This window comes from Lycium ferocissimum, chromosome 5 (genome assembly GCF_029784015.1).
Source record: "Lycium ferocissimum isolate CSIRO_LF1 chromosome 5, AGI_CSIRO_Lferr_CH_V1, whole genome shotgun sequence".
NCBI classification, from domain to species: Eukaryota; Viridiplantae; Streptophyta; class Magnoliopsida; order Solanales; family Solanaceae; genus Lycium; species Lycium ferocissimum.
In genome coordinates, this window is record NC_081346.1 from 14,599,193 (window position 1) to 14,739,632 (window position 140,440).

At 35.3% G+C, this 140,440-nt stretch overlaps 9 protein-coding genes and 1 pseudogene across 14 annotated transcripts; 5 read left to right on the top strand and 5 right to left on the bottom strand.

Moving 5' to 3' along the window:
- Positions 1–338: 338 nt before the first annotated feature.
- LOC132056165 (uncharacterized) lies at positions 339–4,187 on the bottom strand. The gene is made up of 5 exons (XM_059448247.1): positions 3,950–4,187; positions 2,408–2,996; positions 1,452–1,858; positions 1,176–1,274; positions 339–712 (listed from the first exon to the last, which is right to left on the bottom strand). Exons 1-5 carry the CDS (start codon positions 4,078–4,080, stop codon positions 499–501), a joined length of 1,440 nt encoding a protein of 479 aa, XP_059304230.1. The 5' UTR covers positions 4,081–4,187; the 3' UTR covers positions 339–498.
- An 8,118-nt stretch (positions 4,188–12,305) lies between these two features.
- On the bottom strand, positions 12,306–16,043 carry LOC132057585 (uncharacterized). The gene is made up of 8 exons (XM_059450214.1): positions 15,765–16,043; positions 15,585–15,720; positions 15,406–15,485; positions 14,956–15,337; positions 14,587–14,744; positions 14,251–14,481; positions 12,773–13,765; positions 12,306–12,323 (listed from the first exon to the last, which is right to left on the bottom strand). The coding sequence occupies exons 1-8, from the start codon at positions 16,041–16,043 to the stop codon at positions 12,306–12,308; spliced, it is 2,277 nt and encodes a 758-aa protein (XP_059306197.1).
- Positions 16,044–16,784: 741 nt separating this feature from the next.
- On the top strand, positions 16,785–19,663 carry LOC132056166 (uncharacterized). Of its 2 annotated transcripts, none has more exons than XM_059448249.1 (3): positions 16,785–16,984; positions 17,696–17,857; positions 19,266–19,663. In XM_059448249.1, the coding sequence occupies exons 2-3, from the start codon at positions 17,710–17,712 to the stop codon at positions 19,406–19,408; spliced, it is 291 nt and encodes a 96-aa protein (XP_059304232.1). In that variant the 5' UTR covers positions 16,785–16,984; positions 17,696–17,709; the 3' UTR covers positions 19,409–19,663. The 2 variants fall into 2 exon arrangements, with proteins under 2 accessions (XP_059304232.1, XP_059304231.1); XM_059448248.1 differs by having other exon boundaries at positions 16,788–16,984; positions 17,699–17,857.
- Positions 19,664–23,098: 3,435 nt separating this feature from the next.
- LOC132056167 (uncharacterized) lies at positions 23,099–46,899 on the top strand. 5 transcript variants are annotated; one of them, XR_009414738.1, is made up of 15 exons: positions 23,099–23,274; positions 23,415–23,499; positions 23,925–24,027; positions 24,145–24,294; positions 24,965–25,096; positions 25,811–25,937; positions 26,019–26,057; positions 26,148–26,222; positions 27,110–27,169; positions 27,624–27,688; positions 29,389–29,479; positions 30,597–30,819; positions 45,507–45,688; positions 46,039–46,174; positions 46,510–46,899. XR_009414738.1 is itself a non-coding variant. In XM_059448250.1 (12 exons), the coding sequence occupies exons 1-12, from the start codon at positions 23,173–23,175 to the stop codon at positions 30,636–30,638; spliced, it is 1,071 nt and encodes a 356-aa protein (XP_059304233.1). In that variant the 5' UTR covers positions 23,099–23,172; the 3' UTR covers positions 30,639–30,904. The 5 variants fall into 5 exon arrangements, 1 of the variants encoding a protein (XP_059304233.1); XR_009414739.1 differs by having other exon boundaries at positions 45,577–45,688; XR_009414740.1 differs by having other exon boundaries at positions 45,610–45,688.
- On the bottom strand, positions 31,241–33,828 carry LOC132056168 (protein REDOX 2-like; annotated as a pseudogene).
- LOC132057586 (CASP-like protein 4D1) lies at positions 45,537–46,761 on the top strand. Its single transcript, XM_059450215.1, has 3 exons — positions 45,537–45,688; positions 46,039–46,174; positions 46,510–46,761. The coding sequence occupies exons 1-3, from the start codon at positions 45,537–45,539 to the stop codon at positions 46,759–46,761; spliced, it is 540 nt and encodes a 179-aa protein (XP_059306198.1).
- Positions 46,900–51,544: 4,645 nt separating the features above from the next.
- Positions 51,545–53,778, top strand: LOC132057587 (CASP-like protein 4D1). The gene is made up of 3 exons (XM_059450216.1): positions 51,545–51,699; positions 52,291–52,426; positions 53,509–53,778. Exons 1-3 carry the CDS (start codon positions 51,545–51,547, stop codon positions 53,776–53,778), a joined length of 561 nt encoding a protein of 186 aa, XP_059306199.1.
- Positions 53,779–78,042: 24,264 nt separating this feature from the next.
- On the bottom strand, positions 78,043–81,289 carry LOC132056169 (zinc finger protein SHOOT GRAVITROPISM 5-like). The gene is made up of 3 exons (XM_059448251.1): positions 80,642–81,289; positions 79,934–80,333; positions 78,043–79,054 (listed from the first exon to the last, which is right to left on the bottom strand). Exons 1-3 carry the CDS (start codon positions 80,739–80,741, stop codon positions 78,280–78,282), a joined length of 1,275 nt encoding a protein of 424 aa, XP_059304234.1. The 5' UTR covers positions 80,742–81,289; the 3' UTR covers positions 78,043–78,279.
- Positions 81,290–128,641: 47,352 nt separating this feature from the next.
- On the top strand, positions 128,642–129,350 carry LOC132058238 (zinc-finger homeodomain protein 8-like). The gene has a single exon (XM_059450790.1). The coding sequence runs from the start codon at positions 128,691–128,693 to the stop codon at positions 129,219–129,221; it is 531 nt and encodes a 176-aa protein (XP_059306773.1). The 5' UTR covers positions 128,642–128,690; the 3' UTR covers positions 129,222–129,350.
- Positions 129,351–135,346: 5,996 nt separating this feature from the next.
- On the bottom strand, positions 135,347–138,295 carry LOC132056171 (calmodulin). The gene is made up of 4 exons (XM_059448252.1): positions 138,095–138,295; positions 136,758–136,915; positions 135,878–135,958; positions 135,347–135,746 (listed from the first exon to the last, which is right to left on the bottom strand). The coding sequence occupies exons 1-4, from the start codon at positions 138,168–138,170 to the stop codon at positions 135,612–135,614; spliced, it is 450 nt and encodes a 149-aa protein (XP_059304235.1). The 5' UTR covers positions 138,171–138,295; the 3' UTR covers positions 135,347–135,611.
- Between the last annotated feature and the right edge of the window lie 2,145 nt (positions 138,296–140,440).

The following is a 140,440-nucleotide window of genomic DNA, read 5'->3' on the forward strand; positions in this document are numbered from 1 at the left end:
GGCTAACCGGGATATTACAAGTTGTGTTGTTGGTTGATAAAAAGCTTCCAATAACATACACAGTTTGTAAAAGGCTTTCGGAGTCCGAACATGCAACACAAGGGTTTTGGTAAGTAGTGAATATAGCTTTAAAGATGGTCTCAGCAATACCAGGTAATCACAAACCAAGAAATTATAACCAATGTTGATATGGGATACTAAGAGCCTGTTTGGATATAACCCCAAAAAAAATAAGTTGGTGTATAACTTATTTTTTGTTGATATGGGCCAAACAAACCAATTAATACTAAAATTGGCCATAGAACTTATAAGCCAATCCAAACTAAATTGGCCCTTTAGAAACATAATGAACAACTATCAATGTGAGCTACAACAAGATTCCACAAAAACCTAAAGGTAAACCGTTTATTGTCCTTTCACAAAATGCACATTAGTCAGATGGGAAAGGGCAACTCTGCCTCCATGATCACAAATTTACTAGGATCTATAGGCACCAACTTAAGATGCCGTCCAGATATATACCTGTCCACCGCTTGTAGCCCCTGCAAGCATTCCAACTTTGTCTTGATGTGCATCAAAACGGCATGGAATAGCAGTCATGTGTTCGCTTCGTAAGGTAAAATCAAGTTTCTTGTCAGCTACCGAGATTACATCAACTCCTCTTTGCATATTGCCAATGTAGATGTAGGAATCATCCCAACCCCATATTCCTCTGCTTCCCCAAGTGAACATATATAGAAAATAATGCTGTTAGTCTATGATGACTAAGCATGCATAAGTGAGAAGTAGAATGTAAATAATAGGCCTATTAACTTCGGAATATATGCACACACCCAACTGCCTGTCTAACCAGCACAAAATGGAACAGAGTACAAGTAAACTTTAAGAAAACTTTTTTTCCTGCTCAAGGTGATATCTCAAAAAGGAGGAATAAGCTTTCAGTTGCTCTGTCGCTTAAACTAGATGCTCAAAGGAGAAGAACTTATAGAGCTTGTAACAAATTATCTCAATTTCACATCAATGTATAAGAGAAAGTAGAATAACTATGAACAATAGCTTCTGCACTTTAAAATAAAATAAAATACATCACTACATTAAATGCTTCGGGGAGATGGTAATGTAACTCATAACATAAATTAAAATGTTAAAATTTGCTTTTAAGGGACTAGCTATACCTGAATGAGGAAATCCATCTGTTTGTATGATTAAAATGGGAGACCATAGATGTATCTTCATAATTAGCGCCACTCAACAAACCAACAGTATTATCAATACTGCACGAACCGAAATAAAAAGAAAAAGAATAAGTCATGCCAACATCTGCTACAGCACTGATAATAGAAGTAATCAACGCCGCTAAAAATTTAAGATACATAAATACTAAACTTTAAATTTTCTCAACTATCCACAATATACAATATTATCTATAAGAATGGGCATAACGTAAATACCTTGTTGTGGCAAGAAACCTTCCAGAAGGTGAAAAGTAAGCCGAGTGCACTGCTCTTTTGTGGCGGACAGTTTGCAAAGATTTTGGTTTATGTGCACTAACTTTTCTCAAATCCCAAATGCATGCACTACCATCTGTAGAACTTGTTGCCATAATATTACAGTTTTCTGAGGTAAAATCTATTGTGTTAATCCTTTCTTCATGCAATTTCCATGATACTGAAGATTTTCCTGCCCTGAGATCGCAAATACCAAGTTCCCCACTGCCTTCACCATAATATATGGAATTCATATCATGTGGCCACTGAGATATGGAAAATATGGGATGCTCACTCAAATATGCCAAATCGAACATTTCCTTTTCTATGTCCATCACCCTGATAAATCCATCATAGCAAGAAGTGAACATCTGCAAAAGAAAAGGCAAGAGTAATTCAAATACACATATCTAGAGCTGTTCGTCACTCATGACGCCTTATCCAAACCTGTAAAACCAAAATGCCTATTAGTCAAGTCTTTTTCCATATGTTTACTCTTAACGGTATTGGTCAGCATTACAAGAAGCCCTTCTCAGCATAAAGCAGCACAGCAAGAAAGCAGTTACAATAGCCATATAAAGACAAGCAATAAACACAGTAAAATGCATTATTGCATAAACCAAATCACACGATACCGGCATAAACTTGTAAAGGTAATAAACACAGCTGCAATTTTCTAAGTTTGTTTGCTCTCTAAAGCATGCATTTTCATCAAAATACTTTGGCCTTCTACAAGTTTCTGTTAACATGAACACACTATACCTAGCCATATGAAAAAAAGGTCAATGTAAGAAGCAAAGGTATCAGCCTTTTTAGCACATATGTTCTAATTACTGTATCTGGAAGGAAATGGCCATCCAAGTAAGAAAATTCCAAGACAGGTAGCAGTTTATCACTCTTAAGGCGAAAATTAACCATACCTTTGACGCAGAAAAAGGGTCCATGACTATCCCTGAAACTGGCCCTGAATGAGGATGATACAAATAAATCCCATCTCCATCCTCCTGTGGAGCATCAACATTCCAGAAACCTATATTGCCAAATTTGTTCCCTACAGCAACCATTCGAACATTGTTGGTGGGGAAAAACCGCACATTTAATATTCTTCCTGGCACAACACGTGCTATGTTGTCTGGTTCCAACCTCAATGATTCCAAATGAACTGTACCAGAAGCCTTTCTTTTCTCTATTCGGTCATCCCCATCGTCAATCTTGTGGGAGAAATCCTTAATTGTTTCAATCAATCTTTGATTTGATACATCAAAGTCACCACTATATGCATCTCTCATACTTATGGGAATAGGTTCTCGCGGTGACTTTTTGGGTGCGGGTTGTGAGTACTTGTTAGGTGCTATCCTATCTGGGAGATCATCAGAATCATCTTTTATCCCACCAGCTGTAGAAGAATCCGGTGGTATACCTTTAGTCCTGAGAGACCGCCGCAGCACAACTGGTGATTTAGACTTCTGTTTCTTCTGTGGACTTGCCTGATATGATTTACTTTGAGCTCTGCCATGTCAAACAAATGGCTAATTTACTTGCGCGCACAAATAAACTACAGAAAACACTCATTTAACATATGCATTAATACATAGAAAAGACGAGCTAACATTATACATATGCCTGCTTTTACCTCGTTCAGAAGGGTAAAGAAGCACACAAAATGCACAGGAACAACTAGTTGACTCCTCCAACAGATAATAGAAACAAACAAACATGAATATCGTATTCCTTTTCAATTGTTGATAGTAATTCATTTGTATTTTACAAATAAATTTGGAAATACATCAGAGCAATAAAAGTTGAAAACTTTTTCCCCTCCTCTCGAAAATAAAAAAACAAAAAGCAACAAACAAAACCATGTGCGTCAAAATAATATAGTTAACTCGAAAAGATGCAACCTTTTAGAACAATATAGTTTGGTGATTGAAACCATCTTACACTTGGCTAGCGTTTCAGCCTCTGGCCATAGATTTTAGATAAGATTTTGAAAATTTATCTTCAAATATCTGTTTAGCCATGAAATTTGATCAAATGTTGAAAATTTATCTTCAAAATATTTTCAAGTTTCAAAAACTGGCTTAGACTAGTTTTGAGAGAAATTTCAATCCACCCACAAAACTTCAAATTTTAAGTTTCAACTTCAAAATCTATGGCCAACGGGAGCCAAGCCCGCCAACTTCAAAACAAAGTCACTCCCTACTTCCCAATTTACGTGTCTTACTTCCATTTTTAGGCTGTCCTGAACGGGATGTCTTTTTCAATATTTCGTAAGTCGACAATTCAAACATGTTACGTGGCAAGTTTAAAACTACAAGATCCAAAAAACATTTTACATAGTGCATTACATACATCTTTAATTTAGGACTATAACATTCAAAAGTCTTTATTCTCAGTCAAACTAAGACACTTAAATTGAGACTCAGGAAGTACAAAAAATTAAAAAAAAAAAAAAAAAAAACCTTGGACGCTTAGTGACAGCGGAAAGTTCGGAAACTCGGGACTGAATCTTAAGGGCGGCTAGCATTTCTTCATTCCGCTTTATATTCTCAATCCTTCGCCGTTCGTACTCCGTCAATTTCTCCGGCGCCATTTGAATTTTGAAACTTCAGATTGGGAAAAAATGAAGAGGGAAATAATTCGGGTTATCAAATGGGTCGGCAATTCAACAATTGGGAAAGTTGTTGGGCATGTCAGTTTCTGACTTTATATATTAACGGTGTGATTTACGCGGGAGTAATAAAATGGCGGGAAATAATCTCGAAATCTACGTGGCGCATCTCTTGCCTTGGATTTCTGGCACCATACCCTAAGAAAGTCCAATTAATCAAACGATAATTCGTCTCTTATTAATTCAGTATTTATTACAGTGGATGTCCGTCTTAAATTATTCAACAGCTTATTAAATGAATTAGTTACTATTTTATAATTTTATTTTATATAAATGAGTATTTCTACTCCTACATATAATTTTACTATGTATACTGGTAAATAATATTTAAAATAGAGAAAATGTTTATAGAAGTAATAATTTGAACCTGTTAGGTGCAAGCACAGTCTCTGTTGGAGTGGTCTGAAGGGTTCAAATTGTGAGGTGTTGTGTTTCAATCCCGCTAGGTATATATTCCTGAGTTAGAAGTCTAGATGGTCACTTAATTATTGTAATTGTCGTCATCGTTATTCAACTTTATTTTATTTTCAAAAATCATTCAATTCTACCTAGTTAACTTCTATGGTCACTATGATTCTTTGGGAACTTTAGAATGCTAGAAATAGTCTTGTGTGGCAGGGAAATTTGTGCAACCCGAAGTTGTTATCCAAAAGGCAACCCGATTTTGGCAGGAATGGACTAAGGCAAGAACGGCTACTTCCAATCATATAGTGAAATGACAATAGTCTTAAATGCAACATTGATGCTTCTTTTGATCTTTGCTTCGGGAGTAGCAGGAGTCGGTACGCTAGTCCGGGATTCTCATGGAAACTTTATAAGAGGTTTCTCTAGTCGGTCAAATATGCCAGATGACTCACTCATGACCAAGGATTTGGGTGTTCATGAAGCACTAAGCTGGCTAAAGAATCACTTTACATCAACACCTATTATTGTGGAGATTGACAGCCTTTTGGTTAAACAAGCGTTGAAGAAATCTTGCGGCAACAACTCTTATTTTGATGTTATTATTCATGATTGTAAAACACTCATGTGTGAATTTACTTCTATTTATTTGTCTTTTGTCAAAAGATCAGCGAACCAGTGTGCTCATATGTTAGTTCGAGCTTCGAGTTCTATGTCCGATGCTATGGAGTGGATACTAGATCCCCATCTTTGATTCACGATGTACTCAACTTTGATTTGATTAATGATTGATCAGAATGTCTTTTTAAGAAAAAAAAACTTTTATGGTCATTTTAACAGAAAATAAAATTTTGGATACTTGTAGCAGCTATAAATTTTTAGAAAAAAATATTTAAATTAAATTAGGACTAACCCATCCTAAATTCGACCTAATTGACCCGAACTGCTTATTAAAAACTATAATAACTTCTACCATTGTACTCCCTCTGCCTCATAACAAGTGTCCTCTTAGCAAAAAACACGCACATTAAGAAAACAATAAGACTATGTGAAGTTTACTAAATTACCTTTATATAATAAAAATAAATTACTTTTTTCTCTTGATTAGAGCATGCACAAGTAGTAATCCTTTTGACATTGGGAATCCAACAATACCAAGTTACTATGTGGCTTTTTCAATTATCATTTAGATGTTACTTTAACTTGTTAGTTTTGTCTACGGATAGAATTGGAAAAAACTAGTCAATGTATGTCTTCATTTAATAAGGTGACACTTATTATGAGATAATTTTTTTTGAAAAAATTACACTGTATGTTCATTGGGGCAACAATCTTTACCAAAATTGACCCATTTTTTAATTCTTACAAAAAGTGACCCAAACTTTTCTCTCTCTCTCTCACTCTCTTTCTCTGCCTTTGTATATATGTTTATAGATGTTGGTATATATTGGTATAAGTGTCTGTATATGTTTGTATATGTCTGCATATATTTGTATATGTTTGTATATTTTTGAAAGAAAGTAATGATTAATGATTGGAGAAAATTTCTGTGTATTTCATCTGTTCATAGAACATGTATTTATACAAGATATCTATTGAAAAATACTGGAAAGAATAATCTAAACTATTTATATTTTGTCCTATTTCTATTGGTTGTATTTGTCTTGTTTCTATTTGTACATTTGGCAGTATTTCTATTGGTGGATCTGTCATCTTCCATAACAATATTTATTCCCTTGTGCTGGTCAAGTGAGTGTGTAGAAAGTTCCTGATGACAGCTGTTGTGGACACTGTTTGAATGGCTCAGATTTAATCCATCATACACAAGCTTTGATGGTTGTGATGATGGACACGTGTCCAAAGGAACACATAAAACACTTTGACGGTTCCTAAGTGCTTTATGTCCTAAATCAGTCAAAGCCTTAATCTTTTATTTGAGCTTCTCTCTTCTTTTTCTTCAAAGCTTCTCTCTTCTTCTTCTTCTTCTTCTTCTTCTTCTTCTTCTTCTTCTTCTTCTTCTTCTTCTTCTTCTTCTTCTTCTTCTTCTTCAATGAGATGTTGAACACTCTATTGAAGAAGTCTGGTTCGCTTGTAATTTCGTTATTCCATCATCCCCCCTCAAGTTGGAAGGGAGTGTAAGGAGACCCAACTTGTGAAGATTTTGATGATGCGAAGGTCTAGATAAACTCTTTGTGAAGATGTTGGCGAGTTGATGCTTGGAAGGAACATGTGATAAGGAGGTAAGCCTAGAGAGATATTGTTGCCTCACAAAGTGGCAATTGAGCTCTACGTGCTTCATACGCTCGTGAAATACAGGATTCCGAGCGATATAAAAAGCAGCCTGACTATCTGAGTGCACCGGGATCGGAAGAGGTGGAGGAATGGACAGATCTGATAGGAGGCGAGCCAACCAAGTGAGTTCTATGACTAAACGCCGCATCGATCTATATTCGTCTTCGGTGGATGACAAAGACACTGAGGGTTGTTTCTTGGATTTCCAAGAAATGGGTGAGCCACCTAAGCTTATAAAGAAGCCACTGATGGATCGCCGAGAATCATGACAGGAAGCCTAGTCGGCATCGTAAAAGGTAACAAGAGATAATGATGGGGGTAAACTCATGAACAAACCGTGATTAGGGTGCTTCTTCAGGTATCTAACAACTCTCATTCCAGCATTGAAATGATCCATAGTAGGATTGTGCATAAATTGACTTAGGGTTAGCACAGCAAAACATAAATCCGGTCGAGTATGTGTTAGATAGTTTAACTTTCCAATAAGATGTTTGTATTGAGTCGGATCCTACAGATAATCTGATAGAAGGGTCCATAGGAGATGAAACTGCAGCAAGGTAAGAAACATTAACCTCTGTCAACAAATCAGAGGTATACTTGCTTTGACTAACTATGATTCCTTGATCTTCCCTTAACACTTCCATTCCTAAAAAATAATGTAAAGCACCAAGATCTTTGATTTTGAACTCGGAGTGTAGAAAAGATTTAAGATCTGCAATCTCTTGATAAACATCTTCTGCAATAAGAATGTCATCCACATAAACTGTAACTATCGATATAGATTCCCCGGTATGCTTAAAAAACAAAGAATAATCATTTAATGAAGCTGTAAATCCCTTTAAACTGAAAGCTCCAGCAAGTTTAGCATACCATTGTCTAGAAGCTTGCTTTAAGACATATAGGGATTTCTTGAGTTTACAAACCATGTTAGGTGCAGGAGGAGTCAAACCAGGGGGGAACTTCATGTAGATTTCCTCTTGCAAATCCCCTTGCAAAAACGCATTATTAACATCAAACTGTGAAATGGGCCAACTCTTTTTAGCTGCTATGGCCAACAAGCATCTGATAGTTGTCATTTTAACAACTGGAAGAAGGTTTCATTGAAATCGATCCCTTCCCTTTGAATATCTCCTCTAATAACGAGTCTAGATTTCAATCTCTCAATTGTTCCATCTGTTATACCCCATTTAAACCGGATTAAAGTAGAGTACAACATATTGGAGAGTCCTATTTTTGCTTTATTTTAGGAGTCGCCACCTAATTAATTTAATGGTGAATTAGGACACCTATTTTATTAACTAAGGCAAAGCCTAATTATACCTCTGTTAATGGTCTGCTTAATTTTAATTCTAGGTAAGGGTTCTAGATTATTCTAAAGGGAAGGGGTTAGGCATCCTTTAGAATCCGTTAACTACGGTTATCCGATCAAACTTAGGTTAATTAATTTAGGTTTAAAGTGATGATTGAATTTCAAGAAAATGACTTATACTTATTGCTGAGATTGTAAAAGGAAAGTATAAATATACTATTTAAACTAACTTGTAGAAATCATAGTGATTTAGCATAAAGACAAATTTTAAATGCTTTTACAAATAAGATTTATAAATGCGGTTAAGACTTTGAATAAAAAAAAATAATACATTTTGATATAGGATGATTCGCGTGAAAGAAGATTTTAAATGCTATTTTAAAATAAAACTAGAAAATATTGCTAAAGTTTTAAAAGAAAATATAATAACGCTATTTAAATAATATTTATAAATGTTATTAAGGTTTTAAATGGAAATGCAGTAATGCTATTTAAAGTAGATTTATAGAAGATGTAATGATTTGCATAAAAGAAAATGATATTTAAAAATGAAGTTATAAATATTGCCAAAGCGTGAAGAAATAATGCTATATATAAAAATAAAGCTTGCGAAATATAATAATTTGCATATAAATAATAGTTTTTAAGAGAAGACTTAGTAAATGGGATGCAAAAAGAAAGTGAGTTTTCTTTCTCCTTTAATTAACTATGCTCGACTTAAAGAAAACATGTATAACTTGATAAATCTTAAAGGAATTATTTAAGAATATATTTGAGTTTATATTTGCATATTAATGATGTTTTGAAATTAATATAATAAGTATAAAATATAATTCCTTTAAATTTGAAAACATGAATTAATATTATCAATTATTCTAGAGGTGAATATTATGGATACTATAAATAATTTAAATATAAAAGAAGAAGATAAATCTTATGGGATTAATTATTTATTTTTTCTTAAGTTAACTACCCATTTCTAAAACTAAATCCCACTAATTTGTTAAGAGTTCATCTAAATTAAGGAAAAATAAAAACAAGATAAAGGGTTAGTGGCATAATACAAGTTAGATGCACAGAATAAAATAAAAAGGGCTAAAAGTCTGGGCCAGCCCGTTTTTTAAGAGAAGGGCTGCTGCTGAGTTCCATTTTACTACTGGGCTTGGGCCCAATAAATCTCATATGTGGCTGCTGCTGTTGCTTTTTATTATTTGGGCTTTTGGCCCAGAACTTGATTTTTCCTATCACTTGGCTGTGAACTGAGCTGGACAGAGGAGGAGTAATATTTTCGTTGGGCCTTGGCCCAACACCGAATGCGGAAGATGAGTCCCTCGGACTCGTATGCGAAGGTCATGCATAAAAATGAAAGGAAACGAATTAGTATCTAATAAATGGAATATCAAACATATAAAATGTAAACTTAAGACAATTCAATAGATTATGTATATATATATTGTATATTCAGGTATATCTCATGTATACACATCCATAGGGATATATAGAAGGTCAATATTGGAAAGCTTTCGCCCCCGTTCTCCCGATGTTGCACAAGTTCCAAGGGATTTCACGAATCCCAGGCATGGCTAACACCGGGGAGGGTTTAAGCTTGATCCATAATGACCAATTTAATCTCCCCACCAATGTATTAACTAGAGAATACTCAAGATATACATACATATACATAATCAGAATTCAGTATACTTGCAACCCGACCAAACAAGCAGAGGAGCCGACTGACTGAAAACAGACCCAAACTTAAGAGTTTAAACAACCTCAGACTAAACAGCAAAGAAAGAGACAACTGACTGAAAACAAAACTCTTCACTTTCTAACACATACCACACGAGAAAATTTATTCAATTAATAGCACAATAACTGAAGAAAACAGCCAGAGATCATCTCAAACTAGAAAAACAGCCTAGCTAGACATGTGAAGGAAACCAACTGTTGGAACAAATCTACTCCCGAAGTGAGACCAAATCTTCCAAATAATTTTAACCAAACTCTAGCAATATACAGAATATTGAGTGCACTACTCACAGTATCAAACAGAGAAGTAGTCAACCTATTTCTAGCAAGAGGAAACCTGGTCTTTAGGACCAATATCTATTTAGTATAGTTTCTTATATACACTAGCAGGGGGAATAAAATAACAACCAAGCAATCTCGTTAAATCAATTTTGATGTTAAAACAACTGGCCAAACAGTATCATATTTACCAGCCAAACAGGCCCTCCGACTATACATATTTTGAGGCAAATACACAAAGAACTAATTATCAATATCATGACAATATCATTTAAACTCAAGGTTCAAACCTAGCATGCTTTCTATACCCTTAAATGTCATCAATAGTGGATATCTAAGTTCCATAGAGGAAGATACTTCCGACACACACCATCTTTTTTAAAGTTTAGACTCATCCATCACAAAACAGATTCAATATTTTATAAATCACCTCCCATAAATATAGGCAAACATGGATAGTTTTTAAGATGATGACCACACTGAGTTAAAAGAGATGCCAATTTATAGCTAAATTAGCTTAGAACACCAGATTACCGTGCTTCAAACAAACAAACCTTAATCATTCTTAAGTACCTCTACACGATTTAACCTCATCATAAACTAGCCATCAACATACCCCAATCCATTCCTAACAGCATCATGTAAAATATAACATCAACAGCAACTGAGACAGTTAACTAGTACTTGCTTAAATACATAAAGACTAAACACTTTAAAACATACATCTAATAGATGTATATAAATCAACCAAGCATGATTAAACTAAACAAAACACATGAAGCACAACTAACACTTAAGACCTAAACTGAACAAACTAACACATGAACTAATAACGTACTTAAAGACTAATCACGACAACAATAATTAAAACTAATCCCAAACTGAACTGGGCTACACTAAAGCGATTATGCAATAGCCACTAAACTAACATATAACTAGATGACTCTATATTAAACTAGAACAGAACCGGCTTATGCTGTTAAAACTGTTAACCATACTAAACTAATCATTAATTTAACCATTTATCACAAATATTGACAAGCACATAACATACATGAAATAAACAAACACATAGATAAACTGAAGCAAGCTGATTTAGACACCACTCGAAATTGACATGCTTGTAGACCCGAATATAGGCAACATTGTTTAAAGGAAGAGAAATTACCTTCTTCGGGTGCAGCGAAGTGAGGTGTCGAATCTCCGATATACCTCGAAACACTTCGAAATTCGAACTTGCGTATACTCGAATTCAAACGAATACCCGAAGCAGGAACACAACAGGATTTTAGTATTTTTTTTTTATGACTCGACACTGACCCGTATTGCAGCTGCCAATAGAATTAATATTTTAGGGAATTCTAGCCAGTTGAAGGGAGCTTTTGTGACTAAGAAATTAATTTTTTTTTTCAAGGATGCAAGATGGCTAAAACAGATTTTCACCTCTAGGGGGAATTTCTGCCGCTAAAAAAAGCTCCCCTTTTCTGACTTCACAAAATGATTATTTATAGGGGAATTTCTAGGGTTTTGCTCTAAGATTTCAGATTTTTGGGCGGGATCTTTTCATCGAAAATCTTTTCAAATCAAAAGCTATCTTCCCTCTGTCATTGATCAGACGCAACTCAGACAAAGAGACAAAACAATTAAAGGAACGGTCCTTGAAACTGAAAATGAAACAAATTTTACCTCACAAATCGACGAAACTCATTAAGGGATTTCAGATGCAAGTAGAAAAAGAAGGAGAAAACAAAAAGAAAACCTTTTTCAAAGAGTTGAATCTGGATGGAGAAGGTACAGGCATTAATTGCCTTCCCCGAAATGACCGTGCAAGGCTGAGGGAAGGTGAAAGGGCTCTGGGGTTTTGCCATTCTGGTCGAGAAAGCAGAGAAGAGAGAGAGAGGAGCGTGGGAGAGAGAGGAATAAGGTGGGCGGCGGATGAAGAGTGGGAATGAAACCAGTAGGGTTTCATTTCCCTTTTTTTTTTAAGAAGAACCGGGTCGGGTGAGGGTGGTGGGCTGGGTAGGTTAATTTTATATGGGCTGGTCCGAAAATAATTGATTAGGCTGGGTATTAAAATGGGCTGGTTTTAATGAATTGGCTTATAGCCCAAATGGTTTTAGGACTTAAATATGGACTGCATTAAATTAAAAAAATGTAATTATTAGTGCTCAGATACAAATATTATGTCGTAATAGCCGCGCAATAATATTAGTAAATAAACGCTATTATTTAATTGCACGAACATAAATGCGATGCGTGTGCGTAAGGTGGTAAAAATGCTGAAATGATAAAAAGCACAAATTATAATAATACTGGTAACAACAATAAATAATAATAATAATAATAATAACAATAATAATAATAATAATAATAATAATAATAATAATAATAATAATAATAGTGGTATAGTATATAGAATACCGTGATGATGAAACGCCGGTATTAATAAAAGCTAATAATTATAGTAAATATAAATAGCTAATTAATTTTTTTTTTAAATGCCAAAAATACTAGAAATGTAAATAAATATTTAGGGAAGGCGGGAAAAAATTGGGTGTCAACACCATCAGCAAGCTGTTTTACCTTGTAAACCCATTTACAAGGTAAAACTTTTCTGTCCTTAGGCAAAACAGCCACTTCCAAAGTGTCATTAGATTGTAAGGCATTAATTTCATCTTTCATGGCCTGTCTCCATCCAGGATGAGTTGAAGCTTGAAGATAACTGGTAGGTTCTAAGATTGTAGAAACTGATTTTAAGAGAAGTTGATTAGGAAGAGAAAGAGAGGTGAAGGAAAAAGAATGAGGTGAAGCAGGAGATGTAAAACAAGAATCAGGAACATTACTTAAGTAAATGGAGTTGCAGATGAAGTCATGTAAGTGATGAGGAAGAATGCCCTTCTTAGTTCTTTCGGACCATCTCAAAGAAGGGTCTGGTTGTGAAACAGGTTTTGAGTTGATAGGAGGTGAAAATATAGGAAAAGTAGGAGTAGGAGAATTGTGGGAGGAAGTAGAAGGAGTGGAATCTAGAAGAACACTAGGAAAAACATCATCAGGGTTGTGTTCTGAGTTTATAGGAGGTGAAGGAGTAGGAGAAATGTGGGAAGAATCAGAGAAAGTGGAATCTGGAAGATCAGTAGGAAAAACATCATCAGGATTGTGAATAGGTTGAGAGAGAATAGGATTACCAGAAAATGAATCAATGGAAGTAGGATCAGGAAGTATAGTTGGAGAAGGTAAATTTGGGGTAGCAAAAGGAAAAATATCTTTAAAAAAATGAACATCCCTAGAGATAAATACCTTATTACTGTCAAAATCTAGTAACTTATATCCTTTTTGATTACTAGGACAACCCAGGAAAATACACTTCTTTGCCCTTGGTTGAAACTTATCTCTCCCATGAGCCAAAGTGTCAGCAAAACAGAGACATCCAGAGCATCTCAGAAAATGATAGGATGGAGGGTGAACAAAAAGAAGATCATAAGGTGTTTTTCCTTGAAGAACCTTGGTAGGCAACCTGTTTATAAAAAATGTAGCAGTTAATATGCATTCACCCCAGTAAACCATAGGAACTTTGGACTGAAACATAAGTGCTCTTGCAATTTCAAGCAAATGCCTATGTTTCCTCTCAGCTACCCATTTTGTTGTGGGGTAGCAACGCATGAAGTATGATGAATAATCCCTTGTGATGTGAAAAAATTTGAGACAACTGTACTCTTCCCCAATTCCATGGCATTGTCTGATCTTATTTTCTTTACCTTAGTGTGAAACTGCCTCTCAACCAATTGTAGAAAACATTGTAACACATAAAATGCATTACTTTTTGTGGCAAGTAAATATGTCCAAGTTCCCATACTATAATCATCTACTATAGTTAAGAAATATTTGTACTAATTATATGTAGGAATTTTGCATGGTCCCAAAGTATCAATGTGAATAAGATAAAAAAATAGACTTAGAACTGATATGACTTATAAGAAAAGGTAATCTAGCTTGCCTAGCTTGTGGACAAACATCACATACACAATCAGAAGTAGAAGGAATATTATAGAAAGGAAACTGACATTTTTCATTGATGATAATGGCAAATGCCCAAGTCTAATATGCCATAGTTTTACATTTGAAGAAACACTAGAACATACTGGAAAAGAAATTGAAACTGGAAATGACTTTGAACTGACAACATTTGAAATAGAAACATTATCCCTAATACTAGACTCCTCTAGGCTGGGCTGAAATAGGTAGAGACCTTCTCTTGCATCACCAAAAACTTGTGGGCTCTTCATTAAAGGGCCCTGCAAGAAACAATTATCAGAAGTGAAGAAAACAGTGCATGTGAATTAACAACAAAACTTATAAACTGAGAGTAAATTGTATCTGAAACTTGGAACATAAAGCACATTATTCAAGGTGAGATCAGAAAATATGGGAACATTTCCTATATGAGTGACAACAATAGTTTGAGAGTTAGGCAGATTTATGTTTAGAGGAACCTTAAGAACTGACATAGATGTAAAAGAGGTAGGATTAAAACACATGTGCTCAGAAGCACCTGAATCTATAATCCAAGTTTTAGAATTAAAGACTGAAAAACAGGATCCAAAATATTTTAACATTGTACCAGCCACAACATTTGCATTAATCTCGGAATCATATCGGTGCTTGGTGTGTGCTCCATCTTCATTTGTTTGAACATGTTTATGAATTCATTCTTCATGAATTGATCGATCGATCCTTAGAAATATTCGATTGGTCGTTTAAATCAACACAATTGTTAGTATCTACTTCATCCATAGCAATTGCACTATTTCCTCTAATCTGCCCCTGGTAGTTCCTTTCATTTATGAACTGAAAATCATCTGGAAATCCTATTAATCTGTAACAGTCATTGACTGTATGTCCTGTTTTACCATAGTGAGTATAAGATACATTAGGATTATATTTGCTTTTCTTGCCTTTGAACCTTGCAATCTGTTTTGGGAACCTTGATGTTGGTCGTGGATTGTTAACCCTGGGATAGTTGTTTGTCCTCTGAATGTTACTTGATAGACTTTGAGGTTGTTTTCCCCTTTTGTATTGACCACCAACCATAAATGAAGATGAATCAGATGGAATTAAAGGGCTCATATAAGTCTCCTTTTGGTTTTCATCCTACAAGACTAAGAATAAGAATGATTGATGTTAGGTAAAGGGTTCATCATGAGAATGTTTCCCCTTGCCTGTGAGTATGAATCATTTAATCCCATGAGGAACTGAATTAGTTTCTCATTCTCCTGTGATTTCTCAAACTTAGCTTTGCCTTCAGAAGCACACATACAAGTACACTTAACATCACAGTTTAGTGAATCTAATTCATCCCACAATCTTTTGAGCCTGGTAAAATAGCCTACAATATTACTGGTTCCCTGTACTAATCTGCTAAGTTCCTTTTGCAAGTGATACAATTTAGCACCATTAGTTTGACCGAATCTATGTTCTAGACTGACCCAAAGTTCTTTTGCAGTCCTAGAATAGATCACACTATCTGCTATTTCCTTTGAAAGAGAGTTAAGTAGCCAAGACGTTACTATATCATTACCGCACCTACTCCAAGGTTGCAAATATGATGAAGTTGAATCGTGTAGGATGTGCTCGTGATGAAACCCAGCTTGTTTTTAGCTGACAAAGCAATGAGAACAGATCTCTTCCAGCCTTGATAACCACTTCCATCAAAAGGGTTGTTCACCAAACCCATTCCAGGAGCATCTGATGAATGAAGGTGATAAGGATGATTGAGATTCATCACAGTTGTGTCAGTGTTTGCAACATTTCTAGTGTTGTTCACTGTTTCTATAGTTTCTTCTTGTAGATCAGCCATTTTTTTATTTAGGTTTAGAATAGGTGATTTAGTATAAGTGATTGACAGAGAAATTTTCAACCATTGCTCTGATACCATGAAAGAAAGTAATGATAATGATTGGAGAAAATTTCTGTGTATTTCATCTGTTCATAGAACATGTACTTATACAGGGTATCTATTGAAAAATACTGGAAAGAATAATCTAAACTATTTACATTTTGTCCTATTTCTATTGGTTGTATTTGTCCTATTTCTATTTGTACATTTGGCAGTATTTCTATTGGTGGATCTGTCATCTTCCATAACAATATTTATTCCCTTGTCTTTGGTCAAGTGAGTGTGTAGAAAGTTCCCGATGACAATTTGTTGTGGAACTTTATTTGAATGGCTCGATTTAATCCATCATACACACAAGCTTTGATGGTTGTGATGATGGACACGTGTCCAAAGGAACACATAAAACACTTTGACGGTTCCTAAGTGCTTTATGTCCTAAATTAGTCAAAGCCTAATCTTTTATCTGAGCTTCTCTCTTCTTTTTCTTCAAAGCTTCTCTCTTCTTCTTCGTCAATGAGATGTTTAACACTCCATTGAAGAAGTCTGGTTCGCTTGTAATTTCGTTATTTCATTAATTTTGGGATATTTTGTGTAATGTAAGTTTTGGGTTTTTTTTTTTTTTGGCAATGTAAGTGACCAACTTGTATACGATTTTTTTTTTTTTCTGTTGTGGCTAAAAGTCACACTTTCTTCTAGCAATTAAAGAAGTGTACTAACGGAACCTGCTTCTTATTTCTCTTTCCGTTCTTTGTATTTTTGGCCCAAAACCATTCTTCTAGTTCCAGCGCCGAAAAGCAAAGATAAAAATAATAGAACTCCAAAAGATAGTATATCCACCAGGTCGACCGAGAGAGAAAACGGTATCTGAGTTAGCTATATACACGGAAGAAAAGTTGGATCTTGTAAGCTACCTCACTTTGCCCTTTTCATTGTGACTGTTTGTATTTAGTGAATTTTTATAAAATCATTTCATTAAATGAACTACTCCATCAGTTTGTAATGAAGTTGTAATCGTATATGTCCATTTTGAGGATGTAGTTTTCTTTTTTCTAATGACTGGTGTATTGTTGGTAATATGATAATTCTTTTATAGACATAAAACTGTTATTCTGCTGATGCATTAAAATTAGCCTTCCGTAGCTGCAATCCTCACCTCTGTTTCCGGTTCAATTGCGTGTTGGTGATTGCGAGGAAGTTTCACATAATGTCATCAATGTGTTTGTGAAAATGCCTCACCTAAGCTCTTCATTTGAATTTATTAATTTTAACTGAACTGAAGTTTTACTACGTCTCATCATATCGGAATTTCATTCCTTGGACCATGGTTGTGATCTTGAGTAAGTTTCATATACTGCCATCAATGTGTTTGTGAAAATGCCTCAACTAAGCTCTTCATTTGAATTTATTAATTATAACTAAACTAAAGTTTTACTATGTCTCATTATATCGGAATTTCATTCCTTGGGTCATCGTTCTTTCATGAAATCATTTTGCTATGTTTTTTTTTTTTCTTTCTTCTAGTTTTTCCCTCTCTTTGGAAAAAATGGTTGCCTCCTGTTTGAATTTTCGTACTTTTATCATTTGCTGGGTTTTCTTACGTCCTTCATGTTTAGCAGGGCTTCTGGTAATGGCTTTGAGGCGTATGCTTGGGTATTCGGATGGAGAGTTAATGAGATCAGATGCAAAACCCTGCTCAAGGCTAATGAGACAAACAGCTGGGATTTTTTCTGTCGGAGGAGCATTAGGATTCTGGATTCTTTGCCGATTGCACTATGGTTGGTTATATATTTCTCCTTCGATTGTTTTTAATCTCCTGATGTCTTGTCCTCATTCTTTCATTTTCTTGAGCTGTTTTTAAATTTCAAGAGTTTTCGTGTAATCGTGTTAATTTGGACCTAGGAATTCAATATGCAGTTTTTCGCATGAAGAAAATAACGAGAAGAGAAATGCAACAACAACAACAACAACATACCCAGTGTGATCCCACAGGTGGGGTCTGGGGAGGGTAGGATACGAGAAGAGAAATGCAATAAATGAGGTTTCAATCTCTAAATTTACAACAATGATAAAATGTGCTTGTTTGATAGATCTCCAGGTATTGAGTAGCATAGTTTATCAATTAGTAAAAAGGCTTAATGCCAATTGTAGGAGTTTTGGTTTGAGAAAGAAAACTTAAAGGTAAGATATGTTCTCTGAAGATGAAGTGCTGCTTGAGCTTGTTGCTCTGCAAGTGGATTGTCGAGAGTTCTTTTACCATCTTTTTCATTAATTTAAAGGGATCTAGTAGCTCAGTTGGTTGGCTACCTGAATCCCCACATTGTAATCCCCTACCCCCTATGCAATAATTTTTTTTTAAAAAAAAAAAAAAAAACTTAAGAGTTGCAGCTCAACAATAAAAAAAAAAGAGCTTAGAGTTGCAGCTCCTAGGCTCTAAATCTTCCTTCATGTGCTTCCACCCTATGCCCTTCTTCCTTCACTGTCATCCCCAATGTATAAACTAAAGGGTGGATCAATATAGTAACAGTCAGCTATTTGTTTGGATAAAGATGGGCCTAATGAATCCTTCTGTGTTCAATAGATGGCACAATATCTTGGTTGTTGTAGAGGCAAAGGGTTGGGAAAGAGAGGAGTTGGGCAGCCGAGTTGGGCTTGTTATCTTGTCTTCTGCTTAGTCATTGAATAAGAAATACTCCCGAGGTTAAAGAAGAAAGCAAGCCGGATGAGACGGGCTGGAAGGAGAGAGAGAAGGGACAGTGGACTTAGTGGGCTGTTCATATATGCAGTAGTTCGGTTCTTATTGAGCTCTGCTTTATTTGGATCTTTTGCTGCTAGAAAAGCTCTAAAGTGCAGCAAGGAAGAGACAAAGGTCACCGGGATCCTATTGACTTGGGAATTTCATGTGCTGAAAGTATTTGATATTCTCAGCTTTGATCTTTGAACATCACCTCAAAGTAGTTGATTGACTGCTGGAATGACTTTTGACTTTGATAGATGAAAGGATTGTTGCATCAATTTCCGCATTCTATAATTCCATGTGATTTTCTCTTTTCAATCCTCACCCTTGACTTTGTTGATTAGTAATGAGCTCTAAAACTTATTGTAGATTAATTGACACTTGAAATTTATCTTGATTATGCACGTGTTTTCTTTTCTGATATTGCATCTCCTACCCTGATGATACAGGTCCTAGAATCACAGTTCCTAGAAGTCTTAGATGGGCAACTTGTGGGGCTATTACTATGAGCTCAAGCACTGCTTTGCTAGTTCGTCTATTTAGTCCTGAATGTGAACCACAAAACATAGCTGCCTACGACAAGAAGGGATGATGTTGCTTTTCTTCAGAGATCAGTATGTAAAACTGAAGCATGATGTCCTATTTAATTCACGTCTCAACTTTTTAAGCATTCTCCTTCCACAGGCATCACACATGTGGCTGCCCGTGGTAACCAGGGGAGAACGACCCATGCTTAAATGCTAAACTATTTTCTCACTGAGGGCCTTTTTATTTGGTGCGAACTGTTATATCAATTTCTATTGAGTAAAAATGCTGCAAGCACTTGTGAAGTGATGCTTAATCTGTCTCATGTTTTCTCCTCCCAACAGCCAATTCTGTGTCATATACTACAAAGAGGAAAAACATATTTGTGTGGAATGAATTATCATTTGTCTTAAGCTTCCAAGGTTATATGTTTAAGGAAATAGCGGATGTGGCCTGGATCTATTATTCACTCTAAACCAGCAAATTACTTGGCATAATCACTTCTTTGTTTGATCCTTTACAAGCTAGTTCCTCTCCATCAGATTTTGGGTCTTTTCGTTTGGAACTTTGTCAAGGTGTGCTTGTTTTACACTAAACCCACTAAACCCAAATGGATGACGAAAATCCCAAAACTATGTAAAACATGGATTAAAGACTGACGTGTTATGAACGCAGAGTGTTTGAAGATATTTAGACTCTAGATCTGTAATGAACCAAAATCTTCTCCTTTTGGATGCCTATGGTTCTAAGTTCTGATTCAGATTCTATTGATCTGATCTTGTTGGAAAGAAGGTGGATTTGAGGGGGAAAAAAAAACGTTACTAGCTTAAGAATCACATGCGATTTTGTTATGTGCTAATTGTCCCTCGTCTCATCATTTTTTTTTTTTTTTGCGCGGAATGCCTTCAAAGGCACTGGTCTTTAATTTTTGCCCCTCAAATTGTTGGTCTTTAATTTTTACCCTTTGCCTAAAAACCCATGGGTTCCGGGTTCGAATCCCCCGCCGCAAAAAAAAAAAAAAAAAAAATTGCAAGGTAAAGTTTGGGAAAAAGTCTGCCTTAAAGCCTAACTTTTGCCCGAATAGGCCTAATTTGCTACAAACCTTTGCGTTGTGATTTTTTTTAGACTGAACCGGGATTCGAACCCAGAATCTTGAGGTATTAGGCGAAGAGCAAAAATTAAAGACCAACAATTTGAAGGGAAAAAATTAAAGACCACCGCCTTTGAAGGACAATCGGTTAAAGACATAAGGGGGATTTTACAAATGACTACATTTTGGGGGTTTGAAAATTGCCATAGCTACATTTTCAATATTTACATGGCATAGCTACCTTTTTTTTTGCTGTATTCGTTTTTTTTTTCCCGCTGTATACATTTTAATACAGTGATTTTTTTTTACACTGTATTCATGAAAATGACTATCTGTATTTATGAATACAACGAGTAAAACTGAATACATAAAAACATAGATACTCCAAAATTAACAAATACACCCTAAAAAATATGAATACAATCTAAAATATTAACAAAAAAGCTCAAAAAAGTGAATGCAATCGTCTTATTCATGAATACAACAACACCAACCACTATTTCCGGCCAGATCTGCCGGAAATTTCACAACAACAACAACAACAACAACAACAATGCTTATGCTAACAAACACACCTTAAAAAAATGAATACAATCGAAAAATTTAACAGAAAAAACTCAAAAAAGTGAATACGATCGCCGTATTCGCGAATACAACAATTTCTGGCCAGATCTGACTGTTTCCGTCCAGATCTGACACCGACGCCACCAGATCTACGAAAACATCGCTGTCACCAACAACCTCCGCTGTTATCCTTCATCGTCATCGTCACCAACAACTCCGCCATTAAAACGAAATCGAAGCTTGTTCAAGAACCCTAACAATGTCAGAAACGTTTTTTGTTAAAATCAAAAAAATGGAAGAAGATATTCAACAAAATACACATAAAAAACAACTAAAAAACGAAAGAATTGTTGTGTGTGTTTTTAGAGAGATAAAGAAACGGAGATTTTTAGAGAGAGAGAGGATACTTGAAGAAGAAGAAGAAGGCGGGTAAGTACAAAGAGAGAGTCAAAGAAGAACGGACATTTCCAATGCTTTTTTCTTTCTTCCCTTTTTCTTTTTTTTGTTTTAATAGTTATTAAGTGTCATTAAGATACAACTATTAGCTATGGGATGTAATTAATTGAAACTATAGCTACTAAATATAATTAGATAGTAGTAGTTAGTTACGTCCCGTAATTAACCCAAGAAATAAACGTTAAAGAGTGGCTAAATAGGCTCTCCCACCTATTAGACTAGTCTTTTAGGTTGGACTTTTCTACTTGATCTATAAAATTAGTATCAGAGCAAGTCAATTCACGCATGGTGCCACGACCAATTGAGCCCAGCCGTGGCCAACGAGGTCGTTGGTTCTCAAGCGGGGGCAATTATTATGTGCCAATTATCCCTGATCGGTTAAAGAAAAAAATGTTAATTGGTTTATAGGCTAAGCCTAAACTATCAACTATCACTCACTTTATTAATGTTTGTCTTCTGCTACTGTCGCTTATTGTTGTGTTTGTGCAAGTTTTTCTTTCAAAGTGAAGTATACCTTTTGCCTTACTAAAAAAAAAGCAAAAGTATAACAGTTGATAACTTTTGCAACTAAAATCGGTATTACCAGTAATATATGTTATTTTACAGTAACATCTAAGCCACCAAGTTATATTCAAAATTCTAGTTTCCTCCCATCATGAAGAGGATTATTGTAACGTTTCAATGGTGAAAAAGAAGAAAATAATCTTTGTCAATTGCATACTGCAGTGTCGCATTGTTGATTTCTAGCTTTTCATTTAAACATAATTCATGCACTTCAAACCTTTTTTAAACTGTTAATTTGGTATTGATTGTTTCTTATTTTGTCACTGAAAATTGTGAAGTCTAATTATTTAATTACATTGAAGGAATCTCATTTAGTTTGATAGTATTTCTACATTCAACAAGATCTTACTGTTGTTTCTTTAATTTGGAATAATTGAGGTCAAGTAATAGTCCAAAGTTGGTAAAATGGAACATTGAGATTAAAGTAGATCGTTTGTTTCAAAATAATGTTATTTTGTGAAGAAGTGGTTAAACTTGAACACTGATAGTAATGTCAAGCCATAGTCCGGAGATGCCGCTTTTGGAGGAATCTTTAGCTATGAACACGGAAAATGGAAGTTGGGCTATTCAGGTAAGGTGAAACCTACGACAAGCCTCATTATAGAATTATGAAGCATAAAAAAGGCCTCACGGTAGCTAAACTAATGGGATATGAAGAAGTTGAAATGGTAACAGATTGCCTAATCGCTGTCGGATGACGACATTCAACATCATCCTCTCAGAGTGAGCTATTATTGAAGATAATAGATTTGATTGAATGATAGCAAAGCCTCGATTAAACACATCTGGAGAGAGGCAAATCAATGTGCTAATTCCCTGGCAAACGAATGCCATAACATGATAAAGATTTAATAATCTAGGGAAGTGCCCTCAAAGGTATGGAGTTTCTTTTCCCGACATACTTAAATAGTGTCGCATTTGAAATCTTTTTCCAGTGTACCCAAAAAAAAAAACTTCAAAAGTAGTATCACAATTATCCAAATATATGATATTAACTTACAAATCTCACTAGTAGGTCCTTAAAAGTTAACATACAACATTTTCTATTTATTTTAGAAAATATAAGGGGTATTTCCGTCAATGTAAACAAAATCCCCATTTGGCCATATGTTTGACTGGAGTGGAGTCACTGGAGTGAGCAGAGTGTTTCCACAACAATGGGTACCGCCGGAGCTTTGTACTACTCCGTTCCACTGAACCACCAATTCCCCCGGCAGCCACTTCATTTTCTCCTCCCTGTCACTTCCTCTCCTCACCAAGTAAGTTTTACCTTCCTCACTCTCCCATGCCTCCATTTACTTGTATGAGTAGTTGTAAATTGCACCTGCAGTTTCTGCTGAATTCCGCTTCACATCTATTTGTCTATGAATTCTGTTGTTTTTTTGGTTTTTGTTTTTAGATTATCAAATTATATTGCCGTCGAAGCTCCCGCTCAAGGCTCCTCTTAAATCCTGCCCGTGCTTTACTTTCAAGTCAATCTCAAGGTCTATTTTTAAAGCACTTTACTTCCGGTGTGTTTGGTATCAAGGAAAATGTTTTCCATGGAAATTTTTTTCCAAGAAAACGTTTTCTTGGAAAACAAATAGGTTTCTTACTTTTTCCCCTGTGATTGGTAAGTAAACAAAAAAATTATCCCACCAGCATTTGTACATAATCTAGCAAAACACTATGGAGGGCTGGATGGGGTGGGGAGTGGGTGGGGAGGAGACAATGAACTTGGGATATCACTTATGAAACTTGTTTTCCCTAGTTCCATTAGGGAAGTCTTTTTTCTCATTTTTAAGGAACTTGTTTTCAAAACATTTTGACCAACCAAACATGGGAAAATTGGAAAATTCCATACCGAACACACCTTTCATTGCTGGTAGTTTTATTGTGAATTTATTATGAATTGTGAAATACACTATAGGGGGGAGCGGCAGCACTGAAGTTGATCCGGATCTTCGGTCAGTGCTTGAACTCGCGACTGATTCTGAACTCTATGAACTTCAAAAAATTTTATTTGGTCCAAGGTAAATAAACAGTAGTAGCAGCAGTATATCCTAAGCCTTTAGTGTTCTACTGAAAAAAAAAAAAGGGTGCTTTGACAATTCTAAACAAGTTTTCCTTCCGGTATGGTTGTGTTTCAGTTACTTTAGCCCATTGTTGAAGTCAGTAACAAAGAGAGCTGAATTTGATTATGTTGTGATTGGAGAAGACCTGGAGGAGAGGGAAGATTTTTTGTCAATGCTTGAATCAAGATTTTTATACCTTGCAGCTGATGCACGGTCCACATTGAGGTTTCTCTATTTCTTTTATTTAGAATAGTTGTATTTTAATCAAAACTTTTAAAGTCCAATTACTCCAATGTATTTGAACCCATGCAAGAATATTTTAAACTAAATACAAAATCACTCTGCAGAAAATTATTGCTGTATCAGTATAACGTCTGGTTGTAAAATTGGGCATAAATCATATATGATCCTCTCTCAGGGGGTCGGCGGAGGGTTCTTTGTTCTATGACGAGTGGGTAGGTCATTGAGTTGTGTTCTGTAAACACAGGTGCATGTTATCTTGATTGTTTAACCTCGATCTTTGTGCATTTATGCTGTTTATGTAAATTACACGGATGCTTATGAATCATCATAACTCAAGCTATCGATAGTTCATTATTAAAGGATTCGGTGGTTGATTATGTGGAGTTCATATGGGAGTGATGTTTATTGGTTGCTTCTGGAAAGGTAGACTTTGATAATGAAACTGAAATAACTGGTGATCGTCATCCAATTCATCTCGAGTTTGATGATTTTTGAAAATGCAACTGCAATAAGTGGTGATCACCCGATTGATCTCTAGTTTTATACGATAAAAATGGTTTTCCATTTCCTAACCTTTCACGTGGTTCTTTTATTTTAGTTCTTATTTTGTTTCTGTGTGTCAGTGATTGATGCTGTTTGGTATTTAATCTAGGGGTAGGAGACCATCATATAGGGAGGTATTGCTTGGTGTCAGGGAAAAATTAAGTATAAGGTGCTCAGCCAAATTGTCTGCCGAAGACCTGGAAGCTGAGATTTTTCTTCATCTGCTGCAAGAGTACTCAAGGTAAATCATTTTCCTTTTGTTTTCTGTGAGAACAAATGGTGTGGTTGAGGAGACGGACTTTCTTTATATTGTTTTGTTATTTTGAGATGCTTATGCTAGTTATTTTACATTCTCTCTCAGTCTCAATTTAGATTGTACTATTTTATTAGAGGCATAATATTTACAATGTTTATTTGACTTGTGTTATACAAATAATAGGTGAGAATTTTTTTAGATAGTGATTGAAGAATAAGATTGATAGAAAAAATTACTACCCCGCAATAAAGTTTAAGTTTGACTACTAAAATGAATTTAAGTTCATGGAACTTGTGAAAGTTGTATTGAATGATGTTACTAGTGGATTTCATCATGTTACAAATGGAATGTTGTGAACCCAACCTTACCTTATAAAAAACTAATGGAATGTTGTGAACATTTTAGGTTGTCAGATAAGAGAAAGTGTCCTCTAAATTGGGACGTATAGATAGTTTTTATTTGTTTTCTCCCTCTCGATATCCTTTGCCTTTCCAATCAGTTCCATTGGATTTTGGCGTGCTTCAAGGTTTTCAGGTTGATTGACATAATAATTGACCAATTATCCCTTCATTCTCCAGTTCCTATGTAAGAGGTTTCTTCTAATTTCTTCTTCTGCTGTGATTTATCTTGTTTCTTCTCTTGGTGTAGAAATAGAAATTCTCATATGGACCTTATATGACGAATATGTATCTTCCACAGCTCAAAAGAAAGCTTGGATGCGTCTGATGAGCATGGTAGTCTAGAGTTTGGGCTTAGTAAGTGGAAGGTACAAGCTGGTGCCGCAATAAAGGCTGGGGCAGAAGGGGTCCGTTCAGTAATGCTAAAGGTTTCTACCTATATTTTGTAAACTTGTAGATCTCTTGAGCCTTTTGGTCATGCTTTAGCTAACCTGATCTTTGTGTTCTAGGGTGGAGGGGTGCTAACATTGGGGAAGATATACAGTGGGGTATAATTGATACCTTGTGATTTCTACAATTTGCTCCTTATCCTGTGCTTTCATCCTGTTTTAACCACGGACTATGTTCACTGCTTCTAGTTAGCCAGGAGATTCTCTGGAAAGATGCTATTGGAGGCTGCCAACTATCAGATAAGTAGGGAAGTCCTTAAAAAGGTGCTGAAAAAGTCATGAGTTTGTTGGGGACAGTAGTTGATGCTAGACACTTTAAAATTTAAATGGGTCTCTTTGCTGTTCCTCAACCAATAGATGTGCACTGTTCCTGAACCAGTTAATGTGCTTTGACATCTGGATCTATATTTCTTTTCACGTGTTAAGTATGTTCTCAAAAGTAGCTAATTATTTACATAATTATATATAAATAAATAAGATTGGTCAACCATTTATTTTAGAGGAAGTTGTTTGGTCTGGGTTCTGGCATCTCTTTAATCAGCTTTTCTTGTTTAAGGATTTTGTTCTAGTATGAACACATCCAAATTTAAGTACTCTTGGTATCTTGATGGTACATCAAGACTGTCCTGGATACATTTGCTAAAGCTAAGGTTTGTTGAATGTCAAGAAATTTGCTAGAAATGGGGATTTGAGAAAATTGTAGCAAGTAAAAGTAAAATACATGGAATATCATTTGTTGCATGCATTTGTTTGAGAAGAAAAGGAAAGCTTAAGATCAAGAGTAAATCGGTTTCCTAAATTAGTCCTGCAAATACTTACTTTGGAGGAGATCCTTTAGTGGATTTTACTGACCATATTTTCCTAAATGTTCCCAGTCGAAAAGTTTTAAGGTTCAAGAAAGTTGACTTGCCAGAAAATTCCTTTTCATATGTAGGAACCAAACAGTGTTTTAACTAAAATGTCCTGAACGGAAGTAAAAATAAGAAAAGAGACAGTTCTTACACTAATAGTGATTTTTTGGCAAACCAAAGACGAGTAATAATAAAGTCTGCCCTGCATTGCAGTGGTTACTGGATGATTTATAATACTTAGTTAATTTGTGATTCTCTCACATGACTTTTCTTGATTCACATGGCTCTTGTTGGTTTTAGGGTGGAGAAGTGGCGGCTCTTAACCTGGAGTCCAGATTGGCCATGCTGGCTGCAAGAAAGGTTTTTGAGTTTTATGAATATGCATTGATTTGAGGGTTGCATTTCTGCTTCACTACAGAACACTGTCTGTAGTTATTTTACTGGCGTAAAGTCCAACAGAGACCTCTATAGAAAGAGCGGTCATATGCTCTATCTTTTTCGTGAATGATGCAGCCTTATACTCCTCGAATTCCTAAGATTCTCCACACTTTCTATGTGCATTTTAATTGAAGATAGTTAATCATTCTAAAGCCCATAAATGCTGAATTATAAGTTAAATGACCTTCTCATTCCAGAACGAAAAAAGAAAAATGGAAAAGAAAAATGTACACTTAAAAAGACCCTTCAATAATAAAAAGTGCTGAAACTGTTATGATGGAGTTAGTAATTCTCTTTCAGGCTCTGCTTCAGAAACTACGATTTCTTTAGAGTTCTATGTGCATGCTAACATTTCATTGTTATTGGTCTTTGACAGGGCTTAGCAGGTGCTGCCTCCCGTTATTTTGGGTTAAGGAGCATGATGACATTTCTTGGCCCAATGTAATCTCATTTGTGCTGGCACGCTGCCTTGTCTTTTACTATTTTAGTTTCTCAGGAGAAACCAAAAAAAAAAAAAAAACTATTTGCTCACTTGTTTATATCTGCTATAGGGATCACTTAGTTTCTCCTTGCCTTCCTTTTAAATTCTGTAGCATTAGTGTCAATAGTAGAAATTGCTCTATTATCAGAATACTCATATCTTTTTCTATAAAGAGAGGTACTGGAACAACAATGTTCGATGTGTTTAACTGGACCAGGTGACTTTTTTTGATATAAGAACCCTTATCTCATAAAGAAGAGAATCATGCTATTAGAAAAAAGGTTCAACAACTTATCTACTTATAAGTTGGGAGTCTCTAATGTTGGAAAATCTCTTATGTGTCAAATAAAAGGGTTGATTGGTTGAATCCAAGTTTGGACGGGTTAAAATGGGTTGAGTCAATGAATTGTTCACGGCTCAACCTGTCCGAAGTTTGTTAGGGTTAAGATGGGTAACGTCAAGCTGGGCGAAGTGGTGGGTCATAATCCAAATCGCCTAGCTCATGACGATTTTCCATTTGTTTGTCAATTTTGTTATACAACAACAAATCAAAGTGAAACAACTTTTTTTTCTTTATATTGAGAGAGTCTGATTAACACAAACTAAACCAACAGAAAAGTTTCTCAAGAATTTTGAGTCTTCTTATGAGTAAATTTGGACTACCTTGATAGTCAAAATTGACTACATACTTTTAGATGGGTTAATTTGGGTTGTGTCTGAATTCACCTATCAATGAACTTATGTCCAACCCGAGCGACCTAAACTTGTACGGGGTCTGCCTGTTCACTTATCTGAGCTAAATTTAACACCACAGAGAACCCCTAGTTTGTCTTAATAGGCAAAAAATACATTTTGGGATGCAAATGGAGTGGAATGAATACTGAGAAATTATATGGCTTGCTCAACTAGTCTGGAATTGAGTTGTAATTTTTTTCTTGAGTTGTTGTAACTTATTCCATGTTATGTAAGTATGTAGACTAACAAGAGCTCATTTGGTGTCTGTTTTTGATAAATGAATCCTTATATTCTTTGGCAATATTGCAAATCTTTTGAACTGAAGCTTTCTATCACCAAATACTTAACGGGGTTCTGGGGCCAAGTACACGGAGAGAAGTCGTAGGTTATGTTGGATTTTCTGGTTGTGAAGATTTCCTACTCTATCTTGCGGTCATGTTGGACTTCGTAACGATTTAACTGGTTGATGCAAGTGGAAAATGTTTCAACTGAAGACTTTTAACAATAGAATATACTCATAGAATTCAATAGTGTATGATTGAATGCTGAATTATGGGCCTTATGACCCTACTCTCTTGTAGGCTGTAGCTTATAACAGAAATCTGCATACTTTTTCTATTATTTGGTTTACATAGTTGGTTACGCATTTGATTTTGGAGCTATTTTTGTACTCATTTCACTTGGAAAGATGTTTCTCTTTTGAACTGGCTCTGTAGGTTTGCGCTTTTAGGGAACTCCTTTTAATTATGGTTCACTCTATTTCTTTTATTTAATTTCTTCTTGAACGTTGTGGCCCAATTGTGTCTCTATTAATGAAGAGGGTGGAGCAATGTATTCAGTTCTCAGGTCTTTTGGGTTTATATACTTCTCCTGTTATTCTTTTTACACAGTCTGTGACCACATTGTATCTGACATTTTTATGCAGTCTGTGGGGAACGCTTCTAGCAGATGTTGTCATTCAAATGCTTGGAACTGATTATGCCAGAATCGTGCGAGCTATTTATGCATTCGCACAGGTAATGTGCTCTCATGCTTGAATCCTCAAATATGGGAGTAGTGCCAGCTCTTTTAAAATGGGGGAAGAAGTCTTAAGATCGATCGTTCTTGATTATTCCGGTTAGAGAATTGTGTGTTTGCTTAAAGATAAATGTGAGATTTACCTCTAGTTCTATAGGCCCTAATTTACCTTAAATTAGTATCGGAATGAGATGGCCTGAATAGAGCAGAATTGATACTGATTGGTGGAAGGATTTCAAAGTAAGTTCAGTACAAGTTAGTAATACTAAATTAGCAAGTATGGAAAACAACCCTCAGGGGTTGGCCTGGTGGCAATTGACTTGAGCCTTGGGGTGCTCCCTTTCAAGGTCTCAAGTTCGAAACCCGCTGGGTGCAAATAATTTCTGAGGGCCATCGGACTGGGAAACCCCCGAATTACCCGTGGTGCACTTGCGGGAAACTCCTTGCCGAGGGCCTGTGCACCCCCGGGATTAGTCGGGGCTCAAAGAGACTCGGACACCCGGTGCTTAATCAAAAAAAAAAAAAAAAAGTATGGAAAACTTAACGCTAAATAAATTGAATGAGGAATTAAAGAACTTTATCGTTCTCTGTTTTTGGTTAGTATAAACTTTAAGGTTCTTTCTTTTAAAAAGAAAATATTAAGTTTTGCTAAGGTAGCACAAAGCATATCTTTCATCTTTTCATGTGTGCTAGTCACTTGAATAGTACAAATCTTTTTAGAGTTAATTGTGTCATCTTCTATAGATATCATTGTTTTTTTTTTGGCTTGGGACATTTCAAACTTCAAAGCAAAAGATTTTTTTTTGAAAATGGGATTCATGGACTCCCAAGCATAAAGGTACCACTGCCCTCTTCGAATCCCCATGATCTTTCATTTGTTGATTTGTTTTCTTTTTTTCTTATATGGGTTACCCTTAAGTTTTATGTTATCTGCCTTGAGAAGCTGAAAAGTTAATTTGTGGTGGTTGCTGGTGCAGTATTGGATGTAGGCTTTTGGGCCTGTATTGTGTAAGATTGAAATTGATTGCATCTTTGGGATGATCCTGTAACTATTTTTCCTGCTTATCTATGTGTAAATAAGTTTTTTAAAGCATCCTTGTGTGTCATTTGCTTCAGATCCGAATCACCCGCACATACAAAACATCTGATGTTCAGTAAAGAAGCTTATTTGGAGATTGAACTCCTCGAAAGTTTGCGCTGTGGCACATGACACTGGATACTATTAGGCTGTTGGCTTTGAAGGTGATTCTCTACTTGTGCACAGTAGTTATTGGAGAGAATGCTTCTCGCCATGCTCAGAAAGGGCTTATCTTCATTGTACATATGTTTAGGCTGGAAGGTAAGCCTTTTATATTTATCCGAGATAGAAATGAAGCTTCCTTAAAGCTGTATTCTCCAAACTATTTAGATTACTATTACAGAAATGCCGTTGCTTGTGGTAAAATAAAGAAAGTAAATACTTTGGTGAGAACTAGCTTGCAAGCGATCTTCCACGGCTTACCATTTTCCATCGTATCGAAATAGAATGTCTTACATGGGGCCAGAAGTTAGAAGCTCCCTGCTTCACGCTTAGAGGCATATGCACTAAGATATATTGTCAGAGATAAAATGAAAGACAAAATTAGATAAAGGGTAAAAGGAGCAAGGAAAGGCGGAACGAAAAAGAAAAACAAAATTAGATAAAGGGTAAAAGGAGCAAGGAAAGGCGGAATGAAAAAGAAAAATTTGCTACATCAAATTGGTTGTTACATAATGAGCTCTTTAATTATCACGTACAAATAGATCTAATAACACAATAGAATAAATTAAAAGTAATACAATAAAATACGCTGAGAACATGCAATCAGGTTATGGTAGACTGATGGTACAAGGGTTGAGCTTAAGGCGCATGACTGACAAATGGAAAATTATAGAAGAATTATAGTACTATAGTATCTATCATCCCATGCCACTGGACTGGTGGAGTTTCAGATCTCCCCATCCCAAAGTTCATCCACAGATTTTTAGGGCCCGTTTGGGTGAACAAATCTCTCTCCCTTGTTTCCCCTCCTCTGAGGTATGTGTTGAATTCGGAAATTATGTTCAGTGCTAAGTTCCCAATCAAATATTTCAACAAGGTTTTGTTTCATCCTCTCCTAGTTAAAGCTCTTCACTATCACACTTATCCCTTGCTCGTATACCCATCTCAATGCAACCTACATATATAGAACGAATTGGAATACACCATGTAAATATTATAGGTGCATAAAAGTTGTTCTTCATTAATGATCACAATAAGAGAAACAGGAAAAGACCTGGGGGATGGTTTTTTGTTTAGCTGTTGCAATGTCATTGAGGATTGGGCTATGCATGACGGCATTGGTACCTCAAGAGGCACCATTGGCTCCCAGTGGAGAATATGCGCTTACATGAACACCTTTCTCTTTACAATACTCCAGTAGTTTCTGCTGCTGCCATGCCACATTTATTTCTACCTGAAAAAGAAAAAAAAAAGTAACTACGATGTCCTTTCAATAACATAGTGAGAGAAAAGGAAATATACTACTCCTTGTATTCCAATTTTATAATCTTATTTTCCTTTTCAGTTTGTATCAAAAGAGTGTGTCCTAACACTTCTTTATTTACAAAATAATTTAACTTTAAATGTTGCATCTACCCTTTATAGCCGCTCAAATATTTATGACTTATTTTAGACTCACAAGTTCAAGTTAAAGTTATTTTTTCTTTATTAAATTTCATGCCCAGTGAAACATGCTCATAAATTAGAACAAAGAGAGTACTACTTGATAGATATTCTTGAACGTTCTGAAGCATTTTTATAAGGATTTAACTTATTTCCACAGTCATGTGTTAATTTTTTTAGCACTATTGGTGTGTTTTAACCTACTGTAACAGATAATATGCTTTATGTATTTTTCAGGTTATTAATCTCACTTTTTAGGAATATAATTTTTAGGTATCTTTTAGGGAATCCGATAGAGTAAAAATTTCAAATTAAAACTCTTTTGTACATATTAACCTGCATGACAATAATAGTTAAACTATATTTTATAATAATACTAATATAAATAACTTGATTACCTGATTAACTGCTGGAGGAATGGCAGCAATTTGGAGGAGGTGAGAGAGCTTTGTACAACTGAAATTGCTGACTCCAATAGACTTAGCCAGACCTAACTTGCAGCACTCTTCCATGGCTTCCCATACCCCTCTCATATCAAAAGGGACAAGTTCTCGGTCCTTTTTAAATTTGAGGATATCAATCCCAGGTTTCATGCTTGTTGGCCAATGTATTAGATACAAATCCACGAAATCTAGCCCCAACTTCCTACACTAAGTCGAGGTTGAACCATAACTATATATAAGAGTTTGGGAAGGCCAAAGGTAAATAAAGAGCGGGCTAAGAAGAGAGTTGGACTCAGGATTTTTAGTTTATGGAATCTGGAACACAATGTTCTTTGCTTATTGGGTTCTTTATTAAATTATTTACACTTTATTAACTGAAAATTTTAACACAAATATAAAGTTTGAGCCAAAATTATTGGATTTTGCCCAACATGTAATTACTACTATGACTTAATTAATTAAGAGTTTAAAATGACTACTAGACATCTTGGAGAGCGACTCTTAAATTGAGACTTTACAAGAAAATAACAAAATAATCACTACTTCGGCTTGAATTCAATGTCAACTCCTCAAAACTTCGACGACTCTAAACAATGGATTTTCTTGTGGTTTGTTGTTAACAGAGACAGATTTCTTTTTTGAGTTTAATGGATTCTGAGTTTTGGAAAGGGTAATTGTAGATTTTCGGTGAATTTTTTAAAATACAATTTTGGTCAAAGCTACCAAATCATGTTGAATGTCGAATTTATAACTAGAACTCTAGCTCCGATTGGTAATGCTCTGCTGTAACTAAAGGCCGTTACGTTGTAACAATTTCAACAAGAAACAATTGAGAAATGATTTTTTTTTTTTTTTTAAAAGGACAAGCAAAGTATAATATCAGTATTAGTCAGTACCCAAGAGTGTTTTTGATGCCAGGGAGAAGAAGTTGAGGGTGCGCATATGTGCAACATAACTTAGAGGTGATAAACACTTGTTGCCGACTCCTTATAATGCCCCGCTCTCTTGCTTCGGCCACTGCTCTGCCTAGTGCCTCCTCCGAGCCGTACAATGCCGCCATGTCGAAATGGCGGTAACCGCTCTCAATAGCATCAACTAAAATGGACGTTAACTCATCTACCGGCGGCATGGTATATTTTGCAGTTCCCATGCCTAATAAAGGCATCTTGTAGCCTGAATTCAGTACAACTTCCGGTACATGCACTACTACTACTTCCTCCATCACCAGAGAATTGAAAAAATAAATTTATGAAAAAAAAAGAAAGAAATGACACTTGTAGCATAAATACGAGAAAGCTATAAATATCTTACTGATGATTGTTCATAAGTTTCCAGATGTATAACGTAACGTTTTTGAGGAGTAAGTAGAAATTTATGTCAAAATTAATGAATCGCATGCATCGTGGGACAGCTAAGGAAGGGTCAAAAAACGAGAACATATGGCATTATTTAATGCCACGACTGTTTTATCAGTCAACTTCATCAATATCTATCTATATTATATTAAAAGCATAAACTCTCTAGCTTAAAAGTTAAATTACTAAAATGTCCTTAAAAACCTAATTACCCTACTTATAAATTAAAAGAAAAAAAACGTGGCGCAGCAAAAGTCCCAAACACCGTTTCCTACGAAGGGATGCATTCAACAATACAACTTCCCTTTCTTCTTGACACAAACGGACGTGCTTCTTGAGAAAAGTCCTACATAACTTAAAGTGGTGGATCTAAATACTCAATTTATATTGTTGAATTGAATGAACTTCACTTTGTAATAAGCTCTGTGTGATTGTTTGCTTTTGTGGGATATCTAATAGGTAACTTTTTTTATCCTCTTTTGTTTGGAAAAAAATCGAATTAACTTTCCGAAGACAATTTCTCTATTCTAATACTTTTGTTTTCACTTTTGTTGTCGATTCTTCAAATTACAAAAAAATTATAAAGTGTTCAGTTCTCATTGCCTTAATTTCTTATCGTTGTTGTACACGTGCAAGTGGTGCTCCTTCATGTTCATTTTTATATATATATTCCGTTGATAATTTATGGATGGAGCTCCTCCCCTTTTCCCCCAAGTTTCTACTTAGATAAGAGACACGCTTCATAGTTAAGAATTAAAGGTTAGGATTTAATTGTCCAAAATAAAATCTTAATCATGGTTAGAATAATAATTATTTCCTTTATTTACTCTAATTTTTTTTTGGCAATCCCACAATTCTAGCTAAAATATTATCTCATTAATAAATATATATTTAATTTTTTTCTCACTTTTCCTTCTTTATTACGAGTTCCTTTTTTTCTTAATGACACATATCATGAATATCTACATTTGGTCAAATTGTGTAATAACTCATTTATAATTACATTTTTTCCGTAGGATGTTTAAGACATGGCATCACTTACGATTCTTATTCTATTCATTTTTATAGCAATTTTATTGCTAAAAAATCTCTTTAACTAAGAGTTATCAAAAATAAAGAAAATTAACATCATACAGATTCTTTTAAATGTTGATTTAATTTGGTCTTACTGTTCCCACTTCCCAGTAAACTAATGATGCCTATTTCTCTTATATTTGATAGGAATGCAAAGATGAATTAGGGAAAAGAATATAGAAATTGTAATTTAGTATCTGTACAAAAATAAAAATAAAACCTGTTAAAAAAAAAGGAACTCGTAATAAAGAAGGAAAAGTGAGAAAAAAATAAATATATTTATGAATCAGATAAATAATTTAGCTAGAATTGTGGGATTACCAATTTTTTTAGAGTAAATAAAGGAAATAATTATTATTCTAACCATGATTAAGATTTTGCTTTGGACAATTAAATCCTAACCTTTAATTATTGCGAAAAATGACATGTGTCTTCTATTACAGTAGGAACTTGGGGAAAATGGAGAAAGTGGAAATGCAGAGGAGCCCCATCCATAATTTATCACTTTTTCCTTCATTTTATGTATATTTAAAAAAAAGGTGAGAAAACGAAGCTTCATTATATGTTATATACTTGTAGTATTACGATTAGCGATTTCAAGATTTTTACCCTAAAATATAGGTTAGATTTTCATTATTGTATCGCGAATAACCTATAAGGTTCAATGACTCCTATTTCTGTCAAAGATAATACCCATTTTTTTTTTTTTGGCTTCCAGTGGACCTTGGGTCAACCATAACCTTAGACATTTTCGAATTACAATCCTCTTATTATGTTGAAGAGTTTTTTATTGTTACTCCACCTTGTGGACTTTAATTTCTATAACTTTTCTGGTGTCTTTGATTTTCTGCTTCGGTGGTCATCATGGACTTACGACAGATACTAATACTAGCGGCGTCTTTATTTTCAGTTTTTATCTTCAAAAGTTTAAGGTGTCAAAATATATACTATAATAATCAATCAATGTATATTCCAAGCGATCACCACATAATTTGGTATTTTAAATGGCCATATGTGCCCTAAGAAATTAAAATAAGTTAAATTTCCCCAAGATGGACAATCAAAAAATTTGGTTTGTATTCTTATAATAGGTCAGTTTGATTACTTGGTCACATAATTAGTGATACTTCTACTCTTTTTATTTCAGGACTTTCCTCAATATACTAACTAGAATAACAAGGTGCTACCATGGAATTAGTGTTACATTAGTGTCTATTGATCCGAACAAGAATGTTATTAACAGTAAAAGGCACATAACCAATCTTAGTATTATTGCCGTTATATTAATTTTGTGTTTTTCGTCTAGCCATCTCAAATGTCAATGCAATTCATATCATAGGTATAAGTCAATTTCATGTTATTATCTGTTTAGATAAATTATTCACAGCTTTCATAAATTTGGATATCAACTTTTTATATTAATAGTTCTATAATATAAAATAGGATATTAAAGCGCAGCCCGATGCATAAAACATTCCGCGTTAGCAGGGTCCGGGGGAAGGGTTGTACCCTAAAGGATGTGATGTAGATAGCCTAACCTAACACAAGCATTAATGCCCGCTTCCATGGCTCGAACCTGTGGTCTATAGGTCACATAGAGACAACTTTACCGTTGCTTCATAATATGAAGCTGGAAATTATTCGATTTAAATAAAAAAATTAATCAAGGTACTAATCTTACTAACTATTACTCTAAGTCTTTTCAACATCATTAATTTAATCTTAATTGATCACGCCATTTCATTTGTATAGGATAAGAAAAATTGTAGCAATATCTAAAAGATGGAAAAAGATGTTGCACTAATGCATGTAATTTGATCTTGAAAAATCATGATAAACTATTAGAAAGTAAAGAAGACAATGATTGGGAAATTTTTCTGTGTATATTTCTTGTATAAACATCCTCTACTTATACTAGCTATAAAGGACTAAAATGCAATAATCAAAAATGCTCCTAACAAACCTATGGTTTGTACAAAAATTGCGTACAAAATTTCCGAATGTAATTTGGAATCTTATACACCTATATACATTTCTAGAATGATCTAAATAAATATCTTGTACTATTTCTTATACGTATGCCATGTGTATATTGTACTATCTTTAGGTTTTGTAGAATTTGTTCATGAAGGCTTTCTATGGGAAAGTCATACGAGGCCCGATTCTAATAAAAGGCCCGATTGGTTTGTGGTCAAGTATGGTTTAGAAGACCCCGTGTGAGGGTTGGACGTATGAGATCGCTTTACTTTTTGTTGTTCTTCATACCATCGATGCCTTTGTCTTCTTGTTGTCTTCTTCCTTAACAAATTCATCACTTCTGAGTAGATCATCATTTGATTGTATAGGGTGTATTTCAACACCCCCCCTCAAGTTGGAGGGGAGGGAACTGACTCCCAACTTGGAGAGAATTAAATGATGCGATGGTCCAGATAAGGGCTTTGTAAATAGATCGGCAAGTTGAGCACTTGAAGGGACGAATAGAGAGAAATCGGCCGGAAAGAAATTGTTGCGGACAAAATGGCAATCCGGTTCCACGTGCTTGGTTCTTTCGTGAAAAGATTTGGATTGCGAGCTATATAAATTGCCGCTTTGCTATCGGAGAACACCGGAACTGGTAATTTGGGCTTTAGAGTGAGATCTTCAAGAAGTCTAGTTAGCCAAGTGAGCTCTGCCGTGACTCTTCGCATAGATCGGTACTCCGATTCAGCGGAGGAAAGTGATATTGATGGTTGTTTCTTGGATTTCCAAGAAACTGGAGATCCTCCAAGACTTATGAAAAATCCACTCACGGATCTTCGAGTTTCCTTGCAAGATGCCCAATCGGCATCGCAAAAGGCAATAAGTGACATAGATGGGTCAGAATTCAACAGTATACCTTGACTAGGATTCGTTCTCAAATATCTAAGTACCCGTAGTCCAGCAGTGTAGTGATGCATCCGAGGTGTTTGCATGTATTGACTCAAACAAAGAACAGCATAAGAGAGATCTGGTCGAGTGTTGGTGAGGTAATTAAGTTTACCAATGAGTCGTCGATAAATTGTAGGATCAGTGAGGAGTGCACCAGCTTGATTCGATAAATCTGTAGAAGGATTAATGGGAGAAGAAACAGATGGCAAATTGGAGCAATTGAACTCATCCAAGAGTTCTAAGGTAAACTTTCTTTGATTAAGGATAATTCCTTGTTTTTCTCTGAGCACTTCCATGCCTAGGAAGTAATGTAGTTCACCTAGATCCTTAATACAAAATTCTGAATCCAAGAAAGATTTAATTTGGATGAATTCAGAAGGATCATTCCCTGTGAGTAGAATATCGTCAACATAGACTGCTATAATGGAGATAGAATCACCTGATTTTTTGAAAAATAATGAGTAGTCATTCAATGAAGCAGTGTATCCTTTGAATTGTAATGCCCCTGCTAACTTAGCATACCATGCTTTTGATGCTTGCTTTAATCCATAAATAGATTTCTGCAATTTGCACACAAAATTGGGGTATGGAAGAGTTAAACTGAGGGATACTTCATACCTCTCTTGTAAATCCATTATGTAAAAATGCATTATTTACATCAAGTTGAGATATTGACCATCCTCTTTTAAAATTGCGATGGCTAAAGACACACGATAGTGGTTATTTTGACCACTTGGGAGAGAAGGTTTCATTGTAATCAATGCCTTCTCTCTCGTATATCACCTCGAATGACAAGCCTTGCCTTTAATCTTTCCAATTGTTCCATCAGTGTTGCTTTACCTTGTATACCCATTTACAAGGTAAAGCTTTCATACCAAGTGGTAATGGTACTTCCTCCGTATATGATTGTCCTTTAGTGCCTTAATTTCCTTATCCATTGCTTCTTCATCCGGGATGTGAATTAGCTTGAGAGTATTTACAGGTTCGGACTGCACCTTTGAGAGAACCTAATTGTTGATTGCATAGATAAGGCGGCAAAAGAGAAGGTGGAAGGTTGTAAAGAATGAGATAAACAATTATAGTGATTTGTGATAGGAAAATGTTGTTGCAATAAAAATCTTCCAAATATCAAAATTTTTCACTCTTTCTGACTTTCTAGTGGGTATAACTGGTGTAGATGAATGTGGAGGAGAAAAATTAGAATTTGGAGGAGAAAAATCAGGTGATATGTTGGTATTAGTGGTGTTAGATGGTTTAAAAGAAGTATCAGAATCAGGATTTGGAGGGTAGGCAGAAGGGGAAGATTCAGGGATTTGATCAGGAAAGGAATGTGAACGATAGGCAGAAGGAGAAGATTCAGGGATTTGATCAGGAAAGGAAGAGGTTATATCAGGAATGGGAAAAATAGGTTCTGATGTATTGGTAGTAGATGAATAAGGAAAAATAGTCTCATGGAATTTAACATCTCACAGAAACTATAATCTTTTTGGTTTCTAAATCAAGTAATTTTGTATCCTTTTGTCCTGTGGATAGCCTATAAATACACAGGCTTAGCTGCGACAGCTCAAATTTACTTCTATTATGTGCAAGAACAGAAGCATAACATAAGGAACCAAAACTCCTCAATAGCTTGTAATCAGGCAGCTTCCCATATAGGACTTCAAAAGGAGATTTTCCTCTGAGAACTCTAGATGGTATTCTATTAATCAAATGTGTTGCTGTTAGCACACATTCACCCCAAAAAGATGTAGGCAACTTAGATTGAAACAATAGTGCTATGCAATTTAACAAAATGCCTATCTTCCTTTCAACAATTCCATTTTGTTGAGGTAGCAACACAGATGTCTCATGAATTATCCCCTGTGATTTAAGAAAAAGATGCCTCTTGTAATCCCTTTCCTAACTCTAGTGCATTATCTGATCTCATCCTTTGAACTTTGACATTGAATTGCTGCCTTTCAACCATGGCAAAAAATCCTTTAAAAGCTGGAATGCATTACTCTTAACCGTTAGCAAAAAAGTCCAAAGTTCCCCCGCTAAAATCATCAACTATTGTTAAAAAATATTTGTAACCATCATGTGTTGCAACTTTGTATGGTCCCCAAGTATCCACATGAATTTGTTCAAAAATTCTTTTCGTTTTGATGTGACTTAAAAGAAAAGGACTTCTAGTTTGTCTTGCAAGAGGACAAATGTCACAAACCGATTAAAGAAGGAGTGAAATTTTGGACTAAATTGAGATATTTCATTCTTTGGAAAAGCAAATGCCCAATCTTACATGCCAAAGAGTTACGTCGGATATGGCGTTCTTTGAAAACGGGAAAAACGAGAAATTGAATTGAAATTACTAGGCCGAAAAAACAATGATAAATTGCTATGACATTTTTGCTTAGACCTAAGATTAAAGCTTGATAAAGATAAAGTCCATCCCTTGATTCACCAAAAACTTGTACCCTCCTCAGATGGTCCTGCATCATACACTTAGTTGAGTTAAAAAAGAGAGTACAATGAATTTGTACACACAATTTCTGAACAGATAAGAGGTTATACCTAAAAGAAGGAACTAGAAGCACATTGTTTAATGTGAGAGTAGGCTTTATCTTAACACTACCTATATGTGTAACGGACTTATTAGAGTTAGGAAAATTTATGTGTATAGGACTAGGAAGAGGAATTAATTTTTTGAAAAGAATTTTGATCAAAACACGTATGCTCGATGCACCAGAATCTATTATCCGTAAATCGGTGTTAAAAACGAAACAAGAACGAGAACTTTATCATAGTACAGCCCATGACATTGGCATTGATCTACGAATTTTTGGTTCCCGATGGTCTCTTGGCTCGTTTTGAAAATGTTGAAGATTTGTGACATTTGTTCTTGCAGTTGTAGTTGAGGAAGCATTCATATCAAATTCACTATAATTATTGTCAATGATCTCATTTTCTTCACTTGCTTCTGTATTTCCTTTCACTTCATTGTTGTATTCCGCCTCGATTTGTGAACCGAAAATCATCTCGGGAACCCAATCAACCTAAAGCAATTGTCTATCACATGCCTGTCTTGAGACAATGTGTCTGCAACTCGAGTTGGGATTGAACTTTGTTTTTCCTTGGTTTGAAACCAAATTTCTGTGGATCGGTTTGAGTTCCTTAGTACTCCATATCCAATTTATTTCCTTGCATTTGATTTAGGTCTTGAACTTTTGTGTGTTATTACCTAACCTTGGGTTTTGCTTTATGAATTATGCGGGGATTAGAGTTGTAGTTTCCGCCATAAAGGATGAATAGTTAGAAACTTGAGGGTTTACATACACCTCCCTACGATTCTCATCTTGAAGAAGAAGAGAATAGGCACGATTGATTCTGGCAAAGGATTAAGTCATGAGGATATTTCCTCTTGCACGAGAATAGACATCATTCATCCGAGGTATTGCGGTGAGTCTCGATCCTCCATTAACAGATTATCTTTTGTTTTCCCTCGCAAGTGCACACACGCGTACGGTTTATGTGTGAGTTGAGGAATCTAGTTCATCCCAAAGCCTTTTCAGCTTAGTGAAATAACCAGCCATATCAGTAGAACCTTGTGCCAAACCATTGATTTCCTTTTGTAAATGATACAGCTTGGCCCCATTAGACTGGCCAAATCTTTGTTCCAGATCTGTCCATAGTTCCTTTGCAGTTTTTGAATAAATGACTGAATCTGCAATGTCTTTTGACAAAGAGTTAAGCAACCAAGAAGTGACCATATCATTGCACCTATTCCATGCTTGATATTCCTGGTCCTCAAGTCCTGGTTGTGCAAGAGTTCCATTGATAAAGCTGAGTTTGTTTTTTGCAGATAATGCAATGAGTACAGACCTCCTCCAACCTTGGTATCCTTTTCCATTGAAAGATGTTATTCTAACTCATTCTGGTGCATCGAAGAGTGAAGAAAAAGAGGGTTGCTAAAATCAAAAGAAGCTACATTTGGTGTTGTCATTGTTTGTGAAACTGAACCTGAGGTGTTTTCAGTGTTTTCAGTGTTTCCAGTCATGTTTCAAGCTTGAAGGAAGAATGAGACAAATGCAGCAAAGTGAAGTATGAGACAGAGAAAGATTTGAAGAAAATGAGTCAAGAAAGCTTTCTTGATTCGAGTTTTTGTCATACAAGCTACGATACCATATTAGAAAAGAAGACAATGATTGGAAATTTTTACCGTGTATATTCTTGTATAAACATCTACTCTACTTATACTAGCTATAAAGGACTAAAATGCAATAATCAAAAATGCTCCTAACAAACCTATGAGGTACAAAAATTCGTATAAAATTTCCGGAATGTAATTTGGAATCTTATATACACCTATATACATTTTTAGAATGATCTAAATAAATATCTTGTTCTATTTCTTATACGTATGCCATGTGTATGTTGTCTTATCTTTAGGTTTTGTAGAATTTGTTCGAAGGCTCTATATGGGAAAGTCATCGAGGCCCAATTCTAATAAAAGGCAGTTGGTTTTATGGTCAAATGCGGTTTTTAGAAAATAATGTGAGGTTGGGCCATGTAATCTCTTCCACTTTTGTTGTTCTTCATACCATCGATGCCTTTGTCTTCTTATGCTTCTTCTTAACAAATTCATCATACGGTAGATCATCATTTGATTGTATAGTGTGTATTTCAACATAAACACGTACAAATTATTAGGTAAAGAGAATAAAATATTTGTTATCGATAATATAATACTCCACACTTACTAAAATTGTGACCATAATTAATTTGAGACGAAACTAAAGAAGTCAGTAACAATAGGTGTACTTTACAAAGTTGTAAATTAAGTATATCTACTACAATATATTACTAGATGTACGTACATTATGAAACTGATAATTATCTATTAGCCATCTTAAGGAAGACGTATATATGTTGATCGAATTTCTATACCTTTCCTACAAATACTAATTTCATTTTACCACAACTTCGTGATATGTATGCATGGTAAAAAAAGATGCTACAATTTTTTTTAAAACAAGGCAAAAACTTTAGGACATGAACCATTTGTAATCATAGTCGACGTTACTCATATTCACACTTGTATAAACTTACACACACACATCAACACATAATGGTAAACCTAAAAATAAATTTAACCGGATGAGAAAAAGTGATACTAATTCACTTGACTGTGTACGACTGCAAACTATAATAGTCATTGAAATAGAAACTCATGTACTATCTCTTTCCCCAGACTTGGGAAAGACTTGAGACTTTAGTGTTCGAATTCATAGGTTCAAATGATTTATTGGTTGACCTCATTAGTACCTTAAAATGATTCATATTGATGATTCACATAAATTTGTATTTTATTCATTCATGTATAATTATTTACTCAACATTAAATTTTAATAATATTAATATTATTTTATAAAATAGTATATTTTATGACTTAAACATCACGTCTGCAAATACACGCGTCTTAAAAGAAAACATAAACAAAATACATCAACAACTAAAAGGAAAAAACCACTCCTTCCGTCACATTCTCTATGTAAGAGTTGGACGAATTAGATATATTGACACAACATTTACTTCATTTTAATTTAGCTATGTCAACCCAAGTAACCTTCTGAGCTCATTTGCTTGCGCTAGTGTTGATTTGAGTTCTTTCTTTTATTCTTTTATATTTCTCGAAGAAAGGGGAAAAAAAAACTTCTTTACATTAAATGAGTCAACGATGTAATTAACCAAATGAAAAGGATGATAGTAATCGCCGGCATCTTGGATTAACGACGGAAACGCCGCAAAAAGCTTCAGATCTCGTCAGTTGTATACGTCCTTTTAACAAAAAAAAAAAAAAAAAAAAAAAAAAAAAAAGGAAAAAGAGTATCTCATTTTTCAGCCATTTCTATAAAACTAGACAATGTGGAATTAATTTAATGCCACGAGACATTTTTATCAGTCAACTTAATGATACAACCAAAAGAAATACAGGAACAAATTAAAAGAAAAACTTATAATTATGAAAGGAGAAAAAAAATATGAAAGACGTAAATGAAGAAATGTGAGCAGTATGCTACTTTATCATTAATCACCATATTTTGCATTACACAAATTCTTTAGAGTCGGTTCACTATTCAGGATAAAATGGAATCAATTGGCATCAGATAATGGTTCTCTACACGTCTGTCCAAAATTATTAAGATTATACCAAGTGGGGCGGACCCACGTGGTGCCAAGTGGATTCAATTGAACCCATTTTGTGTGTAAATTTACTGATTATGTAAGGAAAATCATCATTACATTTTAATATGTGAAACCTTTTGAATCTGCTTGACACGAAGCTTGGCTCTGGCGCAACAGTCAAGTGGCTTCAATTCCATCTTCAGAATTGGGTATCGAGTCTCCTTGGACACGCTGCATGCTGTATTTTGTTACTTTTGGCCAATTTTCCTGCCATGCTACGAAGAACAAAGTATCGGCCAACAAAAGTCAGTTAATGTTGATTGGTAGTCAACTAGCTAGCCTTTATATTATTGTCTTTCTTTTTTCGTATGTCACCTTTTATATTTTGTTTTCTTACCCAAATTCAATAAAAAATAATTATATAAAATCTATTTTACTTTAAAGAAATTAAAATTTTATAAAATGAATTTTGACACTCTTTTTTATAGTTTTTTGCTAAAAGATGCAATTATATTTGTTGAAATTATATATACTTTGTTTTAGTATAGTTAATCAGTTTATATTAGTTTTTTAGTTTATAACTTTTTTTGTATCGTCTTTTGTTCGTAAATAACTGCATTGGTCATTATAAATGAATTTTGTTAAATTACATAGAGTTAATAGATTTTTTAATTCTTGTTGAAGTACAACTCTTTTAATTAGATGGGTTTTTATTAAAAAAAATGTAATAGGTTCTTTGTACTTTTTTTCTCAAGTTGTTTTAAAAAAAATTGAGGGTTGAATTTAAAATAAGTCTATTTTGAGATTACGTTATTAACAAAAAAAAAAAGGGGGAAACTTGTTTTGCTTAACGCTACTTAAACTATTGGTTATCACCAATGATCCTCATTTATTACGCCGTAATTGAACCCGCTTGTGTAAAATCCTGGGTCCGCCACTGACCAAGTCAAATAGAGCCTTAATGTTTAAACTTCAATTGAGCCGAAAGTATATTTAGCAAATACAAAAGGAATGCCTTTTTATTAACGACAACAAGCTAGCTAGGTGTCTCATTATCTTGTGTTCTTTCTTGAGTAACACTTAGCACACTATGTATGCAATAAGATTCTTTGCTTGTTCAAAGCTATTACTATTATAGTAACTAAATTACAAAATCATCATGGTTTCTTTATTTCACATGGAAGAAATTACGTGTTTTCTCGTTCAGAAGTTTGTTTAAATTAGGAAAGGCTTGTTACATTCACGAAGTCCGGCTAAAACAACCTTATTCAGACAATATTTATTTGGCCATTTCGACCAATTCAACGATGTTAATTTGTTAAGTAGTGGCCGGTTATCAGTAGTGTATAAAAAGGATGTTCTCTACTTCTGAAAATAATGAGCATTTAAAATTGTTCTCAAGGCAAGAAGAAATTATAACTACGAGAAGAATATGGCAACGTCTAAGCGTACAATTATCAACTCAATTGCAGTACTGAGGATACTCACTCTCGCGGCGTGTGCAGCTGCACTTGCGCTTATTGTAACGAACAACTTCAAACTTGATGGCGACAAAACCAAATTCAGTGACATCAAAGGCAACAGGTAAGGTTTTGTATGATTAATCTAATTCGATTGAGGAAGTTCAGTTAAAATTTTGCAATATTAACGCATTTCTTCTGGATTTAACTTATATACATTGACAACGTAAAAAAAAAATTATACTATTGTGCGTCTTCTTAATTAGAGAGAATTGTATATGTTCGTTTTTTTTCTTCTTCTAGATAAGTGCCGCATTTTGAATAAAATAAGAAAGAATATAAAAACAAGAAGACTATAAGTCTACAAATTACCAATGCCTTTAAATATGATCAGTACATAAATTTTCTTCTTTGTTATTGTGAAAATTCTATAAAATTGCCAATTTTTATGTTTCAACCGTATCATACATACAGGTATGTATTAGCTGCGGCTGCAGGGGGAGCGGTCTATTCATTAATTCAGCTGCCTTTCGCAGTATATCAAGCCCTCAACGAGAAGAGGTTGATCAAGGGCCAGTTTCTGCCTATGTTTGATTTTTACGGTGATAAGGTTTTCTTCTCACCTTTAATAACATGCCTCTGTCTTGGTATTTAATGTACTTAGTACTTGTAAGAGATAGAAAATATAACCCTTTTTTTTTTTTTTTAAAGAAACCGACCTCCGGAGGTCGGTTTTAAACTTTCCCAGTTTTTAGCGCTAAAAAATTCGACCTCGTGATGTCTGTTTCTTTTTATTTTATTTTTATTTTTAAAAGGAGCAGAAAACCGAACTCTCGAGATCGCTTTTTTCCGACCTATGATAGTAGTGAATTACCTAGCGTGGTTAACTAGTAAATTCTCCTTATTTTAAGTATATCACATGCTGTTTTGAATGAAATTGGGCAGGTGATAGCGTTCTTCTTGGCAAGTGGAGTTGGCGTAGGATTTGGCGTCAGTATTGAACTCAAAAAATTCATAGACCAATTAGTTGACGGCTTGGAAGTTTTAGGGGTAGATGGACTTGAAGAATTTGAGGACAAGACCAAAAAATTTCTGGACAGGGGAATTGTTGCTAGTGGAGTCCTCCTAGCTGGTTTTGCTACCATGGCTATACTCACCATTCTTACTTCTTCCAACCGCAATGGAAGAGGCTTCTAGCCCACACTAGATGGAAAAAAGTGCTACTAGCAATTTTTTCTATTGCCATATTTTGAATATAATCATTTCATTTTGAGGTGTAATCCTCATGCTCTGTACTTTGATTCTACTACATGATGAAGATGTATTCATTTTGCTTTTTTCGGTATTGTTTGGTATTGTCCGGGGCAAATGCATGTCTGTGAACGCGCGCAATGCTTTTGGCTTGAATTGTTTGGGAGGAGTGTTTTTTTTTTTTTTTTTGTTGTTGTTGTAAAAAAAATGCTTATTTTAAGAAAGTGTACTGTTCGATTAAGCTTTTAAGAGAAAATAAGTGCGATTATCAAAAGCCAAAAAAGTAGTTTTTCTTCAAAAGTTTTTTTTAAAAGCACTTAAAAATACACGTAGAACCACTTTTGAAAAAATTGATCAAATAATAATTATTGCTCAAAAGTGTTTTTCAAACTAATTATCCAAACACAAACTGCTTCTCACCAAAAATATTATTTTGGTAAACACTTTTCAAAAGAAGCTAATATGTAGATGTTTGGCCAAACATGCTATTAGTCCGACATTTGGAGTCATCCTGATTTGTGTTGCGTAGGATTCATTTACTCGGAAAAGTTTCATATTAGGAGTTTTTTCAGTCCTAAGGCTCAAACTCGAGACCTTTGGTTAAAGTGAAGACATTCTATCCATCTCGTTATATTCCTTCGTGGAAAATAATCCACACTCGATGTTTACATAATATCAAGAAAGACATGAATTAAGTTATCACTTAATCATGCTTAAATGATATGCACTCTTACTTTAGATTGTAGCCACCAAAATTATTTTACTTAGTTTGATGTAATTATCGGATACGAATATATATATCAGTGTGGGCAAAATGTATTCTTAGAAGGGCAATTCGCACGATTGCTAGGGGTGTCAATGGTATGGTTCCTTGTAACTTAGTGGTTACTATTCGAGGTGCTAGAACTAATTTAGTTTCAATAGGATTAACATAATAGGTTTTGGAGTTGGGACGTTAGTGTTAATTACTTGTTGCCAGCTATAGTCATTTCCATCGCCCCAGACAGAACTCACAAGGCAGAAAATTTAATGTTTTATTAATTTTAAACTTAATACATAAAATATATTACACATAAATGTATCCGATACGGTTCGGTATATTTTCGGTTTATTTTTATAAAATAAAAACCTACCCAATTTTTCGGTATGATTTTATATAAAAAAACTTCGGTGTTATTAAAAAGTCCTAATAATCGGTTTGGTACGGTTCGATCGGTTAAGTCAGTTTTTACAAAACCATTGCCACCCCTAACGATTGCCCCTATCTTGGGATGGTCTTTAAGTTTTGGCCCTCAAATCGCTGGTCTTTAATTTTCTCCCTTTGACACTTTAAGGAATAAAAAAGTGGCCGAAAATATCCCTGCCATTCTGGGTTCCTAGCAGAGTAAAAAAAAAAAAAAAAAAAAAATCGCAAGACAAGGTTTTCATAGAAACTATGCCTATTCGAGCAAAGTTATGCCTTAAGGCATAATTCTGTAGTATGCTTTTTCCGACATAGTTTTGTACATAGAAACTAGGCCTTGTCTGACATAGTTCTATATAAATTAAGTTACATAGTTCAGTAGAAATTAATTTATCCTACAGAACTATGCCTTAAGACATAACTTTACCCCGAATAAGCATAGTTTCTATGAAAACCTTGCCTTGCGAAATTGTTCTTTTTTTTTTACTGGGGTTCGATCCTAGAATCTCTGATTTCATAGACTAGTGCATGATGATACTTTAGCCCACAATTTTTTATTAAATGAGAAGTAGGGACAAAAATTAAAGACAAACGATTTGAGAGGCAAAAATTAAGACCAGTCCACATGAAGAGAAATCCGCGCAATTTTTAGTTCTTAGAACTTAGGAAAGAACTCCACTGGTATAGGCCCTTGGGCCATTGCTTATACGTTAGTGTCAGCCCATAAGGTAATATAGACCTTTTTTTTGCGCGGATTGGCCTTCTTTTCGGGTGGTCTTTAGTTTTTGGCCCTTAAATTGGTAGTCTTTAATATTTGGCCTTCACTTAACACCCAGAGGTCTTGGGTTCGAATCCAGGCTCATTAAAAAAAAAAAAAAAAAAGTCGCAAGGCATAAGTTGGGATTCGCAGGGCAGAAGTTGGGATTCGTAAGGCATAAGTTGGATCCCAAATTTAGTCCGTAAGGCAAACTTTTACCCAAAATTGGCTCCATGGCGAGAGGTTTAAAATTTAAAAAAAAATATATATATATATATATATAAATATATATATATATATATATATATTTTTTTTTTTTTTTCTTTTTTTCTCTTTTTTTCTTTTTGGCCTTAAGGCAGAGTTTGAAACTCAAGGCATACCTGTGAATCCCAACTTATATCTTGCGATTTTTTTTTTTAATTTTTGATTGAGCAAATGTTCAAACCCGAAACCAAGGGACATTTAGCGAAGGGAAAAATTAAAGACCCATTTGGTTTGAGGGACAAAAACTAAAGACCACCCGCAACGAAGAGCAATCCTGCAAATCATTTTTTTGCACGGATTGCCCTTCTTTTGGGGTGGTCTTTAAATTTTGCCCCTCATATTTGTGTTCTTTAAGTTTTGCCCTTCGCTTGGATACCGAGGTTCTCCGGGTTCGAACCCCCGCTCTGCATAAAATAAAAAAATAATTTCGCAAGACAAAAGGAGAGTGTATCTTGCGGATCCGCATACAATCCTTAAGGAAAAAATCAAAGTTATGCTTGAGGGGGGCAGACTTTGCCTTGAGACATTTTTTTTTTTTTTTTTTTTTTTAACTTTTCAAGGCACACTTTTAGTTAAGGCATACTTTTGGTTATGCCTTAATTAAAAGTATGCCATAAGGCATAGTTCCTTAAGGAAAAATTTTGCCCATAAGACAAAACTAAATTATGCCTTGAGGAAAAGTTATGCCCCCGGCATAACTTTAGTTTTTCCTTAAGGAAGTTATGCGGAGGGCGGACTTTGCCTTGAGACTTTTTTTTTTTTTTTTTTAACTTTTCAAGGCACACTTTTAGTTAAGGCATACTTTTGGTTATACCTTAATTAAAAAGTTCCGCCCCATAAGGCATAATTCCTTAAGGAAAAGTTTTGCCCAATAAGGCAAAACTAAATTATGCCTTGAGGAAAAGTTATGCCCCCTCCGCATAAACATAACTTTAGTTTTTCCTTAAGGAAGTTATCGGAGGAGCAGACTTTGCCTTGAGACATTTTTTTTTTTTTAAAAAAACTTTTCAAGGCACACTTTTAGTTAAGGCATACTTTTGGTTATACCTTAATTAAAGTACGCCCATAAGGCATAATTCCTTAGGGAAAAGTTTTGCCCCATAAGGCAAAACTAAATTATGCCTCGAGGAAAAGTTATGCCCCTCCGCATAACTTTAGTTTTTCCTTAAGGAAGTTATCGGAGGCGGACTTTGCCTTGAGACTTTTTTTTTTTTTTTTTTTTTTAAAACTTTTCAAGGCACACTTTTAGTTAAGGCATACTTTTGGTTATGCCTTAATTAAAAATCCGTACATAAGGCATAGTTCCTTAAGGAAAAGTTTTGCTCCATAAGGCATAACTAAACTATGTCTTGAGGAAAAGTTATGCCCCCTCCGCATAACTTTAGTTTTTCCTTAAGGAAGTTATGCCGGAGGGAAGGACACTCCTCCCTCGCTCGCGAAATTATTTCTTTATTTTATGCTTGAGCGGGGTTCGAACCCAAAACCTCGGTATCCAAGCTAAGCAAAACTTAAAGACCACAAATATGAGGGGCAAAATTTAAAGACCGCAAATATGACGGGCAAAATTTAAAGACCACCCCAAAAGAAGGGCAATTCTGCGAATTGCCCTTTAAATTGCCAAATATAGACCCAACTCTCCAAGGGGATCTCTTTTATTCTTCTTTTCAGATTTTCTTACGTCTCATTTTGAATTGGTGCCAAGTACCAATAACACGTATCCTTCCTTTAATTTTTAGAAAAAAATTGTGAAAACATCTGAGGTCAGGCGAAGATAATTTTGGGATTATGAATTATAATAACTTTAGAGAAGCATTAAATTTTGTCAGTAGAGCAACTGAGGAACTTGTTGAGGCAGTGAATAACTTACCTGATCACCTAGCTATATTGTATTATTAATTAGCTATATTGTATTATTAACTAAAATCACTTATGTTTATTTTATATCTATAAAGCCACTCAAGTTACGAGTTAGACTAGTTTTTTTCACAATTTTATTAAAGCAAAAAAATAAAAATAAAAAATAAAGGTATAATCACATAAAGCTCCCTTCAAATTTGACTAGGTAACACTTACTTCATTTGTGGTTTATGATATTATGCTTACTTTTTTTATTTTAAATTCTTTGTAGCAATTTTTTTAACCTAATTATTATTAATATAAAAATCAATATAATCAAGTTTTTAATGTATTCTCTTATTTAGTTAATTTTATAAACACTTTTTTTTTTTTTTACAAGAAAAATCATTTCCATTGAAAGATATAAAAATCATTTTTTTACGCGTTGTCTTGTTGGCAGGGTTGCTCAAATTGGAAAAGGATTGTCTATTTTCTGCTCTGACATTCTCGTCCGGCTACAGTGTCTTTTTTTTTTTTTTTTTTTTTGCTATTTCGACCAATGCTGCGACGTTTATTAAGTTTTCGTCATTAGTGTATAAAAGGTTGTTCTCTACTATTGAAAATATGCAAGGTGAATATTTGTAATTGTTCTCAAGAGTGTCAAGGATAGAAGAAAAATAAGTGAAAGAATGGCAAAGTCTAAGCTTACAATCATCTCAATTGCTGTTTTGAGGATACTAACTCTCTTGACGTGCAAAGCTGCCATTGTACTTACAATATTAGCCAACAACTTCACACTTCAAGATGGCCAGCAAATTAATTTCTCTAACATCAGGGGCTACTGGTGATGATTCTCCTCATTCCTCTTACGTTTTTTTTTTTTTTTTCCTTTTCTATCCAGATGAAAGTGGCAAAGAAAAAAATTTATGAATTTTATTACATCGTGGGGATTTTGTATGACAAATCTAATTTATGAAGTCCAATTTATTGAAGGTCAAATGCACGAGTTGAGCTATACTGAACGAATTAAAAGGGATCGAATTAATAAACAAGTTAGGTCATAACGTCTACCCCAATGTTTGCTTAGGTTAATATGGGCGGGTGAATTTGAGCTAATCACATAACCCGACCTACCCAAACTCAAAAAATTTCAGTTGTTTGTGTAATTTTTTATTTTTATTATTTGTTCAGTTACCAAATCAAGCTAATAAGAGCTTTTCATTTATTCACCGTGATTATACCAAACAAGCAAATCTAAAAAAATTTGATTCTTTTATGGGTGAATTGGCCAGTTCAAATTAAGCAAACTTTTGGATGGACTAACTTATTTAGTCTATACACAAAATGATCAAATATTTATACTCCTATACTAGAAAATGAGTGCATACATAAATTTTTAAAATTAGTATTTATGATTGAATCTAAATAATTACAGGTATGTCTTAGCAGCCGCTGGAGTTGGGGTTCTCTATTCAATGTATCAGCTGCCTTTTGCACTGTATCATGCTGTTAAAGGGAAGAGGTTGATCAAGGGCCAGCTTCTGCCAATCCTTGATTTTTACGGAGATAAGGTTTTCTTCTTACAACTCTTAAAAAAATATGCCTCGTATTTAGTACTTGTAAGAAATATAAAATAATTACAGTTAGACTTTTCTATAACAACCATCATCAATTCACTATAACGGCCAGAGCGGATCCAGAATTTGAGGTTCGTGAATTTCCAGGAATCTCAAATTAAAAAAATAAACTTTAGAGTATAAGTGCAAGAGGAGAATCGAACCCTCATCGAGGAGGATAGCAAAGCTTTAAGGGTTCCATTTCTACAACTAGACCAAGAACTTGCTTTATTACTATGTAACCAACAAATATTTCTTATATATTTAATAGATTTCTCAATATAAATATCAGGTCTAGGCAAATTTGTGAACCCCAACACAATGCCCTAGATCCGCCCCTGAATTAACGGCTAAGTCTTTTTTTTTTTTTAAACCAATTTTTCATGTTGTGTTATATCGTATGTTCTCTATAATAATATTTCGCAATAGCAACTAAAAAATATCCGGACAAACAACGCCTTTATAGAGAGATTTGACTGCAATTGTGAATTTTAAAGGTGTAACTTATAACATACTATGTAAACACCAAGTATGAGCTATGAACGTGCGTACATGGCTTTCGCTTGAAATTTGTATACAAAGGCGCATATTTCTACCATGCCCGTTTTCATTTTTAAATTAAATTGTTTAATTAAGAGAAATTCTGAGAGTTGGTTACGAAGCTATAGCATGATCAAAAAGCCCAAATTTACCTTAGCTTGCTTGACAATATTTAGATGTAAAAAACGCAAATGAGATTTTGATCAGCACACTTGTAAGCTAGTATTAGTCATACGAAATAATGAGTCAATAGTTTTTTTAACCTAGTATTAGTCATCACCTGCTAGGCTACTACCTTCCACCGGCACATCTATCGTATGACTTTGATGATAGTTAATACTAGTAGTACAATATGTTGTTATATTAAAGTTAAAAAAAAAAAAAAAAAAAAAAAAAGTTGAGCAGAGTCACTCAATACATACTTTTAATATTCATCCGTTCCATTCTCCTTAATTAGTTTTTAATATAACATGTGCTGTTTTGAACAAAATTGGCAGGTGATAGCGTTTATATTGGCAAGTGGAGTTGGCGTAGGATTTGGCGTCAGTATTGAACTCAAAAATTTAACAGACGAATCAATCGAAAATTCAGCAGACGAATCAATAGACAGAAAATTAGCAATTGAACTATTTAAAGAATTTAGGGACAACATGGACAAGTTTTATAACGGGGGAATTATTGCCAGTGGCATCCTTCTAGCTGGTTTTACTACCATGGCTATACTCACTATTCTTAGTTCTGCCAAGCGCACAGGAAGAAGCTTTTAGCCCAGATTTATGTAGATGTTTGGTCAAGCTTTCAAAATCAGCTAAAGAAGACTTAGCCGGGATCGTTTGTACAATGCTATTTTTCATTATGATTTTTTTAAAATTATTTTGAGGTGCAATAATGTTGTGTACTTGATTCTATAGGCTACGAGATAATAAAATTTACTTACTATTCATTTTGTTAAAATATTTTTGGTATTGTAAGGGGCAAATGCATGTATGTTGATGTATACAATGTGTACCAAAAAAAAAAAAAAAAAAGATGTATCCAATGCTTTTGACTTGAATTATATGTGTGAGAATTTTGTTATAATCACCTATTTATATGCACTTCAAATATTGAACATTGGGTCACCGTCTGTCCATAAATAATATTTGAAAAGTATAATTGTTTGTTTTACGTTTTAAACATTTCAACTTCAACTTGAAAAGATAATTTGAAGTTTGAAAAGCTAATTTTAAGAGTTCTTCAAGTTGAAATAATGGTCTTCACTCACAAATGGCGAGATTGGTATGAAGGAGAAAATGCTTTCTAATTTTTTCATATTTGATCGACCAAAACTAATTGGAAAATTACTTTTTCTAAGAATACATTCGCCTTAAAAGTTCGGAAAATAACTTCCCTCGCTGGCACGCGGAAGTCATATTCGAGAATCCACTCCCAGTGACATTTTCAGATTCTCCGGGCCTATTTTCCGTTGGCACATGGACCTTGATTTTATATAGTACTGGGCCACTGACGTTATAGGCCCAATTCTCCACACTGGAAAAAAGGCCGTGATGTGTGATTGTATTACTTTGAGGACTAGCCCACATGATCTTGAACCCACTAGTTAAAGAGTCATATCCTTCTTGTGTATTTTCTGATAATTTCGTTTTAATTTGGCACCACAATTTTTCAAAATAATCATCACAAGCATCCTTCTTTTAATTTCAAGAGAAATTTCTGAAAACACTTTAAGTCAGTGGGAGATAATTTGGAACTTAGGGATAATAATTACTTTTGGTGAAACATTAAATTATGCTATGAAAAGTGCACTGTTGAGGAACCTTTTGAGGCCTACACCATAGAACCCATCTATTTATTGAGATTATTCCTTTAGCTAGCTTGTCCCTGTTCTTTTTCTTTCTGGTTTAATCATTGGTATCCAAAATTTACCAATTCGATTAATTTTGACTCGTGCCACGTATTAACTCATTTAACGAAAAAACTTTTACTATCAATAATTTCTCTATTCTACCACATATTAGATGATTGTGTTGTGTCAATCCGTTAAAATGTCATATCACTTTGCTTATTGTTTAGGTTACTTCAAATCTTAAGGGACTTTTGTTTCTCGAGAAATATATGCATCAAATTAGGGGATCCCACTGCCACCTTATTAAGTCAGTATTAATCAATCCATTGCCCCCTTGTCGCCATTGGAATGTCTACCGATAGCATTTTCAGTTAAACATAAATACAGTTTCCTACTTTATTATTAGGTTCACTTTGCCAAGCTACTTTTTGAAATTTGGTTTCTTCTCTGTAAGGACACTTTTTACGTTCACAATTTTTAGTGGTTCAGGCCAGTGACAAATTAAAATAGAAAGCAGAGCGAGAATTTGAACTTTATGATATTTAAATTCTAGGACAGCGACATCAAGTATTAGCAACTGAAATGAATTTAATCCTTACGCATATTTAATGAATTTTTTAATATAAATATAAGATTCGGATTGAAGCTATTGAATTCAGCAGAGAACCCGTAGATAACTTGCTAGCTCCGCTCCAGCTTAATAGTTCGTGAATATGGAAAAAAAGGAAAAGGTCAAAAAGGAAAACAACTTGTAATAGAGTTGTCACACCCCCGATGAGGAGTATGACAGGCTCCGACCCGTAGGCCGAAGTCACCTGACTTAACCGTTACTTGGAATTCATGTGACAGAACTCAAGGAATATTTGCTCGCGGAAAGGAAAGATAACATAGAAAAATACTTAATAATCCAACACACATGTACGTAAGTGACCGGCAAGGTCGCTACACATAAAGTATTTCATAAAGCCGACAAGGCTATCAGAAACACATCAAGAAGCCAAAACAAGGCCGACAAGGCCACACATAATAATTACATATCTCACAATGTCCATGAGCCTCTAAGAGCATACTTATATACATATATTAAACTAACAGAAAGTACCCAAAAGAAAGCAAGTTCGGAGTAGTGGCACTTGCTAACACCGCTGGATCTGGAGAGTCTCATCGGGGTTGCTCCTCGATAAATGCCGTCGAGTACGCAAGACGAAATGCGCGTCCGTGCAATGGGACGTCAGTACGGATAAAAGTACTGAGTATGTAAGGTAGGAGGTAACAACATAATTAAGATAAAATGTGACATTAATATAGGCAAAAGAAAACTGAACATCTGAAAATGACACAAAATGCAATGCATGATAAAATCATTTGTATGCCCATATCTGTATACACATATCTGTATGTAATAGATAGTATCCATGCCCGGCCGTAAGGCTCGGTGTCATATATGTAAAATCATGCCCGGCCATTAAGGCTCGGTGTTATCATCATTAGCCCGCGTCCGGGCCTCTCGCGTCCGGGGCAATATCATAACATGCCCACTGCAGTGGTGTGCGCATCTACGCGCCATGCCCGACCGACTATAGCGCGGCACGGTGTAGTAAAATAGTGCAATACATTTATATATACGTATATGCCATTATTGATCGAATCGAAAAAAAGGGTGTGGTCGCGCAGGTTCGCTTTTTCGCGATGCGGAAGGAAAGCGCAAGGTTCTGAAGGCTTCCGCTTTTCTTCCGCGATGCGGAAGGAAAGCGGAATGTCCTGAAGTTTTCTGCGCAGAACTCTGTTTTCCTTCCGCAGCGACGTTCTGAGGCTAGTTTTGAGTGAGAAATCAAGGATCTGACTCTTGGCCTTTCGGGGTGACATAAGGTCGTTAACCCCCGAATAGTTTATGAAATTCATATCGAGTCCAAAGGATTAATCGATGACGACAAGTGAAATAACGTCTTAAAACCAATCAAACGACCAAAACCTTAGGGTTGGAAATACAAGCATAAGAATGAAATGGAATTTGTTATGGAACGCTCGTGTGTATGTACTAATTGGATTCGTGCCAAAGGAGGAGGGAAACGAAAACCTTACATACCTTATCCGTCGAGCCACCACTTAAAGAATTCCTTATATCGAGGCTTGCCCTTCACCCGAGCCTATATATATATCGAGAAGTATATCATTAATCATATTTTCATCGTCTTTCCATCAACTCATAAATACTAATTATGGAAGACTAAATTTAGGTTACGAAAATTTGGGCAGCACCTCCCCTATAACATCGACTTCCTCCAAATGCTCAAACTCTTCCAAACAATACCAACAACATTAACAACAACATCCTCAACATTCCACAAGACAAATATACATATTTTTCATACAAATTTCTCTTCAAATTTCATCCATAAGCCAACAACCTCAACACAACAAACTATGACTTTTATTCTTACAACTATTCCTTGATCAAGGTTAATAAAGGAAGAAATTTAAGGATTCATACCTTATATTTACTAAAGTGGCAAAATCTTCAATAATCACTTGTTCCCAAGCTAACTCTAGCGCCAAAACGATATGATAATCGCGACTACAAATTGTCCGGTCTTCGATTAGTACTCCGGAGCTTGAATTTTACTCAAGATCCTCACTTTTATGTAGTATTTGAGAGCTCTTTTTAGAGCTGAATTTTTTGGAAATTTTCAGAAGTTTTGGATGAAAAAAAAAAGGGGTTTTAACCCTTTATATAGGGAAATTTGAGGCGGCATCATCGTAGCTACAACTGATCTTGTAGCGCTGCTCTAGCGGTACCGTCTTATGTGATCTGTTTCTGCTTTACCAGCTCAGTTTGTAACGTCTATAATTCTCTACTCCGATTTCCTATCGACGAGTGGTTTGTTGCGTTATAATCTAGACTCGACGAACTTCATTTTAGGATTTTGAAACACTTTAAAACTCCTAATACACATGGAGATAGGCCCCTCCAAAGTTGACTCAAAATCCTGTTTCAAATTTTTTGACAACTTAATTTCCTTGATTTGCTTGGTCCCCGAGTCTTCCATAGATTATTATATGAATTCAAACCCTCGTAACCATGAGATGAATGCGCCACGTCCATACTTAACCAACTACTGCCCGATAGATCTCACGTACACGACTACGAGGTGTAACATCCTCCCCCCCGTTTTAAAACATTCGTCCTCGAATGTTGGAGTACCCGAGGGTTAATAATTTGTACGGAACGTTAGTAAGGTATCTCTCCTACAATCACAAGTCCTAGCCACCAGTCTTACTTGATACGGTAATTAATGGTGCGCGATCGCACGATGATTAGAATAATACCTCTCATCCTATTAAGCTTCAAGGGGGATTTAAATATAATTCTTACCTTGTAAGTGACTTTCGGATGTAGCCGCGCCTTGCAAGAATTCTTTCGGAGTAGTATCCTCTGTGACAGGGAATAAATAGGGATACTTGGACTTCATTTCTGTTTCGGCTTCCCATGTCATCTCTTCCCTATCTTTACTCCTCCATAGAACCTTCACTGAAGCCACGTCTTTGTTTCGGAGTCTGCGGACTTGTCTGTCGAGAATAGCAATTGGTTCTTCCTCGTATGTCAGATTTTCCGTAACTTGTATATCGTCAATAGGTACGATTCTGGATGGATCTCCAATGCACTTCCTAAGCATGGATACATGGAAAACTGGATGAACCGCTTGCAGTTCTGATGGCAGCTCCAATTCATAAGCCACCCGTCCTATCTTTTGGATGATCTTATAAGGTCCGATATATCGGGGACTAAGTTTCCCTTTCTTACCAAACCGCATCACGCCTTTCATAGGTGATATCTTCAGAAACACCCATTCACCTACTTGAAATTCTAATTCTCGTCGCCGTACATCTGCATAGGATTTCTGACGACTCTGAGCTGTACGGAATCATTCCCGAATAAGCTTTACCTTTTAAATAGCCTGATGAACAAGGTCTGGCCCAAATAAGTTTGTTTCTCCGACTTCAAACCAACCGGCAGGGGACCTACACTTTCTGCCATATAGAGCTTCATACGGGGCCATTTTGATACTGGCATGATAACTATTGTTATAAGCAAACTCTATCAAAGGCAAATGATCATCCCAACTTCCTTGGAAATCCAGTACACAAGCTCGTAACATATCTTCTAGGGTTTGAATAGTCCGCTCGGCTTGCCCGTCTGACTGCGGATGGAAAGCCGTACAAAGATTTACTCGAGTACCAAGACTTTCCTGAAAAGATTTCCAGAACTTTACCGTAAACTGTGCACCTCTGTCCGAAATAATTGACAGCGGAATGCCATGAAGGCGCACGATCTCCTTAAGATATAGCTTAGCATAATCTTCAGCAGTATAAGTGGTTCTTACTGGCAAGAAATGAGCTGATTTAGTTAACCTATCAACAATCACCCAAATAGAATCGAATTTGCGGCGAGAATGGGGCAATCCCGTGACAAAATCCATATTAATCACTTCCCACTTCCATGCGGGATCTCCATTTCTTGTAATAAGCCCTTTGGGTTTCGATGTTCGATCTTTTGTTGGCAAGTGGGGCATTGAGCTACAAAGTTGGCAATATCTTTCTTCATATCATTCCACCAGTAAAAGCCCTTGAGGTCATGATACATCTTGGTAGATCCGGGATGAATTGAATACCGGGAGTAATGAAATTCTGACATGATCCTATCCCGAAGCCCAGTTACATTTGGAACGCACAACCGACCTCGATATTTGAGAAACCCATTCGAATCCAGTTCGAAGGCTGAGATCCGGTTTTGCTGCACTCCCTCCTTAATATTGACAAAAACTGGATCGTCATCTTTTGTTGAGTCTTTACATCCGAGGCAAGAGTCGATTGGGATGTATTCTGTAAAGCAATTCCAGTGTCTTCTGAATCTAGTAAGCGAACTCCCAAATTTGCTAGGCGATGAAGTTCTCTAGTCATTTCAATCTTTTACTGGCACATGTACAATAGGCTTCCCATTGATTTGCGACTTGGGCATCGCTACAACATTAGCTTTGCCAGGGTGATATAAAATCTCAACATCGTAATCCTTCAGCAATTCGAGCCATCTTCGTTGCCTCAAATTCAATTCCCTTTGCCTAAATATATATTGAAGGCTTTTATGGTCCGTATAGATATCGACATGAGCTCCATATAAGTAATGTCGCCATATCTTTAGCGCGTGAATCATTGCCGCCAGCTCTAGATCATGGGTTGGATAATTTTGCTCATGTTTCCGTAGTTGTCGGGACGCGTAAGCAATCACCTTACCATTTTGCATCAACACACATCCCAGGCCTGTGTGTGACGCATCACAGTATACAGTGTAGCCCTCGGTGCCCTCTGGAAGGGTGAGGATAGGAGCAGATATCAACTTGTCTTTCAATTTCTGGAAACTCCGCTCGCAGGCTTCTGACCATTGAAACTTGGCCCCTTTCTGAGTTAATTTTGTAAGAGGAGTTGATATAGAAGAAAATCCCTCTACAAATCTTCGATAATATCCAGCAAGACCCAAGAAACTTCGGACTTCCGAAGCGGTTGTTGGTCGGGGCCAATTCTTAACGGCTTCAATCTTCCGATCATCAACTTTGATACCTTCGTCGGACACAATATGGCTTTAGAAAAACCCGAAGTTAGCCAAAATTCACATTTGGAAAATTTGGCATACAACCTTTGATCTCGCAATGTTTGCAACACCTTTCGGAGGTGATCAACATGTTCCCTCTCCGAACGAGAATATACCAAGATGTCGTCAATGAATACAATAACGAAAATATCCAGGAAGGGGCAGAATACGGTATTCATTAGCGCCATAAATGCAGCAGGAGCATTCGTCAATCCGAAGGACATAACTAAAAATTCAAAATGCCCATATCTCGTTCGAAAAGCTGTCTTCGGAATGTCTTCCCCTTTTACCCTTAGCTGATGATACCCTGACCTTAAGTCAATCTTCGAGAAGCATTTAGCACCACGTGGGCGGGTCAAACAAATCATCAATTCTAGGAAATGGATATTTGTTCTTGATAGTCACCTTATTCAATGCCAGGTAGTCAATACACATTCTTAGTGAGCCATCCTTTGCGCACAAATAATAGGTGCTCTCACGGAGAAGCATCTTGGGCCTAATGAAGCCTTGTCTAACAAATCTGCAATTGCACCTTCAATTCGCGCAACTCAGCGGGGGACATACGATAAGGGGGAATAGAGATGGGTTGAGTGTCCGGATACACATCAATCGCAAATTCAATTTCCCTTTCGGAAGGGAGGACTGGTAATTCATCGGGAAATACATCCGGAAATTCATTGACCACAGGAACAGATTGCAAAGTTGGAAGTTCAGCTTCAGTGCTCCTAACTCGAACCAAATGATAAATATACCCTTTAGAAATCATTTTTCGCGCCTTAAGGTAGGAAATAAATCTACTTTGGTCTTTGCAGGTGTTAATCCATTTAAGAACTGGTTCACCCGGGAACTGAAATTTCACAATTTTGGACCAACATTCCACATTGGCATAGCAAGAGGCTAGCTAATCCATTCCCATGATAGCGTCAAAGTCTACCATTTCTAACTCCACTAGATCAGCAACTGTTTCACGACCACATATTATAACCATACACCTACGATAAATTCGTCTTGCCATAACAGGTTCCCCGACCGGAGTAGAAACTAAGAAAGGCTTGGACCGAGATTCGGGCTTTATATCGAATTTATCAGCAATATAAGGTGTGATATAAGATAGCGTGGAACCCGGGTCGATCAATGCATAAACATCATAAGAACAAATGGATAAAATACCTGTCACAACATCTGGAGACGACTCAAGATCTTGCCGTCCTGCAAGTGCATAAATACGATTCTGATTACCGCCGGGAGCAGATGCTTGACCCCTTCCTCTACCTCTACCTGCTGAGGCTGAAGAAGAACCTTGTCCTGGAGGGCGGACAGAAGATGAAGAACCAGCGATTGAACCTATTGGCTGAGCCGAGCCTCCTCTACCACGAGACGGGCAATTTCCCATAACATGACCATGCTGCCCACAAGAGTAACACACCCTCATTCCTTGGCGGCACCGGCCGCAGTGGCCCCACCGCCCGGTCACAACGGGCAATGGAGGCCTGGCACAGCTGGGTCTCCTTGGTAAGAAGGACCTGACGCTTTCGAGCCTCGACTTGGTCCAGAATAAGTGGGTCTATCATGACGCTGCTTCTGGAACCTGGAAGGTGCACTAGTCGCAGAGGGATCGGATCTTCTATACAAATGGGGCCTATAATCTTCCTGATAAGTACCTGAATAACTTGCGGATCTGGACCGCTTATGACTGCCCCTTCTCGATTCTTGCTCGGTCCGTTGTCGGCGTTCAAGGTCCTCCAAATTTTGGGCATACGCCTGAATACGAGCAATATCCATACCACCTTGTAATGAAGCCGTCATACAATCCTTAATCAAGTGAGGCCCAAGTCCCGTCACAAAACGATATCCATTGTCTTCCATCTCTCAGCCTACCATCGGCCGGGCGTATCGGCAAGGAGTTGAACTTCAAACTATATTCCGAACGCTCATATTATTCGGCGAAGTAATAGAAATTCATCCGCTCTGGCTCTACGAACTTCGGTGGCAAATAATGATCCGGAAAGGCTGCGGTAAATTCCGACCACACTGTTGGAGGTGCGTTCGGCCCTCTCGATTGTTGCCAAGACTCGCCATATCGCGGCCACGTCCCACAATCTATGAGAAGCTAACTCCCACGATTGCGTGTCGAGAAGCACGCATTACCCTCGAAAGCGCGGCCCGTTCGATCTATAAAATTCGGGGTCATCCTTCGGGTTTGTCCGTGAACACCGGAGGGTCGAGGTATAAAAATCACGTACACGGGGAACTAACGCCCCCTATCCGGAATGCCGGTGGGCCCGAGTACGAGCGACCACCAATCTGGTCAATAGCGGACCGCGTCTCGCGAGTCACGGTCCGTAACACAGGCGGTGAGGGCGGAGGTCGAGGAGCGGAGGGTCTGGAGCCCTCTCTTGCTCTCCTGCACCTGATGGGGTAGAGGTAGCATGCATAGGAGTAGTGCTCTGAGCCTCGCTATGCCCTAACTCAGGTGGCGGTACTCTGCTCGGGCCTTCCCCAGCAGTGCCCAGTATTCTGCTGACTTTCTTCTTTCTCGGAGGCATTCTTTGAAAATTAAACACGGGAAGATTAGATAATTGCATTCTTAACTTGGCTCTATCGCACGATCTAGATCATGAAGAAAGTATCTTCCTAAATGTCCTGTAGCCTCTTGGCTATAGATATGGTGCACGACATATCGATAACCAGGACTCTACTGGACACGGCTCATGGACATCCCTAGGGTGGGCGCTGCGATATCAATTTGTCACCCCCGATGAGGAGTATGACGGAGCTCGACCCGTAGGCCGAAGTCACCGACTTAACGTTACTTGGAATTCATGTGACGAACTCAAGGAATATTTGCTCGCGGAAAGGAAAGATAACATAGAAAATACTTAATAATCCAACACACGTGTACGTAAGTGACCGGCAAGGTCGCTACACATAAAGTATATCATAAAGCCGACAAGGCTATCAGAAACACATCAAGAAGCCAAAACAAGGCCGACAAGGCCACACATAATAATTACATATCTCACAATGTCCATGAGCCTCTAAGAGAATACTTATATACATATATTAAACTAACAGAAAGTACCCAAAAGAAAGCAAGTCCGGAGTAGTGGCACTTGCTAACACCGCTGGATCTGGAGAGTCCTACTGGGGTTGCTCCTCGATAAATCTGTCAGAGTCTGCAGCACGAAATGCAGCGTCCCGTGCAATGGGACGTCAGTACGGATAAAAGTACTGAGTATGTAAGGTAGGAGGTAACAACATAATTAAGATAAAATGTGACATTAATATAGGCAAAAGAAAACTGAATATCTGAAAATGACACAAAATGCAATGCATGATAAAATCATTTGTATGCCCATATCTGTATACACATATCTGTATGTAATAGATAGTATCCATGCCGGCCCCGTAAGGCTCGGTGTCATATATGTAAAATCATGCCGGCCATTAAGGCTCGGTGTTATCATCATTAGCCCGCGTCGGGCCTCTCGCGTCCGGGGCAATATCATAACATGCCCACTGCAGTGGTGTGCGCATCTACGCGCCATGCCCGACCGACTATAGCGCGGCACGGTGTAGTAAAATAGTGCAATACATTTATATATACGTATATGCCATTATTGGACTGAACTGAAAAAAAAGGGGCTGCGCAGAGTTCCGCTTTCCTTCCGCGATGCGGAAGGAAAGCGCAAGGTTCTGAAGGCTTCCGCTTTTCTTCCGCGATGCGGAAGGAAAGCGGAATGTCCTGAAGTTTTGCGCGCGCGAACTCGTTTTCCTTCCGCGCGACGTTCGAGGCTAGTTTTGAGTGAGAAATCAAGGATCGACTCTTGGCCTTTCGGGGTGACATAAGGTCGTTAACCCCGAATAGTTTATGAAATTCATATCGAGTCCAAAGGATTAATCGATGACGACAAGTGAAATAACGTCTTAAAACCAATCAAACGACCAAAACCTTAGGGTTGGAAATACAAGCATAAGAATGAAATGGAATTTGTTATGGAACGCTCGTGTGTATGTACTAATTGGATTCGTGCCAAAGGAGGAGGGAAACGAAAACCTTACATACCTTATCCGTCGAGCCACCACTTAAAGAATTCCTTATATCGAGGCTTGCCCTTCACCCGAGCCTATATATATATCGAGAAGTATATCATTAATCATATTTTCATCGTCTTTCCATCAACTCATAAATACTAATTATGGAAGACTAAATTTAGGTTACGAAAATTTGGGCAGCACCTCCCCTATAACATCGACTTCCTCCAAATGCTCAAACCTTCCAAACAATACCAACAACATTAACAACAACATCCTCAACATTCCACAAAACAAATATACATATATTTCATACAAATTTCTCTTCAAATTTCATCCATAAGCCAACAACCTCAACACAACAAACTATGACTTTTATTCTTACAACTATTCCTTGATCAAGGTTAATAAAGGAAGAAATTTAAGGATTCATACCTTATATTTACTAAAGTGGCAAAATCTTCAATAATCACTTGTTCCCAAGCTAACTCTAGCGCCAAACGATATGATAATCGCGACTACAAATTGTCCGGTCTTCGATTAGTACTCGGAGCTTGAATTTTACTCAAGATCCTCACTTTTATGTAGTATTTGAGAGCTCTTTTTGGAGTGAATTTTTGGAAATTTTCGAAGTTTTGGATGAAAAAAAAAATGGGGTTTTAACCCTTTATATAGGGTCGAGGCGGCATCACCGTAGCTACGATCATCGTAGCGGCTTTATAGCTTTACGTAGCTGTCGCCGTTTCGCTTTACTTTCGGCTCGATTTGTAACGTCTATAATTTTCTACTCCGATCTCCTATCGACGAGCGGTTTGTTGCGTTATAATCTAGACTCGACGAACTTCATTTTAGAATTTTGAAACACCTTAAAACTTCTAATACACATGGAGATAGGCCCCTCCAAAGTTGACTCAAAATCCTGTTTCAAATTTTTCGACAACTTAATTTCCTTGATTTGCTTGGTCCCCGAGTCTTCCATAGATTATTATATGAATTCAAACCCTCGTAACCATGAGATGAATGCGCCACGTCCATACTTAACCAACTACTGCCCGATAGATCTCACGTACACGACTACGAGGTGTATCAAGAGTGGATCATAGTAGACCACTTCCTCCATTAGCTAGTAGAAGTAGTACTAGTAGTCAATTGTGAGGAAATGGGCATTTGAGGTTCAAGCAAGGCAGAGAGAGCCTTTTTGAATTTGCAAGCTTAATGGACATAATAAGCCAACTAAAGAAAGAGACATCCAGACCAGCTTTAGTTGTGTGAGGTCTCTTAGGTTTATAAAGTTTGTCACAGCTTGCACAGAAATCAATTTATAGATATTTTCATTTTCATAAAAAGTGTTGTTTCTTGGAGACTTCATTTGTTCTCTTACTCTTCTCTCTTTCCATCCCTTCAGGAGGCAGATCTATAATTTAAACTTGATGAGTTCTGTTTAATTTTTGAACTTTATATCATTGAATCCATTATATTCTTTTTAATTATGTATCAAAATATTACTCTCTTTGTCCCATTTTATATGACGGTTATTATTTAGAGATCAGCCAAAGGAGTTTTTATTTGACTTTGATTTTTTTTTTCAAACTATATCTTTTATATAATGTAAATTGTTAATTTTTGTGACATATAGTCTTTCTTTATGTAGTTTCAAAATAAGTAAATTTTATTTTTAAAACTTGAAAATTCTATGTCTGAATTCACATAGAAAATTAGATAGTCTGACCCTCATGTTGTGAATCGTCTCAAGTAATGTGGAACGGGAAAAGTATAGATTGGTATTAAAACTTTGATAATTTTCACCTATATAACTATGTTACACATATCGAAAATATTGGGCTCCGTCCTGGCCCTTCCCCTAACCCACAAAGGGAAAATGGAAAGAATAGAGGGACAAGAAAAATACTCAAAGCTTACTTTATTCTTCTCCAAAGAGGAAAACTAAAGAAAAAGAGTGAAGTACAATTACATGTTAAGACAGGGAGCATGGTGTGCTCTCTCCTTTTTCTTTCTTTTCAATACCCCTTTTCTCTCTTTTTCTTTTTGGGTTGAGATGTGTTAGCCTTTTGTGGGAAGGAGACCTTTTTAGTCTCCATGTGCCTCATGACCCATGGGTAGTGGGATCATATATCTCTTACCAAAGACAAAATGCCCCAGAAAGTATTAGGCATTTTTCACAATCAAGGATTTTTTTTATTTTATGGAATCATCATAATATGGTGCTTGACAAGTTTTCACAACATCTTTGAAATTTCCTGTTTGTTTCTTGATACTCTAGCTAGTGGGATTTGTCACCACTTGGGAGCATAAAGCATGGGAATTCTGTGCTTCCACTGGTGATGGAGCATTCGCAGGACGAAAAACAAACAAAAAGTAACATTCAGAAAAAAAGGATTCATAAGTGGTAACATGTCACACACACTTGAAAAAGAATAAAAAGATAAACACAAAAGAGTACTGTGTGGGTGTATGTTTTTATTCACAACCTAATAAAGCAGCTTCTTTGAATAGACATATCCTTTGGGAGGAAGGATCTGAGAAGAGAGAGGAACCATAGAAGGATATGGTGAGATGGATGGGATTAAGGGTGTCAAATGGTGGGTTGAGCTAAACTTTGATGGACAAAAATAGACTGAGTAATGAGCGGGTCAAGGGTTACTTGAGCTGAAACGGGTTGGTTAAAATGGGCTAAATAATGAGTCATATATAATACCTAATATTTATTATTATTATTATTATTATTATTATTATTATTATTATATGTAACATGTCAAACAAAAAACTATCTTAAAAAATATTCTGATAAATTAAAGTTCCTCATGAATCAATTTAGACTACATATCAGCCAAATTCTTAGATGGTTGAGTTGGACAGATCTAAATGGGTTGCGTAAATAAATGAGCGACGGGTGAAGAGCCACCAACTTGAGCGGAATGGGCGGGCATGTTTTCATGAACTAATTTTGTCATCCCTAGATGGGATCCTTCCACCATTAACTAGAGGTCTCAGGTTCAAGTCCCAAAATTCTTAACATAGAATGCTTTCTCCTTAATTAAATGAGCCCTACATGACACTAATTTGAGCTAGGCGGATTAGTGAATTTCAAATACTAGACGGTTAAAATAAAAGAGTGAGAATAGGGAGTATATAGAGAGCATTTAGTTATATGGAAAATATAAAATATGCAAATTATTATATATATATATATATATATATCACTAACGAGAGGGGAAAAAAAGTGAAAAGGGGAAGACAACAAACCCTAATCATGAATGCATGAAGAAGGATGGGTCCAAGTAATTGTGGGAATCTTTTGATCTATTTGTATTATCTCTTTAAGGCTTTAAGGAGGAGGAGATGATTTATGATAAGTCAAGAAACAGACCATGTGAGTGGGGTGACTTACCTTTACATCCAAAAAGAGAAGTTTCTGTGGAAGAGTCCAAAAGTCAAAGCGTCAAATCTGAAATTCTAAAATATATCAAAAAGCTCCTTTATAAAAGAACCAAAACGTGCAATTATACGCTTACCGCCTATGGGCGTCATTTCACGATTGAACTATTAAGTGAAAACACTTTAAATTGTAACCATCACATTCACCATCCTCAAGGTCATTTTGTACAGTTAATCTATTCTCTGATACTAGTGTTTGGATTTATTACTGTTTGATAGCAATATTTTGATTGATGAGTGTGACCTATCGCGTCCGCATTGAGTAGTTTTTTTTTTTTTTTCATCGCATTGAGTAATTCATTCAAGTAACACTTGAAGATTTCCTGCATTGATAGTTAAAACTCGTTATATATATATATATATATATATATATATATATTGAACCCGTTTGGATTAACTCATTATAAAATATTGATAAGTTTTAAATGTTGAAAAATATTTTACGTGTTAAAGTTATTTTATAAATAAATAATTACGTATTTGGATAGAAGTGTTGAAACATTATACTAATAGGTTTTTGATGTGTGTGGTAAAAAAGTTGTTATGAATTGCTCTTTTTCCTAAAGCGACTGAAATATCCTTCAAACATTTACAAAAAGAAATTAAATCAAAAGTATCATTTTAAAGAAAATGAGAAACAACATATACATAGTGAAGAGAAAATTAAGAATTTTATTTTGAAAAGGGTATTTTGAGAATTAGAATGTTAAGGATAAAATATTAAAAAAACTTCAAAGGAGGATATATAAGTGTTGAATATTTATTAATTTAATATATCATTCTTTTGATTGATGAGTAACCTCATCGCGTCAGCATCAGCTAATTCACATGTGGTAGATCTTTAATTCATGACTAATATACAATAATAAAGATTTGGCCAAACCCATCGATAAACACCTGTGGTCGTCTACTTCTTTCACTTGAGCACCTAAAGTGACCCTTGTTCCATTTAGACACTTTAGGTGGGCCATTCCTATTCCACTTAGACACTTTTTGCAGATTATCGGAGTAAAACCAACACCGTCGTCTCCTACGTGGATTAAGTGGCCAATTAAATTGTGCCAGCTCATTTAAATTGTGCCAACTCAATTAAATTGTGCCAACTCATTTTAATTGTAAATTCACTAATCTGTAAATGGGAAAAGGGTCAAAAATACCCCTCTACTTTGGAAAAAGGGCTAAAAATATCCTCCGAACTTATTTTGGGTCAAAAATACCCCTCTCATCCTTAAAGTTTTCAAATGTACCCCTGTCTTGACCGAAATTATCTCCCAAAATAACCCAAAATTATTTTTTAAACCCGCTCCATCATTTAAACCCGACCCAACTAAATAATAACTCATAAGATCCCCTTATTCCCCCAATTCTCTCAAACTTCAAATCTACATATTGGGGGAATAAGGGGATCTTATGGGTTATTATTTAGTTGGGTCGGATTTGAATGATGGAGCGGGTTTAAAAACTGATTTTGGGTTATTTTGGGGATAATTTCCGTCAAAAGGGGTATATTTGAAAACTTTAAAGATGGAGGGGTATTTTTGACCCAAAAATAAGTTCGGAGGATATTTTTAGCCCTTTTTCCAAAGTAGAGGGGTATTTTTGACCCTTTTCCCTTTGTAAATTCGTGGAGTTTTGATCATTAAAAATTGAGGCTTTTGGGTTGGTTGGATGTGCAATGAGGTGGCGCCCCCTTTGGTGTTGGTTTTGCTCCGATAACGGTGCAAAAAGTGTCTAAGTGGAATAGGAATGACCCACCTGAAGTGTTTAAATGAAACAAGGGTCACTTTAGGTGCTCAAGTGAAAGAAGTGGATGACCACAGGTGTCTGTCGATGGGTTTGGCCTAAAGATTTTTAAGAACTTCATGGGTCGGTTCCTCTCTATTACAATTTCTATCCATTTCAAAAGTACTTATTATATTTGGAATAGTGACACTTGTTCCATCTAAATTAAAAAAGTTTAGAATAAAAAAATTTACCGAACATTCTAACCATAGTCAAGAAATAAATTTTAGGAAAGTATCTGTAACTTTGGTTTTAAAAAAAAAATAAATTGGAATTCCTCCAAAATAAATGAGAATCTTGGTTAAAGTTCTAAGTTTCAGTAAAACTCTAAATCTCTAGCTTCGGTAAGGAAATTATTGGAATTCCTGTAAAATAAATTAATCATACCTTGTTTGAAAGTTTAAAATTCCAGAAATAATTCAACTCAATCATACAAGATTTTAAATTAAGAATGTTATACTAGACTATTTAAATCGTTGATAAAAACAAAACAACATTACTCTAGTTGTATACAAATGCATAAATATTCTGACTATTTAGGATAACTTCTATGTAGAAAGTGATGTGAATGAGGTTCTTTTTTTTCTTTTTCGAATGCCAGGATCTTTTCTTATATTGTCAAATATGTTTAAAGACAATTATATTGTATTCTGATTCTATTGAATTCAAAAGATACGTCCAACATTTCGGGGTTTCTTAATTTAAGTAAAAAATGCAAAATTACTAAGGAATTAACTCCTTGTATGAAGTTACTAGTGACATAAAATTCATGTTAGAGCAAACGTAATAAATAAATAAAAATTGTTCTATACACAAAGCCTCTAACAAAAGTGTTGGATGTGGAAACAGTAACAGAATAGAATTTATATATGACTCTTCATACCTTTGTTTGATAGCCAATGACTCTTCCATACATTTAATCCATTGTTTAGCATCAGATTTTTCTCGCCAAAGTTGTAATTGTCTTTTCAAAATCTATTGCTTTATAGTTGGAGTTTTTATTAAATGAATATAATCTAGATCTTTAAAATTTTAAATAGGACACAATTGTCAGTTTGTCACATGTCCAAATGGGTACTTGAAAAAATAAAGAGAAACTATAATGGGAGGAGACGGATCCAAATTTCACTATCACAATTAGGGATGACAGTAAAAATATGACTCACTTTACCCTGCGGGTTAATGATTCACCTATTTATTAACTTAACCCATCTTAACAATATCAAATTCAGCATAATCCGCCTATTTGACCCCCCTAATCACAATAGCACCGCCTACATAGCATTTTTTCATGATCATAGTTAGGGGCGCCAATGAAAATATGACCCGCCAAAACTTGCCGAAGTTTGGACGAACTAATGATCTGCCCATTTGTTAACTCATCTCATCTTAATTCGTCCAAATTCAGCACAATCCGTCCATTTAACGGCCCTAATCACAATAGCACCACCAACGCAACTTTCACTTTTCTAATGCCTTCTGTATTAGAATATGCATGTTGAGTTGCTCACTAATTGCTACCAGAAAATGATGTAGAAAAGTTGAGAAGACCATTACCTAATGCAGTGCTTAATGTAAGCCACTTCTTTAAATACATGGGCATTTGGATAATGTCACGTTAATGACACAACACCCCGCAAATTTTATACTGCTGTCAGCTAGCCCTTATTATCAACGAAAATCAGAATCTATTATTGGAACTTTCTATAACGAGTTTAGTACTTGTTTTCTACTAATAATAGCTGAAATAATTGGAAATTCTTGGGAGACATCACCCAACCCAAAAAAACAAAATAAAAAACTGTTAATTGGAAAAATAAGTTCACGGCTACAAATGAATCAAGAAAATAGCATATTTTTTCACCTGAAAGATTCATCATTGTTGTCTCCTTTGGTAACAGTTGAAGGATAAGCTGTCTCTATAAGCAGTAGAAAACGAATTAGGAAGGTGGGCATTGTCTTGCCTAATTTTTGTTATTTTGTATTTGATTCTGTAGAATGCACAGTACGTGGATAAAGAAAATGCCACCACCATGGGGCATTTTTTCCAAAGTATATATGTGACAAATATATCAAATCACTCTTTTTCTGTATGTGAAACATATGCCCTGCGATAGAGATGTCTTTTTGTTTAGAGGAGTTTGTTTCATCACCTCGCAGAATCTATCGTATCGAATTATCTAAAAAGAAAATTAGATGTGTTACCTAAATTCATAAAATCGGTTAAATTTCTTTTCTAATCTTGCGATTACTGATTTTCCAAATAAGACATGACAATTCTTTCTTTTCCAATAATTGGATATCAGGAAAGGTACCTTACGTTTGATTTGTCCACAATGACCATATATATAATTGGGAAAAGGGTCAAATTTACCCCTCTACTATACAAAAAGGATTAGTTTTACCATTCGTTATACTTTACCAAAAATACCCTTGCTGTTAGCAAAGTGGCTCAAATATACCTCTTTTCCGTTAAATTTGTCAAAGGTGGACGTCTAATCATGTTTAGTTACTGAATTTGTCCGTCACTAATTTCTATTAATCTAATACGAAGTAGTGATTATGCTAATAGACATACAATTTATATCACATAGACACATATTTTGAGCTGAAATTGGTATCCATTATCATTCAATACTGCATAAAAATATATAAGATATATTTTAATAGAATATCGATTTTAATTAGAGAGATTTAAGGAGATAGAATGAAAGAGAGGGAAAAATAGAGGACAAATTTTAGGAGATAGGATGAAGAGAGAGAAAAATGGAGGAGAGAGATATATACGGATCGAATGAACGAGGAAAAAATGGAGAAATTTAATGAGAAAACTATTGAATGTCATTTTTTAGGCTTAAAATACTAAAAAATATTTGGTTAAAAACACGTAAATTCTTTCTTGAGGTTGTATGTACATGTCAATACTCCTTTCTTATTATGGTATATCAATTCCCATTTTCATGATTTACCTGATGTTGGGCCCCATCTTATATTGTTCACGCTCTAAAGTCCTATCCTAAACGTGGAAGCTTGTGTTGGGTCCAACATCGGGTGGACTTGAATTTTTTCTCTTTATATAGTCTGAAGCAATTTTAACCCTTTGAAACTAGATTTTAGAGTCCAGTTAGACTCAAGATCAATTTTCTTATCATTTTCATGAGTCGAATATATGAATTGTGTGATCATACCATCTAAAAATTAAAAAGGTTAGATATAAATATTTTTATTTACTTAATTATATTTTTAACCAATCTAGGAACCTTATAAGCACCTTTGTCACTCACTCTATGTGTCTTTCAGGACGAAATTAATTTCTGTACCTTTTGTTTGAATTGCCGAATGCGTGCTGACGAGAAAATTTCCAAGAATCGTCGGGAGCTTCGCTGATACGACGGGACCTTGTCCAAACTTTCCGAAATGGACTAATTAGATCCCACTCCAATTATGGTAATTTAATTCGTGTCAAACAAATAGATGAATACATGCGTTTACACTTTACATATAAATTTCTCTAATTTAATTATAATTTTCAATTCAATTATAATTAATCAATATATATTATTATCTCATTAAATTTTATAACCATAATAAATTAATGTAGTTTGAGGTAAAGTGTAAACACCCCGCAAAAATACATTTTGTACCCTTATATTATACCGTATCGGGTACTCTGTCTCGACAATATTTCCTAAACCTCTTGTGTGAAGTGACAAAGAAACCTATACTTCCTTCGTTCAAGAAAAGATTGCATTATTTTTTTTTATTAGTCTGTTACGAAAAAATAATTTTACTAAAAAATTAATATAATTTTATGATGAACATTTTATTTTACCTTTAATGACAAACTTTGATAACCACACAAATGTTATGGCATATATTTAAGATTACAAGTTTCGTAAAACACATAATAATTCAGTAAATTAAAACGTTATCTTTCTAAAAGCTTAAGCTTTTATATGAGATGGTCAACAAACGTCGGTAAAGGAAATGAGTAGTTAGGCCTGAGGTCTATCTCTTAACATGGTGATAGAGTTTGTAGAAATCTTGGGTTCGAGTCTCACCGGCATAATAATTAAGCAAATAAAAGTATGTTCTCTATAACTAATTTAATTTTTAGGTGAAATGGTCACGCATTTCAATATGGTATATAATCTAGACTAGATCTTATTCTTGGTATACTCATTTTGGCTCCCATATTATATTGTCCATGTTTCAAATATCCATTCTTGAATGTGCATGGGAATCTTAAGTGTTTCATATAGGTGTGCTAAATGAGATGTTGTCTCCTCATTTAATCTTGAGAAATCTTCACCTTTTGAGCTAATTCTTAGTGTTGAATTAGGCCCAATGATCATGTCTTATCAAGTTTCAAAAGTGCTAGTCAAATAAATGTTATGATACACATGTAAAACAATAATTCCAAAAAATATTCTTTGTTTTTTTAAATTCAATACTCAATTACACTACGTAATATAAATTAGAATGGAAAGAGTAAAGTGTATGCAAGCGAAATAATTGATGAGACACTACCTTCGCAATTACCATATTTTATTCTTTAGCCTTATTTTAAAAAAGGGAAAAGGGTCAAATATACCCCTCTACTTTAGTTTAATAGTTAAATATACCCTCCGTTAGTCAAAGTAGGTAAATATACCCTTTCCGTTGGTCAAAGTAGATAAATATACCCCTTCCGTTAAGAAAGTACACAAATATACCCCTCAGTTTACAAAATCCCCAATTCCACCATTAATTATCCGATTTAAGTTAAAAAAAAACCATGCCCGCTCCGCCCCGACCCGCAAATTAAATTCTTTCCACCCAAATATACCCACCACCACTACAACCGACCCAACACAACCACCACCACCACTTCCACCACCACAACCAGTAAATTCTTCATAACCATCCTTAACCATCGTTAGGCATGTAAAAGTCTCTATTCGATTAGCCATTGTTTTAATAAACAGAAGTACAAGAGTTACACCTATCAAGCAAGGGTAAATACATCCACAAATGTATATCAGTTTATACTATGACCTTTAAGCAACAGAGAAAAGAGTTAATACTGTCAGTTACTCAGTCTATAGAAGTCTATGGGATGAGTAGGAGCATCCATGGCGACAGCCTTAAATACTAATCACTAAAGGGCAATTTTATTTTATTTTTGTTAATCCAAATGTTATCAATGAGTTGTTTTCTCCACTTCCAACTCCAAATATTACAAAAAACAACCAAATATTACTCACAGCCTACAAAAGATGAAAGATTTTTGGTGGAGGCATATTTTATTTTATTTTTATTTAGCTTTCATATATTCAGAATGTAAAGATTTTTCACATCAACCGTCAATAGCAAGCATAAGTTTGTTACTTAAAAATTTGCTAGTTGTGGTGGTGGTGGTTGTGTTGGGTCGATTATAGTGGTGGTGGATATATTTGAGTGGAAAGAATTTAATTTGCGAGTCAGGGCGGGTCGGGCATGTTTTTTTTTTAAGTTAAATCGGATAATTAATTGTGGAATTGGGGATTTTGTAAACTGAGGGGTATATTTGTGTACTTTCTTAACGGAAGGGGTATATTTATTTACTTTGACTAACGGAAAGGGTATATTTATCTACTTTGACTAACGGAGGGTATATTTAACTATTAAACTAAAGTAGAGGGGTGTATTTGACCCTTTTCCCTTTAAAAAATGTGTAAAATTAATTCCCCCACCCCACCTCCGAGCTTATTTTAAAATCGAAGACAGCATCAAATTCTAAACAATAGACAAAGATCTTCTTTTCTTTGATCTTCCATCCAAACACTAGTTATTAACCAACCACTACAACGAAAAGATCTATTTTGTTCTAAACTTCTAATTTTCATAATTTTCACAATCTTCAAAACTATTATAATTTCTCTTACTTTTCATGTTTATTATCGGCTTCGTTCAACTAGTCCGCCAATTTAATGCCAGCTCTCAAGTCTCATCTGCATCTATTTTCCAAGTCCCTATTCGTAAAAAATTGTTTGAACTAATTTTCTCCTCTCTCTCTCTCTCTTTCTCTCTAGGTACTTAAAAGTCAATTTAATAAATAAAGGATAGAGAAAATTGGTTAAGCTTTGCTAGTTAAAAGCACAGGGAATTTTTTTAGCTAAAAGGAATAATGATCATTTTGATTGTAGTTGACAGTCGATAGTCTTCGTTGAAAAGACATAAAAGAGGAATCTTTGTCTGTTGTTAATTGTCTGTCCTGACTCCTGAGTGCAAAAAAATGATCTTAGTCATTTAAATAACATTATGGTAGTAGTAACTGAACTAATGTACTCTTCCAATCGAGTTGACATGATTTAGTCAACGATTAAATGAAATAATGTATACAGTAGTTTGATATTCCGTCATGATTAAATTGCCAATAAAATCTACGAAAGCAAAAATGTTAATTTCTTTGTGAATGGATGAAGTAAGTTAAAAGTTAAGACATATTTTGGTAATCTCCATGCCAATCACACGAAGTTTTTAAATTAGACTTTGCCTTCTATATACTGGGTTGTCTTAAAAAATTACACTATCACATCGTCTAAAAGATAAGTACGTCTAATATCGATAATAATTGAAATCAATTATGTGGAAAATAAAACTACTATGGAAAAGATAAAATTACATCAATAATGTAAAAAATTATTTACACTGATGATGTATATGAGTTAAATCTTTTAAATTAAAATGTGTATAATAACTACCCTAAGGTTGTCGTGAGATGAATATAATCTCTACTTTAATTAAAACTCTCGGGTTTCGAACCTTAAGAAAAAAAGGTATTATAAGACACACATTTAATGGATCTTACGCGACACGAATTCGAATTATTGAAAAATCCAAACCGAATACCAAACATGATAAATTAAAAGAAAAAAAGAGTGTAATAACAAAGATAAAGACCCTTCAAGGGGTTGTATGTAATTTAGCAAAAGAAAGAGATATAGGGAAGTACAAGTAAAAATCTTTGGGACTAAGTCATGAAAGAGGAACACCAAGTTAAATTTTCTTCAGTAATATTGCATTGAACTAGAGTTGTTGCAAAGCGAACGGTCTCTGCATAATAAGGAAAGATGCTTTGGTCTTTTTTCTCAGACATTCACTTTAACTGTACTCACACTGTCTCATTGTTTCAGCAGCATTACTGATTCTGATGAATGAAGAGAGAAACAAAAAGATTGGAGTAAGGAAGTTGAAAAAGAAAACAAAAAAAGAAAAATAGGGAAAAGAGGTGGCTGTGATGACTAGTACTTGTGAATGAATATAATGGAGTTTGTTTGTGTCTGAGAGTTTGAAAGAGACTAGTCTGTCATTAACCATTTACAACTTTGGCACTGAAAAACATGGTGTTTTCTCCTTTAACATTTATAAGGATGCAGACTAGCAGGAGGGAAAAGGACTATTATGATTCCCCTATTTCTCTCTCGGCTTTTCTCTTGTTTTTTCAAATTTTAAGCAATTATTTTATTCACAGTACATTTCTTTATTGCCTAGACTCACTGGGGTCACCACCATTTTCTTCTGACCACCTCAGCCAACAAAGATCTCCAAATAGTCCAAACGCAAAATCTAACTCACTGCCAAAATTTGAAGGTAGAGACCAGATAATATAATTTAATTCTCTGTTTTTCTCTGTTCCTTTTTTTTTTTTAAAATTCTGATGAAAGAAGACTACAGCTCACTCAACTCAATGAAATAGGTACTGTTATCCTTTTGTATTCGAAAATAATATTTTTAGAAACTAAATAACAAAGTAAAACAGAAATGAAGAAGAAGCATAGATAAATTCGAGTCCCTTTGAATTCATAGTGTTTTCTTAAATAACTTAATCCCCTCCTAATACTTGAGGTTTAGAATTATTTCCTTTCAATATAGAACGGATTATTGTCACTGGTGTTGCAGTACTTCAAACACTAGTGTCCGGCGAACACAAAATACAGATGAATTACACTTTAAACTTACTTCATAATGTAGAAAGTAATATGCACTCTTAATTTGTGTAAAGAAATGTTAGTTGCAGTCATCTCCCGTAATGCACTCCTCTTAATGCAGAAAGGAAGTATATGCACTCCTCTTGAAACACGTCATAGACATGATTATAAACCATTTCAGTGAAGGTAAAATGAGAAATTCAAATTAAATTATTAAATGTAAGAATGTATAATTTTTTGGAACTAACTAAAAAAAAATTGATACAGAAATATTATATTGATGAGTACTAGTGTAGAATCAAGAACCCCTGCAAAGTTTGATACCAAGAAATCTCACATTATTGCCCTTGCTGAAAACACCAGTATGACAGTCACCGTGCAAGAATTAAATAAACAAATAACACCAATTACTCATTTTTCATACAACCCCTCCTCCCATCATTAACTATTCTTAGCAGCAGCAACCTTACTTCACTTCTAGCTATAATCATATAATCAACAAACATACAAAAAATAAAGTAACTAAAGAGATAGAAGAAATACACATAAGGAACTAACGTTGAGAAAGTTTGAGATATTCGGTTAGGTTGATATTCTTGGCAACTTCATGATGACCTTCAGTTAAACCTGAAGATATATAACTCAATGCCAACGAGTTGTTATCATCTACAGTATTAACTCTTGGAGTTGATTGGAATTTCTGTTTGCAAGAATGACAAGTTATTTGCGAGAGAGTAGAGTTGATTTGCTTGATGGCATGTTCTTTCAAAGCATTAGCCCTATCCAACTCCACTTGTGCTTGTTGCCTTATTCTCTTAGCATTAGCAAATTCCTGCTCGGCCAACTCGATCTGACGCTTAGCTTGTTGCCTCGCCTCTTCGGCATACGCCTTTTCTGACATGGCTAACCTTAGCTGCTCAGTCGCTTCATCCTTAAGCCTCAAAGCATCTGAATTACGCTTATCGTTCGCGTTTTCTGACGACTCGTTAGAACCAATGGAGAGTTGGAGATTGTAAGTTGAGTGATCTTCGTTCCGTTTAGACGATACCGAGACATCAAAGGCCGGGCTAGATGATGATGTAGTTGTAGTCAAAAGCTGAAGCTCTAAATTGTGTTGCTTTTTGGAATTCAAGATGATATTTGGATTATTAGCAGATGACAGATTTTTGAGCAATGTACTAGACCATGGTGCTGTGCTGAGATTTGTGTCGCTTGATGGGCTAGGACTTGAAGCTGTGCGAGAAAGGCAAGGTGGATGTAAAGATTGTGATTCAGATCGGAGCCTGCCCATGCTACAAGCATCTTGATGCTCGATGAAGCTCTCTACCCTATAAGAAGAATCATTTTTTCGTCATGCAAATAGTAATTTACTTTTTTGAATAAAAGTAAAGTGGTAATGATTTTTGGAAAAAGTGAAAAAAAAAGGACAACTTCATCAAATGCTGGTAGTATGTAATGATTCAAAATGCTTTCAACTCATCATTGATGAATGTGGGAGCAAGTGACTAAGAAGAAAAGCGTAACTATGCTTAGTAAAATTAGAAGAAATTAGCTAGACGAAGATGGTCTTCATAAATACACATTTAACGGACGATAAGAAAAAAATGTAAAGAAGGATAAAAGAAAAAAATGAAAAAGAACCAACTGAGCTAATATTTAATTACTCCTATTTTTGAGTATATGGAAGGATAACTAACATCCTCATTCTTCTTAATTAACAAGCAGAATGTTTTTTCGGGGGAGTCAATTTCATTCCTCTAGGAAGCATAGAATAATGAAAAATATTAAGAAAGCAAAAACACGTTGATTAATTGAACGAAACGGATTCAGATTCTGAAATTTTTTTAATAAAAAAATAACTTTAAGCATCAAGAATGGCCTATGAAAGACTATTTTTAGATTGTTTAAAGTATAAAATAAAGTAGTCTTAAGGTAGCTATTATATGGAAACAGCTTACTAATTTTGCGGACTTTGTTTTTTCCTCTTCATCAAGCCTAAACAGCCGTTACAAAATCAAAAAACCTGAAAACCCTCAAAAAGAAATTGTTTTGTTTTGACCAAGACATGACATTCGTACTTGCTCATTCGTAGATTTTAAGAATCTTTTTTAAAAATAAAATTAGCTGAATATAGTAGTAGTCCAAGAAAATCAAGCGTATCTCGAGAACACCATTAAAACAAAATAAAAAAGAGTAGAAGACAATACCTTGAAAAAACACGGCCACAATCACAAGAATGGCCACGAGTACCACAAGTTTTAAGATGAGCTTTGTAATCGGACTGAACTGCATATCCTTTCGAGCATTTCTCACAAACCCATTGCTTATGATTGCTGTGTTTTCTTCTAAAGTGCTTTTTAATACCGACGAGATCGCCTAAGGCGTGACAAGGGTCATGGTGGAGACAAGTAGGCTCTGGACAAACGAAAACGCGCTTTCGCACAATTGGTGTTTCTCTTTTGAGCAGTTTCCATGGCACCTTATGTCTTCGCCTATGCATCTGTAAATTTTGGTCCCTCTGAAATCCCTGGTTACAGATCTCGCATACGTATCGATCAGATTCCAATAAGGTTTTTGGTGAGAGCGATACCACTTCTGCATCCGGATCTAGTAGAATTTCATTCAGTCAGAGGTAATAAATGATCAAAATATTTTTAGGATAAACAAGAGAATTGAATTTTTAAGACTGCACCATATCACTGTCCTCCTTCATTCTTCGTTGAGTTGATTTCCAAGGTAATCGTTCAACTACTAATAGTTATTATCTCAGAAAGTGACTATTTTTGTTGAAAGAAATTGAATTTCTGATATAATAACTATTAGTTGAATGATTATACGAGAAATCAACCGGTTTTTCGTTCCATGTAATTGATTTTTTTTATTTTTTTTTAAATAGAAACTTGAATTTTGCATACCTGGGGTTCCTGCAGGCCTTCTTTTTCTTCTACTAGCATTGTTTCCAGTCTCTGAGGAAATAAAAGGGTCGCACGAAGAAGAGGGATTATTGCTTAACATGACTGCTATTGAAATTCAGTGAAAAGAGTAGGCTAGTGAGTGTATTAATCTTAGGTTTTTGGAAGAATAAAAAAAGGGTTAATTACAACATGATAAACTATGGAGAGAAGAGAGAGATGGGAATTGGGTCATGAGAAGAGGAGAAGAAGAAGAAGATACAGCTAACACCAAGGAGAGGAAAATAATAAAAAGGCTCTTTTTTCTTCTTTGCTTTCTCCCTTTCGGTTATCATCAGCTTTCTTTTAGCTTTTCATCAGCTTTCTCTCATAACCTTTGTCCTTTGCCAGATATTGTTGAAGACTCACCCCCCTTAATAAACTTCAAGGTTAGGTTCGGCAGAAAAAAAAAACTTTTTTTTAAATTTTTTTTTTTTTTTTTTGGGGTGGGGGGAGCGGCGTGGGGTTGGGGTGAGTATTTGATAGGTTTCTTGACCCAATCACAATGTTCCAAACTTGATTATCAGCTATCAGCAAATGGAGTAGTGAAGACAAGGAAGAAAAAGAAAGAAGCCAAACAAAAACAAACAGAAGATCATTATTTCATGGGCACAGTAAATTTGGATACATAAATACAAAGTAGACTCCGGTATTATAACACCCACAGGGCCATAAGTTCCATATACAACGTACACGTAAGGATTTCTTTTTTGTTAGTCTCCTACAGCGTCTTTCTCTGCATACAGTGAGTATCTAGCTAATACTAACTTCTTTAATTTGTTGATTTATTATACTTGTCCTGAAATTAATTTCTTGTCAAAGAACTTTTTCTTTAATCAGTACTTCTTCGATACTTTAGTAGTGCAAAAGAAAGATGGGGCCTCAGGTTTAACTTTCAGCTAGCGGAGGTAAAAATATTGGATGATTTCTTTTTATCTGTCCAAAACTTGATTGGTAAATTATTTGATATTTGTCTTTGGTAAAAGATAGTAGGTGTATCAATAAAATAGTCGAGGTACATGCAAACAGACTGACGTCATATTTTAAAACTTTTTCAATACTTGAGCATTGAAAAAGAAAGATGTAGCCTCAAATTCAAATATGAACGGCAAAAATATTTAGTGATTTCTTTCAATTTATCCAATACTTGATGGACAAAATTATTCATATTTGTGCTCGTGAGAGGCAGTAGATATCCTGTGAAATGCACGCGCGCTGACTCAAACACCACGATTAACAAAAAAGATTACTTTAGAACACTTACGAAAATAATTAAAAAAAAAATTCGATATTTATCAGTATATTAACTTTATCACATTTTTGAATCTACTTCTAAATTCCGTAAAACTTCAAACAATTTTTGCTTACCATTGAGAAAATTACTAGCTCATCCCTCCTTTCATGGATGCTAATAGAGTAGAAAAGGACACCCCATCCCTACTCCCGAAGCCGCACAATGATTCGAATGTGCAAGCAGCCTTTTTATTTGAAAAGACTGTCTGGTCAAAGCTTGCTGAAGGGTGATTTGGTCATTTCATAGGGATTACTTGGTGTGTGAGGTACTAGCTTTTGGTAAAACAAGAGCATTGATAAAACAGTGTTAGCATTTAATTAGCAACAGTAAAATTCTCCTGCAAATGACGTTTGGCTATGGGCTACTGGATTAGAAATAAACAATTGAACAGTAACAATCGATTAAGCTATATTAATATTAGAAATACAAAATTCTTTCTTAACTCAAGTAGTGGGTCATATGGTAATTTCAATGAAAAAAAGTCATCAACTTATGACACATAAATGAAGAGGAGTCATAATTTGCTGACCAGCCTTGAATGTTCTCTTCTCGCTCCCCCACAGCCCACCCCGCAACGAAAAATAAACCATTAGTTTGAGCAATTATAGTTCAATAACGAACAAAAATTGTATGGATTAGTTCTAATTAATGTGGCGAAACTTGCTTCCAGTGGAGAACTAATCATGACCTGCATCCTAATAACAACATGGATTACATGATCAGTCATGTGTCTTGTTCTCATACACGAGATAGGAAATACAAACATTTAACACTAAAGTTAGCACTTTATTTTTGGTACATGCTGTCCTACCAGAATAAACATCAATTATGTTAATTTCACTTCACAGTGTTTGTATTTTAAAGTAATAATATATCCCGAAAGATAGACATTGTTAATTAAATAAATTTGCTCTATTATTCTGGTTTAATCTATTGTAAGTTTGTCAAATGATAGTAGGAATTATTATTTTTACCTGGTTACCGGATAATATTTACTTAATATATATATATATATATATATATTTTCGATGTTTTAGAACTCAGTAGAAAATATAATGTGGTTTTTATCAAATGTTTAAACAATCCTATTCGGTACTTCCTTATCCCTGGATGTCCTCTTATCATGTAATTATATTTCTAAGTTTCTGTTTATCTCCCATTGTTTACGGTTTTTTTAAATCGACTCTGTCCGTCCATGAATCTTGTTACTAATCGCTCATCTTTCTTAACCTTTGTTCTTAATAAACTTCTTCTTTAACCATACCCTGGCCATGGCCAACATTGTCCTTTATCATTTTTGGACATTAAAACGGCCTCTTTATCACCTAGGAATTTACAGGTTAATCCATCGAGTTTATTAAGAAGTTAAGAGAATAACCATATACTTAAGAGTAACAGATTCATAATAACAAGCGATTACTTAAAACATAGTATTTATATAAACATGGACATAATTTACATAATAGGGAGAATAATACAGAAACATAGTTGATAAAACTTACATGACTCGAAGATGGAGGGAGGTTCCCCGACTCAAAAACTACTTCACACTAGGAGAAAATTACAAAAAACTTAATACTATTTTACTATAGAAGTTTATATTACAGGGGTTTTGGACTGAAAAGGGGATTGAGGCATTTGATGAAAGAGAAGAGGAATATGGAGTTTTTATTGAGAGGTGTTGTTGATGATATATATATATATATATATATACACTTAGAAGTGATTTGATTGTGTAAGTAAATTTTATAGCTCGGTATAAAGAATTAAAAACTCTTTGAATAATAATGTTAAAGTCCTTTATTTTTCAGGTATTTTAATACACTCATATGCGCACTATGAATACTTCCTAATTAATGAAGGAAAAAGGAAAAGAGAAAAGGAATTAATCACAATAAAAACTTACAGGTTAAGAAAATTAGGTACAGTAGTATATATCTTTGGCAAAGAAAAGAAAATGTTATATTATTGTAATTAAAATACCAATTGTGAAATAAATTCCAGCAAAATTCATGGGATCGGGTACGGTAAGGAAAAAGTTATGGAGCTATAATATTCCTCTTTGAAGAGAGAACGTGCTGGCAATCACCATGCATGTTTTTCCCTTTAGTACCATCAATAATAACCCATCTATTCTTAAAAGCAAATTCAAGATTATTTTTATAAATATTTGATAAAATACTACTCAGTTGTATGAATAGTAAATTAATTCTAAGCTAGATCCTCCTAGGCTTACATTGATATATACTGCTACGGCTAAATGCCAATTCTATTTAAATAGCAGTGACGAGCGCCTATTATAGGCTTTCCAAAGAAAGGAAAAGAAATTAGTTTGACCCAAAAAGAAAAAAGAAAGTGAAGAAAGAAAAGTGGAGAAAAAAGAAAAGAAAGCTCGAGCAATTCTTCTGGATGAGATTTTGTCATATATTCACGACTGAAAAAGATGAAAGGGAAAAGTTATAAGACAGATCCACGCTCACTGCGTGCACCAATATGATGATCATCATTATCTTGTTCTCTCCATATACATTTATATATTCAAAAGACGTACCAACAAATAATGAAAAGAAACTCAGATCGGAATCTTGTAATTACTTTCTACGTACCTACTTCCATATGTCAATCATATCACTATTTTTTTCTACTGTGTCCAAAATTTTGAGAGGTATCCTGTGTAAGAAAAAATATGGTAAATTATAGATACTTGTAAACATTGTTTTTCGATAACCGGCCAAGTTATGCATTCTTTCCTTTTCAAAAATGTTAAATGTATAAATTAAAGCACGGACAACATTGTCTATAAATATTTGGCAGAGTTCCGTGTTTAATATTAATCTAGCCTCTACGTATGTTAAATAGACGGATAGGTTAAAATGAGGGGAATTAATAAAGAGTGGATTATTAAAACTTCCGAAAATTACTTCTGGAATTAACCATTAAATTAGGCTAAACAATATGTCACCTAGTTGGTGTACAAAGTAAACCGACAAACCGCACCAAACCGATAAACCGAGTCAAACCGAGAAAAAAACCCGACTAGTGGTTTGGTTTGACTTGGTTTGGTGTTGGAAAAAAAAAACCCGACCATACTTGGTTTGGTTTGGTTTGGTTTGGTTTTAACTAAAAAAAGTCAAACCGAACCAAACCAACCCGACATTACATGTATTCAATTTTTAAAATATTTTATACATAAAAATATTTATTTGTAAAGTAATTTATAAATATTTCTTAAATTTTTTCGTAATTTTTTATCTATTATCATATTATTCAAGCTTGAACTTAGAATTTTGAATATCAATAAGTTTTATATCCTATGGATGCTAGTAACTCAAATAAAGTCCAAACCAAAACTAATTCAACACTAATCCTAACAAAAGAAATTCAATTTACCACTAGAAATAACAATAATGTTGGATAGCTATTCTTTAGTTTTGCATAATTGATTTAGAGAGTAAAAATACATAACTTAAGTTTTTTTTTCTTTTTCATATAATTAATACTTATTTTAGCATGACTTAGTATTTTTAGATTATGGTCATTTTCTTTTATGGCTTGTTAATTAGCAATATTTATTTTAACCGATTATATTAGCTTTTGTTGAATATTTTAATAGAATGTCATCACTCTTTTCACATTTTGTGTTATTTTCTTAAGAAACACCTTAATTATATAATTGTATCTTACTAGGACTAAAGAAATATTTAAAGTAAACGTTATATGTTTTGTATCAAGACTATTCCGGAAAAAACCCGAAAATCCGAGAAAACCGAACAACCCGAGAAAACCCGAGGTTGAAAAACCGAATTTTATTGGTTTGGTTTGGTGTATAAATTTTAAAACCCGACGCAATTGGTTTGGTTTGGTGTTTAAAAAATCCGAACCAACCCGGTCCATGAACACCCCTACCTCCAACCCATCTAATTCTAACCAAATTTTAATTTCTTTGTCTTCTTAAAATTTGTTTAGTTACCTATGTCAAATAAAAAAAAAAGTCTTTTTAAATTATTTTGAGAAGATCTCTCATGAATCAATTTGGGCCTACATGTTAGTCCAACTTTTAAATGAGTTTAATTCGACGTGTCAAAATGAGTCAACCAACAAATAAGATATTTTTATCATGTATAGCCACCACTAAAATAATAGTTGATAAAAATATATAATTTAAATGTTAAATGTAAACATATTATATGTTTGGCCAGCGACTGTAATTATTATATTATATGTTTGGCCAGCGACTGTAATTAGTTTTAGCGAACAACTAAATATATAACTTTCTCAATAAATAAGCAGGTCAATAACCCCCAAACTTGTGTGGGTATAATGGATCGTGATTTCATGAGTTAATTTTGGGGAAAAGATCACCTATACCCCCACTGAAGCAAACTATTTACCCGGTTCTACCTTCATTACTTTGCTGCCCCTACGATTATTTACACGTTATACCCCCTAACCTATAAAGTATCTTCTCAGCGCTAAAACGTGAACAACAAAGCCCATACCACTTCGACTCTGTTTCAACCGCTGAACCTTCACCCAAAAGAAGAGTTGTTATTCCTTCACCAACTTCAAACCGCTTTGAATTTTAATCCCACTTCGTTCACACAATTTTTAACTCAATTCTATATTCTTCAACTCGATTTTCAAATCTGCAATTATGGATGATATTACAATTTTGGTTTGACACAATGGCTGCTGGAATACGGATCAAATACATCGATTTTGATGTTGATGCAATCCTCATAAGCTACAATTTCAATGATCTCGTTGCACAAATTGAAACTCAATTACAACTCGATATTGCAACAATGAAGATTGAAATCAAATACGCATTTGCCGAGGGATTTCCACCGATGAAGATGTTCAACAATATGCAAGTCAAAGTATAATTTGACTTGAAGAAGAAGAAGAAGAAGAAGAAGAAGAAGAAGAAGAAGAAGAAGAAGAAGAAGAAGAAGAAGAAGAAGAAGAACAACAACAACAACAACAACAACAACACTACTGCCTGTCCGCTGTCAATCTTAGTCACAAACACTATCATGACTGAAACAATTCCACAAATTGATTTACCTGAAAGTTCATCCAAAAATATAGAATTGATCAATTTTCAACAACTAAATGACGATACTGACGTTGATATGCTTGACATTGTCGTTGATGAACAAATTGATCGCAACATCATTTCTGATCCGTGCAAACAAACAATTGAAGTTGGCAAGGCATATACATTGAGAAAAGCACACTAATCAATGATGTACGACAATACTCGTTTTTTAAGAGAAATTTGAATATCGAACTAAAAAATCGTGTAACAGAAGGTTTGTCCCTGTTTTTGTCAAATTGTATAATTAAAATCAAAAAATACTTTTTTATGATACTATGAAAGTATCATAGAGCACATAGCACTATCAATCCAAAAAAGTGATCATCAGTTCCCTACATGATACCATGATGGTATATTCATATACTTAGATGGTATCATGATGGGACTGAGGAGTGTCTCATTGAAGGACTGAATGAGTCCTGACCAAGTCCTTCATGATACCATATCGGTATATTTATATACCATGATGGTATCATGTAGCAAGATCGCTTTTCTTGATCCATCAAAAGGACACTCTTAGTCCATCAAACGGTACCATAATATTATATTCATATATCGAATGGTATCATGATGGAATCGAAAGTGTCTCATCAAGGATCGAACGAGTCCTGACCAAGTCCTTCATGATACCATATCGATATATTTATACACCACGATGGTATCATGTAGGACTGCTTTAGTCCATCAAAAGGGGCACTCTTCAGCAGTCCTCAAATGATACCATGATGGTATACTTATATACTGAGATGGTAGAATGATGGAACCGAGGAGTGTCTCATTGAAGGACTGAACGACTCCTGACCAAGTCCTTCATGATACCATATCGGTATACTTATATACCATGAACCATGATGGTATCATGTAGGACTGCAATAGTCTATCAAAAGGGACACTCTTCAACGATTCCTCAAAAAATGATACCATGATGGTATACTCATTTACTGAGATGGTATCATGATGGGACTGAGGAGTGTCTCATTAAAGGAATGAACGAGTCCTGACCTAGTCCTTCATGATACCATATCGGTATATTTATATACTATGATGATATCCATATAGGATCGCTTCGGTCAATCAATCGGACATTCTTGGCTGAGTCTAAAAAATGATACTATGATGGTCTACTCATATACTGAGATGGTATCATAATGGGACTGAGGAGTGTCTCATTAAAGGACTGAACGAGTCCTGACCAATTCCTTCATCATACCATATTAGTATACTTATATACCATGATGGTATCATGTAGGACTATTTTAATCGATCAAAAGGGATACTCTTCAGCAGTCCTCAAATGATACCATGATGGTATACTCATATACTTAGATGGTATCGTGAGGGTAGTGTCTCATCAAGGACCGTCTCGTACCCCGACCAAGTCATGCGTGATATCAACTCTGTATATTTATGACATAAGAGATGGTATCATGAAGGGCTAACTCAATCTATCAATGAGACACTCTTCAATATATAAATATACCTGAAATATACTCATGTACTTAGATGGAATCACGGTATGTTGAATAAGGAGTGTCTCATCAAGGATTGAACCGGGCCCCAGCTATCTTCATGATATCATCTCAGTATATAAATATACCATATTAGTATCATGGTACCATCATAGTATGTTGCATATACTGAGATGGTATCACCAACTACGGTTGTATAAATACCATCCTGAGAGGCTATTGCGGCGGTCCCTTGATACCATAATGGTATATAAACATACTCATGTGGCATCATTAAGGAATAGACTTGTGTACACTCCTTATTTCTTTAAAAAATATGTTGTCATGTTGACACCATTATAAATAGGTTTTATGTTGTTTGTATCAAAGAAGAATGCACATGGAGTCTTAAATCAGGAAGTGTACGAAAATCAAATCTCTTTCGAGTTACATATTTCAATGGTATCCACAGCTGCCCAAAAAAATGACAGATATTGCCCAGAGAAACATGCCATCGTGATGTTTGTTAATCATATCATACAAGAAAAGCTTACTGACCCAAAAACAGTTTACACATCATCAGATATCCAGCCAGAGGTAAAAAATACATATCTTTATCAATTATCCTACATGCAAGTATGACATGCTAAGGAAAGGTCTATAGAAATGTTACGAGGAATACCAAAAGATTCATACAGACCATTACCAACATATTTGTACATATTGGAGTATTCAAACCCGGGAACGGTTACAAAACTAGACACTGAACAAGATAACTCTTTCCTGTACGTCTTCATATCACTAAATGCATTCATTCAAGGTTGGAAGTATTGCAATCCCACGGTAGTAGTTGATGGGACTTTCTTAAAGGCAACATACAGAGTGACCATGGTCACAGCTGCCACACAAGATACAGAAGGTAACATATTCTAGACTTTCCTGCTTTATTACATTAAAAAAAAAATGCACCTTCGACCTCTATGATACCCAAAAGGTATACAAATATACTTTCAAGGTATCATGTGTTATTGGTCCATTCCTGCTAATATTATTTCATTAATTCATACAGGAAAATTTTTACCACTTGCTTACGGAATCGTGGAAGTATTTCTTCACACATTTCAAAGAGGTTTACGGAGAAAGGGATGGAATGTGATTGTCTCAGATAGACACGACAACATAGCTAAGGGCGCTGCAACTGTTTATCCAGGAGTCCCTCACTATGTCTGTATGCGGCACTTGTGGAACAACGTGAAGGGGAACTTCAAAAAGGACAAAAAACTGATTAAAGACATATACTTTGCATTGTCAAAAGCATACATCATTCATGAATTCAACAATTTTATGAAAGAATTAGATGCTATTGATCCCAGGGTAAAACCCTACTTGCAAGAAGTTGGATACCACAAATGGTACCGGGCACATTGCACAGCTAACCGAACAACAACAATGACATTAAACATTATAGAATCAATTAATTCAGCAACCAGGTATGCAAGAGAGCTCCCAATTACTGATTTGCTTTACTATATGACAAATTTGGTGCAGAAATGAAATTATAATAATGGTATTACTGCCAAATATGCAAAAACCACACTGAGCAACAAGTATGAGTATGTGTTGACTGTAAACATCAAAGCATCACAAAAGATGTCGGCGAGATATATTCTTAAAGCTTATTCCAGTATCAAAAAACTGGTTCTTATTATTATATGTATACTCTTCTGCTATAATACATAACATTACAACTAATAACATTTCTCGACAAACAAATGCAGGTTGTGCCTTCAAGACCGTTTGTCCACTTAGTAATTCATGGTTGAATGAAACACATTGTGTCTCTACAACAAAAGACCTGCACTTGTCGCATATTTCAAGTGGATGAACTGCCATGTCCGCATGCAATGGCAGTCCTAACAAAGTTCTATCTCGAAAAATATCAGTCTTTGCTCTCCACACTACATAAGAGATTTTCTGATCAAAACATATGAGACGCTAGTACATTCTCTACCGCATCAGATTATGTGCGAGATTCCACAACACGTCTAGTATTCCTACCACATGCAAGAATCAGACCAGGAAGGACTAAAAAGAAGAGAGGCAAATAAGGTTTCGAAGCATAGTTTGTCGACACTCGAAGTAACGTGCGTCATGGCCAGGGAGCCACGTCGAAGGACGTACGTAAATATGCCCATTAAAGATTGAAAATATTCCCATTACTAAAAACTGATATACATTATAATTTTTTCATTTTGTTAGAATTAAAGTGCAACTTTTCATTTTGTTAGTCTAAAAATGTTTAGTTTTTCAGATCCATATTCATTCAAAAACTTGCCATCTTGGTATATGCAAATTGTGATATGGTACCAATGACTCCATTTATCAGGACTCCATGATGCCATCATGGTATATAAATATACTGAGATGGTATCATGTTGAACTGTTTTAGCCAATGAAAATAGGGCTTCTGCAGCAGGACTTCATGATACCGTCTTGGTATATTCTTATACTGAGATAGTATTATTGGCTCTATACTTATCTTTTGAGATACTAAAGTGTATCATTGTCTCTATTTAGCAGTATCCATGATATCATCATGGTATACAAATATACTGAGATGGTATCATGTTGTCTTTGCTTGATCAGTATGAAAATGGGTCTTCTTCTTAAAGAAGACTTCATGATACCAACTTAGTATATGAATATCGTGAGATGGTAACATTAAGTACTGCTACAGTCTACTAATGAGGCCCTTCAATAGATCTACATGATACTATCATAGTATACAAAAAAATATTGAGATGTTATCATGTTGGACTGCTTCAGTCAATGAAAAATGGTACCATCTTGGTAGATGAATATATTGAGGTGGTATCATGAATGACTGCTTTATCCCATTCACGATCATGTTTCTACATTTTCATTGAAGCATCAATGAGAGACTCTTCAGCGGACCTGTATAATACCAACATGGTATATGCATATACTGAAATGGTATCATGGAACTATTGAATGTCCATCAAAATGGAAGGCTCTGCAGCAGGACTCCATGATACCATCATGATATGTAAAATATATACTGAGATGGTATCATACAGGACTGCTTCTTCCAATTCACAAGCATATCAGACTATTCAACAGGCCTGCATGATACCATCATGGTAAATGCATATAATAAGACGGTATCATGTAGGAGTATTGAAATGTCCATCAAATAGGAGACTATTCAGCAGTTACCCTGCCCCCTCCCACCCGTGATACCATCAAGGTATATGCATATATTGAGATGGTATCATGCCGGACTTCTACAGTCTACCAATGAGAATTTTCTGCAGACCTGCATACTATCATGGTATATGCATATACTAAGATGGTGTTGTGTAGGACTGCTACATCCATTCACAAGCAGACAACAAACTAATAATGAAACTCTAAAAGATATGGCTCTTTAATAACATCAAAATATCATTCGAATCTAACACATACCAAACATACTATTTCAAACACAAAAAGCGAGTAGAAATTCCTTAATATCTAAAAACAACACATGTTCACTTCACCAGTTACTACGTTGTATTAAAGTCTTACGCTTTCACATTGCTACAAAAATTTAACAGAGAAAAAACACAAACATAATACTAAGTATTCTTCTTCTTCTTCTTCTTCTTTCCACGTACTTGTTTCCTCCACCGTCGAGGTTTCTCAGAATCACTAGATTCATTCTTCTCCTGCTTTTGTCTCCCATAATGCCACAACAATATCCCATATCTGCTTTGAAGGGCATTGATGTCGACATTCACAACAGGGATTTGAATGTTTTCAATCAAGTATTCCGGAAAAATAGCCGCAAAAACTCTACAATCTCTGCATAAAAAAGAAATATCATTACAATATATAAAGTAAAATAAATAAAGGAAAAAATATTAAAGCACAAAAATCATACGTGTTTCTTTGTTTTGGCAGATTATCAACCCGTATCTCATCTAATGGATCACTTAACTGATGACCCCGGTGAAGACCATTTTCAAGTGCAATATCAGTTCTGATAGTATAAAAGTCAATTGTTTGCAAGAAAAGGGCAACAACACACGATATGGCTCTATCGCTTCCTAAGTAGTTGCAGCATATTGAGGATTGCACATCGAATCTTATAGATAAAAACACCTTTTATGTATTGACAGACATCCCAAAACCCAATGCCACTTTGTTCCCAGGAGCATAGGAAACAACATATAGTTAATCTCAGCCCATGGAGTGCCACAAAACATATAGAACCCATACAGTTACTCCATAATATTGGTCAACTTATCTATCAAATGATCTACTTCCCCACCGGACACAAACTTTGCAAGCAACTTTCTAAACGTGTTATTGAAGTACATATTCGTTGTTGTCACCCTAATCGGCATTGAACCATATTTTGCCTTCTTCCTCAAATAATAGAATATAACATCCAATTGCTAGGAAACAAATGACACCAAAAATGTATAAGTAACCACTTATTCAAACTGATAGAGTAAAAAAGAAAATTACACATCCAATACATATATATCACATGATATTGGACTGCCAGGATAGTTTAACATGTGGAACCACATCTTAGTACGAACTGTTAAAACTTCAAAATTGAACCCCGGCTCCAGATAGTCATCATCGACAATATAAACATCAACACTACCCCTTTAACAACATACAAAACCACCAATTTCAAAACAACACAAACTATAAGAAAAAACTAACAACCATAACAGACATAAGAACTGAATACATACGGGCGCATGATCATATCTTTATCAACGAACTCTGAGAACTTCTATATAAAGCTATACTCAACATGCATTGTTATATTCAAAATCAACGGAGACCTGCCTTTTACATACTTCGGCGGCGTTTCACCCACATCGCTAAGGCCAGAACCAAGCCACAAATGGTGACTGTTTTGCCTTAGCTGGCCGTCTTGCCCTACCCCTCCGAGATACTACATGTGTTGTATCCTAATTACCTATCTCCTCTACGGAGGTGCTTGGCGGAATCATAAACACAGGGCTTCTTTTTCAGAATCATTAACACCACCTTATACCCCAGACGGATCAACTTTAGAATCTTTAACAGCTTCCTTTAACTTGGCAGGAACCTCCACTGCCAGATGACCAACTTGAGGCTGCGCAACATTATCTCCCCTCGCTGCGGAAACAGCAGACTCATTAGCAGCATATGTGCCCTTATCAACAACACCTTCTCCATGAGGTAACACAACTTCTCTAACTTGATTATCTACAGCTGCGTCAGCGGAAACGGTCTCTGGACAAGCATCTTTGGTAGATTGATCATCTTCTATCACTTTACTTACATCAGCAGCACCAATTTTAGCACCTTGTGTGATCGCTGCTATTTCAGACTCACTCAAATGCGGAAAATGATCATCATCCAACAAATTTGCAGGATCTAATTTCAACTCAGTTGTATGCTCATTTTCACCTTTTTTTATTCTTGTTGTAATTCTTTATGATGGCAGCAATAGCCGACTCCCTCGTGGAGACAAAAACAAACCCATTATAAGAATCGATTTCTTCACCGTCTCCTTGCCAACACTCGCAGTGTCAACACCACCTACACCATCTTTCAGAGTGTCATCACCCCCTCGAACATCACCCACATGTTTCTTGAAATCCATATCCAAATCAGTAAAATCTATATGTGTCCTACTGCTAGTAAGCACATTCATCCTTCTTCTTCTCCTGTGTACAAAATGGAAAAATATAAAAAATTCTTAAAAATAGACTGACAAGGCATTGAACACACAAACACTTCTAAGAAAATCCTATATGATACCAATATGGTTTATAAGTATACTGGGCATCATTGAGGATCAACAATTCATTACTTCAATAAGTCAACTGCTAACTACTCTATGATACGCACATAGTATATAAAAATATATTAACAGGGTTAATTCTGGCAGTATATCATATTTACCAAGTGAAGTATCACATACGAACCTTTTATCCTTTATGATGCCCTGTCAGTATACTTATATACCATGGGGGCATCATAGAGGATGAAAAGGCTCAATACTCTATATACCATAATCAAATCATCTATGATGCCCCTGTCAGTATATTTATATACCATGGGGTATCATATAGGATTGATATGGGGGCATCATAAATGATGAAGGGTCAATCCTCTATGATGCCCTATCAGTATATTTAGATACCATAGTGGCATCTTATGGGATGAAGGTTCAATCCTCTATTATGCCATGTTAGTATAGTTATATACCATTAGGGCATCATAGAGGATAAAAGGCTCAATCCTCTATATACTGCCAAAGTATTATAAAGAAAAAAAATTTGTACAGAACCCACGCTAGCTAAAAACTAAAAAAAGAAAAATGAACAATACTGGCAAATCAGGATTTGCATCTACTTTCTTGTTCAGATTCCCAATAGCTTCAAGGATCTCTCGAAACTTTGAATCAACATGAAGCCGAAACGCCTCTAACTCCTTTTTCAAATAAGCATTGCTAGATTCACCATCAACACGACTACTCTGACGCATATCTCTCGTTAGCACTTGCGTGCAAAAGAATCCATCGCTAAAACGTTGACTTTGAGAAGGCTCAGGGGCAATTTCAAATAGTAATCCTTCTAAGTCTAATACCAACCTCTAGTCCTCGGTTGGAAAGACATTCCTTGACTGCAATTATAGTTAACAAAAAAATTAAAAATCTTACACAAAATTATAACATCAAACGTAATAAATATCTAACATGTATAGAACTAGAATACCTCATCAGGTTGTAAGCCAAATATCCGCAAACACATATAATCGTGGCTTAAACTTTTATCTATCTTCTAGTTTAGAATATGAGGGGTCAGGACAAAAGCATGCTCGGCAAAACGAATTCCCAAAGTTGGGCAACACTCGTACAACCAGATCTGTAATGAAATAGGAAATCCTCTGTGTCGATAAAAAGAAGGCTTTGTCCTGTACTTGTTCAAGCACGATTTAATAGTCGCATTAAACACGTCTATCGCCTATAGATAGTTATTGAACTCATCACTCTCGACCAAATCAAAGTACGCCATATCAACAACTTTGGTCTTCTTCGTAGGAAACAAGAACGTGTTTACAAAGTACAAAACTGCAATATTCACAGCGTTAGCATAGGACCTCCAACTTTTTTTATTAAAAAATTGCTCAAGCTGACACCATGTCACATTGGTTGAACTCTTAAAGTAATTTTTCACCAACCAATTATCCACTGATTTGACCGTGGTAGATATACCACCTTTACATTTTAATCCCGTAACAAGACCAAACTCACCCAACACAAAATGCAGCGTAGCACCACTCACCACAAAATGCACCCAACACAAAATGCAATGCATCATCATCCAATCAATGCACCTCTCTCATCAAAAGATTTTGCAACACTCGCTCTTGCACCATAATTGGAGGCATGTCCAAGAAATACACAAAACCTGTATCTCTAAACAGTGCAAGCTGCTTAGCCGACAATTTGTCATGCAAATCACCAACAATATTGCAGTTCGTGTTGCACTCAATCTTTGATTTATAGTCAATATCTCTCTTTATATAAAAATCCTCAATCTACAAACACAATGATTATACAAAAAAACTACATCAAAACAACAAACCTCATTACTCGATCATACACACATACCAAGGATCATAGAATCATGCCTCCCCCCAGTACTATATGATGCCAAATAGTATATAGATATACTAACAGGGTATCATAAAGGGCCAACTAAAATAGCTTAAACTACTAAATCCTCTATGATACTCACTTACTATCATATACTATTAGAGTATCACAGAGGAGAAAAAGTTGCATTACTTCAAAACACACAGAGTATTCACATACAACTTCCATTTCACCAAAATTTTGCATAAAAGTATAGATAATCAAAGGTAACAAAAGATTATTTTTTTTTCCAAAAAAAGTTACCTTAATATCTTCAACATTTTCAGGGGTTGCATGGGCTGTATTGGGTGTCAAGTTTCAGGAATTGATTCACAAGGAATATCTTGTGATTCAACGGTATTTTTTCTTTTCTTCCTCACATTCTCAACAACTAAACCATCATGCGCTACTTTTTCCTTCCCTTTTCTTTTAACATTGTCAACATTTTTATCCGCCACTGCTTCATCAGTGAATGATAAGAACGTAGATTCCTTTAAAAGAGAGGGGAAAGTGATAATATAGCCGTTTGGCTGATGATGTTGACGGTATCGTGATAAGCCAAACAGCGACACGTAATCCTCGATTTAATTCATCTTCAATCTCGCAGTAACCTACAAAACATGGTATAATTGTTAATAAAGTCATAGAGTTATTGTAATAAAGAATGAAAGTAGAGATAAAGTTGGAAATAAAGCCGCTTGGCTTTAAGGGCAGGCTTCTCGGCCATGATTGATGGACTTGACCGTTGATCTCGCGATTTTAGGTTCCTGCACTCAAAGAAAAATTCTTAGTTTGGGAGGGGGAAGTTGATTCGTGTTGACTCGAAGCTTGACGTTTTTGGCACTCCATTCGTCTTGTTTGTTTGGATCTTGTGATCTCCGTTCAAACCTTGATAGATGAACAGTAGTGAAACAATTGAAAGAAAGTATTTCATTTGTAAGTATATGTATAAGGAAATGTAATTATATGTATATAAGTTGTGAAATATATATATGTAAATGTATGTGTATAAGTTGTAAAATATTTCTGCCAACCTCAGATTGTGACACAATTGAAAAATCATTTGTCTATACTATTTCCTGTCTGGTAGCGTTAATCTTGTTGATGTCTAACTCTATTCTTGTCTAATCTTTCAAAATATGCCCCAGTTCTAGCTCAGAAGGATGTACTGAACTTATGTTGTGGTGTGACCGAACCTTATATAGGTTGCTTACGTATCCTGCCAAAGGAATCAGGTCAGAACGTAGTTCGTAGGACACGTGGAAATGGTTTGAAATTTTCTAATAAAGGGACCGAACCCGATGTGGATTGCCTACGTATCCCACCAAGGGAATCAGGTCGGCGTAGTTCTGTTACGTAAATGGCTAAAGGTTTGTTGGATTTTATCTAAATGTGACTGACTCGTCCATTGATAGTCTACGAATCCCGCCGAGGGAATCGGGCCATGTATAGTTATTCTTAGGTAATAAGGATTTTTGGATCTTTTGTTGTAATGCAACCGAACCCTATGTGGGCTGCCTACGTATCCCACCATGGGAATCAGGTCAGCGTAGTTCGTACGTTTTAAAGGAAAGGTTGCAAACTAAGTTGTCTAATCTAATGTCGTCTTTTGATTTTCCTTGACTGATAGCTAGCTTTCAGGCTTATGACATCACCTATCGGCTATTTTTTTTTTTTTTTTCAAATGGAATCTTGTCTTGTCCTCTAATTTCTTTGCTACTCTCTCGGGATGTATGTTGTCTATTTGTTTATGTCACAATCATAGAGTCGGCAGATTTGATAAATAAAGTAGAAAATAATAATAGATGATTAAGGAAAATCAGAAATGCATTCATAGTTTTTGCAATTTAAGCTTCCAAAAGATGAGGCAAAACAACAAAAGTTTTAGGGCACAATTTAAGCCTCAATTTTAAAATTGTGCTATCCCAAAAGTTCACTACGATTCAATCTACCAAGACTCTACGAACCGGGGACGAGTACAAGTCCGATTCTTTAGAATTTCTCCCGGTTCGGCACCTCGAATGGTCGGTGTCTCGGTGTTGTGAATAGTTGTGGCGTAAATCTTCCGGGTGCTTGTTTTTGGATTGTTCCGCGGGAAGACAAAAGTTGATGTCATGATGGACTTTCCCAAATCTCCATCTTTTTCAACGGTGATCATGTTCACGTTGGCATTTTTTGAGCGGTAGCAGGGTTGTTGTCCACGTTGGGCCGAGCTCCGGTAAGTTGGATCGCTCCTTCTTTGATTAAGGCTTCAATTTTATTTTTGAGGCCGTAGCAATCTCGGTGTCGTGCCCGGTAACTCCCGAATGATATGCACAACGTTTAGAACCATCAAACCATCTTGGAATAGGATCGGGAATTTTTCTTCTATCGGTTGTATCACACCGTCGCTTTTCAATCTTTCGAATAATTGAGCCAAGGGTTCGGCGAACCGAGTGTAATTACGGGTGTTTTTGGTGTCGGTGTTTGGACGAGTTTTGGGTGTGTGTGGTCGATTTTGGTAAGTAGGAGCTTGAACGGTCGATATGGACGTGGATTTTGATGTGGAGGTGCTCGGGGTTGGTAGTAATTTGCTTGGGTGTTGTAGACAGGGTAAGGGGATAGTGGAGTTTGGTAAGGTTCAACGTAATGGTAAGGGTAGAAAGGTGATTGTGGATGGTTAAAGTATGTAGTAGCTTGGCTTGGCTTATGTCCTTGGACATTCATGACCTATCGGCGTCTTCTTTTTTCTTTTTAAGCCCAGTAGGGCTAAATCCGCATTGAATGGCTTTGTTTACGGCTTTGTAGGCTGTAAGATCCCGAATTTTTCCGCATTTGATGCCTTCTTCTAAGGCTTCTCCCATTCGGACAACTTCGTGAATTTGTCCCATCATTCCCATCATTTTCTCACAAAATATGCCACGGCATTCAATGAAAGTAGCGATCATTTCTCTCGTCATTCATCGGGGTCGAACCCCGGTCGCTCGACCTCCAACGTAGTGCATACTCGCGGAATGACTCAGTTGACTTCTTAGTTAGCTTGGTCATGTAGACTCTATCTGGTGTGATGTCAGTATTGTAACTGAATCGGTCCATAAAGTCTTGGGCCATGTCACTCCAACCACGCCATTTACGAACGTCTGTGTGTATACCAATTAGTGGCCTCACCGGATAAGCTCCCGATGAATAGCTTCATCCTTATGTTACGTCTCTACCTACTCCAACCGTTGTCTTGTCACAATAAGCCCTTAAGTGTGTATGAGGATCACCAGTTCCATCGAAAGTATCAAACTTTGGCGGTTTGTAGCCTACAGGTAAGTCAACATCAGGCTGAACGCACAGATCCTCATATTCTACACTCTTAGTTCCCCCAGCAACTTGAAGGTTTCTCATTGCTTCTTTGAGACTGTGGATCTCTTTTAGCAACATATCATCTGCCCTTGCTTTTGCTTCTTTCTCCATTTCCTCGTATTGATCTACTTCGGGCTGGAACCTGACTGTCACTGGGTTGGTATAAGCTTGTGTTTCCGCTGCATATACCGGAGGAACATAATGCGTGTTAGGAGTGGCAAAATGTGCCCCCTGTATATGCTGGGTTGGATAAGTTTGGACAGTGGGAGTGTTTTGGACTGGAGGTGGTGTGTTATAAGCGGTGTTTGTAGGTAGTTGGTTTGGTGGGTTTTGAGGAGTAGTTGTAGGTGGTGGATTAGTGTTGGTAGGTAACGGAATATAAGGAGTGTGAACTTGTGATTGATTTGGTGGGTTGACGGGTGGTGGATTGGGAGTAGCGTAAGTATTGTAGGTAGGTGGTTGATTTTGTGGAGGAGTACAGGTAATATGGGTGGGTGGTTGACTTTGAAAAGGGGTATAGACGGATGATGAATTTGGTGGAGGAAAGTTATTGTTGGCGGGTGCAGTATTTTGTGGAGGAAAGTGTTCAGGGACTGGAGATTCAAGTGATGGAAAACGGGGTGGATTTGGTGCTACGCTCTAGGTTCAAAGAGGTGGACTTTGGAGTGTAACGGATAAGTTGGTCGGTGTCTACAACCCGATTTAGTTCGCTACGCAGGTCCTCAATTTCTTGAGTCAGGTGGGCGATATGCTCGTCATGTTGCATAGTAGTTCTGAGTTCAGAAGTCTCAGGAGGATCGCTAGAGATCACAATGTTTTCTAAACCGATTGAAACGGATGCGGCCGGGATCGTCATGATGATTTCCTTTCCTTGCACAACCCAGGTACGTCGAGGTAATGATGACATTTTTGATCTTGTACGGTAAGGATGGTCGGCCAGCTCTAGTGTCAACACGAATCAACTTTTGGGAATAAGGAAACATAAACAATGCAAATGATATTAGTTTTGTGATCACATAAAATCAAGCAAGTTATGTAGCAAATAAATCTCCAAATAAAGTCAAACAAGTTGTCAAACAAATGTACATGGATACATCAAACAATAACGCGTCCTAATATGCATGTGACCTCTTTGTGCTTATGCTGGCCTAACGTTTGGTTTGAAGGGTAAAGTGTGCCATAATATGTCATTCCATTGCTTTTGATTAATTAAACAAATTCTATTTCTCAAAATAAAGTACAAAATGTAATATTTATTACATATTAAATGAATACAACATAAAGTTTCCTAATCTAAGTAAAGTAAATGTAATTTCCTATGTCTAACTTCCTCCATTTGTGATGTCCTTGATCTCCGTCACTTGTTGTACTCCAACGCAAATCCATACCGCCATAAAATGTTAGTTAATCCCTCCTCCTAAAGTTTAATTAATTAAAGTAAATAGTCAATATTTAGGCACAGCTTACCCTTCAAACATGCATACGAAGTATGATTAGTGTCACTGGGGGTCGGGACCCACTGACTTTGGGTAAAGTCATCTAATGGATTTAATACGCCAAGGGTATTAAACCTCCTAGGTCATGAAATGTATGCCCCTAATAACGAGTGTTGGTTTAGCTCTATCTTAGGCTGACTAAGAGTTGGCTTCCTATGACGCAAGGTTTCCCCAAGCGGACAACTTGGGAATGGAAAGAATTTGGTACGATCGCACCGCCGATCGACTAAATCCACAAGATCAATCCGACTAAAAAGGTTTTTTAGTAGTGCACGGTCGCGAACCGCGAAACCGTTTTAAGTGTGTGAATTTGTGTGAATTTTCCAGGAGTGGAAGAAAATGAAACGGAATGACAGTTTATCAAAACAGTAACATATAAATAGTTTATATCAGACAAACGTATTAATAGCATGTAAAACATCGATAAATAATCAACAAATAAAGTAACACATAAAGCCTATTTAAACTAAGTCCGTTATGGTTAGAACCTAAGTAATTCTCCAGCGCAGTCGCCAAGCTGTCATACCCTATTTTAACCAAGGTCAAAATAGTTTACAACATCCGGGTAATTCCGGGGTTATTTAAAGTACAGGAGTCGCCACCTAATTAATTACGGTGAATTAGGGCACCTAAAGTAATTAAAGTTATTTCTAAAGTTGATTTGTTTTAAAGTCTACGAAACCAAAATTCTAGGTAAGGGTTCAATTAGTCTAAAGGGAAGGTGTTAGGCACCCTTTAAGACCCATTAACAATGGTTAACCGACCGAACTTATATTTAATTAGGCTAAGTGGAAATGTATCATTTTATAGCATTTAAGAAATAATTTGTGAGTATTACTAAAGTTATACGTAAATATATAATAATGCTATTTAAAGTAGGATTTGTAAAAATATAGATAATACCTTTTAAGAAGAAGTTCAGCAAATTTGAATTTTAGATACAATTGTATTACTGTGACAATACCAACTAAAATCTAGTTTTATTATAAATAGGATACAAAGGATATGAGTTTCTTTTGTTGACTTTATTTGATTATATTAGACTAAAAGTATACGTAGTTGAATAAATCTTAAAATAATGTTTATAAAGTATATTTGGATTAGTATTTATATATTAGCGATGTCTTGAAAGTTTTAAGATAGTAAAGATGAATCATGATTCTTTAGCCCCAAAATATGTAGTCATGCTATTTAAAAGGTCAATTATTCTAAGAAAGATAAATATTAGGAGTACTATGAATAACTTTAATATAAAAAGAAGAAAATGAGACTTTGTAGTATTAATTATTAGTTATTAATTTTCCTTATGTTAACTACCCATTATTAAACTAAGTCCCACTAAGTTGCTAAAGTTCATCTAAATTGAGCAAATAAAACAACGAAAGTGTTAGTCATGTAATTGCAATCAAATACATAAATAAAAGATGAAATAAGAGAGTAAAATAAAAAGTGATTTAAATGGGCCACCCATTTTAAGATAAGCACTGTTCATGCTTGTTGGGCTTCGGCCCAGTGAATTTTAATGATCACTCGGATGGCTGACGGGCTGACTCGATGGAAATGTTTCGTTGGGCTTCGGCCCAACATCGAATGCGGGAGGAGACGAGTCGCTCGGACTCACGCGTGGTGGTCATGCATAAAAAAGGAAAAGAAAAGGATTAATAGACGATCAATGGATAGTGTCAAACATATGAAAATATAAACTCAATCTAACAAATGTATTATAAACTCCATGTCGATATACTGAACTCGCCAAGCATCAAAATCATGTAATACAAATTGGGATTAACGGGATAGCATGGGCAGACCAAACGGCCTAAAAAAAATGCAACAATAATCTACTCTAAGGGCAGCCAATGTTTTCTGTAAGGGACAGCAACACATACCAAACGTGGTGACCATTTCAACCACAGTTATGGCAAGCCTATCGAATATAGTACCTATTCTTTTTACAGAACGAAACCAACAGGCGACTAATTTCCCCTCAAAGGGTAGCGTTTGTTTTATCAAAGTAACCATATTTCATAGCAAACAACAAAGAGTCACAATTCATAACAGACTAGCTGAACCTTTCAAAATGCACAAATTATTATGTTGAAATGACCATTAAAATGCAGCAAGAGATCACAACAGTAGCAGCAAGAAACATTAATACGACGGGCAGCAGGCATATTCTTGCAAAGCAGTAGCTATTTCGTTTAAAATAAACACCCCAAATTGTAACAGCAACTTCAACCCTCTTAAGCAACAGTTGCTTCACCTCATGAAAGATCATTGAGTGATGAGATTTGGAACTTCCCCCAAGTCATGCAAAGAAAGAAGAGGATGAAGAAGCTAGGAGTATTCCACTACTTCTTAACAGTAAAATAGAACATACCAGCAGATCTATAATCGCGTCAACATTCAAACTTTGACAAATAACCTATCTTAACACAGTTGAGGTAAGCGCCTTGAATTTTACCTCAAATAGCCTTAAAGCCCAATCCTAAACATGCTCATCTTACTATTTCTGACCTATTCTAGAAGCGAATGAGCCTTAACTCCTATTAACAAACAATATGATAGTCATTTAAGCCAACTTTGAGTAAAAAGATTTTTTAATCATATGCACCACAGGTTAGAACTGAGCAAAACTAAGTGTCAATAGGCTTTCCGAAGTCATTTTAGTTTAAAGAACACTTATACTAATCGAAGCACATCAAAACAGAACCCAGATCACAATGCTCAACTATGTAAACTTGTAAACCAAAACAGTAGGATATAAAGCCAAACTAAGCATATGGGACACGATAGACTCATATGAACACATAGATGGGCAGAGGAATGAAAATAAGAAACCAAATAAAGCGAAGGCAAGTAGGTACTCGATATACCAAACATTAATCTAGGCATGAATTAAGACTGTCCTATTACATAACACAGAATAAGGTTTTGACCAGTAAATTCTAGAACATATAGGACACTCACAAACATTTATCGAATACTCATACTTTAGGTGATACGCAACCAGAAATATGACCTTGAATCTAAACAAACGAATATGATTCTTACAACATCCCAGAATACAAATCACATAAGTAAAACCTCCTCATAACGCTTCGACGACACGATTCAAACATGACAAGAAACAGAATTCCAAATTAACCAAACTAAGGCAGTAGTCATATGTTAACATTAACAAACATCAAACCAACCTAACAGCTAACTATCGAACAAATGAAACATATCAACATATGAAACGAATAGGCAAGCACATAAGCTACTAATAAACAGATATCGAAGGGAGATTTACCGACCTTTTGTGGGTACAGTGAAGTGAGGCTTCGAGTCTCGAATCTACGCTCGAACCCGACGAACTCGAACCCGATTAAAATAACTAAAGTTTCAAACTGAGAAGTGAAATAGAGTAATAAATACGTTGTTTGTTCTTTTTTAGAGTGAGGCAATCTTGATCCTTTTTTTTTAAATGAATGCTATAAGCTCCTATTTATAGTTGTGGATTAGGGTTTTCGGATTTCATTTTCAAATTCGAAAAAAATCCAAAAAAGTGTCACGGGTTTTTCAGGCTTTTGAATTCAAAATTTTGTAAAGGCAAAGTCACGGGTTGAAATGCTTTTTTTTGGTTTTTCTCTGTCTAAGATCAGATTTCCAAACGTTGGCTTGGCCTCTTGTGTTGACCATGTTTGAGAGTTGCATGCAAATAGGTAGACAGAGATCTGCGATAGTGAAAGAGGATTTGGGGCTTTACTGGAAATGAAGATGGGCGTGAGAAGATGACAACGAAATTGGGAAGGTGAGAGTGCAGAGTATTACACGAAAATGGGCCTGTCCAATTCTGCCATTGTTGAAAGGAGGTTTAGCTCTTTGCCTAAAAATGGAGGGGGAGGAAGAGAGCAGGGAGACGAGAGAGAAAGGAGAGGAGAGAGTGCGGCTGTTGTTGTTTGATTAGGGTAGATGATGAAAATGATAAGTGGGTCGGGTCGGGTCGGTTTGGATGAAGTGGGCTGATCTGTTAAGTGGGTAATGTGGGCTACATATTGTTGTGGGCTGATTTATTTACGGATTGGGCCATTAATTTGGCTGAACTTTCATGGTCCTTTCCTCCTTTAATTTAATTACTCCCAGGCTTCTAATTTAACAACCAGTACAATATATATTATGTGAAATTAATATGTAGAAAATGAAGACTTGATAAAGTATAATTAGTTTAAGAGCACAAAATCCGAAAATAAAATGACGACGAACCGTTTTGAAATTTGTGATAAGATAATGCTAGTTAACGTTGATAGTGAAATAGTGATGAAAATAAAGTGTTTAGCTTGTCAATAAATTTAGAAGCCCGAGGAAATAAATTGGAATAAAAGAGGGACAAAATTGGGTGTCAACATCAGGGTTTTGGGTCATCACTCGATTTTGGGTCACCCTGATTCAGTTTAGTGCTATCCATAGAAACAGACAGCTATTCACCAAGGTGCAATGAAAAATTTGGGGCCGACATCCTTGAAGAAATAGAGTCTTCTGTACCTTCATCTTCATCTAAAGATTCAACAACATAAGTAAGAAATCGACGATGGCCCCTCCATTGAGTTGTAATACGACCCATAAAAAACATTCAACAAAACCCTAAAAAAAACAACACACTAAAAAACAGCCAAAAACATGGGGAAAAATATAAAAAACAACGATCTTGAATTTTTTTAGAAACAACTCTCGCTAAAAACTCTGTAAAACTAGGAGCTTATATGAAATAAACCATTAAATAAAACAAAATAAAAAAGGATAAGAATCAATGTACCCGTTAATGGAAGTTATCTGATGCAACCAACTCTCCGTTTTTCAATTTCAAAACTCACCCTAAAAAAGCAAGCATGAAAAACCATGGCAAAGTGAAGAAGAGCAATTAGGCCAGATTTGGGTTAGTTGGGCTGCTGTAGAAGCGACTTAGTCGGGCCGCATAGGAGCGACTTAGTCGGGCAGCATAGGAGCGACTTAGGAGGGGAACACGTTCGGATAATTATTTTCCAATGGGCTGGGCATAAGCGAAAATACTTTCAGAAGGGGTATGGGCTTGTAATAAGATTGGGTTGGATGGGCAGTAGGTGATGTTTTCTCTTAATTTTGTGCCCCGATGCTAAGCCAAGCGGGCTCTAGATAACGAAGTATGCGATGATCCAACAGTAAAAATGAGTGACGCTTTACATCAACTAGTTATCTTTAAGATTACTATCCATAGTATATAATTGACTTATATTAATAAGTATTCACCAATAATTATATTTATAGGTATCATTTATATGTATAATTATCATTTAATTATAATTAAGTGATATATATATATATATATATATATATATATATATATATATATATATATTTTATCGGCATAAACACTCGATATGAGTAAGTATTTACCGTCAAAATAATCTTAGCGTGACTTCATATAATGAGAGCTTTTATCAATCTGATTTATTTCGTACCTTTCATGAGAAAATTGATCAAATTCTATAGGATCAAACCTATGGGACTTAAGTAATGATATAAAAAAATAAAAAAAAAAAAAAAAAAAAAAAAGAGAAGCAAAATATTTGGGATTGTCTATAATGATAGACAAATGGAATAATTTCTCAAGATTCTGATTCATCCACTCGAAATTTTTAAACTAAAATAGGTTGGCTGAGGGTGCAAATTCGCTCAGTCTTATTGAATAAGTAAAAATTGAATTAGTTCAATTGCATGGTGCCAATGAATTAAATAGGATTTTCTACTGTTATGTGAAAGCGCCAATATGCCTTGCTTAACACAAGGGTCTTAGTTTAATGTAACTGTTAAATGCAACATGTTGTACTGTTGCTCTAAAATACTTGCAAATTAGATTATTCTCAATCATTGATACACATAAGTACTCCTAATAGTAAAATCTACAATCTATCTATCTATCTATATATATATAAAATTGCAGGAAATAGACCCGGTGACGTGGCACTTTCTAGAGCCAAATTTTCTATTTATCTATTTTCTCAAATTTTTGCTTTGCTTACCCATTATTTTGCTTTTACTTATGTTATTACGTTTTAAAAACTCCAAAAGGAGGCATCAGTTTGGCATAGATCTACTATAACACTATGAAAAGTCAAAACTGTTGCAAAGCAAACAATTGAGAGACGAACTAACTCACTGTTGCAGTCCCTAATGCCTCATCTTTTTATAATATAATAAAACTTTCTTACAGTTAGTATTACTTAATACTAATTCTATGACTCCATTCATTGTATAGTTACAAAATTATATTCTACATGAAGCATTTTAGTCACTGAAGAGTACATGAGCAAGCAGTTGTGATTTTTCATGTAAGTATATATGATGATTCATTTTCTCTATATACAAGTCATGCCTCTGATCTGTTTGTCCAAGCTGATTGCTAAGAAAATGGCCGCTTATGTAAACTATATCTTAAGTATAGATGGAACACACTACATGTGGATTGCCTAGTTCATATCATTAATACCTATGCATATCTCATGGTATTTTATTCCGCTATCATCCTACCTTAGATTTATTTTCTCGTTTCTCTTTGAACTTTTTTCCGAACATATTTAAAGAATTCAATTTCACGAAAAGGGTGAAGGGGATGCTTTTCGACTGTCACGTCCCAAACAGACATGAGTGGCACCCACACTAGTCCTATAGTGGGTGAACCAATCCCTTAACTCATTATCAAGCCAATTCCAATTACTTAAACCAATTAATAAACATTGCTTAGGAATAATGAAATAAAATGTCTGACAATAAAATAAACTAAATAGCAAGTGCGAAAATCTAGCTATTACATCCTCAAAATCTGAAAGTCACCGTACAAGGACTCTAACCAACAATGTCTAGAAGAAGAGATCTTTTTGTCTAAAAATAAACATAATTTCTGGGATGAAATTGAACATCTGAAAGAAGGATCTTCAGGCGGCATGGAACGGATAAGAGCTCACCCTCTGATCTTGGTAACGAACAACCTCAACTAGATGCAAGGTTTGGAGGACGTCTCTGGCTCAAAATCTGCACTCACAAAAAAAAGTGCAGCAAGTGTAGGTTAGTACAAACAACACGTACTGGTAGATATCATAGGCCGACTAAGATTAATATCATGCATACATACACAAAATAAATGAAATAGGCAAACATGCACAACAAACATGTATCACAAATAATATCCTCAAGTAATCCACTTTCAGAATAAGTAACCAATTATCAACAATGAAACACCAATGCTTAAGCCAAAAGAAGTAAAATAACAATAAAGTTCCATCTCTGTCACATATCTGTACACACATGCTGAATGGTAATGTTTTCCCCAAATAGCCATGACCTGCAGGGGACCCATGGTGTCCATGTACCACTCGTTCCAGAATGAACCTCGGACACGAGTTCACACTAGGCTACATTGTAACCCCCTGTCAAATGTGCCTTAAAAGATATATATGTTCCATCTCAATCATCAACAACAACGTCTAATAATCAAATCACAAGGAATGACTCAAGAACACGTATCAAGTCAACATCAATGAAGTATAACCAAATAACACAATTCACAATAAGACTAACAACTACTCTGCTCAATGATAATATAATATGAAGCTATCTCAATCAGTCGCTGAAGGGTATATATGAATATCTTCCTTGCAATGGTATCAAGAATACAATTCAAGTTTATCAACCTCAACAATGGAGAAGCACTTCACACAATTTAATCATACAACTAACAACAATCACCCAAGCTCCATGTCTAAAGTCCTAGACATGCTTTCTCCCATAGATTCTACGACATGTAGAATTAACTAATCAAAGTCTAACTCAAGTAAATCGTAACCTACCTCGAAGCCGAACTGGAACAACGCAATCACTCTGCAATAGCTTTTCCCTTCCTCAAAGCGTCGAAACGTTCAAAGTCTAGAATTAAAATTCTAAGTAAGTCAGGGATCATCAACTTAACAAAAAAAAAATTGCGATGACTACTGATGCAAGAAAAAATAACAAAGATAGAAAGAAGACACAATTTGAATAACAATTAGGCAACAACTAAGAGAAACTTACCTTAGCCACCTCCCAAAAGGATTAAAAGGCACCTATCCTATTCGAACAATCCTCAAGAGAATAGCCATCTCTTGCAAACTGTTAGATCAAACCGAGGTTGTTCAATTTGGACTCCACCAAATTAACACTAGTCATTCAAGACTAAAGGGTTTCAATAATATTCAATATTCAAAGATAGGTATCTTTCAAATGAATTACAAGCACCTTTAAAAAAAGATTCTTAAAATATACTAGTCAAAAGAAATAAATGAAAGTGTAGTCTTCTAGGTGCATAGAAGACTACAAAATGCATACTCCTAGAAGCCTAGAAAGCCACTACACATTATGAAAGTCAAAATAACCTTTAATAAGCCTAGAAAACACAAAAGGGGAAGCTTCCGTCGTTCACATTAGACCAGCCCCTCATGTTCACACTAGAGATTCTAGAAGTACTAATTTTGTTCACATTAGACCAGCCCATCATATTCACACTAGAGCTTCTAGAAGTCCTAATTTGGGCTGCCAGACTTGTTCTTTCTGTGGGGCAGATCTTGGGCTTCAATACACATCCTCTCGGGCTTCAATTTGGGTCCCATCCGCTTGAACACTTGGGTCGTCACCATGGTAATTTGGACTGCATCATCCCCACCAATTCTACCTCTAATCAAATGGGTTAATTGTCCTCAGCATCATAATGATCCTAATGCTAGTCTCAAGCATCATATTGAATCAATCAATGGGTTCTTTAATCATTTCAACCCTACAAATCTAGTTTTAGCCGAAGTTCTCATTTTTATTGGAACCCTAGGTCTCAACAACCACTTTCCATCATTGAATATCCAATTCTCATGCTATGAAGTGATAATATCTACTCTTAGATGATTAAACAACAATAAATAATAACCCATTAATATTGTAGGATTTTCTTAGTATTTGTGTTCTACCCTTCAATTCCCATTAAAGGTCCTTTGATTGAAACAAGAATCGAATAAGAACATTATGCGAAGAAAGTTAGTGATTAAGGCTTACCTTCGATGGAGAATAGTGCCCTAGCCTTAAAAAGTCACCTCTATGATCTTGGGAACTGTGTTTGGAGTTATGTGAGAAGTGGGGTCGAAATAAGGTATTTAACTTGGGTTTCTGACTTAATGAGGACCACTGCAGCGGCCACCGCTTCGCTGCAGCGAGAACCGCCCTCGCTTTAGCGGGACCTTGAAGAATTCACCCTTCGCCGAGAGACCCTCCCGCCGGTGGTCCACGGCGGCGGAAATCCTTCCCGGCAAAGACGTTGAATTTTAGGCAAAGGAACACGAATTTGTCCACATTTTTATACTTAGTCTCTCAAAATCATTCTAAGGCCCTATGAACATAAGCCAACAACAAACCAAGTTAAAAACACATCACATAGTCACTTATAAGTCACAAAACACAACATAAAACACCCCCCAATTTATTTAGGTCCGCTCATTCCTAACCTCAGAAAAGTACTAGCAAGGTAGAATGGTCAACGCACGCATAACGACCAAGCGGGTCGTTACATCTACTTTCGGTGTTTCTTAATTCAGTATGCTCTTGAAGGTGTTGTGTTGTTTCTCTATTTCCTCTCGTAGAAGAACCTATGCTTTTCACGTGTTACATTTAAATATATTTGCTTAGTTTTTTTTCCTATCCGAAAGTTTACTTACTCTGTAATTGTTTTTTATTGGCATACTACATAAATAGGCCCTTAAACTTGGCCTCAGCTGGTAAGTCTGCCCTCCAACTTTGGGTGTGTACAAGTAGGCACCTCAACTTGTATAAAGTTGAACAAGTAAACACGAATGCTGATGTGGCAATGATGTAGCAATGACGTGGCGCCTCCAAAATTTATGTGCCACGTCAGTGCCACATCAACATTTGTGTTTACTTATTCAACTTTATAGAAGTTGAGGTGTCTACTTGTGCACACCCAAAGTTGGAGGGCATACTTACCAGCTGAGGCCAAGTTTGAAGGCATGTTTATGTATTATGCCTTTTTTATTTGGCATTGGACAATTAAAATATTGAACACAATTTTCATTCAAATTCCTTCTTAGTATAGTTTAATATCTATATGGCTTAAATTTGAATATCTATGATATAGCTTAAATCAAACTTAAACAGTGACGAAAGATTTTCATTAAAGGTATTTGAAATTTATAACTGTTGTTATCTCTCTGTAATCTTCCAGCCTTACTCGTCCACTATGATGTGAAACAAGAATATAACAAAAGGCAAAAAATTACTTATACAGTTATACTAAAGTTAACAATTAATAATAGATAGCTCTTGATAACTTATTAAATTAGTACTTAGAAACATGTACATGTAATTTTTTATATATATAATATTGTTGTCTTATCTTTTCAATTTTTCAATATTAGGATTCTGTAGTTGCTTTTCTATTTATTTGAAGAAGAAAAAATTTGGAAAACTGCACTTCGCTTTATTTTTATTGTCCGGTGCTTTTTGACATATTTGAATATTTTTATTCTTGATGACTATAATAAATGTCATACGTGACATTGAAGGTTTTATACTTTTAACTGATAGAAAAATAGAAGAGGCGATATTTGGTTATTATAAGAGAGATCAATCAATATTGAGAAAAGAGATTATATCTGAGAACAACTGTTATAAGTAGGGAATATAAAGAAGACAAAATAAATCAAGAGTAATATATCTCTAATCATTCATTCAAATTTCTTTGCACAAAATAATGCCAAATCCTGTATGCTTTATATTTATTATTCAGACCAAATAATTTTTAACCCTACACACACATACCACTAGAAGTTAAACTTTAAATGTATCTTTTTATCAACTTTTTAAGCTTTTACATGAATTTATGTATTTTATTCTTATTATTTGAATATCAGGAAAAATTATCTCACGAGTTTAATGAGCTTTATTATTGTCGCGCAGGCATTTCCCTAGTGTATTCATGTTTTTGCTACTATCAACTATTACAAATTTTTGAACACGATCCTTGAAATTATTTTCTTCTTAATCCGCGAAAACATTTTTTTTGTCATACCAAATTACAAGGAATATATACAACAAGTAAGACGACGTACTAATTGCAACTTTCATATTTAATTCTTTTGTATGCCCTTTTTAATACTTGTATTATAATCTAAATTATAACTAATGCTTGCATTATTAATTCCAATATTATATAACACGGATTAAGTATATAGTATACCTATTAATGGTGATTTTAATCGGGGAGATGCTTAATTATGAAGAGATTTAATCGAGACACGTGGCAACAGAACATTCATTCAAGTTCTAAAAAAATAAATCTAAAAGGCAAATTGAAGGGGTAACTCTCCATTCCAGACACCGAAAACGTGGCCTCATGTTTGGTGGTGCCGGTCTCAAAAAGCAGTGGGGTCGCTCCCAACAAACCATAATTTAATTGTAACCAAATTGGAGTGAACTTTTATAAATTAACTTTAAGCCTAAATCAAAATTTGATATTTATGGTGAATAGAATACATCCGTCAGACCCGTAACAGCAGGGCCGGCTCCAGGCCAAGGCCACTAAGGCAATGGCCTTGGGCCCCCAAATTTTTGGGGCCCCATTTTTTATCATGTTTTATTGCTAATTTGTTTAAAAAATTATTGTGACTTATAAAAATTTTATACGTAAATTTTAAATATGTAAATTGTATTTCAATAAACTTAAAGATTGTATGTCCGACTTCAGGATAAAAATAATAAATTTGACTCTCGAAATTCAAATTGTGTCACAAAACTTGAGATAAAGGGAGTAAACAATTTTTGTAAAAAAAAAGAAAAGAATTTTTTTAGTCACGTGATTGATTAGCTATATTGTCACTTGAATATTTTTTAGAATAAATTGATTTTAAAAAATTGTTAACAACTTTGCATTGTTCTTGACGATTTTAAAATAATAATTAATGACTTCGCATCTAAAAAAAAATCTAAAAAATAGACTTTAAATAAATATATATATCATAATTTTTTCTTTAAAAAAAATAGGGCCTCTCTTTGAAGTTTGGCCTTAGCCCCCCAATCTTGTTGAGACAGCCCTGCGTAACAGTTAGTTGGGTCAGTGTTTTCCCACATGGAAGACTTATGATCGATTTATCTCACCAGCGTTCTCAGTCAGAGCTCATCGCATCGGGCTTGACCAATGCAGTTTACATATCTCGTGTGGTTTGCAAGCTATTGCACAATAAGCAGGTTACCCATTGCACCCGAAGATTAGCGGCTGCGGGGTTTAAAAAAAATACACCCACCAGTAAATTAAAGCTATGCACAAATCACAACTATTAATCTAACGTACAATAGGATTTTAGACACGGAGTGACGAAGAGAACAGTCGAAAGAACATTTTTGGATCCGTCAAATATCTCTAAATATTCGTTGTTTCTTATTTTAATTTGAGAAAGAAACAAACTAAAGTAGAAAGAATATGTTAATAAAATAAAAAGTTATACGAAGCTTACAAAAGTACTCCTATATTTTAAACTCGAATTGATATATGTTAAGTGTCAGCATAGGGATGAAGGGGACCGATTTTATGTACAATAATAATAGGGAGGGATTAATTAATTAGTTGAAGCAAAATGATTAGAGAAATTGAAGTAAAAGTAGAGCAATTGGGAGAGATGATTGCCAGAAACATTCTCTTGAGATGCTGCATGTGTTTTGAGAGTCTAACTCCCATCATGCCCCCATACTTTAATTTCATCACAATTAAATACTCCATTTGTTTTCACTTACATTTTATAATCTTACCAGCTTTGGCTTTATTACAATGTTGTCATTATTAATCGATCCATCTTTTCTAAGCTAGAACAAACATAATGACACTGCGAAGTAAAAATCACGCCTTGGAGGGATGCCGAGCCAGAATTAAAGTTATGAATTTTGAACTTATCATTGAATTCATAGCTCGTTGTAGTTATTGAGTTCGCAATTAAATATTTATCATATTTAATGAATTTCATAAACATAATACAGAGTCTTAAGTAAATAATATTAGGTTCCTCCAAACCTGTACCTAATACTATAGCTGTACTCCTTCCTGAAAGGATGATAGATCGCCCATAAACTAAGGCGGGTAAATAATTTTTTGGATAACTTTTAAAGGGCACTATTGATAGGACTGCTGTTTATCTCATCAACAAACTACCAACTGCTGTCTTGAAAGGTAAATCACCATATGAGCTACTCTATAACAAAGTAGCAAAGATAGATCATTTAAGAGTTTTTGGATGCTTGGTATTTGCATCAGAGTTACCTAGATCAGACAAATTTGCTCCTAGAGCTAGGGAGGCTGTTTTAATGGGCTATTCAGAGACACAAAAGGGGTATAGGTTATTTGACCTTCACACAAAATCTTTTTTTGTCAGCAGAGATGTTACATTCAGAGAATCAGTATTCCCTTTCAAAACCGCCTCTGTGGAAACTGATGATATGTTTCTACCTATCAACCATATGACTTCCTCTCTTGATCCTTCACCAGCCTATGTCCACCTTGACCCTTCCACTACAAATCACTCCACTACTGCTGAATTACCTACTGTTGCAGACTCATCAGAGGTACTGGATCAAGAAGTTGATCTGCCTACTCCTATACCAGAACCATCACCTGATGTGGAACCATCTCCACCTACCCTTCAAGAACCTCCACCACCTCCTAGAAAGACTTCGCAGTCATCAAACCCCCAGTCTGGCATAGTGACTATATCACTCCTACACCTCACAAATGTTCCTACCCTATGGCACACAGTCTCTCATATGCAGGTCTGTCCCATGCTTGCCAAGCCTACTTGTGTGCTGTTTCTTCAGCCACAGAACCAACAAATTTCAAGGATGCTTCTCAACATCAACATTGGATTGATGCCATGCAGGCTGAAGTGGATGCCTTAGAACAGAATCACACTTGGGAGGTAGTGCCTCTACCACCAGGCAAGAAGGCAATAGGTTCAAAATGGGTATATAAAATTAAATACAAGGCTAATGGTGATATTGAGAGGTATAAGGCAAGGTTGGTTGCAAAAGGCTACAACCAACAAGAAGGTCTTGATTACCATGATACCTTTTCCCCAGTGGCCAAGATGGTCACTGTCAGGACTGTTATTGCAGTGGCTGCCTCTCATTCTTGGCCCTTGTTTCAGATGGATGTCAATAATGCCTTCCTCCAAGGGGATTTGGCAGAAGAAGTTTATATGGATTTGCCTCAGGGTTTCCAGAGGCAGGGGGAGTATGTCTGCAAGCTAACCAAGTCCCTCTATGGCTTGAAACAAGCATCTAGGCAATGGAATCTTAAACTCACGAGGCCTTTACTTCAAGGCCGGCTATTCTCAGAGTGCTTATGATCATTCATTATTTACCAAGAAGGAAGGGGCAGACATTGCAATCATCCTAGTATATGTGGATGATCTACTCATAACTGGAAATAGCAGTAGATTACTGATGGAAGCAAAGGCATCATTGAACCAAAACTTTAAAATGAAGGACCTTGGAGACCTCAAGTATTTTCTTGGCATTGAGGTGCTCAGATCCAACCAAGGGATCCTGCTGAATCAAAGGAAGTATGCACTTCAACTAATTTCAGATACTGGGCTAAGTGGCTCTAAACCAGTCAACACCCCTCTAGAAGTCAATGTGAAGTTGACCACTGTTGCCTATGATGAACATGAAGGCAAAACTGATGACCCTTTATACTCAGACACAAATGCATATCAAAGGCTTATTGGGAGACTACTATATCTGACCATTACAAGGCCTGATATTAGCTTTGCAGTACAGCTGTTGAGCCAGTTTATGCAACAACCAAAGTTGTCACATTGGGAAGCTGCCTTAAGGCTGGTCAGATACATCAAAGGGTCACCAGGACTGGGAATTCTATTGTCAAGGAACTCAACTACACAACTTACAGCTTACTGTGACTCAGATTGGGCATCATGTCCCAACACAAGAAGATCAGTCACAGGATATGTGATCAAGCTAGGAGATTCATTAATCTCTTGGAAGTCCAAGAAACAACAAACAGTCAGCAGAAGTTCAGCAGAAGCTGAATATAGAAGCATGGCTGGAGCAGTTTCAGAAATCATTTGGATCATAGGAGTATTGAGGGAATTAAATGAGGCAGTAGTGACACCTGTGACACTGCACTGTGATAGCAAAGCAGCAATTCAAATTGCTGCTAATCCTATATTCCATGAGAGGACCAAGCATATAGACATAGACTGCCATTTTGTCAGAGAAAAAATCAAGAATGGGCTCATTCAACCTACCTATGTCAACACCAAAGTTCAGCTGGCTGACTTGCTTACAAAGGGACTTGGAACTACCCAACACTACTCTCTCTTATCCAAGCTAGGTGTGTTAGATGTCTTCTCACCCTCCAGCTTGAGGGGAGCTTGAAGGCAGCAACATACACGTGACAGTGGTAGTTAGGATCAAATAAAGGTTAGTTAGATGGAGGGAAAATCAGTTAAGTAGTTAGAGTTGGTTGGAGAGTTAGTTAGTTAGTTAGAGAGGAAGTGGAGGCTGGATCACAGCTGTATACAGCTGTATACACTTGAGTACATCACTTGTATATAATGATCTACTAGATCACATGGTTGAGAGGATGAATAAGAATAACCCCTCCATTACTCGATCACTGTACTACATCAGTGATTAACAATGAGTTCATCATAATACAATATACACAGATATACACTGATCACAAATATTCATGTGTATAATCTGCTACTTTTCAGGCACCTTATTAATTTTTCCTATTATTAAGTTCTCATTTAATTAGACGACATGCATGCTTTATGTATCATATAAATAATCTTGTATCACATATAGTGTTAATATAAAATAATTGCACTACCAAGTAAACTGCATACACAACCTATATTAACAGCTACAGTTCAATAAAGTAAAAAAAAAAAAAAAAAAAAAAAAAAAATTCCTTCAATTAGCATTTGAATCCCAGGCGCAGCTCTGACATTGCAAACATAGGTAAGTTCTCTTGCAACACTCTTCACTTGTCTGCTTCTTTTTTCAAAGACCCTCTGATTTCTCTCTATCCAAACAGCATGGATGACTTCGGCATATACTATTCTGAACAATCTAGCTCTTTGCGATCTCCCTTTCCCATTGGTGATTGCCCAGTGCACATAGTGATCCCACGTACCAGTAGTAGTGACTGGTATATTGATCCGATGTAGAATTTTAACCCACAGTCTGAAAGTGTAACTACATGAGACAAATAAATGGTCATTGTTTTCAACAGTATCTTTGCAAAGTGCGCCTGTTTGTTCTACATTCATCCCCCATTTTAATAACCTATCAGCCATGAGCATCCTCCCTTGGAAGTGAATCCACACACAGCCGGCTTAATGGTAAGGCCAAGGCTTTAGGTCCCCAAGTATTGGGCCCCACTTTTTACTACAAATTGGTTGATGTACTTATTTATTTTTTCGGAAAAGTTGACCATATAATGTTTAAGAGGTATTACAATCTTTTATGAAAAAAGAAAGAAAACTTTTGCTTTAGTAGTGATGAATAGTCTTTTTGGCAAGAGTATATACCTTTTTTAATGGACATTACATGCTATGGAAGCAAACTTTTTTTTTTCTACATAATTATATTCTGACAAGCAGAAGTATAATTACATTATTTTATTTTCTTTACCTTCTTCATCAAAACTTAAGCTCTGATAGAGTATTGAATATAAACTAATAATTGTATTTTTTTTTTATTTGTCTTTCAGGTTTTCAAGGATCAAGCGTAGAAGAAAGTATATTGAAGCACCAAAAATTAGTTTTGGTATCAACTTACCAATTTTTTTTTTAATCAGGTTCTATTACTTTAATTCTTTGTCATTTTTTTTAATCTCAAATTTATTATTTCAGCTATTTTATCAATTGACAATGGTTGTTAGGAAAAATCAGTTATAAAAATATTATTCATAATTTTGCATCTCAAAAGCTAGAAAAACAAATTTCAAATAAAAATATATATGTAGTTTTTTTATTCAAAAAAAAAAAAGCTCAAGGGCTCTCACTAAGATTTGGATTTAGGCCCCCAATTTCGTTGAACCGCTCCTGTCCACATAGTAAATATAGCTTTTGGCCTCGCATCATTTTAGAACATCATATATTTCCATACCACTGGTTCATGCCTCACCGAGAGTTGAATGTAAATATGTCTGATCATACTTCTACCTGGCCTGTTAGGAGTCCGATACGTTATTAGTAGATAGTACTCCTTCTAAAGAATATAATAGCGCTGTTGCTATTGGGAACTCAAAACAGTTTTCTTTCACCATTACCTAATCAAACATTTTTCAAATATTTTTATTAGAAAGCTTGTGATTACTCGAATTAATAAAGGATAAGAATGAATATCAGAATAATCCTTTAAAACACATATTGACTATTGAGACATTGAAAATGACTCGAAAAGCAATGTTCACCGCTTTGCTTTACCAACATTATTTTTCGGCATTTCAGAGTCGTCTACCTAGACGATTTTCTGGGCAGTTTTTTATTTTTAAAAATTTATGTTTCAATTTCTCTTAACATGGTCATAATCAAGTGGTGAGAGTTTAATTCATATGATCTCCACTACTAATTACGAGTGAGATAATTGAATTTGCATTACGTATTTTTAAAGTAACTAACAACAATTTAATTAGTTCTAACTTTAGAAAATTGAAATTCAATTTACAGATTTTCACTGAATATTAGAAATGTAGATCTTTGTATTTGGACAACCAGACCTCTTTTTTTTCCCCCTTAATTTTGGTCGAAGGGAAAACCTATAAATTATATTTATGCATTTCCCTTGATCTTCTTAATAAAATTTTGAAATATATTTTGACCCGTTCATTGAATAGATCATGCTTCTACATGTTAGATGTTACGTTGACGTAGTTCCTGAAGGAACTGTGAAATGGACTTTATGAAAATGAATGCTTCAAATTTAGCTTTTTCAGTGCTATATGTCCAAAGAGGTTTAGATTAGACTAGAAAGGAGATTAATTTGGTTTTCAATCAGCTCTATCTTTTAGATGATAACAAATGAATGAAAACTATGAATGCTTCTAATCAATTGAATCCCATTTGGGCAGAGTGACAAGAATTGATGCAAGGTTCAATATGGTCTTTGAGTACGCATAAAATTTTCTTTAATATGTATTCGGAGTAGGTTAATTCCGATAATGTTTTCGAGGAAGAAAAAATTATTAGCAATTTTTCATTCTTCAAGAGGAGTTATAAGTTTTTAAGCAATATTAGCCTCGATATCTATTTTGATACTGTTTAAACGGTTATGCTCCCGTAAAGTTTGACACTTTGGCCTCCAATTTAAATTACGTGAATTTGGAAAATGAATTATTTTCTTTACTATTCCAATGTGAGAAAAAAATACTAATTATTGTACTAATTTTCAAGTAGATTTCTGATTTTCAAATTTCAACTAATTTTAAGTTGATATAATCTGAGTTAGTTTTAAAAGTAAATTAAATTCTCAATAAGCGAACACTATCAAATAAAGTAAAAATGATAGAAATAATTTACTACTTTTTCTAACATAAATGGAATTGTAGAAAAAGAATTCCGTTGGAGAATACTTTTAAAGCTCGAATTCCCGCCCTTTGTCTTCCATAGATATTATCCAATTACGTTTCCTAAATTTCAAATCATCTTCCCAAATTCTCTATCATTATATTAAAAAAATTAGGTTAAAATCGTTAAAAAATTTGAGTGTTTTTTTTTTATTTGTCAAAGATTTTGTCTTCAACTTCCAGAAAATCTTTGGTAAAGAAGCATATCTCAAAGAAGTTGTCAAATCTTTATCTATTCATGTAGATAGTGACCGTGATTTTGTTAGGGCAAGATTGGATTTTGTTAACAACGTTTAAGGAGCTTGAATATCAATTTTTGAGGTGTTTGGACACGATAATGTCGTGGTGACGTCCATGAAGATAGTGGTATATACGATATACAATGTGATACACACTTCACAGTGGCATTTTCTGGGTCTGGTTTAGGACTCCAAACCAATCCAAATCATCTCTAATCTTCCTATTTTTTTTTTATTTTTTTTTAATATTGGTGTTTCAAACCAATTTCAACCATACCCACTCACACCCGTTCAATTCGCACTCACACCCGTTCAATTCCACAACAGAGATGCACCCTCCTCGTCATCTTTTACTCAAGAATAGAAGACTCCATTTTTGGTGTTTAGTTGGAATTTTTTGAATGAATACGTTTTATTAAGCGTGAAATAAGGAAGGGAATATTGACCCTCCTGTTAAATTGTCGTTTATAATTGAAGATGGCTATACAATAGTACTTTTTTTTTTTGTTTTGATGGGTGGGGGGGGGGGGGGGGCGGCGGAGGGATTTCAATTGCTAAATCTAATAATTGGCCAAGAATATGCCAAATTGCCAATAAATACTTGTATATTGGTGTTCATATACCAAGAGCCCATTTAAGACTATCTATTGTTGAAATCACACTCATCTCTTATTCGTGGGCCTTATTACGTGCTAGACGACTTTTTTTTGCGCGGAGTGCCCTTTTTTTGGGGTGGTCTTTAAATTTTGCCCCTCATATTCGTAACTTTAAATTATGCCTCGTATTCTTTGGTCTTTAATTTTTTGCCCTTTGTATTGCAACTTTGAGCTTTCCTTAAATCATGAGGTTCGAGTTCGAACCCCCGCTCAAGCATAAATTAAAAAAAAAAATCGCAAGACAAGATTTGGGTCGCGTGTATGACGGACCTTGATACTTTTGTTAAGGAATTACAAATTTTATGCGGACCGGCATACTCATGCCTTATGGGCGAGACTTGGCATAAGTATCTGGGTCGCGTATAACTTTGATAATTTCTTCACAAAGTTATGCGGTGGAGCATACTTTTAATGGGCAAACTTTTATCGGACCGCGATAACTTTGTGAAGGAATTATCAAAGTTATGCGGACCGACATACTTATGCCAAGTGCGCCCGTAAGGCAGACAAGTATCGGGTCCCAAGATAACTTTTGATAATTCCTTCACAAAGTTATGCGGTGGGGGCATACTTTTTATATTATCTATCGTTTTCTATTGTTGTTTCATATTTATCGAATATATTTTCCTTCTTCTATTTTTCGTAAAGGCGAAAGATAAATATTGCGACAGAATGTGAGCTTTTGGCCTCAAACACGTAACATATGATCTAAATTTTGTTTATTTCTACTCTTGTGGCATAAGTTTACTCTTTCCCCCCGTCAAGTGCTTGAACACTTATATAAAATGGAAATGATTCGTATACTACCACGATTTGTTTTGTAATCGGCGAAAGACCAAATTTGCATTGAATCGGAGGAACATATTTCCTACTAAGTCTTGTGAACTTTTATGGGACCGGCATAACTTTGTGAAGGAATTATCAAAGTTATCGGACTCGGATACTTATGCCAAATACATACATAAGGCATAAATGTATATCGGTCAAGATAACTTTGATAATTCCTTCATAAAGTTATGCGGTGGGGCATACTTCTAATGGGCAAACTTTTATCCGGACGGCATAACTTTGTGAAGGAATTATCAAAGTTATGCGGACTCAAAGATACTTATCCAAGTCACCCACAAGGCATAAGTATCTTGGTCCTATAAATAAATTTAAACTCGCCTTGCGAATTTTTTTTAAAATTTTGACCGCGCGTGGGTTCGAACCTGAACCATGGATGTTAGCCGAAGAAAATTTAAAGATTTCAAATATGAGAGAAATTTAAAGACCAATTTTGAAAAGAAGGGCAATTCTGCGAATTGCCCGCTAGACGACCCCTCCCGAAATTTTAGAACCTAAGGAAACTATCTATTAAACAGAACCGATAAAGAAAGTCGAAAGCCCATCTTAGCACTATCACACTCTCTCTTCTCCCTGGGCCATGTTTCCTGCTATTTGATGGGCTCTAGCTATTTCAACTCAATCCCTTCAATGCTCACTGAGCCTTAATTCTCGGGTTAATAGGCATTTGTTCATCCAACCAACTAGGGAATATGGGCTTGATCAAGGTCCATCATTTCTAATCCATCCAAATTTCGCATTAAAAAATGCAAATTAGTTTTTATTCAAATGCCCTATTTCGGGGGTGGTCTTTAACTTTTTCCCCTCATATCGCTGGTCTTTAATTTTTGGCGTTTGGCACTTTAAGTAATAAAAAAAAAATGGTCGAAAATATCTCTAACATTATGGGTTCAAACTCCAGCAGAGTAAAAAAAAAAAAAAATTCACAAGGCAAGGTTTTCATAGAAATTATGCCTATCCGGACAAAGTTATGCCTTAAGGCATAATTCCTTTTCCGGCATAGTTTTGTGGTATAACTTAATTTCTACAAAACATAGAAACAATGCCTTGTCCAGCATAGTTCCGTAGAAATTAAGTTACATAGGAACTATGCCTTGTCCAGCATATTTCTGTAGAAATTAAGTTATCCTACAGCATTATGTTTTAAGGCATAGTTTCTAACTACATAGAAATTATGCCTTAAGGCATAACTTTTCCCCGAATAGTCATAGTTTCTATGAAAATCTTGTCTTTCGAAATTGTTTTCTTTTACTCTGCGGGGGTTCGAACACAGAATCTCTAGTTTCATAGACCCGCGAATAAGGATACTTTTGGCCAACAAATTTTCATTAAATGAGAAGTGGGGACAAAAATTAAAGACCAGCAATTCGAGGACAAAAATCAAAGACTAGTCCATATGAAGGGCAATCCGCGCAATTTTTTGTTATAAAAACGGAACCAATGCAAAAAATTGAACAAAAATGTCAAAAATCTATATTTGTGAAACTCTAGAAATATAAACGTTAACTTATAAGCTCTTCAAGTGTAGCATGCTAAACACATACATATATAGTAGGCGTTTGGACATGCGATTTGAAACCATGATTTGAAATCAGCGTTTGGATATGCGATTTCATCTCATGGTTTCAAACCATGGGATGAAATCCCAAAATCATCCAAAAAAACATGATTCGGAGTTTCAAACTATAATTTCAAATCATGTCCAAACGGCACCTATAGTCAAAAGCTAGTGGCAAGGGCTACATATATGGAGACGACCCAAATATATATTTGTTAAATGCAAGCGAGTTCAAACTAGAAGAAAATTTGGTGGTACTCGAATCAGGCACTTGGTAATTTTTTTTTTTTTTTTTTTTTTTTTTTTTGAAATAGTTGATTTTCTTCATCTTTCCTGTATTTCCTCCTTTTTTGGTTTATCTTTTTCATATTAATATTTTATCGAACATTTTTAAATCCTTTATGTTATTTAATGAAGAAAAGAGACAATTTGATGTTTCAACATCAAAGAAATGTCAAAAAGTTCATTTTTGTTTTAGATCTACAAGTTAATTGAAACAAGAATCAATTTTTATGTTCAAAATTTTGTGACATTTACTACATATCCTTTTCTTCTTCTTTTTTTTTTTTTTTGTCAGTTGCTTCTATTTTAGTTTTAGGTTAGTCTTTTAGCTAACATAGCAATTAGTAACTTTTATGTTTTGCTAGTGTAGTGTACTTGGAAATTGCTCACTACTATGTGCAACTTGCTTCATTCCCGACATTAAAAATAAGGCTTAAATTATACAACGACTACAATAAATAGAAGGATAAGATAAATAGAAGGATAAGAGCTTCATCAATTCTTGGATTGGATGAAGAAGAGAGCTCTATTAGGCTTGATGTAAGAAAATATTTTGAGTTTTTGGATCCGGTAAATGGGCTCTAAATTTTGGATATGAGGTGACAATTAGATGGCCTCCATGTTTCTATATTTAGGTGATGGTCCGAGTGGTCCATTAGGGGTAGAGGTATTTGTGTTAAAAGGGTAACGGTGAGGGCATGTACACTTGATAACTTAAATGGAAGGTAATAACTAATTTACGAAAGTGCAAGGGCAAATATGATCCTTTTCCGTTTGCTTTTCGCAATTACTTTTTTTTTTTCTTTTTTTTTTTTATAACTCTCAGCCTAACTGTACTTGAATAATGAAAAAAAAATGTTATTTATCTGTGCAATTATACTTCATTATATGTCGGGTGGACATGCTTTTAAAAATGCAAATGCACTAAAACGTAGTGTTTGAAAAAGTGATACACTAAAACCTATTTTCCCAGTGTCCATAATCAGATAAAAGCTTAATCAAATTGATATTTACACTAACCACTAAATATATAACACATATCCTCGCTAAGACATCGACTCATCCTACTTTGTATGTCACATAAACAAATACTTGAGGCCACACCCCAAACATGTTCTCTATTCTGAATATGAATAAGTTTTCTCATATAAGTAGACAAAAGTACAAAAAGGACTTGTTGGTCCTCTATGATTATTTCTCTGCATATTCCCAAAGTGCATTATTGAGGTTATCCCATACTGTTCACGGTCCGCCCCCCCCCCCCCCTTCTTCCACAACTACACTAAATTAATGTTGTACTATTAAATACTTACACCCCACAAGGTCAGAAATGGAATTAATTCCATGTTTTTACCTTGGCATAAACAAGGATTTTAGGACAATTATATTTTATAGAAGTTTTAAAAAGGCAAAAGTCATAGATAGCCCCCTAAACTTTGCTACATTTTCCTCTGGGGTACCTAAACCGAGGATTGTACCTATTGGGTACCTAAACCAGTCCGAATTTGTACCACTTAGATACTTTTTGCTGAGGTGGCAAAATGTGTGTGATGCACTTACCATAGGCGCGTGAAAGGTTATACTTTTAGCTGATTTTTAAAAAAAACCTCTTCTTCTTCGTTAGTTTTTGTCATTATTTCCTCCACCAACCCTCACGTCGTTTACCACCATCATTGTTGATGCCACCACCAATAATAACCAGCTTTTCATCTTTTTTTTTAGATCAGGAAATCACCATCACCACACCACCATCTCCTCCTCCTTTTTCTTTGAATCCAATAATTATCCACCGTTGTTATCTTGTTCGACGGAAAATATGGAGACCGCCACCACTTTTTTTTCTCTCTCTCTCGTTTGCTCGAAAATAATGAACGATAACCACAAAACAATCTCATTTAAAAATCAAACGAAGAAAAACAGAGACGGAAAATGACGGGTTTAAAGGGACGGCAACGGGGTAGGGGAACGACAATGGGCGGCTGGTGGAGGGTGAATTATTGGGAAAGAAGAGCTATACTAAAAATTATAAAAAGAATTTTACAGCCAAGAAAAGAAAAGAAATAATCAAATCTAATAGAAACCAAAAAGAAAAAAAGAAGAGAGAACAAGAAATTTGATTTTTTAAGCGCATATTCCATAGTGGTAAATTGGTAGTCAACTGATCAGATTTGGCAAATACACAATTGCACAAAAGATTGCTTACCATACCAAAGAGAAAAGATCGGTCTTTTTCCCCCCTCTGTCTACGTTTCCCTATCTTTGAAGTCAGTTCAATAATTCTTGTCTCAAACCCTAAATTCTGTACACACTTGTTCATTGCAATTCAACTCTATTTGGTCGGTCGTGATCCTTCAAATAGGTAAAAATCTTGGCATTCCTTGTTGTAATCCAAGTGGGTTAATTGTAGATTGATGATTTTTCTATCTGTGATTGTTTTTTTTTTTTCTTTTTAAATTAGTTTTTCTTTTCTCATAATTCATCCTTTAATTATTATTGTGGGCCAAAATGCCACATGTCATCTTCTAATTAACATTCTTCCACGTCATCGCGAGTGCACTGCCCACACTCTATAATTGTAGCTGATAATCAAAAAAGTATCTAAGTGGTACAAATTCGGACTGGTTTAGGTACCCAATAGGTACAATCCTCGAGCATTCTGCAGAAAAAATAATAGCAAAGTTTAAAGGGCTATCTATGACTTTTGCCTTTTAAAAACAAGATTGTTTTGCCCCATATGGGTAAAGTCAGCTATAGACATGTTCATTGGACAGAATATTTGTGTTCATGAACTAGGACAAATCTTGACTCTCTTACCCCTCTGGCTCCATTGTTCTTGTAGCATTAAATTAATTACTATCACTCAAGATGCATTGATTTTGCAACTATCCCCTTTGTATTGACCAGCTCATGTGATGTGCCCAAACCAAGGGTGAAAGGGCCCCATTCATAATATTGTTCAACCCAACTTAACTGCATCTCATATTAAGATTCTTATAATCCAAATTAAAATATTTAGTTATGATGGTTATCAGAAATAGGAAAATAAAGCAGATTGTCTAATAGAAACCTAAATTTTTAGTCAGTTTAAGTAGTATGAAGATACGTTGATTAATTGTTGGTCCATGACATTTAGTGAGACTTGGCTTAGCTTCATCAAAAGTTAAGCAAGATTCATGAAGTCGTTAATGTTGCTAAGATAAAGAGCTGACTCATGCATTGAAAAAGAATTATCCTATACTTACATTATTAAAAATGATATTATGAAGATTTTGTTTCGTATAGTCACGTTGGTAAAATGATTTCTTGCGCTGTCAATTGTCGACTTGTCCCTCTTCTCTATTGCACGAGAACTACATCTACATTAACATAAAATGTTTTACAGCTCATATAACTACTCTTGTCTCTTAAACATAGAGGCCTACAACTCAAATTTAATCCTCCCTATATTTGAATAATCCATGAACTCCATTGACGATTTCAGGAATTTATTCTATTTTTCTTGGGACTAATTGAACAAGTTATACTAAGATTATAACGTGGATATGAGTATTAAATAATGACAAGTATATTTAGTAGATATATTTTTATTGCTAGGTGTTTGTTTTATTGTACTAAAATGGGATATATGAGTATAGCATACAAGCCAAAAAATTAGAATTTCTACATTCTTTTTCTTTTACGACCTCTTAAATTTATTAGGTCATTAACTAAATACTATTGCTAACAAGCAATCACGAATCTCTGGCATTTTAAAATATGTTTGGTCCTTCTATGTAACTAAATATATTGAACGGAATATACAATTTTACCATAGGTGGGTATAAGTAGTACTGAAATTTTCAGAGAAATTTTGAACATGCGCGTTTATCGACTATATTTTCTAATACGGTCATAGACTCACTGTTGTCTTCTTTTTCTCTTAAAACGATGATATATATGATGGAAGAATTGATGAAGAAAACTTTAACGAGGAAGAGAAGTGACATAATTGAGGCAGTTGGTGTTTCTTTCAGCAAAATTTTGGAAATTATTTCTTAAATTAAATCAGTCAGCTTTTAATTTGGTAATGAAAACATATATATTTACATATGATGTAACAGAAGATAGGATATGACATGAGAAATGTGTTTTGATGATATTGTATTGAGCATTTAAAAACTAACAACAGTTACATGTTAGTTGAAGTAAATGATGCTTCCTATCTAGTAAGAGTAAATAAGTCGTGTTCATAAATAATTTCCCACTAGTATACATACATCTAATAAGAAAATATGCTCAATTTGGGCGATCAAGTATTAAGAAATAATTTTCAATTTTTTTTTTTTTTGGTCAAAAAAGGACTGTATTACTTATTTCATAGCATTCTCACCACTCGCCATACATGGAACTTCCTAAGAAAAACTAAAGAAAAGCACCCCTTCTTCGGTATTGTGGCCAAATTCATCTAATTAGCACATTAAGGAGATGGAGACTTATATAGTCCGCAAATTAAAATGTTATAAAGGAGCAAAAAGTTGTAACAAAATAAATGAAGTCAACAAGAGAGGAAACTGGCTCAATTGAAGACACCTTCATTTCCATGTACGAGGCTACTAGTTATAATTTAAAAATTAAACTCTCGGTATCAATTTAGATGAGGTTTGACCTATTTTGGGAGTCAAAGTCTCTTTCTTTAACTCAATTTCAAACATTGATTCTTTGAATATTTTATAATAAGATTTACATATTTGAGAACTATATAAAATGTTTTATAAACCTACATAATTAATAATTTACAATATATGAAAAGAGTTGGAGAAAATTGTAGTTAAAAGAAAACTGTTTGACCACCCAAATATTTCAATCCTTGTATATATTAAGACAGAGGAAGTATGTTAGTTATATACAGTAATAGTATTACATATTTTTATATTATTAGGTTAATTTAACGGGTCATAACACAATTTTATTCTTCTATCTTTTAAGCTACCTTGATATTAAGATTTATCTATTATTATAAGTGAATCTTAATTGGATGGTGTAAATTCTCTTTACACTGACGGTGCACATAATTTAAACCTAGGTATGACATATCACATACTCTCTCTGTGTCAATTTACGCGATAATTACTTGCCTTTTAAAAAAAGCTATCTTTCTATATTTAAAAACAATTTAACTTTATGAGATGATTTACAGCCACACAAATATCTAAGATTTGTTTTTTACCACAAATTTTAAAAGTCTTCCTTTTTTAAACTTTGTGCCTAGTCATATGATGTCACATAAATTGAAACGGAGGGAATATATGTACATACATATATAGATATATGCTTATCATATGTTGTAAGACTAGCGGAGAGGCAAGACAGAGAGAGAGAGATATGCAAGGAGACAAATCAAATGACATTTACAGAGAGTGCTTAAGGAACCATGCAGCCAGCCTTGGCAGTTATGCCACTGATGGCTGTGGAGAATTCACTCTGGATGACATCAACACTACCCCTGGAGGCCGCAGCAGCTTACACTGCGCTGCCTGTGGCTGTCATCGTAACTTCCACCGCAAAGTCACCTGCGGTGCAAGCTACAGCAACAACAACAACAGCAGCCGCGATGACCGAGAAATCATCGCGGCTGACTACCGCCTGGCAACTGAAGAGTCGCCGGCGGTTTCAGAGAGGAGCGGGAAGAAGAGGTTTAGGTCGAAGTTCACAGCAGATCAGAAGGGGAAAATGCTGGCATTTGCTGAGAAATTGGGGTGGACCCTACAAAGGAAAGATGAAGAAAATGAGACTGAAAGATTTTGCAGGGAAGTAGGGGTAAGTAGAAAGGTGTTTAAAGTATGGATGCATAATCATAAGAATAATTCTTCCAGTACTACTACTGGGAATAATGTATCCTCTCTTACTCAATAGAAGATTTGACTTCTCAAGGAGTTTTTAGGTTAAGTTATTCATTCCCTTCTTATTTTTTCACTTTTGATTGATTAAATCCACTAATATGCCTCATCTTGTATTAATTGCAGCACTTGAGACATTTTTTTACCTTGTTCTTTTTCCATTTTCTTCTGATACAACTATAAGAATCAATGAATGTCAGGCATGTAATTAAGGAGAAAAGAAAGCTTTCCACTTAAGTTCTAGGAAAAAATTAATACTAGTACCAGTCATAATATTTTTGAAGATGTAGATAGATTTTAAATACATAAAATCAAAACCTTTTATAATGACATCGTTTGTCCGAATATTTTTTGGGTTTCTATAGTGACTGCAGCTACAGTGAACATATAAATATAATATACATGTAGAATTGGTTCAAAGCAAATCTTAGTCGTTATAGTAAAATGTTATTTTAGAGGATAAGCATTATAAAGAGGCCATTATATATATATATATATATATATATATATATATATATATATATATATATATATATATATGCTTTAGCTCTGCAATACATCAGTGGATAAAAGAAATTGTTTTCTACTCTTTGGCTATAACTTATTATAGAAGGAAATATCATTTTTAGTTTTTATTTTGCGTGGTAAACAGTCAGTGACTTGGATAGACTCGCATTTATACCTGTGTCTGCATTCTGCAACACTTGTGGTTGGAGTAAGTAACACTCGTAAGGGACCAATTTTGGGTAGTACAATTTTCCGCGGTTGTCCATTTTTGAGACAGATGTTTAATAATTGGTCCTCATTTTATTTTGCTTGCAATTTGTAGATAGTTTAAAGATTTTTTTTGAGCATTTCGGAAAACGTTGGGCAACGGTCTAAAAATTTGTCAGTTATTGTAAACTTTAATTAGACCACAATTAAAAGTTTTATTTGTAAGGTTAAACAATATACATATGAGTAAACATTAGACCCGAATTTGCGTAAAACAATCATTTGGGTAAAGCATTACGCTAATAAATAAAAATTAAAACTTAAATTTCAAATAAACTTTTGTTATATTTTGTCACATTCATTTTTCTTAAAGTTCTATTTAAATTCTTGCTGTATATATTGAAATACGGTCAGTAATCTGATATCAATATATCTTATTTGTTTCGCACTTGTCAGTTGAACACTCATTCAGATTTTGCAACAAACTTTTCTTACCATAGTGAGACCAGAAAAGGAGGATTAAATCTCAAAATATAGCATCATCATCATTTATTTTGCTCTATATTTGCTCAATTTCATTTCAATGCTAATAAATGAATTAGATGTAGGTTGAGTTCGATCATTTATTTCTTTAAATTGGTAAAATCATGAAGTCATTTTTTTTTTTTTTGTTGTTGGGTAAAATCATAAAATAACCGCAAAGACCAAACCAAATCGGCAAAACCGACCAAATCAAAATCAGAAAAATTTATCCTGTAAGGTTTTGTTTTATTTGATTTATCCTGTTATGGTTTTGTTTGATTTTCAAATTAAGAAACCGTTTTAGTTGATTTAGTTTCTTTAAGCAAAAATGAACTCAAACCGTACCACGGACATTCCTAAACTGAAGCATTTATACTGAGTATGCAATTTAAATAATCCCAAAAGTGGGATTTTCATCCAAAATAACTCACACACAAAAAAAAGAGACAAAAGTATCTTTTGCTTACAAATTAGTGCGCAAAAGGACTAACTGTGACGGTCACAGTAAAGTCCTATTGCGCACTAATTTTGTGCGCAAACAAAAGGTTCTAGTTTTATTTTCCACACTTTGTATAATTTCAAATTTTTGAAATTCACGTGTTTTTTTCATACTTTGACCAAATCTCAAAACTATTGAATATCAATATTTTACATAGAACCTGATATCTTTTTTTGCAAACAATAATGTAGGCTCAATACATCAAGTATAACTAAACGTTTGGATCGTCGTTTTAGGGGTTGTAAAGTGCCCCGAAGTAAGTTTCGTTTGGAAACTTGTTATAATTAGGTTTAAGTGATTTATTTTATAAGGATTTGATTTAAGTGTTTTACTATTTAGTCAAGGCATTACATTATTAAGATTTAAGGATATGTTGATATTTTTTTTGAGTTTTTTTTTTTTTTTTTGGCCGGTCATAATTCAAGACAATTCGAATACATCAAGTAGAATTAGAATACATTGATAATTCAAGGCAACTCCAATACATCATGAAGGATTAAAATATATTCATAATTCAAGACAATCTTCAACCACGAGAGGCTCTTCCACTATGAGAGGTTCTTCCACTACGAGAGGTACTTGCACCACCACGGACCCGTTGGTTACACAAACACTTATCATGGCCAAATTCCTTACACATCGAGCACCTTCGAGAGTATGTCCTATCCGGAATATCCATGTGATTGGGAATCCGAGTTCGTGAGTTAACACGCATTTTACGAATATACTCCTTGTTAGCAATCACTGAAAATGACTCGTTTGGCCAATAAGACTGATCACCAAGTGGGTAGAAACCTCTGGCATATGCTTTAAGATAACTTTCAACGTTGTATGCGGATGCCACATAAGTGGATACCGTTTTTCCCATAGCGTCGAAACACTTGATGGCATGAGGACACGGCATATGGTATGATTGCCACTTACCACAACTACACGTTCTCGTTTTCTCATAAACGTTATGAAGGTTTCCTCCCCGACCTTGGTAATAACCTGTCCGGACACATACGTTCAACATAGTTATACTCTTTCACCTTGAGTAGCTCACATTTTTTCCTATGATGCTTGAACATTTGTGCAGGTTTTGGCATCAATTTCCTACCATATGCTAATATGGCTTTGGCATGTCCTGTTCTAGTGGCAAACCGCTCCACAAATTGCTTGAAAGTCACTCACCATTGCAGTAACGGGCAGTCCCCGAGCAGATTTTAGCAAACCATTGAATGACTCCGAGCTGTTTGTTATTAACATCTCCCATCTCCTGCCTCCATCCGCATGTAATGTCCATTTCTCAACCTCGATATCCTTCAACCAATTATATGCTATCGGACTCAAATGTCCAAAAAGTCGTGCTACGTCAATGCCTCGTAGTACACCATAAGAGTTCAATTTTGCTTTTAACCGTTTTCGCGAAGAGAACAATCGGATGAAAATAAGTTGCCTCAGGTAGAATATGGTCAACACGGTTACGTCAGATTCAGATCCAAGTGGGATTCGGACTGTGAGATGTCCGATGAAGATGAAACCCCGTGTTCCTATTAATATTTTTTATAATAAAGTAAGTAGGTAGGGTAATAAGGAGGACCCCAACGGTACTTGGGGTTTTGCAACTATATAAGTAGCCTTTCATTTGTTATTAAACTACAACATATTCAATGTTGAGTAGTGAAAATGTAGATTGGTCGGTATTCCCTCCAAATGATTCAAATAACAGTGGTGATGATAGGTCAAATCATAGCAGCTATTCCGATGAATCGAGTTTTCTTGATGACAATGAATTCAAGATAGATGATTTGAAACCCCACCTTCTTATAAAGCGTAATGATGATTTTTACAACGTGGAATATTCAGATCCACGAGAATATTATTGCTGGTTACGCTGAGAATGGGCATATCGGCATGCCAAATTAGAACGTCTTGTTCGTGACTTGAAAAATCTCAACGCTCAAATCCCAATAAGATTCTCAATAACATGCCTCGAACTGATCCACATTCTTGCGAGGCTGCCATACAAAGGAGTAGAAAAGAAAATAACAGAATGCTAGCAAGACGTCGTAGATTTTACATGCTAAAGTTGGCCAAAGAACAAGCATCATCAATAGGTAAAGAACTAAATCTACAGAAAGAAGATACGTCTTAAGAAACCCAAAATATTATTTTGAGGACGATATTGAAGACTTCTATTCTGATAATGATTAGGGGTTATTTTGGTTCACTATCTTAGTAATTTATTATGAAGTCATCAATTTGGAAAAATTTAGTATGTTTTTAATTTGCTTTGATTTGTTATAGTCTATTATTAATTTATATAAACTTCTTAGAGTTAATAATACATAAAAAGTCCAACAATTCACAATTTTAAAGAAAATACAAATAAATTAGTATATAAAAGGCGCCGATTACATAATACGTGAAAACGTACAACTAATAAAAACAAAATACATAAAAATAACAAAAAAATACATAGAAATAATACACTTTAAAAACAAAATGAACAACAACAAGATAGCACAAGTAATCTTCCAAAATTTCAGTTTTTCTTTCAAAGCATTTTTCTCGTGTCGAGTGTCTTCAAGGTTAGCCTTGAAAAACTTTATTTTTCTGTGGATTCTTTTAGTAAGACCTCCAAAAGGTCAATTTCTTTTTGAGCTTCCATAAGCTTAAACTGCAAGCCAAACTTCACGGAATCTCTAATGACACCTGAAGTCGCGGTAACTCTATCAACAAGAGGCTTTTTAAACTTCGCCGCCACCGTTTTATTCACGGGAATGCTATCTTCCCATTGAAAATGTTTGCGACCATTCATATCCTATACACATTACAAAAAAAATCAGTTTTTGAAAGTAAAATATGTAGATAATGTGAAAAAAAATTTAAACCCTAAAAACTCGTAAAAATACTTACTTCGGGCACTTTACAGCACCAAAAATGACGACCCGGATTATCTTGGGTCTTTGATATTTTTAGCTTACAATAATAACCGCATTCACAAACATCAGGTTTTATAGCAAAATTTGAAGTTTCAGAGCTTTCAGACATGATTTTTTTTTTTTTTTTTTGGTGGGGGGGGGGGGGGGGGGGGGAGGAGGGTTAAAGTACGTTGAAAGAGTGAAAATGGAGGATGTGAAGAGTGACTTGAAAATGACATAGTGTTGGGGTTATTGCACAGTAAATTCCAACGCACAAGGAGTTAACTGTCCCATTACGGTTAACTCCTTTTGCGCAGAAATTTACTGCGCAAAAGGTAGTTTTATCCCTTTTTTTTTAAGTATATATTTATGTTCCAATCCACACTTTGTGGGGCAATTAAGCTGCGGGACTCCATTTTTACCAGTCTCTGCAACACTACTGGCCAGTTGGAAAAGTCAATACCCTTATCTTACTGGACCAGATTCAGGAAAGGCATTGCGCTAATACTGGACGTGTCAAAACTAAGCCCATATGCTCCGAACTTTGTTGCCCAACTATTCAATATGCTGCTTCGTCTTTATTTCTTTTGACGGGATCATTTGCACTTTTGTCCCTGTTTTGTGCTGTTCTTTAATTTATGTACCTCGAGGCAAATTATTTTTTCATGACGTATAATTTCTTATTTTCACATCATAATAACTCATAAGTTATGTGCCGTTCTCTTAAAAGAACTCATGCCCCCAAGGCATAAGTTCCATTTTGAAGGATAAAAATTAAAGACTTGTCCATTTAATCTACAAAAATTAAAAACCAATCCATTTGCCGTTTTATACCTGATTGGTGGTGAAAAAGATAATGAACTTCTTACGGCAAGTTATTACTCTTTACACCAGATTTTGCTTAACTTGAAATTTGCAAGGACGTATGTGTAAACCACCCAGAGTTTCAGTCTTACGGTACTGATGAAAATTTCACACAACTGGTGTAAATATTTTTTTATGACTCCCTTCTCTTTTCTGGACGCAAAAAAGTATGAATTGAATTCTATGTTTTCTTTCTCCTTTCTTTCTCCAGGATAAAGAGATAAAAACTTCTCTCACATATTATACACTGCATTTTCGTTCTTGATCAAGCAGATATGTACTCTACAGTTGGAGTACCAAGAGGAGCTACAAAGATAAGTCCCCAATTCGCCTTCTCCTTTCTTTCTCCAAGGTAAAGAGATAAAACCTTCTCTTTCATATATTATACACTGCATTTTCATTCTTGATCAAGCAGATATATACTCTACAATCGGAGTACCAATAGGAGCTGCAAAGATAGTCCCCAACTTCCAAGGTGGTAACTATACAAAAGAGAGAAATCCAATAATTCCAGGTCGCAGCTTTAGGAAATAGCAGTTGACCTTCCTTTCAGTGATAGGAGTGGAAACCAGAAACAAAGGGGAAAAACACTTAAAAGTGACAGTGTGAACACACACACTGTAGTCTGGAAAGAAATCAAGGCAACAACTAACAAGATATTACCAATGAACTATCCAATTTCTCCTTTTCTTTTACCCTCTGGATGGGCAAAGGACTATAGCTGTATACACCAGTAGTCCAGAAGTTAAACGATAAAAACTGAAAGGAGTCTAGATGCTAGTAAAAGCATACGATACATTTGTTTGTCTTAACAGAACATAATATAAACTGCCAGCTAGAAGTTGTAGTAACTGAGTGACCATATCACAAAATACACAGTAGACAAGAGAATCTTCAGCCATCACTTGGCAAGCATCATACGGACAAACTCCTCATAATTAACTTGCCCATCACCATCAATATCTGCCTCTCGGATCATCTCATCCACCTCTTCATCAGTCAGCTTCTCTCCAAGGTTTGTCATTACATGACGAAGCTGAAATGTAAAATGCAGACATAAGACGATAAAAATTGGCTCCCCTACTGGCTAAGGAAAAACAACTAGCATGTTAAATTACATTTTCCTCATAATTACTTGCAAAAAATAACTTTTCTTCAGAAAGGTACCTCAGCAGCAGAGATAAAGCCATTCTGATCTTTATCAAAAACCTTGAAAGCTTCTTTGAGTTCCTCCTCAGAATCGGTGTCCTGAACAAGGATAGTCCAAATTATGTTTCATCATGAAAGAGGTAAAAGCTAGTACATTCTTTTTCCAAGTATAAGATCTTATTATTTGAGCAGGGGACAACTAGAATTGGCAATAAATAATGTATTTGACAAGCAACGAAGAAAGCATATTTTTGTCCTCCTTGTCATGACTGTATAAGATCCAACAGGGAAACATTAATGAAATGCTAAAAGAACGAAAGTAAGAATTAACCAATAATTGACCCCTTGGCGATTATACTACTCATGATTGAAACTTGGCTATTACATAGTCCTCTGCATGTCAAGAACCACTTTTCCTATAAGGACAAAATAGTTGTAAAACCTATTTACAAACAAATCTTGTCAAAATGTTTCATAACTGTCCCACATCATTGCATACTCAATATTTGATCCAAAGATCACCAACACAAAAGTCATCCACAATATTTCAAAGTTATTATACGATAAATATTCTAAACTTAACATGTCTGAATGTTATCGAGTTGATACCTGGCCAGTACAAGTATATGAAGTTGGACACACCACAACAGTCACTAATCACAGAAAAATTGACAAATAAAAATCAGTGGGGACCAAAATATGAATACAAATTGTTATATGCAGTAGGCTTCACAACTTCAAGAGACAAAAAAGGATTTGGAACACAACAGCAAAGTTGCTGTCAACACTAGTCAAATCAGTCCAAATTGTCTATAACAAAACCTGAAGTGAAACAACATCTCAAATATCTCAATAACGCCAATTGTAACATAATACAAAATAGCTAAAACTCCTATACCTTCATCTTACGTGCCATCAGATTCAAGAACTCTGGAAAATCAATAGTTCCATTCTGATCAGCATCAACTTCGCTGATCATATCCTGTAGTTCAGCTTCAGTGGGATTCTGACCAAGTGATCTCATCACAGTTCCCAACTCCTTGGTAGTAATACAGCCTATAGAAGCAAATTTCAGATCACAACTAGAGCTTTGATTTTGCTCATGGATTATTAACAATAGAGAGCACTCCCCAGCAGAATATAAAATGAAGAATCTAAACAGGGACTTCAAGAAGCAAACAGAGCGCAAACTTCCAGCCAAACATATTGCACTAGCTTTTACCTTTCTATGAATTTGAAACAACTCCAACTACCAAAAATTACGTATATAGGCAGACCAGGGATGGTGCCCATGGTCTCCCGTAAAACTAGGTATTTATGTTTACATTTTCTAGAATTGATATAATACTACCTGGTGGCACTGATGCTTCAACAGTGCTGAATGGTGCAGTAGGTTGATTGTTGAATTATTTACCTAGAGGATTAGGGATCAATTCCCTCTTAATTTCTAGTGTTGCACCCATATTCTGGAAATCCTAGAGTCGCTTCTGAGGCAGACCCTAGTCAGCTATCAAAAACATGGACAGAATTACAACAGCTTAGTAGCTTGGCACTTCAATATATTATATAGGAGTACTAAAAAGGTCAAAACAAGTAATGAAGGACATCCAAAAATACAAGATGCTATCAACCAATCAATCAAATGCTATCATGCAACTTGCTAATTAAAGGGAGTTGAAGTACGATAGAATTTGCCACATGTGAGACACAATTTTCATATGCATCACATTAGGAACCTCCGTCATCCCCGTAAGTTAGTTCCATTAATGACAACTCTACAAATTTAAAAAAAAAAAGTGGCTCGTCCTCCCACAATATTTCCGATAACGAAATTGCAAGACGGAACTTATACGTCTAGTCCTACAACGTCTTTGACTTTTGAAAAATAGTTGAATCTACGACACTTAGAACTCTAGTCATACAACACTCGCAACTAGTATTAAACAATCTACAGATCCTACAATACTTCTTTTTATTTTTGCAACTATTACTAGAACAATAAAACCAAATAAATTAATTAACCGGCGTAATTTAGGTTTTCAATAGTAATATCTAACACTTGAACAATAAAATTGCGTTAAAAGTAAGTCAACCAACTAAAAAGCGTAGCCAAACCCTTAGATCTACTCCAAAACCACAAAATCAGATAAAATGTCATAAAACAACATTTCCGTCCCAAAAAATACACTGTAAAATTAGAATTAAAAAAAAAAAAAGGAAAAAGTATTATTTTACCATCGCCATCCTTGTCGAAAAGGCTAAAAGCTTCCTTAAACTCAGCGATCTGTTCCTCAGTAAGCTGCTCTGCCATTTTTCTCTCTCTTTTTTTAATCACAATTTCAAAACTGTAAGAACCCTATGTGCGAGTTTTTTGCTTTTTAATTCGCGTTTTGAGACTTAAATGGATATTTAAAGAAGGGGAAAACGAGTAGAAATATCTTTACTCGCCGATAAATGAGGTCTCCTCGAAATATTGTGGAAATATCGTACCGTAAATATTCCACACAAATGGGCCCTGAATTCCAGGACGCGTCATTTTGAACACTTTTACTTTTTTTTCCCTTTTTGTTTTGAAAATTTGAAAAAATTTACTAAAACAAGGCTACAAAATAAAAAAATCTTCAAGGAAGAATATAATGAGCTAGTAATGTCTTGATGTTTTTATTGCCATGCGAAACAAGTTTAATCACCATATTGGGGTACCTAAAATCTCAAAATATAAAGAAGTTTTTATTCGTAAAACTTCCTTTTATATAGCTATTTAGGTTCAACGACATTTATTGGTAGGTTCATATGTTCTTTTAATCATATGGTATGGAATCAACTAACTCGACTACTTAAGATTTGCCTCGCATAGGCTGTCAAGAAAAGTTACCTACCTAGAAAATTTAAAGAAGAAATAAGTTTTGAATCCTAAGACTTCCTTTGTAAATAATATTAGTGATGTAGATTGAAGAAATCTATTGAAGGTTCATATCTTTTTTTAATCATGTAGTATTCGAAATTCACTTATTTGACGAATCAAGATGACTCGCATGGGCCAATCAAGAAAAAGCTCGTTACATAAATTTTCATTCTCATGACTTGTACTCAAAATATCTAATTAAAATTGGAGGAATTCCATTAATTCCACCACATACTTGGGTGGTTATAGCAGGTTCCTAGATATACACACTTACATTCATTAGATATAAAGTTTGATTCTTGTTCAAACCTTGTCATTTTGTTACAACGTGAAACAAGTTTAAATATCATGCTTTTTATTTACAAAAAAAAATTAAAATTAAAATAAATTTCTAATCCTAAGACTACCCAAGCAAAAATTTGACATAGATTGCGAAACCTACTGGTAGATTCCTCACATTATACTATTTCATTAGATACAATCTTTGATTCTGACTTTTGATTCAAACATTGAAATTCTTTTCCACAACTTCAAGTCATTCATAAGGAACTTTAAATCCTTTTAGAACTTATCATTTACGTTTTGATTAACGGAAATTGCTATAGAAATGGCACACACGTTCTTAGCTTGATAAAACAACTAGCGAAATTGACCAGGCTTCGCGCGATTATTTCGTGAAAAATATCAATTAATATATAAATACTTTTAGCTAGAAATCAAGTGATGAAAGAAGAAGAAAAAAAAAATCCACTAGAACTATTATTAATCCCATATATAAAAATCGCGTCTATCATTATCATATTAACAAAATTAGGCAAGAAAAATTCTAAGAGAAAACATAAAATCTATTGCCTGTATCCATTTTTATATGAGCCAGGTTCCAAAAAATTGAAAACTCAGTTGTTCGGCATATATAGGCAGAGCATTGTATACGGGGAAAACCGGACATAACGTAAACCAATGAAGTGAGGGCCGAGGCAAGGAAGATGGGAACGTGCCTGATGACATTCGAGCTGAACCGGAGGAGCGCTTATACCGAGCCGAACCGGAGGAGCGCTTATACCGAGCCGAACCGGGAGGAGCGCTTATACCGCAGTAGCCGAGCAAGGGTGCCATTCGGTCCGTATGGTCGTCGGACGGGCATAACCATTGGTCCGGTGGTCGTTGGTCCGGTACAAGACGGCTCGTTGCACGTGAGCCGCGCGTCGTAGTGTCCGTCATGGTCGCCTACCAACCATGCGTGTGTCGACGGCGCCGTCGGGCCTAATCCCACCAAATCCGTTCGTAGGCGTCCTTGTTGTTATTATTTTATTCGGCTCACATCAGACGGGAGCCCGTGACGCAAAGACTATAATATGGGACATCCCCTCCTTTGGGGTTGGCTCTCTTTGTCTTTCAGAACATTTGCAATTAAAGAATCTCATATTTTCATTCCCCTCTCATGCATTCGGCCTAGGCCATTTCTTTGTAGAGTTATTGCTAGTCATATAACATATTGTTCACAAACGTTTACATCTTCGGCTGCTTCATTAGTGAGCCCTCCAATTTCTATTTCCTTTATCTAACATACATCAAGAACAAAGCACATATCCTATACCCACTTCTGAAATTCAATTGATTATCCGATTTCGGGGTAAACAGTTTGGCGCCCACCGTGGGGCTAGGATAATAGTTCT

Coding starts and splice junctions, on each gene's coding strand:
- LOC132056169 (XM_059448251.1), bottom strand. CDS start 80,741: ATGTTAAGCAATAATCCCTCTTCTTCGTGCGACCCTTTTATTTCCTCA. Junction 80,334..80,641: donor AAGGCCTGCAGGAACCCCAG/GTATGCAAAATT, acceptor AAATTCTACTAG/ATCCGGATGCAGAAGTGGTA. Junction 79,055..79,933: donor TGTGGCCGTGTTTTTTCAAG/GTATTGTCTTCT, acceptor TTCTTCTTATAG/GGTAGAGAGCTTCATCGAGC.
- LOC132057586 (XM_059450215.1), top strand. CDS start 45,537: ATGGCAACGTCTAAGCGTACAATTATCAACTCAATTGCAGTACTGAGG. Junction 45,689..46,038: donor AGTGACATCAAAGGCAACAG/GTAAGGTTTTGT, acceptor TCATACATACAG/GTATGTATTAGCTGCGGCTG. Junction 46,175..46,509: donor TTGATTTTTACGGTGATAAG/GTTTTCTTCTCA, acceptor GAAATTGGGCAG/GTGATAGCGTTCTTCTTGGC.
- LOC132058238 (XM_059450790.1), top strand. CDS start 128,691: ATGCAAGGAGACAAATCAAATGACATTTACAGAGAGTGCTTAAGGAAC.
- LOC132056171 (XM_059448252.1), bottom strand. CDS start 138,170: ATGGCAGAGCAGCTTACTGAGGAACAGATCGCTGAGTTTAAGGAAGCT. Junction 135,959..136,757: donor TGATGGCACGTAAGATGAAG/GTATAGGAGTTT, acceptor ATCCTTGTTCAG/GACACCGATTCTGAGGAGGA. Junction 135,747..135,877: donor GCTTTATCTCTGCTGCTGAG/GTACCTTTCTGA, acceptor TTTACATTTCAG/CTTCGTCATGTAATGACAAA.
- LOC132056166 (XM_059448249.1), top strand. CDS start 17,710: ATGGCTTTGAGGCGTATGCTTGGGTATTCGGATGGAGAGTTAATGAGA. Junction 17,858..19,265: donor TCTTTGCCGATTGCACTATG/GTTGGTTATATA, acceptor CTGATGATACAG/GTCCTAGAATCACAGTTCCT.
- LOC132057587 (XM_059450216.1), top strand. CDS start 51,545: ATGGCAAAGTCTAAGCTTACAATCATCTCAATTGCTGTTTTGAGGATA. Junction 51,700..52,290: donor TCTAACATCAGGGGCTACTG/GTGATGATTCTC, acceptor AAATAATTACAG/GTATGTCTTAGCAGCCGCTG. Junction 52,427..53,508: donor TTGATTTTTACGGAGATAAG/GTTTTCTTCTTA, acceptor CAAAATTGGCAG/GTGATAGCGTTTATATTGGC.
- LOC132056165 (XM_059448247.1), bottom strand. CDS start 4,080: ATGGCGCCGGAGAAATTGACGGAGTACGAACGGCGAAGGATTGAGAAT. Junction 1,859..2,407: donor ACCCTTTTTCTGCGTCAAAG/GTATGGTTAATT, acceptor TTTCTTTTGCAG/ATGTTCACTTCTTGCTATGA. Junction 1,275..1,451: donor AGGTTTCTTGCCACAACAAG/GTATTTACGTTA, acceptor CGGTTCGTGCAG/TATTGATAATACTGTTGGTT.
- LOC132056167 (XM_059448250.1), top strand. CDS start 23,173: ATGGGTACCGCCGGAGCTTTGTACTACTCCGTTCCACTGAACCACCAA. Junction 23,500..23,924: donor ACTTTCAAGTCAATCTCAAG/GTCTATTTTTAA, acceptor AATACACTATAG/GGGGGAGCGGCAGCACTGAA. Junction 24,028..24,144: donor AAAATTTTATTTGGTCCAAG/GTAAATAAACAG, acceptor GTTGTGTTTCAG/TTACTTTAGCCCATTGTTGA.
- LOC132057585 (XM_059450214.1), bottom strand. CDS start 16,043: ATGGCTGATCTACAAGAAGAAACTATAGAAACAGTGAACAACACTAGA. Junction 15,721..15,764: donor GCAACCTTGGAGTAGGTGCG/GTAATGATATAG, acceptor TCTCTTTCAAAG/GAAATAGCAGATAGTGTGAT. Junction 13,766..14,250: donor CATTATCATCAATGAAAAAT/GTCAGTTTCCTT, acceptor CTTATGTTTCAG/TCCAAAGTTCCTATGGTTTA.